Below are 137,772 nucleotides of genomic sequence, written 5' to 3'. Positions count from 1 at the left end.
TATTAATCCACGTTTCTTGTTAAAAATTCAAAATTTTAATTTTCACGAAATATTTTTCTTGAGCATTGAGGACAACTTTATAAGGGAATTAGAAGTGGTTTTACAGTTAATTGAGCAATAAATGTATGTTTAGTACAATATTTAAGCCGAAAACAAAGAATATAACTGAAAGATATATTAATGAGACCAAAACATTGTAAAAATGGGGTTCCACCTTCTAGAAAATCAATAGAAAGTCTAACCTTAATTATTAAAACTTCATGGCAAGGCGAAGGTGCAAAGAAATAGATTGAACGATGATTTATGTACGAATTTGCAAAACCGACTAAAAATCCTGAGTGTTAACCCACGTTTTTTTGTTAAAAATTCAAACTTTTTTATTTTCGCAAAAAAATTTCCTTGAGCTTTAAGGACAACTTTATAAGGTATTTAAAAGCGGTTTTACGGTTTATTAAGTAGCAAATATATGTTTAGTGTAATATTTAAGCTAAAAACTAAGAAAATAAGTGGAAAAATATATTAATGAGATCCAAAACATTGTCAAATAGGATTCTACCTCAAGAATATATACGGAAAGTCTTACCTTAATTTTCAAAACTTCACGATGACGTGAAGTTGAAAAGAAATTGATTGAACAATGATTTATGTACGGATTTGCAAAACTAACTAAATACGTATTAACCCACTTTTTTTGTTAAAAATTCAATTTTTTTATTTATTTTTTTTACGAAATATTTTCCTTAAGCATTAAGTAAAGCTTAATAAGGCATTTATGTTACATCTCACATCGCTCAGGGGAGTGGATCCTGTAAGCCTTATATGTATATTCCCATTTCTACCTAGCACGAGGCTTTTTGGGAGCTCATTGGCTTCGAGTTTCATTGGAACTCCGAAGTTAAGCGAGTTGGGTGTGAGAGCGCACTCCCATGATGGGTGACCCACTGGGAAGTTCTCGTGTGAGTTCTTAGAAACAAAACCGTGAGGGCGTGGTCGGGGCCCAAAGCGGACAATATTATGCTACGGTAGAGTTGAGCCCGGGATGTGGTGGGGGCCCGGGTCGGGATGTGACAATTTGGTATCAGAGCCAATCCCTGGCCGAATGTGTGCCGACGAGGACGTCGGGCCCCTAAGGGGGGTGAATTGTTACATCCCACATCGCCCATGGGAGTGGATCATGTAAGCCTTATATGTATATTCTCATCTTTACCTAACATGAGGTCTTTTGGGAGCTCACTGGCTTCGGGTTCCATTGGAACTCCAAAGTTAAGCGAGTAACGCATGAGAGCAATCCCAGGATGGGTGATCCACTGGGGTTCTCGTGTGAGTTCCTAGAAACAAAATCGTGAGGGCGTGGTCGGAGCCCAAAGCGGACAATATTGTGCTACGGTGGAGTCGAGTCCGGGATGTGGTGGGGGCCCCGGTCGGGATGCGACAATTTAGAAGCAGTTTTACAATTTATTGAGCAATAAATGTATGTTTCATGCAATATTTAAGCCGAAAACAAAGAATATAAGTGAAAGATATAGTAGTGAGACCAAAAAATTGTAAAAATAGGGTTCCACCCTATAGAAAAATCAATGGAAAGTCTAACCTTAATTATTAAAACTTCATGGTGAGGTGAAGGTGAATAAAAATAGATTGAACGATGATTTATGTACGAATTTGTTAAACCGACTAAAAATCATGAGTTTTAACCCATGTTTTTTTTATCAAAAATGCAAATTTTTTACTTTCACAAAATGTTGTTTGTGACTATTAAGTAAAAGTTTTAAAGGCATTTGGAAGTGGATTTTAGATTTATTAAGCAACAAATGCATATTTAATAGAATATTTAAGCCGAAAACTAAAAAAATAAGTGAAAAATATAGTAGTAAGCCCCAAAACATTGTCGTATGGGGATGGGGTTCTACCCTCAAGAATGTCAACGGAAAGTCTTACCTTAGTTTTCAAAACTTCATGGTGAGGCAGAGGTGAAAATAAAGATTGAATGATAATTTATGTACGAATTTGCAAAACCGACTACAGACCATAAGTGTTAACCCACATTTTTTTTGGTTAAAAATTCAAAATTTTTATTTTCATGAATTATGTTCCTTGAGAAATAAGGACAACTTTATAAGGCATTTAGAAGTGGTTTTACGATTTATTGACCAATAAATGTATGTTTAGTATAATATTAAAGTCGAAAACTAAGAAAATAAGTGAAAAAATATAGTATTAAGGCCCAAAACATTGTCATATGAGGTTCTACCGTCAAGTATATCAACGAAAAGTCTTACCTTACTTTTCAAAACTTCACCGTGAGGCAAAGGTGCAAAGAAATAGATGGAACGATGATTTATGTACGGATTTGCAAAACCAACTAAAAACCGTAAGTGTTAACCAATTTCTTTTGTTAAAAATTCAAATTTTTTATTTTCGTGAAATATTTTCCTTGAGCATTAAGGATAACTTTATAAGGCATTTAGAAGCGGTGTTACGGTTTATTGAGAAACAAACGTATGTTTTGTATAATATCTAAACCGAAAACTAAGAAAATAAGTGAAAAAAATATAGTAGAGAGGCCCAAAACATTGTCAAATGAGATTCTACCCTCAAAAATATCAATAGAACATCTTACCTTAATTTTCAAAACTTCACGGTGAGGCGAAGGTAGAAATAAATAGAATAATCGATGATTTATGTATGGATTTGCAAAACCAACTAAAACCATGAATATTAACCCACTTTTTTTTTTTTTGTCAAAAATTCAAAATTTTAATTTTTGCATAATATTCTCCTTGGGCATTAAGGACAACTTTATAAGGCATTTAGAAGCGGTTTTATGGTTTGTTGAGAAATAAATGTATGTTTTGTATAATATCTAAGCCGAAAATAAAGAAAATAAGTGAAAATGTATAGTAGCAAGGCCCAAAATATTGTCAAATGAGATTCTACCCTCAAGAATATCAACAGAAAGTCTTACCTTAATTTTCAAAATTTCACGGTGAGGCAAATGTAGAAATAAATAGATTGATCGATGATTTATGTACGATTTGCAAAATTGAATAAAAACTGTGAGTGTAACCCACGTTTTTTGTTAAAAATTCAAATTTTTTATTTTCGCGAAATATTTTTCTAAAGCATTAAGAAAAACTTTATAAATAGATTGAATGGTGATTTAAAACTTCAAATTGAGGTGAAGTTGAAAATAAATAGATTGAACGGTGATTTATGTACGAATTTGCAAAACCGATTAAAAGTCGTGAGTGTTAACCCACTTTATTTTTGTAAAATATTTTCTGCGGGCATTGAGGAAAACTTTATAAGTTGTTTGGAAGCGGGTTTAAGATATTATTGAGCAACAAATGTATCCTTAGTAGAACATTTAAGACGAAAACTTAAAAAATAAGTGAAAAATACAATAGTGATAACCAAAACATTCTCAAATGGGGTTCCACCCTCAAGAATCTTAACGGAAAATCTTACCTTAATTTTCAAAATTTCACGGCGACGCGAAGGTGAAAACAAACAGACTGACCGATGATTTATTTACGAATTTGTAAAACCGACTAAAAATCATAAGTATACCCACGTTTTTTTGGTCAAAAATGAAATTTTTTATTTTTGCAAAATATTTTCCGCGAGCATTAAGGAAAAATTTATAACGTGTTTGGAAGTGGTTTTAGGATTTATTGAGCAACAAATGTATACTTAGTAGAATATTTAAGCCGAAAACTGAAAAAATAAGTGAAAATACAATAGTGAGGAACATTGTTAAATGGAGTTCCACCCTCAAGAATCTCAACGGAAAGTCTTATCTTAATTTTTAAAATTTCACGGTGAGGCGAATATAAAAACAAATGGATTGAACGATGATTTATGTACAAATTTGTAAAACGATTAAAAATCATGAGTGTTTAACCCACGTTTTTTTTTGTCAAAAATGCAAATTTTTATTTTTGCGAAATATGCATTGAGGAAAACTTTAGAAGGTGTTTGGAAGTGGGTTTAAGATTTATTGAGCAACAAATGTATACTTAGTAGAATATTTAAGACGAAAACTTAAAAAATAAGTGAAAAATACAATAGTGAGGACCAAAACATTGTCAAATGGAGTTCCACCCTCAAGAATCTCAATGGAAAGTCTTACCTTAATTTTCAAAATTTCACGGTGAGACAAAGGTGAAACCAAATGGATTGAACGATGATTTATGTGCGAATTTGTAAAACTGACTAAAAATCGCAAGTGTGTTAACCCACTTTTTTTTTGGTCAAAAATGCAAATATTTATTTTCGTGAAATTTTACGAGCATTAAGGAAAACTTTAGTTTTATGATTTATTGAGCAAAAATGTATACTTAGTAAAATATTTAAGCCGAAAAGTGAAAAAATAAGTGAAAAACACAACGGAAAGTCTTACCTTACTTTTCAAAATTTTTACGAGGAGGCGAAGCTGAAAACAAATAGATTGATCAGTGATTTATGTACGAATTTGCAAAACCGACTAAAAGTCGTGAGTGTTAATCCACGTTTTTCTTGTCAAAAATGAAATTTTTTATTTTTGCCAGATATTTTCCGCGGGCATTGAGGAAAACTTTATAAGGTGTTTGGAAGCGGGTTTATGATTTATTGAGCAACAATGTTTACTTAGTAGAATATTTAAGACCAAAACTTAAAAAGTAAGTGAAAAACACAATAGTGATAACCAAAACATTGTCAAATGGGGTTCCACCCTCAAGAATCTCAACGGAAAGTCTTACCTTAACTTTCAAAATTTTTACAGGGAGGCGAAGGTGAAAACAAACATATTGAATGATGACTTATTTACAAATTTGTAAAAGCGACTAAAAATAGTAAGTGTTAACCCACGGTTTTTTGGTCAAATATGCAAATTTTTATTCTTGCAAAATATTTTCCACGAGCATTAAGGAAAACTTTATAACGTGTTTGGAAGTGGTTTTATGATTTATTGAGCAACAAATGTATACTTAGTAGAATATTTACGCCGAAAACTGAAAAAATAAGTGAAAAATACAATAGTGATGACCAAAACATTGTCAAATGGGGTTCCACCCTCAAGAATCTCAATGGAAAGTCTCACCTTAATTTTCAAAACTTCAAATTGAGGTGAAGCTGAAAATAAATAGATTGAACGGTGATTTATGTACGAATTTGCAAAACTGACTAAAAGTCGTGAGTGTTAACCCACGTTTTTGGTCAAAAATGCAAATTTTTATTTTTGCGAAATATTTCTGCAAGCCTTAAGGAAAACTTTATAACTTGTTTAGAAGCGGTTTTATGATTTATTGTGCAACATTGTATACTTAGTAGAATATTTAAGCCAAAAACTGAAAAAATAAGTGAAAAATACAATAGCTTCACCAAAACACCGTCAAATGGGGTTCCACCCTCAAGAATCTCAAGGGAAAGTCTCACCTTAATTTTCAAAACTCCACATTGAGGTGAAGTAGATTGAACGGTGATTTATGTACGAATTTGCAAAACTGACTAAAAGCAGTGACCCATGTTTTTTTGGTCAAAAATGAAAAATTTTCTTTTTGCAAAATATTTTCTGCAAGCATTATGGGAACCTTTATAAGGTGTTTGGAAGCGGTTTTATGATTTATTGAGCAACTAATGTATACTTAGTAGAATATTTAAGCCGAAAATTGAAAAAATAAGTGAAAAATACAATAGTGAGGACCAAAACATTGTCAAATGGGGCTCCACCCTCAAGAATCTCAACGGAAAGTCTTATCTTAATTTTCAAAATTTCATGATGAGGCGAAGGTGAAAACAAATAGATTGAAGAATGATTTATGTACGAATTTGTAAAACCGACTAAAAATCGGGAGTGTTTGGAAGCGGTTTTATGATTTATTGAGCAACAAATGTATACTTAGTATAATATTGAAGCCGGAAACTGAAAAAATAAGTGAAAAATACAATAGTGAGGACCAAAACGTTGTCAAATGGAGTTCCACCCTCAAGAATCTCAACGGAAAGTCTTACCTTAATTTTCAAAATTTCACGGTGAGGCGAATATGAAAACAAATAGATTGAACGATGATTTATGTACGAATTTGTAAAATGATTAAAAATCGTTAGTGTTAACCCACGTTTTTTTTGTCAAAAATGCAAATTTTTATTTTTGCGAAATATTTTATGTGAGCATTAAGGAAAACTTTATAACTTGTTTAGAAGCAGTTTTATGATTTATTGTGCAACAAATGTAAACTTAATAGAATATTTAAGCCGAAAACTGAAAAAAAACAAGTGAAAAATACAATAGTGAAGACCAAAACATGGTTAAATGGGTTCCACCGTCAGGAATCTCAACAAAAAGTCTTACCTTAATCTTCAAAATTTCATGGTGAGACAAAGGTGAAAACAAATGGATTGAACGATGATTAATGTACGAATTTGTAAAACCAACTATAAATCTCGAGTGTTAACCCACTTTTTTTTTGGTCAAAAATGCAAATTTTTATTTTTGAGAAATATATTTCGCGAGCATTAAGGAAAACTTTATAACATGTTTGGAAGCAGTTTTATGATTTATTGAACAACAAATGTATACAAATATATATTTGGAAACTATACTTACTTTACGGCAATGGGTTAATACATTTTCGAAAAGGTTTTACAAGCTTTATTTTTAGGCCCACTTACCCTTGTTTTTTGCCCATCCAGGTTTTAGTGGCTGAGCTTTCGTGTCGACGAGGATTCTTGACAAGGCTTGGTTTGGCAGTTTACCTTTGATGGTAGAATTCTCATTCTACTTTACTATACTTTACTTATGCTCTGACATCACGTGTGAAATGGGTTCATTCCTGCTCACATGCGCACTCTTGCATTTAGGCACTTTTAGGTTTAAATTTATTTATATTTTCCACATCACAACACTATATGGCTTCGTCACCTTTCTGGTGTCGGCCAACATAGCTCGATTCAAAGTCCAGGTGGACATTCCAGGTTGGGGTGTGTCACCCAAAACATTGTTAAAATTAGGTTCCACCCTCAAGAATATCAATGGAATGTCCTTAATTTTCAAAACTTCACGATGAGGTGAAGGTGAAAATGAATAGATTGGAAAATGCAAATTTTTATTTTTGCGATATATTTTCTACGAGCATTAAGGAAAACTTTATAATTTGTTTTGATGTGGCTTTATGATTTATTGTGCAACAAATGTATACTTAGTAGAATATTTAAGCCGAAAACTGAAAAAATAAGTGAAAAATACAATAGTGAAGAGCAAAACATTGTCAAATGGGTTCCACGTCAAGAATCTCAACGGAAAGTCTTACCTTAATTTTCAAAATTTTATGGTGAGGTGAAGGTGAAAACATATAGATTTACGATGATTTATGTGCGAATTTATAAAACCGACTAAAATCGTGAGTGTTAACCCACGTTTTTTTGGTCAAAAATGCAAATTTTTATTTTTGCGAAATATTTTTCTCAAGAGTTAAGGAAAGCTAAACTTTGTAAGGTGTTTGGAAGCAGTTTGATGATTTATTGAGCAACAAATGTATTCTTAGAAAAATATGTAACCAAAAACTAAAAAAAAATAAGTGAAAAATACAATAGTGAAGACCAAAACATTGTCGAATGGAGTTCCACCATCAGGAATCTCAACGGAAAGTCTTACCTTAATTTTCAAAATTTCACGATGAGGCGAAGGTGAAAGCAAATAGTTTGAACGACGATTTGTGTACAAATCTGTAATACCGACTAAAAACCATGAGTGTTTTACGCACGCTTTTTTTCCGTAAGCTCTAATGAAAACTTTATAAGGCATTTGGAAGCGTTTTTACAACTTTTTGAGCAATAAATGTATATTTAATATAATATTTAACATGAAAACTAAGAAAATAAGTCAAAAAACACAGTTGTGAGGCTCAAAACATTGCTAAAATGGGGTTGCATCCTCCAGAATATCAACAAAAGTCTAACTTTAATTTTCAAAATTTCACGATGAGGTGAAGGTGAAATAATTACATTGAACTATGATTTATGTACAAATTTGCAAAACCAATTAAAAACCGTGAGTGCTAACCCCTTTTTTTGGTGAAAAATGCGAATTTTTTATTTTCACGAAATATTTTCCGTGAGCTTTCAGGAAAGCTTTATAAGACAGTTGGAAGCAGTTTTATAGCTTTTTGAGCAATAAATGTATACTTAGTATAATATTTAAATCGAAAACTAAGAAAATTTGTGAAAAATAGGGACGTAAGTGTTGACCCACATTTTTTTGGTCAAAAATGAAATTTTTTTTTTTTGCGAAATAATTCCGCGAGCATTAAGGAAAACTTTATAAGGTGTTTGGAAGCAGTTTTATGATTTATTGAGCAACAAATGTATACTTAGTAGAATATTTAAGCCGAAAATCGAAAAAATAAGTGAAAAATACAATAGTGAGGACCAAAACATTGTCAAATGGAGTTCCACCCTCAAGAATCTCAACGGAAAGTCTCACCATAATTTTCAAAATTTCACGGTGAGACAAAGGTGAAAACAAATGGATTGAACGATGATTTATGTACGAATTTGTAAAACCAACTAAAAATTCCAAGTGTTAACCCAATTTCTTTTGGTCAAAAATGCAAATTTTTATTTTTGCGAAATATTTTTCGCAAGCATTAAGGAAAACTTTATAACATGTTTGGAAGAAGTTTTATGATTTATTGAGCAACAAATGTATACTTAGTAGAATATTTAAGCCGAAAACTGAAAAAATAAGTGAAAAACACAATAGTGAGCACCAAAACATTGTCAAATCAAGTTCCACCCTCAAGAATCTCAACGGAAAGTCTTACCTTAATTTTCAAAATTTTTAAGAGGAGACGAAGGTGAAAACCAATAGATTGAATGATGACTTATGTATGAATTTGTAAAATCGACTAAAAATCGTGACCCACGTTTTTTGGTCAAAAATGAAAATTTTTATTTTTGAGAAATATTTTTCACGAGCATTAAGGAAAACATTATAAGGTGTTTGGAAGCAGTTTTATGATTTATTGAGCAACAAATGTGTACTTAGTAGAATATTTAAGCCGAAAACTGAAAAAATAAGTGAAAAATACAATAGTGAATACCAAAACATTGTCAAATGGGGTTCCACCTTCAAGAATCACAACGGAAAGTCTTATCTTAATTTTCAAAATTTCACGATGAGGCGAAGGTAAGAACAAATAGTTTGAATGATGATTTATGTACGAATTTGTAAAACTGACTAAAAATCGTGAGTGTTAACCCACGTTTTTTTGGTCAAAAATGAAAACTTTACTTTTGCATAATATTTTTTGCGAGCATTAAGGAAAACTTTATAAGGTGTTTGGAAGCATTTTTATGATTTATTGAGCAACAAATGTATACTTAGTGAGATATTTAAGCCAAAAATTGAAGGAAAAAAAAGAGAAAAATACAATAGTGAGGACCAAAACATTGTCAAATGGGGTTCCACCCTCAAGAATCTCAATGGAAAGTCTCACCTTAATTTTCAAAACTTCACTTTGAGATGAAATTGAAAATAAATAGATTGAACGGTGATTTATGTACGAATTTGCAAAGCTGACTCAAAATCATGAGTGTGTTAACCTACGTTTTTTTGGTCAAAAATGAATTTTTTTATTTTTATGAAATATTGTCCACGAGCTTTAAGGAAAACTTTGTAAGGTGTTTGGAAGTGGTTTTATGATTTATTGGGCAACAAATGTATACTTAGTGGAATATTAAAGCCAAAAACTGGTGTCGGCCAACACAGCTCGAATCAAAATCCAGGTGGACATTCCGGGTTGGGGTGTGTCACCCAAAACATTGTTAAAATTGGGTTCCACCCTCAAGAATATCAATGGAATGTACAACCTTAATTTGAAAAACTTCACGATGAGGCGAAGGTGAAAATGAATAGAATGGACGACGATTTATGTACGAATTTGCAAAACGGACTAAAAACGTGAGTGTGAACCCACGTTTTCTGTCAAAAATGCAAATTTTTTATTTTTGCAAAACATTTTCCATGAGCATAATGGAAAACTTTGTAAGGCATGTGGAAGTGGATTTACAATGTATTGAGCAACAAATGTATATCTAGTAGAATATTTAAGTTGAAAACTAAAAAAATAAGTGAAAAATATAGTAGTGAGACCCAAAAATAGGGTTCTACCCTCAAGAATCTTAACGGAAAGTCTTACCTTAATTTTCAAAACTTCACGATGAGGCAAAGGTGAAAATAAATAGATTGAACGATGATTTAAATACGACTGGGCGAGGATCGGTAGTGTGGTACCGATCTTTCCCAATTCCATTTTTTTTTAATTTATTTTCTGCTTTTTTGTTTATTCCTTTGAGTTTTTTCTTTGTACATTACTTTATCTGAGTAACCACTATTAAATTCAAGTATCTTTGAATTTAGGTTTTAAATTATTGATTACAAGTGTTTAAATATGTACAATAATACATTTACATGAAAAAATATATTTTGAAGAATATGAGTTTGATAGTTTGTTGTTATGGTAAGAGAACTAAAACAAACATAAGCAAAAAACTAAAACTAAAAAAACAAAAAACAAAAAATTGAAAAGAAGGGTTCGGTATGAATCCAGCGATTTATACTTCGAGCTATTGCTAACACGGTATCGACAAATCTTTGGGACAATCGGTAGCAAATTACTGATTGTATCCTTTTCTATTTCGTTTATTTGGAAGCAAGTTTATGATTTATTGAGTAAGAAATGTATATTTAGTAGACTATTTAAGTCGAAAACTAAAAAAATAAGTGAAAAATATAGCAGGGAGGCCCAAAACATTGTTAAAATGGCGTTCCACCCTCAAGAATATAACAAAAAGTATTACTATAATCTTCAAACTTCATGGTGAGGTGAAGGTGAAAAATTAACAATGATTTATATACGAAGTTCTAGAAACTGACTAAAAACCGTTTTTTGTCAAAATTGCAATATTTTTATTTTCACGAAATATTTTCAATGACCATTAAGGAAAATTTTATAAGGCATTTGGAAGCAGATTTACGATTTATTGAGCAACAAATGTGTATTTAGTAGAGTATTTATGTCAAAAACTAAAAAGATATGTGAAAAATATTTAAGCCGAAAACTGAAAGAAAAAATATGTGAAAAATACAATAATGTGAACCAAAACATTGTCAAATGGGGTTCCACCCTCAAGAATCTCAACGGAAAGTCTCACCTTAATTTTCAAAACACCACATTGAGGTGAAGCCAAATATAAATAGATTGAACGGTGATTTATGTACGAATTTGCAAAACTAACTAAAAGTAGTAACACCCATGGATTTTTGGTAAAAAATGAAAATTTTTATTTTTGCAAAATATTTTCTGTGAGCATTATGGAAAACTTTATAAGGTGTTTGGAAGCGGTTTTGTGATTTATTGAGCAACAAATGTATACTTAGTAGAATATTTAAGCCGAAAACTGAAAAAATAAGTGAAATACAATAGTCAGGACCAAAACATTGTCAAATGGGGTTCCACCCTCAAGAATCTCAACGGAAAGTCTTATCTTAATTTTCAAAATTTCACGATGAGGCAAAGGTGAAAACAAATAGATTGACCGATGATTTATGTATGAATTTGTAAAACCGACTAAAAATCGTGAGCGTTAACCCACGTTTATTTGGTCAAAAATGTAAATTTTTATTTTTGGGCAATATTTTCCGCGAGCATTAAGGAAAATTTATAAGGTGTTTGGAAGCGGTTTTATGATTTATTGAGCAATAAATGTATACTTAGTAGAATATTTAAGCCGAAAACTAAAAAAATTAGTGAAAAATAGAAGTGTGACGACCAAAACATTGTCAAACGAGGTTCCACCCTCAAGAATCTCAACGGAAAGTCTTACCTTAATTTTCAAAATTTCACGGTGAGGCGAAGGTGAAAACTAATAGATTGAATGAATGATTTATGTACGAATTTGTAAAACCGACTAAAAATCGTGAGTTAACCCACATTTTTTTGGTCAAAAATGCATATTTTTATTTTTGCAAAATCTTTTTCGCGAGCAATAAGGAAAATATTATAAGGTGTTTGGAAGCGGTTGTATGATTTATTGAGCAACAATTGTACACTTAGTAGAATATTTAAGCCGAAAACTGAAGAAAAAAAATGTGAAAAATACAATAATGTCGACCAAAACATTGTCTAATGGGGTTCCACCCTCAAGAATCTCAATGGAAAGTCTCATCTTAATTTTCAAAACTCCACATTCAGGTGAAGCTAAAAATAAATAGATTGAACGGTGATTTATGTACAAATTTGCAAAACCGACTAAAAGCAGTGAATGTTAACCCATGTTTTTTGGTCAAAAATGAAAAATTATATTTTTGTAAAATATTTTCTGCGAGCATTATGGAAAACTTTATAAGGTGTTTGGAAGCAGTTTTATGATTTATTGAGCAACAAATGTATACTTAGTAGAATATTTAAGCCGAAAACTGAAAAAATAAGTGAAAAATACAATAGTGAGGACCAAAACATTGTCAAATGGGGTTCTACCCTCAAGAATCTCAACGGAAAGTCTTATCTTAATTTTCAAAATTTCACGACGAGGCAAAGGTGAAAACAAATAGATTGATCGATGATTTATGTATGAATTTGTAAACCGACTAAAAATCGTGAGTGTTAACCCATGTTTTTTTGGTAAAAAATGCAAATTTTTATTTTTGCAAAATATTTTCTGCGAACATTATGGAAAACTTTATAAGGTGTTTGGAAGCAGTTTTATGATTTATCGAGCAAGAAATGTATACTTAGTAGAATATTTAAGCCGAAAACTGAAAAAATAAGTGAAAAATACCATGGTGAGGACCAAAACATTGCCAAATGGAGTTCCACCCTCAAGAATCTCAACGGAAAGTCTTACCTTAATTTTCAAAATTTCACGGTGAGGCGAAAATGAAAACAAATAAATTGAACGATGATTTATGTACGAATTTGTAAAACGACTAAAAGTCGTGAGTGTTAACCCGCGTTTTTTTTGTCAAAAGTGCAAATTTTTATTTTTGCTATATATTTTCTACGAGCATTAAGGAAAACTTTATAATTTGTTTAGAAGTGGCTTTATGATTTATTGTGCAAGAAATGTATACTTAGTAGAATATTTAAGCCGAAAACTAAAAAAATAAGTGAAAAATGCAGTAGTGAAGAGCAAAACATTGTCCAATGGGTTCCACCATCAAGAATCTCAACGGAAAGTCTTACCTTAATTTTCAAAATTTCATGGTGAGGTGAAGTTGAAAACATATAGATTTTATGATGATTTATGTGCGAATTTATAAAACCGATTAAATCGTGAGTTAACCCACGTTTTTTTTGGTCAAAAATGCAAATTTTTATTTTTGCGTAATATTTTTCGCAAGCGGTAAGGAAAACTGAACTTTGTAAGGTGTTTGAAAGCGGTTTGATGATTTATTGAGCAACAAATGCATTCTTAGTAAAATATGTAAACCAAAAACTGAAAAAAATAAGTGAAAAATACAATAGTGAAGACCAAAACATTGTCGAATGGAGTTCCACTGTCAAGAATCTCAACGGAAAGTCTTACCTTAATTTTCAAAATTTCACGATGAGGCGAAGGTGAAAGCAAATAATTTGAACGACGATTTGTGTACAAATATGTAAAAACTGACTAAAAATCATGAGTGTTTTACCCACGCTTTTTGGTGAAAAATATAATTTTTTATTTTCACAAAATATTTTCTGTAAGCTCTAAGTAAAACTTTATAAGGCATTTGGAAGTGTTTTTACAGCTTTTTGAGCAATAAATGTATATTTAATATAATATTTAACATGAAAACTAAGAAAATAAGTCAAAAAACACAGTTGTGAGGCTCAAAACATTGCTAAAATGGGGTTGCATCCTCCAGAATATCAACAAAAATCTAACTTTAATTTTCAAAATTTCACGATGAGGCGAAGGTGAAATAATTGCATTGAACTATGATTTATGTACAAATTTGCAAAACCAATTAAAAACCGTGAGTGCTAACCCCTTTTTTTGGTGAAAAATGCGAATTTTTTATTTTCACGAAATATTTTCCGTGAGCTTTCAGGAAAGCTTTATAAGGCATTTGGAAGCAGTTTTACAGCTTTTTGAGCAATAAATGTATACTTAGCAAATATTTAAATCGAAAACTAAGAAAATTTGTGAAAAATAGGGTTGTAAGTGTTAACCCACGTTTTTTTTGGTCAAAAATGAAAATTTTTATTTTTGCGAAATATTTTCCCTGAGCATTAAGGAAAACTTTATAAGGTGTTTGGAAGCGGTTTTATGATTTATTAAGCAACAAATGTATACTTAGTAGAATATTGAAGCCAAAAACTGAAGAAAAAAAATAAGTGAAAAATACAATAGTAAGGACCAAAACATTGTCGAATGGAGTTCCACCCTCAAGAATCTCAATGGAAAGTCTTACCTTAATTTTCAAAATTTCACGGTGAGGTGAAGGTGAAAACAAATAGATTGAACGAATGATTTATGTATGAATTTGTAAAACCAACTAAAAATCGTGAATAACCCACGTTTTTTTTTGTCAGAAATGAAAATTTTTATTTTTGCAAAATATTTTCCGCGAGCATTAAGGAAAACTTTATAAGGTGTTTGGAAGCGGTTGTATGATTTATTGAGCAACAAATGTATACTTAGTACACTATTTAAGCCGAAAACTGGAAAAAAAAAATGTGAAAAATACAATAATGTGGACCAAAACATTGTCAAATGGGGTTCCACCCTCAAGGATCTCAATGGAAAGTCTCACCTTAATTTTCAAAACTCCACATTGAGGTGAAGCTAAAAATAAATAGATTGAACGGTGATTTATGTACGAATTTACAAAACCGACTAAAAGCAGTGAACCTATGTTTTTTTGGTCAAAAATGAAAATTTTTATTTTTCCAAAATATTTTTTGTGAGCATTATGGAAAACTTTATAAGGTGTTTGGAAGCGGTTTTGTGATTTATTGAGCAACAAATGTATACTTAGTAGAATATTTAAGCCAAAAATTGAAAAAATAAGTGAAAAATACAATAGTGAGGACCAAAACATTGTCAAATGGAGTTCTACCCTCAAGAATCTCAACGGAAAGTCTTACCTTAATTTTCAAATTTTCACGGTCAGGCAAATATGAAAACAAATAGATTGAACAATGATTTATGTACGAAGTTGTAAAACGACTAAAAATCGTGAGTGTTAACCCACGTTTTTTTTGTCAAAAATGCAAATTTTTATTTTTGCGAAATATTTTCTTTGAGCATTAGGGAAAACTTTATAACTTGTTTGGAAGTGGTTTTATGATTTATTGTGCAACAAATGTATACTTAGTAGAATCTTTAAGCCAAAAGCTGAAAAAATAAGTGAAAAATACAATAGTGAAGACCAAAACATTGTCAAATGGGTTCCACTGTCAAGAATCTCAATGGAAAGTCTTACCTTAATTTTCAAAATTTCATGGTGAGGCGAAGGTGAAAACATATAGATTTTACGATGATTTAATTGCGAATTTATAAAACCGACTAAAAATCGTGAGTGTAACACCCACGTTTTTTTGGTCAAAAATGCAAATTTTTATTTTTGCGTAATATTTTTTGCAAGCATTAAGGAAAACTTTGTAAGGTGTTTGGAAGCAGTTTGATGATTTATTGAGCAACAAATGGTTACTTAGTAAAATATGTAAACCAAAAACTGAAAAAAAATAACTGAAAAGTATAATAGTGAGGACCAAAACATTGTCAAATGGGGTTCCACCGTCAAGAATCTCAATGGAAAGTCTTACCTTAATTTTCAAAATTTCACGATGATGCGAAGGTGAAAGCAAATAGTTTGAACGATCATTTATGTACGAATTTATTAAACTGATTAAAAATCGTGAGTGTTAACCCAAGCTTTTTGGTGAAAAATATAATTTTTTATTTTTACAAAATAATATCCGTGAGCTCTAAGGAAAACTTTATAAGGCATTTGGAAGGGTTTTTAAAGCTTTTTGAGCAATAAATTTATATTTAATATAATATTTAACATGAAAACTAAGAAAATAAGTAAAAAAAACACAGTTGTGAGGCTCAAAACATTGCTAAAATGGGGTTGCATCCTCCAGAATGTCAACAAAAGTCTAACTTTAATTTTCAAAATTTCACGATGAGGCGAAGGTGAAATAATTACATTGAACTATGATTTATGTACAAATTTGCAAAATAACCCATTTTTTTGGTGAAAAATGCGAATTTTTTATTTTCATGAAATATTTTCCGTGAGCTTTCAAGAAAGCTTTATAAGGCATTTGGAAGCAGTTTTACAGCTTTTTGAGCAATAAATGTATACTTAGTATAATATTTAAATCGAAAACTAAGAAAATTTGTGAAAAATAGTAACCCACGTTTTTTTGGTCAAAAATGAAAAATTTTCTTTTTGTGAAATATTTTCCGCGAGCATTAAGAAAAACTTTATAAGGTGTTTGGAAGCGGTTTTATGATTTATTGAGCAACAAATGTATACTTAGTAGAATATTTAAGCCGAAAACTGAAAAAATAAGTGAAAAATACAATAGTGAGGACCAAAACATTGTTAAATGGAGTTCCACCCTCGAGAATTTCAACGGAAAGTCTTACCTTACTTTTCAAAATTTTTATGGGAGGCGAAACTGAAAACAAATAGATTGAACGGTGATTTATGTACGAATTTGCAAAACCGACTAAAATCGTGAGTACCCACGTTTTTTTTGTCAAAAATGCAAATTTTTATTTTTGCGAAATATTTTCCACGGGCATTGAAGAAACCTTTATAAGGTGTTTTGAAGCGGGTTTATGATTTATTGAGCAACAAATGTATACTTAGTAGAATATTTAAGACGAAAACTTAAAAAATAAGTGAAAAATACAATAATGATAACCAAAACATTGTCAAATGGGGTTCCACCCTGAAGAATCTCAACGGAAAATCTTACCTTAATTTTCAAAATTTCATGGTGAGGCGAAGGTGAAAACAAATAGATTGAACGATGATTTATTTACAAATTTGTAAAACCGACTGAAAATCGTGAGTATTAACCCACGTTTTTTTGGTCAAAAATGAAATTTTTTATTTTTCCGAAATATTTTCCGTGAGCATTAAGGAAAACTTATAAGGTGTTTGGAAGTGGTTTTAGGATTTATTGAGCAACAAATGTATACTTAGTTGAATATTTAAGCCGAAAACTGAAAAAATAAGTGAAAAATACAATAGTGAGGACCAAAACATTGTCAAATGGGGTTCCACCATCAAGAATTTCAATGGAAAGTCATACCTTAATATCCAAAATTTCACGATGAGGCGAAGGTGGGAACAAATAGTATGAACGATGTACGAATTTGTAAAACCGACTAAAATTCGTGAGTGTTAACCCACATTTTTTGGTCAAAAATGAAATTTTTTATTTTTATAAATATTTTCCACGAGCATGAAGGAAAACTTTATAAGGTGCTTGGAAGTAGTTTTATGATTTATTGAGCAACAAATGTATACTTAGTAGAATATTTAGGGCGAAAACTGAAAAAATAAGTGAAAATTACAATAGCAAGGACCAAAACATTGTCACGTGGAGTTCCACCCACAAGAATCTCTACATAAAGTTTCCCCTTAATTTTCAAAGCTCCACATAGAGGCGAAGGTGAAAATAAATAGATGGTGATTTATGTACGAATTTGCAAAACGAACTAAAAACCGTGAGTATTTAAGCCGAAAACTGAAGAAAAAAAAAGTGACAAACATAATAGTGAGCATGAAAATATTGTCAACTGGAGTTCCACCCTTAAGAATCTCAACGGAAAGTCTTACCTTAATTTTCAAAATTTTTACGGGGAGGTGAAGGTGAAAACGAATAGATTGAACGATGACTTATGTATAAATTTGTAAAACCGACTAAAAATCGTGAGTGTTAACCCACATTTTTTGGTCAAAAATGAAAAAAAAAATTTCGAGAAATGTTTTCTGCGAGCATTAAGCAAAACATTATAAGGTGCTTGGAAGCAGTTTTATGATTTATTGAGCAACAAATGTGTATTTAGTAGAATATTTAAGTCAAAAACTGAAAAAATAAGTGAAAAATACAATAGTGAATACCAAAACATTGTCAAATGGGGTTCCACCATCAAGAATCACAACGGAAAGTCTTACCTTAATTTACAAAATTTCACAATGAGGCGAAGGTAAGAAAAAATAGTTTGAATGATGATTTATGTACGAATTTGTAAAACTGACTAAAAATCGTGAGTAACACCCACGTTTTTTTGGTCAAAAATAAAAAATTTTATTTTTGTAAATATTTTCCGCGAGCATTAAGGAGAACATTTTAATGTGTTTGGAAGTGATTTTATGATTTATTGAGCAACAAATGTATACAAATATATATTTGGAAACTATACTTGCTTTACGATAAGGGGTTATTACATTTTCAAAAAGGTTTTACAAGCTTTAGTTTTAGGCCCATTTAGCCTTGTTTTTCACCCCTCCAGGTTTTAGTGGCTGAGCTTTCGTGCCGACGAGGATTCTTGACAAGTCTTGGTTTGGGAGTTTACCTTCGATGGTAGAATTCTCATTCTACTTTACTATACTTTACTTATGCTCTGACATCACGTGTTAAATGGGTTCATTCCCTTTCACATGCGCACTCTTGCATTTATGCACTTTTAGGTTAAAATTTATTTATATTTTCCACATCACAACACTATATGGCTTCATCACCTTCCTGTTGTCGACCAGCACAGCTCGATTCAGAGTCCAGTTGGACATTCCAAGTTGGGGTGTGTCACCCAAAACATTGTTAAAATTGGGTTCCACCCTCAAGAATATCAATGGAATGTCTAACCTTAATTTTCAAAACTTCACAATGAGACAAAGGTGAAAATGAATAGATTGGACGATGATTTATGTACGAATTTGCAAAATGGACTAAAAACGTGAGTGTGAACCCACATTTTCTGTCAAAAATGCAAATTTTTTATTTTCACGAAACATTTTCCATGAGCATAATGGAAAACTTTGTAAGGCATGTGGAAGTGGATTTATGATGTATTGAGCAACAAATGTATATCTAGTAGAATATTTAAGCTGAAAACTAAAAAAAAAATAAGTCAAAAATATAGTAGTGAGACCCAAAAATAGGGTTCTACCCTCAAGAATCTTAACGGAAAGTCTTACCTTAATTTTCAAAACTTCACGGTGAGGCAAATGTGAAAATAAATAGATTGAACGATGATTTAAATATGACTGGGCGAGGATCAGTAGCATGGTACCGATCTTTCCCAATTCCATTTTTCTTATTTATTTTCTGCTTTTTTGTTTATTCCTTTGAGTTTTTTCTTCGTACATTGCTTTATCTGAGTAACCACTATTAAATTCAAATATCTTTAAATTTAAGTTTTAAATCATTGATTACAAGTGTTTAAATATGTACGTAATAGATTTTGCATGAAAAAATATATTTTGAAGAATATGAGTTTTGATAGTTTGTTGTTATGGTAAGGGAACTAAAACAAACATAAGCACCAAACAAAAACTAAAAAACTAAAAAGAAAAAATTGAAAAGATGGGTTCGGTACGAATATAGCGATTCATTCTCACAACTATTGCTAACACGGTAGCGACAGTTATTTTGGACAATCGGTAGGGAAGTACTGATCATATCCTTTTCTATTTCATTTATTTATTTGGAAGCAAGTTTATGATTTATTGAGCAAAAAATGTACATTTAGTAGACTATTTAAGTCGAAAACTAAAAAAATAAGTAAAAAATATAGTAGGGAGGCCTAAAACATTGTTAAAATGGCTTTCCACCCTCAAGAACATAACAAAAAGTATTACTATAATCTTCAAACTTCATGGTGAGGTGAAGGTGAAAAATTAACAACGATTTATGTATGAAGTTGTAGAAACTAACTAAAAACCGTTTTTTGTCAAAATTGTAATATTTTTATTGTGACATCCCACATCGCCCAGGGGAGTGATCCTTATATGTATTTTCCCATCTCTACCTAGCACGAGGCCTTTTGGGAGCTCACTGGCTTCGAATTCCATAGGAACTCTGAAGTTAAGCGAGAAGGGGGCTAGAGCAATCCCATGATGGGTGACCCACTGGGAAGTTGCTCGTGAGTTCCCAAAAACAAAACCGTGAGGGAATGGTAAACTCAAAGCGGACAATATCGTGCTACGGTAGTGGAGCGGGCCCAGGAAGTGATCCACCCCGGGCGGGGATATGACATTTGGTATTAGAGTCTAACCCTGGTCGTGTGTGTGGCGATGAGGATGTTGGGCCCCTAAGGGGGGTGGATTGTGACATCCCACATCGCCCAGGGGAGTGATCCTTATATGTATTTTCCCATCTCTACCTAGCACGAGGCCTTTTGGGAGCTCACTGGCTTCGGGTTCCGTAGGAACTCCGAAGTTAAGCGAGAAGGGGGCTAGAGCAATCCCATGATGGGTGACCCACTGGGAAGTTGCTCATGAGTTCCCAAAAACAAAACTGTAAGGGAATGGTAAGCCCAAAGCGGACAATATTGTGCTACGGTAGTGGAGCGGGCCCGGGAAGTAATCCGCCCCGGACTGGGATGTGACATTTATTTTCGCGAAATATTTTCAATGACCATTAAGGAAAATTTTATAAGGCATTTGGAAGTGAATTTACGATTTATTGAGCAACAAATGTATATTAGTAGAGTATTTATGTCGAAAACTAAAAAAATAAGTGAAAATTATAGTAGTGAGGTCGAAAACATTGTTAAAATACGGTTCCACCCTTAAGAATATTAACGGAAAGTATTAATTTAATTTTCAAAATTCATGGTGAGGTGAAGGTGAAAATAAATAGTTCGAATGACAATTTATATACGAATTTGTAAAAACCGTCAATGTTAACCCACGTTTTTTGTCAAAAATACAAATTTTTTATTTTCGCGAAATATTTTTTGCGAGCATTAAGCAAAATTTATAAGGCATTTCGAAGCAGATATACGATTTATTGAGCAACAAATGTATATTTAGTAGACTATTTAAATCGAAAACAAAAAAAATAAAGGAAATATAGTAGTGAGGCCCAAAACATTGTTAAAATTGCGTTCCACCCACAAGAATATAACGTAAAGTATTACTATAATTTTCAGACTTCACGGTGAGGTGAAGGTAAAAATGAATAGTTTGTACGACGATTTATGTACGAATTTGTTAAAATTGACTAAAACCAATCAATGTTTACCACGTTTTTTGTTAAAAATGAAAATTTTTTATTTTGCGCTAAATATTTTCTGTGAGCATTAAGGAAAATTCTATAAGGCATTTGGAAGCGGATTTACAATTTATTGAGCAACAAATGTATATTTAGTAGAGTATTTAAGTCAAAAACTTAAAAAATAAGTGAAAAATATAGTTGTGAGGCCCAAAACATTGTTAAAATAAGGTTCCACCCTCAAGAATGTTAACAAAAATTATTACTTTAATTTTCAAACTTAACGGTGAGGCGAAGGTGAAAATAAATAGTTTGAACAACGATTTATGTACGAATTTGTAAAAACTGACAAAAAACCGTGAGTTTAACACCCATGTTTTTGGTCAAAAAGGAAAAAATTTTATTTTCGCGAAACATTTTCCATGAGCATTAAGGAAAATTTGTAAGGCACTTGGAAGCAGATTTACGATTTATTGAGCAACAAATGTATATTTAGTAGATTATTTGTGTTGAAAACTAAAAAAATAAGTGAAAAATATAGTTGTGAGGCCCACAACATTGTTAAAATTGGGTTCCACCCTCAAGAATACAACAAAAAGAACTACTATAATTTTTAAACATCATGGTGAGGTGAATGTAAAAATAAATAGTGTAAATGACGATTTATGTACGAATTTGTAAAAACTGACCAAAAACAATCAACGTTAACACACGTTTTTTGTCAAAAATACAAATTTTTTATTTTCTCGAAAAAGTTTCCGGGAGCATTAAGGAAAATTTTATAAGGCATTTGAAAGCATTTACAATTTATTGAGCAACAAATGGATATTTAGTAGACTATTTAAGTCGAAAACTAAAAAAATAAGTGAAAAATATAGTAGCGAGTCATAAAACATTGTTAAAATGGGGTTCCACCCTCAGGAAGTACTACTATAATTTTCAAACTTCACGGTTAGGTGAAGGTGAAAATAAATAGTTTTAACGACGATTTATGTACGAATTTGTAAAAATCGATTAAAAACCGTGAGTCACCCACATTTTTTGTAAAAAGATGCAAACATTTTATTTTTGTGAAATATTTTCCGTGAGCATTAAGGAAAATTTTATAAGGTAGTTGTCAGTGGAATTACGATTTATTGAGCAACAAATGGATATTTAGTAGACTATTTAAGGCGAAAACTAAAAAAATAGGTGAAAAATATAGTAGTGAGGCCTAAAAGATCGTTAAAATTAGGTTCCTCCCTCCATAATATTAACGGAAAGTATTACTTTATTTTTCAAAATTCATAGTGGGGAAAAGGTGAAAATAAATAGTTTGAACAGCGATTTATGTACGAATTTGTAAAAATCGACTAAAAACAATGAGTGTTAACCTACGTTTTTTTGTCAAAAATGCAAATTTTTTATTTTCGCAAAATATTTTCTATGAGCATTAAGCAAATTTTTTTATTTTTGCAAATTTTCAAAATCAAAATCCGTGATGATTATAGTCTTGAAAGGGATAAATTTTTTCATGTACTTAGAATATATGCTGACCTGGAGTTCCACAAAAAAAAAAATTTGACACATGTATATTTTACTCTTTTTAATTAAAAATGCCAATTATTTTAGAAATTCACACTACAATAATCAAAAGCTCATGAGCATCAATCTGAGACGTTGATTAACCATCCAGTGCACCAACCTTCATCACCGGCCAACGATTTAACTAGTGTCATCTATGCCTGCTCTTTGTACTTTCTCTTTCTTTTATTTCGTCTCGTTCTCTCCCACTCTTGCTTCTACTACATGGAACCCAGGGATTGTCGATGAGAATCCAACTCATATCCGCTATCGCCAATCCCGATCTATTAGCTGCTGAGCCGGCACAAGAAAGAGAAGAAATAAAAAGGGGAAAAGAGACAGAAAGAAGTAGAGAGGGAGAGAGGTGAGGCGGAATGGCAGAATCGATGGGGGATGAGGGGATGGGCCATGACAGCGGGGATGGTATTTTACCTTTTTTTTTTTTTTTTTTTTTTTGTTATTTTTATTATTTTCTGAAAATGAATATACAAGGATAAAATAGGTATTTCAATGAAATTCATTAATCACAGTTAACTGAGTGGTAAGACAGGTGTCAAACAGTTATTAGTGCAGAATTCCAGCTCACCATATGTGACCGGTACCTGAAAAATTTTCTTCTCAAGAAGAAATATAAATCGTCCGTCATAATTCCCATGCCTTTTGGGATGGCAACGCAAATACCCCATCTAACATTATTTTTTATTGCCTACTCCTTAACAATCAAATTTCAAATTCATATCTCATCTAACTACAAATACGTCTTTTAAATGAGGATGAGAGCAAAACCATCCCCACAAAACCAGACTAGTCAAATATGGGGAAAAATGGATCTGGTTTCCAAATGTAAAAGAAACAATATTCCCCTTTGAAGCCATTTAAACAACTTCAGCAATCCTAAGCTTATTTCGTATGACAAATTTTCAGTTCCAAAAACATCGAAGTTGATGCAGTTGATCACCCAGCAGTTTACACCTTAGCAAGCTCAGAAGCAGCAGCAACTGGAGGGGGAGCACCACCAGTTGTTGGCCTGAAATATACCAATTTCACAAAAATCACCCAACCATTCATTTAAATGAACTAATAACAAAACAACTAGTAGCATGAAGGATTGACTTACAGCCCGACAAAAACTTTGAATGCATCATAGATACCCCACTGAGCTCCAGTAAGAGTTCCAATCATGACAATACGAAGAGGAAGCCCACGGGTAAAAAGACCAACCACTCCAATCTTCTTCACAGCCTGCACAGCCAGAAATCAAAAGAGTCAAAACAGAGCAAGGATGAAGATGTAGTACAACAAACATTATCCAGAAACCATAGAACTCACATCACCAACTGTTGCTCCCTTGGCATTGTTGAGGAAAGAGACAAGATTGTCAGCAGGATGAGATACAATAGCACAGAATACACCGGCCACGTATCCACCAGCAAAACTCAAACCAAGCTGCAAAGATTTGGAGCACTCGCTCTTAGGTCTAGGGATGGCATATTTATAGATCATCTCCACAATTGTTTCAAATGAGGCAAACTTCATCATGGTGTCTGCAAGAAAGAACAAGTAGATAAGTAATTGCAATTTTGTTCTCAACTTCTCAAGTAAAGCATACCGTAATGAGAAATACCGCTTACAGATCATAACTCCAAGTATATAATTTCAGCACCAAGTTTCAGAAACAGCTTAATGAAAATGCAGCAACAAAAAATTCTTGCTATCTGTCTAAATCTAGAAAAATGCAACAGTAGCATGACCACAATTGCTTATTGTGCAAACAATCCAAGTAACTCATGGAAGCATGGAAGAAGAAGAAGAAGAGATGGAACAACATACAAACTTCAGACTAAACATGACATAGAAGTGGTACTCAAAAGTTCAAAGCTAAAGTTTTCAAGTTTATGGTTATCAATTGCATCTCTGAAACAATCACGTTCATGTTTAAAAGGGGTTCCATGCATGTTGAATCACAGTACAACAGAATATTCCTTTCAAATCATATACAGAAATGTCAAAGCTGCAGTTCACATGAGTATCAAGATAAAAACAGTCATGTATTCAAATCTTTCCGACTTACATGGAATTTGACGTCCCCATAGTGGAACAAGACCCTTGTACAACCTGTAATTGAGACATGGTAATCTTAACGACAGAATTTTATTTGAAACCTAAAGCAAGAAATCATGCATCTATGTGTGATAATACATATACAATGATGATGCAGTACAACTTACCCAAGAGCACCTTCAGATCTGACAAACTTCGGAAGTCCATCTGACAAACCTCTAGCAAATCCAGGCTGAGTTTGCACACGGACCTTGACTGCCTCAAAGGGGCAAAGAGCAACATCGGCAATGACCTCAGCAGATGCAGAACCAGCAAGGTAGATCAAGGTCTTGTACTTGGCAGCAAACTCTGGTCCAGCAAGGTCAGAGTAGTACTTCTTGAAAAACTCATAGAATCCAAACTTGCAGGCACCCTGAGCACTGTAACCAAGGAGGGTAGGCACCCATCCCCTGAAAAAGCCCTTAACTCCCTGCTCCTTGAGCAGAATTCCAAAACCAGATGTGATGCTTTTGTACTTTGCCGGATCAATCTGAAAAATCAATAAATAATAGCCACATCGTCAATCAAATTATCTACCTCCGCCGTTAAATGAAGTAAGAACTATGTGCAAGTCACAAATGTCTCTGATATGAACCAACCAAACAACTTACATTAAAGGCCTTACAAGCAAAATAACTAAATGAACGAATTAATACAAATGTCAGATTGAAAGCAATCAATCGATACAGATCCAGTTTAGATCATGATGCAGTGGAATTAAGAAACAAAATATACAATATTAACAGCCAAATGTGAGCCATGGATAATAAATCGATACCTAAGCAGTCCAAAAACCTGGACAACATTTCTGGATGAACATACACAGGTACATACACAAATGAAATGTTACGAGCAAAATCCAAGGAAAAAATAGCACAGATCCAATCAGATAAAAGAAGCATTGTATGATAAGCATACATAACCGAAATAAAATCAGAGATAAGAGATGGGAGAGGAAAAAGCTCGGGATCTGACCTGCATATTGCACTTGACGAGGTCAAGGGGAGTGACGGCCATGTGAGTGAGACCACAGCTGAGAATTCCTCCAAACGTACAGGCAGCGTAGAAGGAAGGCGAGTACATCTCGATCTTCCCCAAGGGCTCGCTGGGCGACGGAATGACGAGGCCCTTCCTAGCGGAGGCTCCTTCGACGGTGGCATTCGGCGTGAAGCCGCCGTTAGGCCTGGCATAGAGCATCTTCTCCAGCGCGATGGAGGATGAGGAGCTGTAGAGGAAGCTCGGGATCAGAGCCTGACGCGACTGCTTGTCTGAGAGAGCCATGGCAGAGAGAGTGTGATTGATTGCTTTGAGATTTGGGAGATGAAGAAGGAGAGAGAGTGAGGGAAATGGAAGAAGAGAGGTATTCTCTCCCAAACTCTCGCTGCCAGATGCTTTGTTAGAAATGGGGCTCTCCTCTCCTCTCCTCTTGCCCTTATTGATTCCGGTTTTTGCTATGCGCCTCTTGCTCCAAAGTTAGCTCAACCCTCGCGTCATTTCTACGACATAACCCTGTTGATTGCATTTATTTACTATTCTGCCACTTAGCCTGGCTGACCTTTCGCTTGCTCACTCCCAAAAAAAGTGCATTGGGGCCGGCGGCCCATCAAACTAGGTTTTTATTTTCTCTTCCTTCTTATTTGATCAGTGCCAAATTAGGTTCGTTTGGTCAAATATCAAAGGAAGGATTTGAATCGATCCAATTCAATGGAGGACGAGCTGCCCTTATATGATGTTATGAATCGGAAAAGACTGGATCAGTCGACTGGAGCACGAGGGGCGAAATCAACTATTCTGATAATTAATATAATTTCATTTTGTGCGCATTTGATCTTGTAAATCATAATTTATAAACAAAATACTTTTTAATTTTATATATACAAGTAAAAAAAATAAAAACGTTAAAAATCAGAATAAGTGTAACATCGAAATTAAGAAAACATTGTGATGGCTACTAAATTTATTTTGAAGCTGGCATTTGTTCCCTCATAGAAAGGCATGAATGCTACCAACTCAATGGGAGCTGGATTGGCATATTCGTGGGCATATCTCGGGAAAATCAATTGTTATGGTATTTCCAATTTGACAAATTGGCAATTTGCAAACGTTACTTCGGTTGAGCCTACATTAGACTAGTCAAGGGATCGTACCCTTTTGATTTAGGAAAGAAAACCCTTACTTGCTCCCGGTAAATTTCAATACCTTCCATTATTTATAGAAGAATGCATGGTAGACTAACTTTTTAAACCACATTTTATAAATTATATGATGTGTTTTTGATAATTAGATTATAAGTTAAGGCTGATCAGAATCCTTGTCAAGGCTGATCTATAATTTACTCAGTCTTCTGTTAATCAGAAACAATCTTATCAGAAGAGGCATTCAGTTTCACCAAAACTGATTATATGAATGGTAGTCACAACATTCCTGTAGAGCCATTGCGTGCTATACTACACCTTATCAATGAGGCTGTTTATCGAGCCAAATTTGCCTAGCAACCGCCATCGTCTTACAGAGCCATCACCAATAATCTCCACAAGAACACAACCCATTCCTGAAGTGATGAAACCGCTTTGAATCTCTGACTACAATTTCCCGATCAACAACCTTCGTAATCAACTTAATAACAGTATGACAATTGGCACAAACTCGGAGATTCTTGATTATCTGAATCGTCGCACCAGGTACAGAATTCATGATTCCAAAGGCAACGGCCAGCTTCTCACTATGTACTCTTAGGACCATTTCCTTCTCTTCCTCATCAACGTCATGAAGAACTGAACTGATATTGGGTGCATAGCCAACCTCTTGCAGCTTGATTGTCAGTTTTTCCAAGTACTCATAAATCTTCTCATGCTGAGGATGCTCTCTGTCTCCAACTAAAAATAAATGCACAATACCTCTCAGTTCAACCAAACTGAATCCAGGAGGTTTTACCAACCCACGATTCTTCATGAGTACTCTCATCCTCTCAACATCTTCCCATCTCCCAGCATCGGCATATATATTTGAAAGCAAGATGTAGTACCCACAATTATGAGGGTCAAGCTCAAACAGTTTTCTTGCAGAAATCTCTGCAAATCTCACATTTTTGTGTACCCTGCAAGCCCCAAGAAATGAACCCCAGACAACACAATCTGGCATGATCCTCATTCCCTTTATTAAATCATAAGCCTTGTTAAGATCACCAGAACGTCCAAGAAGATCAACCATGCACCCATAGTGCTCAATTCCAGGTTCTACACTGAATTCACGGCTCATGGCATTAAACCAATACCAACCTTGTTCTAATAGACCAGCATGGCTGCAAGCATTTAGAAGTGACACAAATGTTATGTAATTTGGTGTCACACCATCTCTTATCATCTTATAGAAGACCTCCAACGCTTCTTTGGCACGGCCATGCATTCCATAACCTGCAACCATGGCAGTCCATGTCCTGACATTCTTCTCCTTCATGCAATCAAATGCCTTCCTTGCCAAGTCAACTCTCCCACGTTTGCAGTACATGTCGATAATAGAGGTAGACACTATCACATTCTCTTCCAAGCCCTTTTTCAGAACCTATAAATAAAAAGACCAAAGATTGCATTAGTTGAGAGAGCCTGCAGTAATAACCTATTCCACAGGAAGCAAAATTAAGGGCTTGCGAGAAACTTGAATACCTGATCATGTATAGACTTCCCAACTAGCAGAGGCCCAGCATGTGCACAAGCTAATAACAAAGTGGACAACGTCACGGCATTGTAGTGGACGTCACCATCCCTTGCCATTCCGTAGAAGACTTGCCATGCCTCAGAAGATAATCCACTCTGTGCATAAGTTGCAATCATGGAGTTCCAAGAAACCAAATCCTTTTGAGACATTCCATCAAACACCTTTCTAACAAGCTCGAGCTCGCCGCATTTGGCATATGCATCCATCAAAGTATTCCCAACCCATAAATACCCATCAAAGCCTCTCTTCACCACCAACCCATGAACAGTTTGAGCAAGTCCCTTACTTGACACTCGAGAACAAGCCGACAGAACAGAAACCAGAACAACAGGATCTAAAGAAACATCCTCATTGTCAATTTCCTCGATCAACAACTCTTTAAAGAGAGACAAGGCTTGGCAGGCGTCGTCGTTCTGGACGCACCCGGTGATCATTGACGTCCAAGTAACCACGTTCCTGTGAGGAATTGTATCGAACAGTTTCCATGCATCCGTCAATCGACCGCATCTGGAGTACATATCGATAAGGGCAGAGGAGACAAAGAGATCGGACTCAAAGCCGAAGACCAACGCCTGCTGGTGAGCTTGTTTGCCGGAGTGAAGGTCCAGCAAAGCCGAGCAGGATTTGATGGCGCAGGGGAAGGAGGAGCGGTTTGGTCTGAGGGAAAGCTTTCGCATGGACGAAAATGCCCGGAGGGCTTCGAGGGAGTCGCCACTCCGGGCCAAGTCGGCAATGACGGAGTTCCAGGAAGCGACATCGTCTTTGTCGACGTATTTGTTGAACCAGGTTGTGAGGTTGAGGTTGTTAACTGAGACCGAATGTTGGTGTCTGCGGATGAGACAAAAACTCGATTTTGAAATCTTCATTCATTCATCATTCTTTCGTTCCCGGGGGATTTTCGTGGCTTTGGATTCCCGCTGAGCGAACAAACTGGTTGCAAATGTGGGATCTTTTTGGAACTGTCTGCATGAAATAAAGCTTTTCTGCCCGCCCTTGCAAAGTCAAACATTAGTCAAGGAATTTGCAAATGTTGTGAGAATTACAATTATACAAGTCGGCACTACCCCCTGTTGTTGTGAAGAAAATCTGGTATCGTATAACATCGGTTTAATAAAACGTATCAACGTGTTATCCAAAAGAAATATTGATACAACATGAACATTCTCAAGAATACTGAATAAAAATTATGGACTTGCACGTCAGTTCTTCAATGTTTGCCAACAAACTGGCCTGCGCTTGGGACCGGTGTAAATGCATCCGCCGAATTAGGAGTAGATTCATCACCTGGAGAAGGGAAGAAGGATTACATACTGTTATTGGGTGGATTTCCATATGGTAAAACCACCGGAGAAGCTGAAATCGTTAGCACCGCACTAGTTGAGTTGCACAGAGCATGTAAATTAGCAAACAAGATGGCTGTGCATATAATTTACTGATAGACAGAGCCAGTAATTTCCGTAGATGTCTGAGAATCTTAGCTGAACTGGGGATTCAATAATATGTACTATTATATCTGAGAAATTTAGGTCATTGTATTTCTATACCAATCATTGTCTCTAATATGCTATGTCCCTCATTGTATTTATATACCAATCATCGTCTCTAACATGCCAAGTCCCAACTCCTAAGAGCACTTGCTTTCTCGTGGTGTAATGTGAGTTCTCTGCTTGGTAAGAGGATGTCTCATGATTAAGTTATAAACGCGAGAGAGAGATTTGTGATGAGTTCGGCGCCTGGTTCTGATTGTAGCTAGTCTCGTAATAAGAGAGGATGTAGCCACAACATGCTGCATAATTAATTGCCTTATTTTTTTTAGGCCTGAAATTGCAACTATCGGCTGCGGCTGCCAGCCCCATCCATCCATCCCATGCGAGAGTTGTGAGTGTCTGGTGACCGACGCACCGCAACTGTGTGTGTCCTGTCTGATGCGACTTGTTAAAGAAACAGGACAAGTCACTCTAGCAGTCCAAAATAACCACATACCCCTTCTTTTTCTTCCTTTCTCTAACATGGTTTTGCATCAAAAAGGCCAAAAAATATAAATTTAAAAATAAAAAACACAGAAACTTGTATTGAATTGAAATGAAGATTCCAGCCCTGAACTATCCAACCTAGCATTCAACTTCAATCCATTAAGTACCAAAATAAAAACATAAAAAGGAAAAGAGCATTGTGTGGCTTAACCATTCAGTATTACGGTCTGGTGGTATTCCTCTCCACTTGAAAGTGAGAGATCTTCGGTTCGAATCTCGTGGATGGCGAATTCGATACCAAATTAGGTTGTCTATTATGTAGCTTAGCCGAACTCCCTTCCCCTTAGTATCAATTTACTCAAAAAAAAAAAAAAAAAAATGTAAAAGGGCATACCCCTAATAAGTGAGATTGTTCCTACTGAGATCTACATAGCTGATGAACGCATGATCAAAGTTTCTGAATTATGAATTTTCTTTAAAATATACAGGAAATACATGATTCTTCACACCATCTCCTGTAATTGCGACAAATAAAAAGAATCACCCGATACAAGGATCCAACTCCAACAACATTTCATTCTTCTTTTGCGGAGTTGAACAATTCGGAAATAAAATAGCAAATGTTACAACAAATGGCAGGGCATTGCATATTCAAGCAAAACTATCGTGTTTTGTAACCCACTGATCCCGGGAAATGAAACTTCACTTTCGCATTGTCGATATAATGTAACAAGTTATGATACTCCAAGTCTCTAACTACTACATGAGCCTGAGGTGTGCAGTATCATTCAACCTCTTTATCTGCCAACCTGTTCTCCATGAATGCTGCAAAACTGTCACAGAAGAGTCTTCTATGCAAATCTTACACGACATTAATGGGCTGCATCCAAGGATTCCTGTGAGGAGACATTGGATTGGCACTGCATGACTGAATATACCAGTACAAGACGCAGAAGAGGAGCTTCTCCCACTTAAATCATGAGGGGAACTTTGGTGAGTGACATCCCGCGGGGAAATTTCATCCTCAACCTCCTGAACTCCAGTTGTCGTCACAACTTGTAACCTGCTCTTACCTGACTTTTTCCTTAAGAGCCCCTGCCGCTGCCTGTGAAGCAGATCCCAGTTAGGTGGAGGGAGGGAAGGCCCATCTCGGTCATGAACTGAGTTGGTTAATACATGAGAACTATGGTGTGCAAAGCCTTGGCTCTCATTCTGATTGTGTGATGAGAATGAGTAGTATGCTCTCAACTTTTCTGGAAGCCCAAGGACTGTCCCGTTTAAAAAACTAACCATTTGAAATTCCACTTGCCGAAGTGACTCTCCCGATGGTGCTGAGAAATCAGGCTGAACTCTTTCCATGAAGCTCAAAACTTCAGCTGTGTATATTTCGGATCGGGGGCACCCCTCCCAATCCCCCTGACTCATCTCTGCAAGCGCATCTGAAGTTTGTATCTGTCCAACTGGAAAGTTCATTTCCTGCATGATTTTATAATCCGACAAAACTATTTAGATACATGTAGAACATCTTAAATACCAAAATTCTAGGGTAAGCAATATCACATATCAGATACACTATATCTTGCATTATCTCTTTAGCTGCTCATATCAGGAAACAATTACTACAAAGCAGTCTATGTCATATCGTCAGCTAAAGGGGAACCTACCAAATTCCAATATGGTAGCGGTCTATGTCATATCGTCAGCTGAAGGGGAACCTACCAAATTCCAATATGATTCATGCTGAAGAAGAAGAATAGAAGGGCTGGGGTCCGGGGATCTAACATTTAATGAAGGAGGAGGAGGAGTGAAGGAGAAGTTAACCAAATACTAGCAAATCTGACCCAACTTTCAAATCCTGAGAATTCTTTTGGTCAAAACAGTCAAGGATAACATATACTCTGCTAAAAGGATTCAGATTCCAATTATCCACCTACGCCTTCTTGGATATTCATCATTCTGAACACATTACTTGGACTAAGAATCAATGTACCAAGAAGTTATAGAAGCCATGTCTTCAAATCTATGAGCCATAACCGTGACAGCTTCATCACCAATCATGTAACTGAGTCAATGAGGGACCGCAACAGTAGTGACACAAATAGCACTTAAAGCTTTCATTCCATCCTACAAGCCAATTAACTCGACTTGAAGAAGCTTTTCATCCCAAATGTGTGATGTCAGCTATACAAATCCTTGTATGTACCATGAATTATAAATTGCAAAACCTACCAAATTATAGGCTGCCATTTACCCCTGCCAGTTTTTATCCTGCTTGAAATTGTACGTAGGTTTTAAAAGCTTGGTTGCTTGATGATTCCAAGAAAATTCACCTAGGTTTGTTAAATAGCACTAGGCTTAAAACGAAAAAAAAAAAAAAAAAATAGGTTCATGTTCAGCAAGTAGTTAACAAACAAATTCACTTATCCCTCTCTCACTCATAAGTGAATCGTATCGGCATAAGTAGGCAGAATTCGATGCTTAATCACATTCTAAAACTAGTAAGCAAAAGAAAATATACTCAGCATCGCCAGTTGTCCACAATTTCCATAGAACAATCAGAATTCTAAACTCGAATAAGTTCAATTCAAAAATTACCTGACAGACAGAAACCGCCATGGAGCGCGCACGATTCAGCGGGGACGAGTAAACGGCACTGAAGCTAACCCTCTGGGAGTTCAAGAAAACCGCCAGGGCCCTGGCCTGGCGCTTGCCGTTGGGGGTCAGAGCCCCCTGGGGGCACCGCCCGCCCACCAAATCGGGCCTCAAATTCAACTCGCACTCGCCGTGACTAATCAAAAACACCTCCGTGACGAATCGGTCGTCCTCCATGGCATTGGACGAGAAGCTGCGGGAGAATCCGGGAGGCGGGGGCAGAGGCGAAGGCGGGGCGAGGACGTTGTAGGGGTCCCACACCTTGATGGAGGGTCCCAGGCGCGGGGTGCCGAAGGAGGAGAGCTGAGGGGAGAGGGGGGAAGCAGATGCGTGGCAGAGCATCTCGGGCTCTTGTTCTAAAACCTTTTTGATCAAATCCTTGTCCAATTCCAATTCACTTCGAATGTTGGGCTCGCCATTGATGCCATCCTCTTCTTCTCCTTCTCCTTCTTCGTCTTCCTCTTCGCTCTCTTCGGGCTCTTGTACGGACTGAGTGGCACCCATTAATCTACCAGAGGGAATGAGATCTGCGCCCGCGCACTGATTTGTGAAATTAGATCTGTTTCTGCTTCGTTTGACTTGTTGTATATATGAATGTGGGGATGGTTCGATGTCGATTTGGAAATTGGACAGACAAAGCTATTCCCGCACCGCCACCGCCACCTTTTATATCGTAATCAATATATCAATACAACTGCTTCTTTTACATTTGTTCCTTTTCAACTTTTCATAGTTTCAGTTTCCTTCCTTGGCACTAAATCAACACAACACTCAGACGAAACAGAGAAATTACAGTTACGAAGGAGTGACTTTTCATGTTTAAAATGTCCTTAATTAGATCAGGAGTGATTTTACATGCTTAAAATGTTCATAACGTTTAAAGTGAATAATATCAAGAACATTCTATTAACTGAAAACAATTTTATGTCGTTTTCTCTTCTTTCTTTTTTTTCCTCTTCGTATAATCTTCTTCATTTGTTAGTTTGTCTCATTCATCCCACTTCTTCACTTCATCCTTCTTCATTATTCAGTTGTTTCATATACTTTCCCCCCATTTCTAACACAAAATATATATACTATAAACTATAAACGTAATGGTTATTAAAGGGAAGCTGGTTGTTAGCACTAAGATATACTTTTTTGTTAATTTGTAGATGCAAGCATTAATAAACAACATAACTAAACTAGCAGGGAAGTATTATTAGCACTCCAAAAATCTCATTCTACACTCCTCACAAGTGTATTTTTTTTCCTAATATAGAAAGTTTGGAGTATAGAGTGAAATTTTTGGCGTGCTAATAACAATTCCCAACTAGCAAATTTTGACCAAATAACTATTGATCTAGTGATATATATATATATATATATATATATATATAATGTTGAAAGATGTTATAAGTCCGAATTGATAAAAAAAATTTGTTAATAAGATAATGTTTGTGTTCTTCTCTTTCGGAAATGAGTTCATTCCACCACTTTTAAACAACACATCATTTGGTAGAAATTTCATAAAAGAACTGTTCAATGTCTTAATCTTTATAAAAAGATTATTCTTACAAAATAATCATGCAAATCATAGCTTATTTAGTAATTCAAATTTATCATATACATCAACAGTGTATGTACCAAGTAACATATTCATGAAGAACCGCTAATTTATTTGATACATTTAGATGACTAAACAAACTATGATTAATGTATGTTTATAAGAATGATCTTCCAATCAAGTTTATGAAACTGAACAATTTTGGTTATGAAATTTCTATGAAAAGATACGTTATTTAAAGGCGGTGCAATAAGCTCATTCCCCAAGGGGTGGGCATAAAAACCACGAAACCAATGAAACTGAACCGGAAATGACGTAAGCCAAAAAGTACGATTTTAGTTATAATTTTAGATTAAACCGAACTGGACAAAACCAGCAATAATATTCAATTTCTATTTTGGTTTAAGGAGTGAACTGGATTGAACCAGACTGTACTCACGCCTACCCTTAAGGGCATAACGCAATCCTTATCTTTGTTGATATGAATGAAGAAAGTTGAGGTTCCACCATAATACTAATTGACAATTTGTGAAGTAGCTCAACTACTTGTAAGCACATGCAAAGTTCTTCTTCTCATCAGTGTGGGATTCATTCTCAACACGCCCCTCACGTGTGATGAATTTTCAAGCCTAACACGTAGACAGCACAACTGGGTGACGTTGATCACGTGTGACCGTTGGGCTTTTACACGTGAACAACCTGCTTTTATACGGTAAAGAAAGTTGGGGTTCTACTAGAAAACCAATTGGCAATATGAGGAATAGCCCAACCTCTTATAAGCTAATGCAAGATCTCTTATCTCATTAATGTGAAATTCATTCCCAAACAAAAATTTATATACATATCCCTCCCTCGTGTGATCGTCAAGCTGAAGCCATCCAATTCTCATCTTTCGTAATCATTAGCAATACAAAATGGAGTAGGAATGTTTTCCCTCTTTTTTTCCCTCCTCTTCCCACCCCTCCTATTTAAACGGTCATGGTTAAGCCACGTCAATATCTTATATTAATTTTTTATAGCAAGAGAAAGATAAAATAAGAGAATATGAAAGGATGGGATGGAAGGAGGTGGAAAGAAGAGGGGAGATAATTATAATCCATACAAAATTAAGTTTGGTGTTGGTGATTACTACCTATAGGCCTAACTAGCTAGACTAGTCTGCTAGAATAGAGAATGGAGAATATACATATCCGGATTAGCTAGTAACTACTTTAATTAACACCCATTGATCATTACACCCTCCATAATACATATTTATATATAGTATTTATATACGCACACGAAATAGTGAAATACATACAATACAATCACCAAATTAAAGCGTTCATTCACGCATGCATGCATGCATTATACATATGTTGCTCCAGTTGCTAGTATTGAACTACTTTAATTACTCATGATCATGCATAATTGGGGTTTGTTAATGAAAGATTAATTAATTAACATTTCATCAATTATTTGTATGCGTGTACAGATCATGACAAGGCCAGTCAGGCCAAGAAAAAGAACACGAAGGAATAATTTAAGTTTTGTTTAAGAGACAAAAAATATGCAATCCTGCGCTTTGAGATTGTAGCTTCACTCACTTGTCTGTTGTTTGTCTCCACTAACTCAATACAATGACAGTCTGCTTAATTTTATAGCTTAGTTGTTCCTTCAGCATATATTCATACCCAATTATATGTACATCTTTAAACTAATATTAATGACACCATTATTTACGATCATTGCTGTCCCTTTTAATTTCTTTTTCCTTAGAAATCTTAATTTTTTGTTAGCTAGGTTTGGTTTGCTAACGTACACCTCTAGCTACTGCAGTCTGCAGCCTGCTACATCCAAAGCAAGAGAATTCTTCTCCTTTCTAATCTCTTTTTCATTCTCGCTCTTCTTATTTGAACAGTTAGAATTAAGTTACGTTAACATCTTATATTGATTTTTTTTATAAATACAATAAGACAAAAATCGAAGTGTGGACAAAATTTTCATTGTGACGAGAACACAAGTGGCACACCACGTGTTTTTATAGAAGTGGTGAGAATTTTTTTTTTTAAAGTTATTAACTTTTTAGCACACATATCCCACCATTTGTATAATGACACGTGATGTACCATCATATATATTGGTCGCATTGAAAAATATCTCCAAAGTATGGAAGGACGGTAGGCAAAGATATAAGAATAAAAAGAGAGAGAATCCTACTCCCATCCAAAAACCTTCACATTGATTTTTTAGCACTTAGCTTCCTTCGAGGGATGGGCAACGGTTATGGCGGGCGGATAACCATGGTTATTTATCCATAACCGTTTAAGTTCTTATTCGCATAACCGTTTACCCGTTGGGTAATTGCATAAACGGGTGTACACATACCCATAACCGTTTATAAACAGTTAACCATACCCATAATCCCGTACCCGTTTAACCGTAACCGCTTACCCACCCGTTTGCCTATTTACCAGTCTTTAACCCTTTTTTTTACCCATTTACCTTTTTATTTTACCTGTTTATCCTTTTTTCTTAAAAATTGAAAAAGAAATTTGTCATAATTTTTTTTTTTAACAATTCAACACTGTTATTTGTTTTTTTTTGGGCAAACAACATTGTTATAGAAACTTTTAAAATACATTTCGAAATTCCAATTTTTAAATTTTCATACTATTTAAAAATTAAAATAATAATTTACGGACGATATTAAAATCAAACAGTAACCTGAAGTTGTTCCTCTCCTTCATTCGATTTTCGAATTGCGCACACATTCCTAATAAAAAACACAACTGGGCAGCAGGGCTAGTATATCATTTAAACCCGTGCAATGGAAATAGAATGCTATAACTTCAAGGGTAATTCAATGGAAAATTTTGATTAGAAAGAACAAGTTTGTATCAGAATCCTAGTACCAAGAAGATGTTTGTCATAATCCGTGGCTAATACCCATAACCGCCTATTTATATTTAACAGGTAAATGATTATACTCATAACCGTTTATTTGTTTAAAGGGTTACCCATAACCGTAACCGTGAATTTTATATAAACGGATAACCACGATTACCCATACTCATAAGTATTTTGCCCATCCTACTTCCTTCTGTTTTTAGGATCATTAAATACGACAGGTCACTTATTTTGTAAACCATGTTCAACTTCAATATCAAATTTGCGCTCTCTCTCTCTCTCTCTCTCTCTCTCTCTCTCTCTGTGCATGAAAGCGGTAATCTACAACTGCAATTTATAACGTTTTGTTCCTGCTCTCCAATAAATTCCGGTCCTTGTTTCTTTCCAGCTACCTTGAGTTCTGCCACTGATCATCAGCTGTTAGATAATTAAGGTCAAGCATCTCTCTCTCTCTCTCCCTCCTGCATCCTCAGAATTCATCAGATCTTTGCTGCAGATATGCTCAGATCACTAACCAGGTCAGTTCACGCCTTGTTTACCAATAATACCATATATGCTATTTGACATGACCAAAATAATTATATATGCTACCCTAATAGTAGCTATATGGGCTGGAAATTCACGGAAACTGAGGGATAGATGTGGAATATTTGTTTTCTTCTCAGAGAGTTTAAGCTGATCAGCTGCAATGATTTTCTCTGTAAGCGAGCGATGCCCTTTTCAACGTTTGGTGCATCTGGCCATGGAAGGTATGTATATTTTACAGTTTATTATACATGATCTGGTAGCTGCAGATCGATCGATTCCAAAAACATGGTTGATCATATTAATATTTCCCTTCTTTTGTCAATCTTCTCTTCCCTTATTAATGGAAATCTCTTCTAGTTCTACCTCGATCGGTACCTTGTCACCGTGACTATTGTCGCACAGTTTTTGTGGCATTATTATTTTCTGTTTTCTTTTTATCGTTTTTATCAGGTAGTAGTAGTCACCCGGCCCAGCATATTTAATATATTTAAGTCCCAGTAGGAGTACTATATTATTATAAGGTTACTTAAAACTGTTATACATCTTCAAGATACCATTTTATATATAGTGTAATGCAAGGGAAGTCTCATATTCATTGTTGAGGGTTTAAAACTAAAAGAAAAACATAACCATCTTGAGATCATCCATAGCGAAGTTTTAGCAACAAAGAAAGTCTGATTAAAGTATATTTGTGAGAAATTAACATGCTCAATTTTTAAGTAAATTGTACCTAGCTATTCTGACAGCAATTTCTAAGTAAATTATGCATATACCGTGTGATCCCATGATTAAAATTCCATTTTATAGTAATTAATCTCGGCAGTTCCTCTGCCATCTTCAATATGACATAGTTTAGCTTCATAAGGTCAACTTGAGTATTTGATCAATAATTATGTTTGACAGTGATGTTTAAGACACCGTGCAGCACATGCAATGTTTTCAAGCTTAAACTAGCCCTGGTCAGATCAAGATTCAAAAGTAACAACTCATAGCCTATGCCTTCATTTTTATGGAAATATCTTACTTAAAACGAGGATACCGTTATGCAAATTATCCAATTAATCACGCTTTGTCATAACAACATATAATTAATTTAAAATACCGTTAAAATAACATTTTTTTGTATATAAGTTACTTCTAGTTTTACGCTCACTCTAAATTTTAACTTTCATCATTGTCGAGCATCGAATTCAAATGGATGGACTACTACTCTTCAATCAAAGATTTCCGTGCATAAAAAATCCCACTTTATATGAACATGAGTCAAATATTGAATGCGGGCGGTGTTGCTTTTTGGGTGATTTCCGGCGTGGAAAACGATCCACCGCTTCTTGATTGAATGATCAATCTGCCCTATAATCATTTTCTTGATCGAACGTCGTTTCGCTTACGTATATTAGACCTCATTTTCAAACGACATGACTGATCTTGTCTTTTCATTGCATATTCAACACGCGTGTTATTCCTTTCTTTTCTTACCTTTAATTTTCCCCAGTACATTAACATTAAAGTGATAATATTAACATCTGTTTCGATGCATTAAGAATCTAATCATCTATGTGCATACTTTGTTTGATAAAACTAGGCTGGAAGGCAAGGTAGCCATAATAACAGGATCAGCTAGCGGGCTTGGGAAGGCCACGGCCCACGAGTTCATCCGACATGGAGCACACGTCATAATTGCGGACTCAGATTCTGAGCTGGGTCCACAAGTTGTCAAAGAGCTGGGCCCCGCATCCTACTTTGTCCAGTGCGACGTTGCCATTGAGTCTCAGATAGCAGAGGCTGTAGAAACCGCCATGGCCCGTCATGGAAAACTTGACATAATGTACAACAACGCGGGCATAACAGGCCCAGCGTTCCCGCCCAGCATCGCTGACCTGAACCTTGAAGAGTTTGACAGCGTGATCCGGGTCAACTTGCGAGGCGCGGTTGCTGGGATAAAGCATGCGGCCCGAGTTATGATACCTGCGGGCTCAGGCTCCATACTGTGCACGTCCAGCATAGCTGGGCTGTTGGGTGGCCTTGGGCCTCACCCCTACTCGATATCGAAATTTACGATACCTGGCCTGGTGAAATCACTGGCGAGCGAGCTGTGCCGAAACGGGATCCGAGTCAATTGCATATCGCCGGGTCCAATACCGACGCCACTGGCGGTGCGGGAAATAAAGCAGTTTTATCCGGGGACGACGGAGGAGCAAGTTAAAGAGATAGTGAATGGGCTGGGAGAGCTCAAGGGTGCGAAGTGTGAGGAGATAGATGTGGCGCAAGCGGCGGTGTATCTGGCGTCGGATGAAGCAAAGTATGTGACGGGTCATAATCTGGTGGTGGATGGAGGGTTCACCAGCTTCAAAAGTCTTAGCTTCCCTCCTTCTCGGGATCAACCTGTGTAATGTAATCCCTAGTATATGCCTAGAGTCAAGACTCCAATAAGGTTTAGACTTGTTTTCGTTACAAACGTACACAAGTTAATTGGTGTTTGCGTGCGTGCTTATCATGCATATGTCTTTTTTATTTCAAGCAGCTTGATTATATTACATACTATATTTAAATGTTGTTGAATTGGCTGCCCGGGAAGCTATAAAGTGGTGTACGTACGGGAACACCAGAATGATCAAGTATATATTACCGATTAGTAAGTTAATATACTACTGCTCGCTCGATCAGGACCTTCTTTGAGTTAACTCCTAAATTAACGTCATATTTTCAGAGAGGAAGAGGGCGAGGCCATTGACATCACGAGCAAGCTATTATTAGTAATAGTGGTCCCGCAGTTCACACAGCTGAATGAATAATGAATATATACGAATGGTATACAATATGCCTGCATGGTCTCCTGTCTGTAATCTTTTAGCTGTCATGGACCCGCCTGCAGCTTGCTAGTTTCCTTTCCTTTTGTTACTACTGTTTCAAAAATGAACCACCTTGGGCTTTTTTCGTGGTGCGGATGAATGATAGATAATGTGAGATCAGATAAAATTTTCAAAATTTAAGCTTATTTATTGGAGGAAAGTTTGGAGATCGACCACAACCACAACCACATAGTAACCCCAACCGCTTTGGACGGGTCTTCGATCGTTAGTACTCTTTAATCTTCAGACTTCACATGCATGCATTTCGATGTCCGCCAAACAGCCAAGTTAAAACTCGGAAGATTTTTATTTTACTTTTTGTTATTTGTCTACATTCATTGTTAACTTGATTATATTAATTTGTTCGTTAAAAACTATTAAACCCTCAAGATTTGGCATTGGATGGCGGATATATCTCATCTTCCGACTTGTTAATGAGTTGCATGCATGCCACGTGTGTAGCCAAGTTATCCACAGCAGTCCACCCTGGACTAGTTAGTTTGGTCACGTGAAGAGAGAGGAATCTCCTAGTTTTATCGTCCGAGTTTAAATTCTATCCATGGGTTATCAATGATTAGATTATCATTAAAATATTAATGTGTGTTATTTCATAGTGATGATACATCCGTAGTTTGAACTTTGGGTTAAAAAGTTGATCCACCTAGCTAGCTTTACTCTGTTGTTGTTGATGTTGTTTTTGTGATTTAAGACCGTTTTAAACGAAAAGTTGGACTTTAATGAATTTGTCACAATGTGGATCAACGATTCTTTTGGTAACACCTTTAAATGAAGGGTTTTAAGGGATAATAAGGAGAGATTTTTCAGTGTAACTGGAACACGGGATGATACACCACGTGTCACTATACCAATGGTAGAATATGTGCACTAAAAAGTCGATAACTTAAAAAATGCTTGTTATATTAACACCCCATGTATTGTTGAATACACCTCACATTTGCTTTTTTATTTAAAAATTATCTTAATACACCCCACATATTTCTCCATATATAATACTCTCTTACCCCACACTCTTAACATACACTTCCCATTTTCTATAAACATCCCACATTTCCTACATACATTCCATACTCTTTACATGTTATGTGCAAATACATAATATCATCCAAAGCACCTTCGATGTGAAGCTGAAGGCCTGTGGGATACCAGAGTTTTTCTAATTTCTCCCAACCACACGTGAAGGACAACTCCACTTTGAACTCGAGGAGTTTTTGTTCAACAAATCCTAAACGAGGTGTTGTGGGTTACCACCTCAAGAATCTCATTTTCTCATTAGCCTAATTCAACGGAGTGTACAAGGCATAACTCATGCTCTATTACGTGCATGCAGAAGTGACTGGCGTTGCTGATGAAAATCTTGGAGGATTGAGACCCCAAGCTACTCCGTTTCCAGCATTGCTCTTCTACTCTCCTTGATTCTGTCCGTCGACTAATTTTACATTTCGGTCGTGAACAACAATGATCGTTCGATGTCTGTCACATAATCAAAACTTCACATGAACTAGAAATCTTGAAGCTTTCCAAAACATCAATCTTGTGTCCCATTTGTAAAAAATAATTGTTCTCAAAATTAATGTGTTTATAGTTTCATTGCTTAAGGTTTTGTTCTACAATGGAGGGCGATACGGGTTATGAGAGTTGAAGAAAACAAATAATACGTTGAAAGTGATTTGGGGTGTATTTAGAAATTTCTTGTTTTTTTTTTTAATACCTAATAAGGTCGAAATTGTCATTACATAGTAGGGTACATAAGTCATTTAATATTAAATTTTAATGTGAGGTGCTAATAAAAAAAATCCTTAAAAAATACAATTTCTTACAACTTATATAAAAACGCATGATGTACCATCCATGTTCCCGTCACAATGAAAATTTTCCCGATAATAAGGTACAAAAAGCTATGGCAAATTTACCTAAAAAGAAGAAACATAACTCCACATTGAGACAACTTTATGAATTCTGTCGGTCCAAAGATTAGAGACCAATGCAACATTTTTCTAACAAAGTTACCTAAAATGAAAGAACATTACTCCACATTGCGACAATTGGGTGAATCAATAATTACAATTAGTTTAGAGACCAATGTGATAGTTCCCTTCCACAAAACTGTTGAAACTGAACCTTCGAACTTGAAAGAATCCATTTCCATTTCCCAGCTAAAAATTAAAGAAAAAACATCGGGAATCTATGTCTCCGTTTCTTCTCAAAATGATGACCCGACTCTGGGCAAAAAGTTGCTCTCCTTTCCCGCGTTTTCTATCGAACCTCTGTAACCGAACCCCGCCTTTTATTTTGTCTCTTTCAGACAACTTTCCCTAAAGAGTATAATCATATAAAAAAGTCTTGACAAGTGAAGAAAGACAGTCATGCTTCCTATGTCCAGCGGCGCCGCTTGGATGGGCGGAGACGAACACGGCGCAATGTCTTGGACCAGAAACAATAATAACAGTGAGGCAGAACTCAGAAGAAACGATCAAGATTCGAGCTTGGGAGCTTCTTTTTCAAACTTCAAATTAATGCTGGAAGGTGACTGGTACACGAACAACATTCTCAGCAACCCAGCTCAAGACCTCCATGCCTTCTCTTCCACCCAAGCTTCTGAAACTGCACTTGCTCCTCTGCAACCAAACGACTCCTCCGCCTCCTGTTCTCCGTCGCAGGCATTCTCTCTCGACCCTTCACAGCCGCCACAGCAGTTTTTGCCTCCAAAATCCTTCTTCTCCTCTCTCCTCAACGTCGTCTGCTCCAACCCTTTTGATAGCAACTTCGACCTGGGCTGCGACGCTGGGTTTCTGGGCTCCTTTCAGGGAAATCAGCCTTCCAATTCCTCTCTTCTGATGAGTTTCACGGCTCTCAATTCTCACTCTCAGATGGGTACTCCCGAGTTCAGTTCGAGCGCCGAGTTTCCGGCGAGTCGGTTGCTGCCAGTGACCGACAACCCCAATGTACTCGACGGCGACATTGGCTTCGAAGGCTTCGATGGCTCCGCCGGTGCTCAGCTGCTGAACGGGGCTAAGCTCCTGTTCCCTCCCATGGGTGCTCAGCCCACTCTTTTCCAGAAGCGCCGCCAAAACTCTGGCGGTGATGGGGCTGATAAATTGGGGAATTTGGAGATTTCGGCCCCCAGATACGGAGGACTAGTGGAGAATTTGGAGAAGAAGAAGAAGAGGAACGAGGAGGGTGAGGTGGAGGAAGAGAGTCTGGATGTGTCTGGTTTGAATTATGACTCGAACGATTTTAATGAGCACAGTCAAGTGGAGGTGGAGGACAATGCGAAGAATGGTGGAAACAATTCGAATGCCAACTGCACTGTCACCGGAGTAGAGGGAGGTGACCGCAAGGGCAAGAAGAAGGGTTTGCCGGCCAAAAATCTGATGGCGGAGAGGAGGCGGAGGAAGAAGCTCAATGACAGGCTCTACATGCTTAGGTCTGTTGTACCCAAGATAAGCAAGGTAGTCATTTTCTGTACTATCTATACTCGACAGTGGACATAGTTCTCCATTAATTTCTTTCTGCCTTGTTCCTTTGAAGATGTAGTCTTTGTGTGCTTTCCCTATCTTTTTATGTTAGTTTATGTGAGTTTCTTGCTCTACTTTTGTGTTTTTTTTTTTTCATTTTTCATTTTTCATTTTAACTAGTACTATAAGTACGGAATTAGCTGAATGTAACAGCCGGATGTGCGCCTTAGAATTACATAGAATTTAAGCCACTTAAAAGGTAATGTATACATACTATTGTATTGATGTATTAAGAGAAGTACTCACGTTGTTTTACATCAAATTGGTCTTTTTACCCGAAAGAAGTTAATAGTTTGGAAAATCCACGACAGATCCAGTGGCTCTTGATATTGCCTTAAGTTGGGCCATGGTTTGGGGGATTCAGATTCCTGTGTGATTTGTGGCTTCTTGCTTATCAGTCATTATACCTGATGAGTATTCTGTCATGTTGTACGCAGATGGATAGGGCGTCCATACTAGGGGATGCAATTGATTATTGCAAAGAGCTTCTACAAAGGATCAATGACCTCCATAACGAGCTGGATTCAGCTCCACCTAGCTCTTTGCTGCCACCTTCAACAAGCTTTCATCCGTTGACACCCCCTCCATCCACCCTTCCCTGCCGTGTCAAAGAAGAGTTCTGCCCAAGCTCCTTGCCAAGCCCCAAAACTCAACCGAAGGTAACTTTTATTCACCTGGTTGTATAATTTGAAGCATTTAATATGTAAAGTATGATCGAGGAGGTTTCCTTAACTTGTAATTTTCAACTGTATTTTGCAGGTGGAGGTTTGGGTAAGGGAAGGGCGAACTGTTAATATCCACATGTTCTGTGCTCGGAGACCAGGTCTCTTTCTCTCGATCATGAGGGCCTTGGATAACCTTGATTTGGACATCCAGCAGGCTGTGATCAGCTGCTTCAATGGGTTTGCTTTAGATGTGTTCCAAGCTGAGGTATGTTTCTTTTCCGAATAGCGAATTGTTGAGACTGTTTTTACATATGAAGTATAAGGGTGACTTGTATTAACACAAAATAACACACACACACATAAATGACTTTGTGTGTGTATGTATGTATGTATGTTCTTTTTCATTCTTGGTGCTTTACCTTTTGACATCCAAATGTAATATATAGTATTACCCTGATTTTGCGTAAAAATCTTCTATTTTACTTTGGAAGATATGAATGTTGAGTTTTCCATGTTTGCTGCTTCTGAACTTCAATTTTTGAGTCCATTTTGTTCGGAAGATAGACTCAAATAAAGATTAATCCCGAAAAGATTTTTTGTGGTTGGTCACAATTGATTGGCATTAAAACTATTTTGATAGTGTCTGAGGCATTGTTCCGGGAATGCCATGAAACAAAAATATGGTATTCTTACTTTATCTTTCGCACTAGTAAATCTTTTTGGGTTTTGTAGGGACACACAAAACCTAATCCCTTGTATGTTAAACAGCAGTGCAGGGAAAACCAGTTCTTGCCAGAGCAAATAAAAGCAGTACTTTTGGATTCAGCTGGATTTCATAATATTATGATGTAACTGTTACTCAAGCAATACAAATTGGAGCCTTACAATTGGAAGACATGAAGGCAGGCAGGCACTAACTAACTAGTAGTGTGGTTTGTTTGTACTCAACTCAACTAATGTAGTAGCTAGTTTGTAAATGCAGCGGCTTCCTACTCCTCTCTTCGTTCCATCGGTAGAGCCTATAGAGCCCAACTAGAAGCATTTCAGCCAACGATGTCCGTAGGTTTAGTTTTTTATCATCTGTTTTGTTGTAGTGGATTATGTTAAGTTGAATCATCAGGAAAAACTGCTCCATTATCTTCAGTAACTAACTTCAGCCCTTGAAGTTAATTTCTTCGTCTCAACTGTAGTTTACTCGTGCATGCATGAGTGATATGATCAGTAGGCTACAACTTATGTTCGTGAGTTTGTTTTTATTTATAAGCAATGTTACTAGGATTAGCTTGAAACTCGAGATGCAATTTAGTACCCGAGAAAGAATAAACAGCCCACTGCTTCTTTTGCAATCGGTGCCAGAAGGCAAAGAAGATTGCAGTATTAGTGATTTGTTTGAAAGTGTTTTTAAAATGATTGAAAACACTTTTGAAATCAACCTTAATTAAAATACAAGTGAATTCTAAAAACAAACCTTCCCATAAAAAGCATAAGTTACTCAAAAAACACTCTCACTAAAAATGTTTTAGTTATTTTAAAAATAACTTCCAAATAAATTAAGTTCACACAGCAACCGACATCCGTGTCTACACGGACCGCACCATGGGAGGCAGAGGCAAGTATGGTCCACGTTTGATCCAACTTCTTTCAGTTTTTCAATTTCTTTTGGAAAAAAGAAACCTTAAATTTAATTTAATTTGAATTTCTTTTTTTTTGGTCAGAGATTCAACTTTTCTATTTTTAAATCGCCAACCTCACATTTTCTGTCAGCGGCGTCTCGATTCCTCACTCAGTGCGCTCCCCTACGAAATTATTCGAGACATAACCATTTTCCACCGTGAGATCTACCCCCGCCATCCTCATCGAACCGTCAATAACGCTCGTATCATGTGAACCTATAAAGATTGAGTCTCCACCGTCGGTTCCACTTTCCTGATAAAAATATGAAAACACATAAGAGAAGGAATTTATTTAATGAAAAAGAAAGCGATGTCATATCCACACATTATTTTTTACTTCTTATACACTTTTTTAATTTTCAACCGTTGGATCAGATGAATTGAATAAGATTAACGGACATAAATTAATAAATGATCTGTAATAAGTAAAATGAGGTGTATGGATAACAGATCCTAAAAGAAAAAGAAAAAAAATAAGAAACACGTTGGGCATTCCACGATTTCCATTCATTCATTCAACAAACAACGTAACACAACGCGGTTGAAAAGAAGAGGCGCCGCCAGGGTTGGGTTTGGTTTGTTTGTTGTGTGTGTTGTCTTTCCGCTGTTCCTTCCGCATTCCTCGAGTATTGAGAGAGCTTCGCCGCCAGCTCCCCCTCTCAATGCTCTGAATCTACGACGGACCACAGAGCCTCTGCCGCCAACTCTGCCGCCTCCTCTGCCGCCTCTCTCGTTCCCTTGTTGTAGGCCTGGAGGCTCTACGTTTGGTTAGCTCTCATCTCATTGATCTGCCAATCATCTCAAGGTACTTTTCAATCTCTCTAATCCTTGTGTTGTGTGTGTTGTGTTTATATATCAATGCAAATGAGTTAATTGCCCCCTCTGTCTTTTACTTATCTCTGTATGTCCTTTTAGCTGTTTGTTTAGTTCTGAAATTATTCACTCAAGTTATGGAATTTTGCAGATTGAGCTACTGCTAAAAGTTCGAAATTTGATAAACCGCTTGTGTTGGGATCTTGAGTGCGTAGCTCTGTACGCCATAACAATCAACTGATTCAGACACTCCATTCACGTCATTCGTCGAAATAACTTATTTTAGAATGGAAACTGCCTTGCATTTTTCCCGAGTTAAAACTCTGTGCCCTGCATCCCCAGAAAGATCTTTGCGATTCAAGCAACCACTATGGTCGCAACGTCTTCGTTTCGCTACTGGTGTCGCTTCCAGCAATGGATTCTTTGCAGGTGCTAAAAAATTTTCTTGTACAAGCAGGGTTTTGAGAGTCAGTTGCGAGGGAGGAATTGCGGATGTTCTTGAAAAGAAACAGACTGACAATCAAAGCCTTGGTGACAATGAGAAACAATTAACTTGCGTCATGAAGTTTGGTGGCTCCTCGGTGGCCTCTGCAGAGAGAATGAGAGAGGTTGCTCATCTTATACTCAGCTTCCCACAAGAGAGGCCTGTCATTGTTCTTTCTGCCATGGGAAAGACAACTAACAAACTCTTACTGGTACCACATTATATAAATATTACTTAGATCTTGTCATCCAACCTTTTATCCCTTCATTTCTTATGAATAACAACAAATGATGGTCAAATTGGTTGCTCATGAGTAGGCAGGAGAAAAGGCCGTCACTTGCGGTGTCACCAATGTATCTATGATTGATGAGTTGAGCTTCATAAAAGAATTACATCTCAGGTGAGTGCATCGGAATATTTATTTTTCTTGTGCGATTTTTTAGGAAAAATAATCCAATTTTTTATTTCTTCTCACTGTGCACCATCCTATTTTGAATAGGACCGTGGAAGAACTTGGAGTGGACAGCTCTATCATATCATGTGAGTTTCTTTTCTTATCTGCACGTAAAGTCCGTTGTTTTTTTAATGCAAAATATGATCCTTGTTTTGCATATTGGCAAGTCCAAATTTGTCCAAAGTTTTAAGCAGCCTAAAGCCTTGGCTGTTCAGTTAGCATGGCTGTGTATACCATGTTCATTGTAATCCTACTGATTTATATGGCTTTTCCTGTTATCTCTGATTCGCAGCACACCTGGAAGAACTGGAACAACTTCTGAAGGGAATTGCTATGATGAAAGAGTTGACTTTACGAACAAAAGACTATCTGGTTTCATTTGGGGAATGCATGTCCACAAGGCTCTTTGCTGCCTATCTGAATAAGATTGGTGTTAAAGCCCGCCAGGTATGTTCTTTCCCAATTTAATGTAATTGTGGAAGTGGTTGCAAATTTCCAGCTGTAATTTCTGAGGAATTCCTAATTGTTTGTTAGCACCATTCTTGCTGATAGCAAGTTAATATAATTGTGTTTGTTGCTTTGGCAGTATGATGCCTTTGAAATTGGGTTTATAACCACAGATGACTTCACAAATGCGGACATCTTGGAGGTAACTTATCCAGCTGTCGCAAAGAGGGTACAGGGTGATTGGATATGTGATCCTGCTATTCCAATTGTTACTGGTTTCCTTGGAAAGGTGTCTCTTCTGGCTAACTTCAACATATATTCTGTTTTTGAAAAGGTTCAACTATTAACACCATTGACACTGTTTTTCTGGTTGCAGGGATGGAAATCTTGTGCTGTGACTACATTGGGTAGAGGTGGCAGTGATTTGACAGCTACAACCCTTGGTAAAGCATTGGGGTTACGAGAAATTCAGGTATGTTTGAATAAAAAATAATTTTGCTCAAGTTCCTAGTTCTTTTAAAAGTAGCAAAATATGACCTATTTCTCAATGTCTTACAGGTGTGGAAGGATGTTGATGGTGTTTTGACATGTGATCCTAACATATATCCGCGTGCTGAACCTGTACCTTATTTGACATTTGAAGAGGCTGCTGAACTTGCATATTTTGGTGCTCAGGTATCAACAGTGATGCTAAATGTTGATAATATCTGCAATACTTCTCTTATTAACAAGTGCCAATATTAGGTGCAAGGTTCTCCAACTTATTTAATCCGGTTTTTTTCTGACTTTAAATACTTAGTTTTCCCGTTCCAATGATTAGTTGTGCTTTGGAGTAGTCAATAAGCTCTTAAACCACCTGTATTTTAGTTACACTTGTGTTCTTTCAACAAGAAAAAAAACATGATTTAATAATTTTTCTTTCCTTCTTGCAGGTCTTGCATCCACAGTCCATGAGACCAGCCAGAGAGGCTGATATTCCAGTGAGGGTTAAAAATTCATACAACCCCAATGCTCCCGGTACTGTCATTACCCATGCAAGAGATATGAGCAAGGTTCGTGGTAGTCTGCTGGAAAATTGAGCACCACTGTCATAAAATGCTCGATACTTCATTGAATTTTTCTCTGTCTCAATTGCAGGCTGTATTAACAAGCATCGTTTTGAAAAGGAACGTGACTATGTTGGATATTGTTAGCACTCGCATGCTGGGTCAATATGGATTTCTTGCTAAGGTGAAGAAAACAAATTACCTTGTTTCTGTTGGTTGTCCTCTTGATAACTTGGTGGCTTATATTTATAATATTTTCCATGTAGGTATTTACAACTTTCGAAGATTTGGGCATATCAGTTGATGTTGTTGCTACCAGTGAAGTTAGTATTTCCTTGACACTGGATCCCTCAAAGCTTTGGAGCAGAGAGCTTATTCAGCAGGCAAGCGTATGATCTCATCTTCCATTTGCTCTTACTGTTTATGATTTTCTGGAGTTACTTGACACATGCATCTAAGCTTTATTAAATTGTCTGCTTGTGTTTTTTTTTATGATTTTTCATTTTATGTATGTTCCTTCTTGTTGGTGCATGTTGTGGAAAAATTGTAGCCAATCACGTGCACACAACATATTTGAAGTGAAGATGGTTGAGCAGTCAATTTTCGCTTGTAATTGTTACATAAAATCTCATTGAATACTGCATCTTCCTTGCAGGAACTTGACCATGTTGTGGAGGAACTTGAGAAAATTGCTGTTGTCAATCTTCTTCAGCACAGATCAATTATATCTCTCATTGGAAATGTGCAGAGGTCATCACTGATACTAGAGAAGGTGCTGTATCGTGTTTTGCTAAGTAGTTAAAAATGTCCCCTGAATTGCTTTTGTTCTCTGGTCTACTGCAATTGTTCAGTCAACATTAGCAATTGTTCTCTGGTCTACTGCAATTGTTCATGTATGTTTGATTTTGGTATTGTCATTTTTGGTCGTATGTGGCAGGCATTTCAGGTTCTTCGAACCATTGGAGTCAATGTTCAGATGATCTCTCAGGGTGCATCCAAGGTATCTCCTAACAACACTAGTTCTGTCCCTTTTCCTATTAGCAGTAAAACAGAAAGCCAAATTTTGATTTGACTGTTTGTGTCTATCTGTGATTTTTCTCACTCTCCTAAATCCTGGTTAATTTTCCATTGGACGTGATTCATGAATGAATAGTGTGGTTACAGTTGACTTCCTATGAAATGTTTACGCATTTGATCGTTGTGGTAGATGAACTCACCGTTTAGCTATTACCACTGCCCAGGTTAATATCTCTTTGGTTGTAAATGACAATGAAGCGGAGCAGTGCGTTAGGGCTCTCCACCAGGCTTTCTTTGGAAATGATCTCTTTGAAGTAGAACGTGGATCCGAGAATGGTTCTGTCTTAGTGTCAGAGCAACATTGAACGAGATTCAATTCTTCGATTCTTTGAAAATGACCTGTTAGTTTAAACAGCTTATGATTTTCAGCTTTAGTCATTAGTTTTACCATTTATGGGGAAAATCTCTGCCCCTTCGGCTGTCAGCTTAGAATTGAAGACGTGGCATCGCCACCTGTATTGTATCATGCTGGATAATGTAATGCTTGTGTTGCAAGGAGTTAACTAGGAATGAGTTGTATTTTTGGTGAAATAAAGAATGAGCAAGGGTTCTGGTTGTGAAATCCCGCCCAACGATCGGGGTGCAACAATTGTCATTCTTGTGAAAATTGTTTTTGATTAAATGTTTGTTCTGGTACCTAGACGAAAAAACCTACAATCGCAAGAGAGAAACATTTGCCCATCATTTTCTCAAACTTTCAATGTGGCTTAAGGATTATGCCATGGTGTTAATGAAAAGATGCTAGCCCGTCTCTTAAATGATGGAACCTCCTTGAGTCTCTAACTGTTACTTCCCGCCCAACAATCTTCGTGATCACCTTAACTGCGGCATGGCAGTCCTTGCAAGCTCGCAGGTTCTTCATCACCACCATCGGTGATCCTTCTGGTGTGCTGATCAATGCAAAAGCAATTGCTAAGCGTTCGCTGTGATATTTCAGAGACTCCACTTTTATTTTCTCATCCTCGTCGTGCAGGGCACAGCTTGTATCTGGCTCGTATCCTTCCTTTTCCGTCTCCTAGGCCAACACGTCAATCTTGTTCATAATCTTTGCACTCTGCGGGTGGCTCTTGTCATTCGCTGTAAACACATAAGTTTTGTGATTGATTTCAACCCAACTATATGCTGTAGTCTTTCTGATTCCTCTCTCCCTCGTTGCCTTCTTCACCTTGCCAACAGTCTCTCACTGACCTGTTCCTGCATAGATATTTGACATGCTGACATAAGCACCTGCATCCCTAAGCTTTGCCATATTGAAAAGTCGGTCTGCAGCTCTATCTGCCAATTCTTGGTTCTTATGAATTTTGCACGAGCTTAGTACTGATGACCACATAATCCGGCTTAGTTCCCCCACCTATGCATGTCGGCCTTGGAAAGATTGCTGGAGTTGACGTAGCTGGAAATCATCATGTTTGTGGAGATGGTGTTTTGGTGAGGCATTTGGTCGAACAATTGTCTCGATTTAGGAAGTTCTTGACCAGAAAATTGGAGCGGCATGTGTGGGGATCAAAAACCATCTTGACGATACGGGAATCAACGGATTTCTGGGCGTCGAGGTTGGGATTAAGGAACGGTTTTGGGGATTCATACACTCTTGGACTTGGTCTTGGAGTTGGGAGTTTTAAATTTGAGGAGCGCATTTGACGATCTAAATGCTGTCCCATGATTCATATGGAACTTGGAAAACAATGGATGGTTGAGGAAGTGAAGGCGAAGCGCGCAGCTGAATGTTCCTTTTGTAAAAAGACATGATTCATGTCACATGTTCCCTTTGTAAAAAGACATGGATGCTAGAGGTCAGGTATTTAACATAGATTAGAGAGTGGGTCCCATGGTATGTTATGCAGCTGATGTTTTAATCATTAGATGAGACGGGATCACCTTTTCTTTCAAAGTATTAAATGATACTTAGAGTTGAATCTACAATGTATGTCGTACATTGTTGTATGGTTGAAAGATGCGCCTTGCCAATTGTTGTATGGTGATGCTCAAACATAAACGAAACAACCATACAACCCAAAATACAAGCTTAATCGTCTACAAAAAGGACACTGAAATTTCCTCGAATAAAACAAAATGTCACTTAAATCAGTTTAAATTCCTCCGTTGGATAATGAATATCTATGTAGTATACACTGAAAAGAATCTATTACAAACATTAATTAAGCCACCATATATGCGTATTCCAGACATCTTTCCACTTCCAAAAATCTCAACAAATGTAACCTAAAAAATACAAGAATTCGATTTCTGTCGACATCTTTCCCACTGCTTAAGGCAGCTTCAGATTCCTCCCATGTCACGACCATTGATTTAAGTATAACGAGAGAAGTAAGACAAGCCGCGTTCCATAATCCACCAGGATGAAGACCATCTCACTGAAAATTCCACAAGTCAAGGAGAAACCGGGAACACACGGCTGGGTCTGCTCTTAACCATCCAAGTTAAATCCATAAAGACTCAAACACAGGATATTTCTTGGCTAGACATCTGATAAGGAATGCCTCACGCATACTAGGTCATCCAACTTATTGCCATCCATTTTGTAGAGAGAAACACCTTCCATTTGAATATAGTGGTCCTGTGCCTCCTTCCTCAGACTCTTGAAAGGCAAAACTTCCCATTTATTGTAATTTGAAAACTTTCTTTTATCACTCATGTCTGGAGAGCCTGAGACAGGCCCAACTTTGTCAGGGTCCACATTGCTGGACACCTTGCAACTACCAAACTGTCCCAAGTCACCAGCCTCACCCCTCTTTAATCGCAATGCAGCTGCATGAGCTCTGCCTATCATTTCTCGACTTGGAACATCTGACCAATCTTGCTTTCTCTTAGATCTCATGGGAGAATGGATTCTAATAACCTGACATATAAAAAAAAGCTAAAAGTTGAATCATTCGGTGATGAGAATTCAAGCATGCGCCTGCATTTTCGATACATTCTATAAAGACAAAATGTGTATGTTCTTACACCAAGGCACTCTAGGAGCTGGTAGTATGCCCTTCCTTGAAGTGGATTATGCCCTTTCCTAGGTGTAGAGAAGTAGCGTGTCCTACAATAAAGCAGCAAATTGGTAAGCCATAAGAAGACATACAATCAATGTCACACCTGAGTTGATACAAATAATATATAAACTAGAGGGCATCTACTGAACCATAACACTGCGTGATCAGAAATGCAAAAGAAACTTATATTCACATGCAAAGGCATGAATATAAACAGGTTCCTTGCTTGCTATAATAATGCCAGCCAATAAATAACAACAATGTATCAAGTAAAAGCCAAAGGAAACAAACCATTCAGTATAGCCAGGATCAACAGTGAAACCATATATGTCAACAACGTCGCACATAGATAGTGCTAGTTCTATTGATTTCATTCCAGTTCCTTTGGCACCTCGGCGGAGCACAATACCTTGGAAAAGGTAGACTGGATTTGTAATACCCTGCAATATGTTAGGATCCAAAATGTTTGTGAAATCTCAGAAAATGGGGTGTGTTAACTATATTCTAAGAAAGAAAGAAATATATTGGCCTCCTTAGATGTGAACTTCACCTTGATCATTGCATTAAAGTCTTTGTGTGTAACACTTTTGATTATAAGTACCTCATCAGCTGCATAAGAAAGGGGAAGTTGCAAATATGAAAACACACTTGAGTAACTTTTTGTGAAGTGCCATGAAGATTAGGACTTATCTAATACAGCAGGCACAACTTAACTTGACCACACAAAAGTAAGAAATAAAAATTTAAACACACAAAATATTAGAAGCATACCGGACCCATTTAATATGGCAACCATGTTTCGAGCAGCACCCCTTACAACAAGCCGAAAATCTCTCTTCAGACCCACGTACTTGGCATATTTCTACACATATGAAAGACTAAATAAGAATTTTATCAACCAAACTAGTGCCTATTATTCCTTCTATTGCCTATAAAAGGAGTGAACATAACAGAATACCAGTGGTTCCAACTAGAACCCCAGAAGAATCAAGGGCTGTCATGAAAGAATAAATCCATATATTCACCAATGCTAGGAAACAAACATGCTATTTTACCTCATTAACAGGAGCCTCATTATCCCTTATAACAGCATCATGACTATCAATCTCTTCTCCAAACTCCGTCTTCAAAAGATCTCCTGAATTTCCAACAACTGCACATGTGCGAAATTGCCGAGGATGAAAAGGTGGCTTTGCTGGTAGTATCACATTAAGATGTTCCTCACAAAGTGTCTTATTGTAGCATTTCTTAGTTCCCCTACAACCAAAAAACCATAGGTAAGAAAAAAACAGATGGAGTGTAGGTTCGTAGGCATTTGTATGCTATATCTATTGGCAGAAATCAAGCACAGGTTTGGAAGAGATAATGTGTAGACGAACATACAATTGTGCTATCCTTTGTGCTGCATACTCCTCCCAACCTTTAGGCCGAACATCTAGATACTCCCTTGTCAATACAGTCGTCATGTTCCGGTACTGCATCCATCCTTAAATAAGCATCAGTACAAAGAATTGGCGTAAGGGGGTAATTAAACTTAAGACAGATGGTAGGAGAGAGACAAACCTGCTCCCATAAAAGAAGTGCCTCGCAAACATTGTAGTGGTACTCGAGCGCTTCAAAAGTTTTAAACTGCTCATTATACTGCAATTCGAGTCTCAAGTATTTAGCACTCGGAGACCAGACTAGTACAAGAATTCAAGATGAAATTGTGGTGAGAAGGTAAAGGGTAGAATACGGACCCAGGTGCTGTTAGTTCCGTCCGGGAACTTAAGATTCAGATTGCAATGGTCGATAATGTGTGCAGTCAGACCAAGCCCTCTGTTTGCCTACATTTACCTTAACCTTCGTAAGAACTCATATCCAACACAAAAACTCACCAAAATTACAGAAAAATGAAGAAAGGAGAGAAACAAAAGATTTCTTAGATGAGCACAACGCAAAAATATACAAAATTGAAGTCCTAAAACTGAATCAACAGCTTGAATTAGGGATTTGAAGGAAAAGATGGATTGAAAAGGGCAGGGTCAGATCGAGTGAAAATAAAGGAAATTAAGAGAAACTAACCACGCATTGCTTAACAGTAGACTGAAATTCCGATAAAACCCGAACATCATGTTGAGTGTGGAGATGTAACTTGTGATTACCTGGATTGGATACATATAATTAATGCTAAAGATTTGGAATTACGAGTGAAACACAGTGTTTAGTTTTGATTTAAAGGAAAGGATATGAAGGCGAGTGAGGAGGGAGGACCTGCGAATAAAGAGGATTGGATGGCGAAAAGGAAAAGAGAGAAGAAGGCGACGGCGCAAACCAGGTAGAGAATAGTGGGCCGCCGGTTGAGGTGGTTGTTACTCGACGCCGCTTTGTGACTTCTCATTGCTCTACTACTACTCCTCCTCGAACGAACAATAACAGCATCAAGTCTGTTCTCGTAGCTCGAGATTCGAGGCTGAGCTTGTGATTCAGTGAAGGATACAAGCCAGGACAATTTCTCCTACTCCCTTTACCAATTTTCCTCTCCTATCTTCTCCCTCCTTGAATATATGCCACAGCAATTACTACATTTTTTATTTTTAATATAGATTATGCAAGTAAAAAAATAAAAAATAAAAATACTAAAAGAAATTATTAGAGAACGAAAGTGAGCTTTCGAGCATTAGAGATTGTCCTAGAAAGTTGATTAAAAACACTAGCGGATTCCATTTGTATACACTGGCAAAACCTGATTGGTAACATGAAGTTCACAGTTACTATAAAAGACGCAACCGTTAAACTTGGGTAAAGATCTTTTGCATGCGCATTAAGAAAAATGTAAGAAGCCCTTTCAAATAAGTCGTACCATTTATCGAGTCTCGGTATGGATTCCTTAAGATGAAAAACAGCATAGCTAGAAAAAAATACGAAAAGAAACAAACGAAAAGAGGCGGAGGATTTCGGTAATGGTTCTTAATTTTTTACATCTACCCCATCTACATAATGATCACACATTCACAAGCTTTCGTGCCATCAAAGGTTATATGATACAAGACGACACCATTATCGTTCACAAAGTTATCAGTAGCGCCGACCACCAGCTGTTGACAAAAGGACTCGACTCTGTTTCTTTCCCTTCTTTCCCGAATCATTTGTCTTGGGTGGATCCGTATTTTCACCAGGCTTAGCTCTGGAGATTATATTAGCAAATGACGCAACACCCGCATTCTGGGTACCTGCTGCTGAAGAAAAAAAATGAAACAAGGTTGAGCAACCACTACTCTCGAGATACAACAAACTATTATCTTAGTATGACCCTGATCAAATATTCCTCAGATTTGATTGCATGCTCGTTTAATCTCAAGCAGAAAAAAACAACCAGCATAAAAATATTTTCATAAATACCATTTGTCTTGGGAGAGACTCTCCCTGCATCATTGCCGTTTAGAGAATTGGTTCCTTCTAGTTTCAGCGCTGGAGAATCATGCGCAGCAGCAAAACCAAGCCTTGTAACACTCGAGAAGAGCTTCCTTTCCCCAACAACAGGAGGGCTTGATGATGTCACTGTACAACTTCCCAAAGCTGAAAACAGGTAGCATATGCATAAACCATTAAATGATATTTAAAATAAGAGCGCAGTATATACAAATATGCATCGGCAAACTTCAACAAGAAGAAGGGGTAATAATTAATTTAACAGCTTAGAGCACCCATATATAGATATGAATCTGCAAACTTCAACAATAAACGATAACAAAAATTTCAGATGCCTAGTTTTCAAGAAGCACCCCTAAATTAAATTAAAATGTTTGAATGCATTACAGGTTTTAGGACAACAAAATAAAACACTGATCTAGTATGCCAGAAATGCTGAAGGTTTCAGAACTAGGATGCCAAACCATACTTCAAGTTTGTTTTTCCTTATTTGGACAACACATTTATTCCAAAACAACCCGATGTTAGTGCTTGAGCGGAATAAATTTACCTACAAAAGGTCATGCGTCTAAAGATGTACAACATATACAAGGAACATTATATTACCCTCGAAGTCATCCATGGAGAATGTAGGGGATCCATCATGAAAGGACTGCCCATAACCTGCTACTATGGGGATGGGATATGCCATGGTAGATTCAGCCTTCATTTTCTCCTTTTGCTCCTATAAATAGGAATAGCATATAATTTTAAAGCATGAACAAACTAATGTTATTTTTATACGGTATATAATGAAGAAGCAATTAAGAATACCTTCCTAGCAAGTTGCTTCCTCTGCTTTTCACGCTTCTTTATGTCTTCCATAAAGGGAGACAACGCATCAGGAGACAATACCTCACTGAGATCAATCTCAGAAAACTGAAATTTGAGTGTATAGTGATGAGATACTATGCGCAACCTGAAACAATAATGCTCTTATAGTGTGACGTCATTCGGATCATGTATCAAAGGTACCTGGAGTACTGTTGTTAAAGAAAAATGACTCAAGTAGCGATAGCGCCTCCTCATAGCTTCTGTCTGAGTCACAGTCTCCAATTGCAAAATTTTTCCACTTATCCTGCAATAACGAATTTGACCCATTTTCACATTTCAGTTGAAATAAGAAGAAACCATAGTTAATAAAAGGGCACTCCCCACCCCCTCACCTCCCCTCTTTTACTGCTGCACTGATATAGGGGGACTTTATCACAGATTTTGCATATTCTATCCATACAACAGAAACAATCAGTCAACTTTCAACCATACCTGTGTGGTAGCATATCATGGCTCCCATAGTGGTGTAGAAGGCATTTCATGTTCAACGGATGAATAATGATGTGCTGACCATCAGCTGCCTGATATAGAGACATAAAATATAAATAGCTAAACCACTGAAATCTTTCTTCAATCTAAAGGTTCAAAGAGAGAGAAAGGAGCACATGACCGACTAACAAACCAAATACAAACCAGCAGGAATATAAGCGGAAACCAGTTTAAAAAAGTTAAGCAACTGTTGCAAACAAGACAAAGATAGTTGCAATTAATATGTATAGAAATGAGCAGGTTAGTAAAATGTGAGATTACTTTTCTAAAAAACAACCGTAGAAATTAATTGCAAAAGACAAAGGGAAACATGATATCTAATTATCAGTCACCTGGTAGAAATTATACGATTCCTTGTCCTTTACATTTCCAGAGTCATGTGAGTCCCCTCGGGAACTCTTGCTTTCATCATATGAAGAAGACAAAACATTTTCATGGCCTTCCAATGATTCAGCTGCATCCACAGATTGGTCAGAACAAGTCCCATCATCTGACTTCTCCACAGATACACTGTCCGAACACTTAATACCGTCATAGACTTCATTGGACGGATTTGCAAGTCCAAATGTAGATGCTTCATTGTTATCAATTGTAGCATTTTCAGTTGACAAGATAAAACCAGTATTATGATTATTATATTTACAAGATTTATTACTGTTGCTAGCCCTGTGCTCGTTCCAATATTTCTTCCTCTGTTCTAATTGTTCCATTGCAGCACATACATATGGAAGCTTCTCTAGGTCATCAACAAGCCCTGACTCTGCCCTGACCAACCAACCATCTAACTCTGATATTGCTTTTCTGACTGAAAGATCTACATCTGAAGTAAATGTAAACTTTGAAAATGGATCATAGCTTTCATCATCGGAACCTCCAACAGCACCTTTCTCTTGTTTACTTTTATGGGATAAAGTAAATGAATCCTTTTGTCGACTAAGAAGCATAAAGTCTATAGTATCACCAACACAATACTGCTTAACATTCTCCACGAATAGAGTGTATAAATCCTTCGGGGATATCATGACAAAACACAATGGACAACTTTTCCAGCAGTCTCCTTTATGATCCTCCTTCCCCATCAGCAAATATTGCAGAATACATGGGAAACAGAAGATATGTCCACATGACGTTATCTGCGGACAGAGAGGATATTCCAGACAAATGGGACACTGAACCACAGTTGGGGTGGAATATCTCACGCAAATGATGTTCTCCCACTGTAACACCTTATCTGGATCCATCGTTTCAGCTGAGTAGTTTTCTGAATCTAACACTACAAATTTGTAGTTAGCCTGAAGAAATAGATCTTTGTTGTAAGGCTTCCTCTTGTGTTGCCTTCTTGGAGGAGGAGGAGGAGCAGCTCTATGCTGAGGATGAGATATGGGGTCATAATAAAAATTCAACAAGTAGTTGCCATTCATCAGCTGGGTTTTCCTTCCTGTTTGATGAGTGTAGTTTCCATGAGAAGCAACAGACCCGATGCTATGTTGAGTTGAACTAGAACCATCGGTTCCTGACCTTTTCCCTCTAGACCGGGGTGATCCAACCCCTCGTCCACCTCCACCAGAGTGACACTGTAAATGTGTGTGGTGGAGGTTATTAGGTATAGCCTGGTTACCCCCATGCATCCCTAACTCAGTCACCTAGATAAAAGAAACAAACAACGACAAAAGACTGAAAGTCATTACTCAATTGCTCTCTCAGATCATACAAGCGTGGGTACTGCAGAAAAACGAAACATTCAAAACATAAAATCAATATACCTGCTGGGAAGATCCACCAGAATCTTCTGCAGCTGGTGCCGATGGCGACAGGCCTGCAGACGAATAATTTAAACAACATTCTATTTCAAGTACTAAAAATCAAACACCTTCAAGCAGAGCGAAGATCAATAATCGACTCCAAACTGCTGTACTTATCCAAGAAAAGATTGATTCTTTCCAATTTGCCCAAATTCTAGGGTATTTACTTTCTAATAAAGAAGGTAACGGAAAAGAAACAGACTGAAGAAGTTGAAAATCAAACACCTGAAGTAGCGGAGGAGCTAGATTGAGAGTCGGAGATCCGAAGCGATCCAAATTGGAGAATTTGGCGGGAGAGATCCGGCGAAGACAGCGACTGGGATTGGGATTGGGATTGGGATTGAGAAAGGGAGACGTGGTGGTGGCGGTGTCCATGTTGGGAGTTAGGGTTTACAGAGGGAGCTGAAGAGGTAGACGATGATATAGATCCTTGGTCTTGGTTGGGCAAGATGGACATGAAAATTCTTCCAAAAACACTGTTCTTCTCGCTAATCGGCTCACCAGTCGAGCACTTGCCTTTCCCTTTTTATTATTTTCGTGTAATTATTAGACTGCGGCGCTAAAAAGACCCCACCCGCCTATCTATCCTTCAGCATCTTCCCCGAATATCGGTACGGCCACCGCTACAATTACATTTTAACCCCTTGGCTTAGATGGGTTCGACAGAGGAATGGTTTGTTATTACTATGCTTTGAAAAAAAATTGTTTCAGCTGTGCTGTAAGAATAAGCAGTTGTGAAATAAAGTAGTAAAATGTTTGGTAAACTTTTTTGTAAAAGTGCTTTTGGAAGAAAAAAAAAAAAAAAGTAGTATGATGGTGTTTGGCAAACTTTTATGTAAAATAGATGTGACTGTGTAAAATAACCAAAAATGATATAAAATGAGTATAGTGTTAAATGTAAAATAATAAACCAACCCTATCTTTCTTTTATCCATCTTCATTTATTAATAATCCATGTCTTCTATTTATTAATAGTCTCCGTAGAAATCTCCTATCTTTCTGTTATCCTTCTTCATTTGGTAATAATCTATGTAGAAGTCTCCCGACTCTCCCCCACTCCCCAATTTTCTGTCTTTTTTTATTCTCTGCTTCTTCTTCATCTTTTTTGTTTTTCTCCTTCTTCTTCATCTAGCCGACATGGCAACTAACAGCAAGACCGCTTCGCATGGATAACAGAGGCAGCGATTCAAGTCCAGCCTCGCTTCGCTTCTTGCTGTCTCCAGTCCAGCCTCTCTTCCTCTTGCTGTCTCCAAGTTGTAAACTTTGAATATGGATAACGGAGGCAGCAACTCAATCCTCTTTTTCCCACTATCTCCAGTCCAGCCTCTCTTCCTTCCGCAAGCAGCGACTCAAGGTTATCTCTTCCACCTCATCCTCGTTTTCTTTTTTCTGATTTGAAACAAATTCAAAGTTTGAAGAAGGAGAAATTGAATTGTTGTTATTCTTTTTGTCTATAAATTCTTGAAGTAGCAGAGGAAAAATGAGAGCTTTATGCTCTTTTTTTTTTTTTGCGATTATCGGTTTTGGCTGTGGTAGTCTGGTGGGTTTCTGGGTTTTGTGGAGATCGGCAAAGGAGCACCGTTTCTGGTTTGAGGGTGTTATTGGACTTTAGAAAGTTTCATTAAGGGAGCACTGTAGCTCCGCGTGCTTTGAAAAAAAACCAGTTTTCCAAAGCAGCATTTAGCTACTTCAGCTTTTCTGATGATTTCAACTTATTCTCACAGTAGCTTCCAAAATAATCCCTTTTTTTTTAGTTTACCAAACACCTTCAACATAAAAACTTTGAAAATAAGCAGCTTTTTTTTTAAGCACCTCAATGCCAAACCATACCAGACTTTTCCGAAAAATTTCCACATAATTCGGTATATTTCTCCGCAAATTTAAGCTATATTTGGTATGTGTGTGTTTGATGAAACTTTCGGTAGAGTTTTGCCGAAAGTATCACTACACAATTATTATTACAAGTTTTGGTGGTATTTAAGCTTTGTTGTTGGTTTTTTTTTTTGTCAAACAATAAATTTGTTAGATTAGATGTTAGATTATAAAACCGATGGGGTTTGAACCTACGTTGTGGTGTAAGAGCAACACTCCTCCCCACCACTGTGGTAGATGGCCACTTGCATTTAAGCTTTGTTGTTACAAGTTAGTGATCATGTTCCTTTAATTTTGAAGACTTTATAGATATGGGGCACAAGGGTTGTCTCGTGTGTGCCCTACAGCCTCCTCTACTAGAAGGAATAAAAGTCGATGACACATAGTTGAACCAGAGTGGGTTGAGGTACCATTAGAGGCTGTTGACCTCAACCAAAGCATGTGGATAAGATGGGATCATGTGAGGCCGAAGAAGAGCAATCTTGTGAGCTATTTACTAGGGAGGGTACATGATGAGCCTCTTGCTCACCCATTTCTTAAAGGCCATCAAGATCAATCTGGACGCACGAGTTTCAAAAGTCACATGGCAGCTGTCATATAACAAGGTATCCGTGTCGTTTGCAATAGTAGCTTATCTAACTCAATACTTAGTACAACCTCATTTCATAAACCACATCGTTCCATGATTTTTACGCGTTAATCGTTTTTCCTCTGCTTATTTCGTTCAACACTAGAAACATAACTCAAATGTCTATTTACATGACAGAAAAGGTCCAGGACTCCAGAAGCCAAGGGCCTCTCAAGTCTCCACTACATTTTCAGCCTCATTCGGTTAGGCATCAAATGAAAGCTTTGGTTAAACTCAACGAGAAAGGTTCGGATTTCCATTGGTGCAAGTTCCACAACCAGTTTTGCAGGATCAACAGTTCCACCCCTCGCAGCCTTTGCCTCTGATGAAGAGCCTTCTTCCACCTTCCAATTGAGTCTCTTTTTCTCCATTCCTGTCCGTTCTTGATTTGCCGATAAGTTCATCTCTGTAAGTTTACCAATCTGTACCGGAAAAGCACGACATTATAAGAAAAGGATTCAATAGCGAACTCTGGTTAATGTTTGTGGCTCATTCTTTTACCTTCTTCCTGGGGAAGAGCTGCTTCAACTCTACATTTGCCATTACAGAAAGATCCCTGTCCTCTCCAATCTGAGCACAATTTTGAACAAGAAAAAACAATAGTAGTAAATAAAATGCGGAGGATCGGAAGTGAAGATGCTGGCTCTAACAGAGTACATTATAAATAAAATGAATGAGGTACTAGAGCAGAAATAGATAGTTGAAGTAGAACAAGTGAGAGATTAGAACCTCATATAAATGTGCTAATCGAAGGAGAACTTTTCCATCATCAAGCTCCTATGCAAATTAAAGAAACCAGGCTATCACAAGTCTGTATTCTGCTGCTATCGTTGTGGTTTCTATTCAATATTCTAGGAAAGTTGAATTGGACCCCATTCTTAACTAGGTAAAATTAAAATTAAAAAGCTAAAGAGAAATAACATCCGAAATTCTAGATAAGCACCAAGTTACCTGAAGAGTTATAAGAGCAACATTATCAGGTAAACTGTACGATGAACCAACCCCTGAAAAAGTGGTTACATGAGAATTCTTCCAGTTATCTCCATCCTACAGAAAGGGAGTCACCTATTATTGAGCAGCTCACAAGGTTAAAACCAAACTTAAATGTCTTTTCGTTTTTTTGTATTTTATAATTTCACCTGTTCAGAAAAGGCTAGTAAAAGAGGGGAATATATCTCCTGACCAAAAGTACGACGCCACTTGGCACCTTCTCCCAGGGGGTCGATTCTGAAATAAAATTTTCCTTGGATCTGATAAGTTTAACAGAAGCAAGAGGTGGACACCAAAAGTTAGGCAACCTTAAACTCTTAGGATAGTCAAAATAGTTATACCACATCTAGATATGTTCGCAACCAAAACTCCAAGTTGATCTATAACAGCACACAGTAGTCGTTGCAAAGCAGGTAGCATGTACTTACTCTTAGTCCACTGCAAACATTGTCAATACAGACGGTTTCATTTAGAGCCTCTGCCACACCTCTTGAGTCATCAAGTAGTAGTCTCCTGTGTGGTAAGAGAACAAGGAAATCCCAATCATGACTTTAATTTGTATGCTTTATGAAATAGTTACATTCATGAATGTCAATCTTATTTAAGAATAAAAACATGCCTGTGGAGCATCAGCTCTATCTGTCCATCCACCATGCTGGACCCTCCCAAAGATCGATCCACCAAAACTGAAAATTCTGTACTGTTATCTTGCATGTATATCCCAAGATTAATCTGCAAGGACAACATAAAAAAACATGTGAAGCTAATAAACTAGTACAACGCTCACCTATCCAATGACTACCAGATGGCAACGGAGCCAAAATATGTATACAGAAACATATTCATTTGATATAGAAAATCTTGAGATGGAGAAATTATTGTTCTATTTAAAAGGATATAGTGGAAACAGAACTATCATGTCTTAGAATTCATGAAATTCTAGTAATTAAAGAGTGGGACACCGTATTCTTTCAGCCATATGCACAACACCGTGCAAGTGCAAACCAAATTTTGATACAAACTTCAACTCAGTTTGCTAGTAAAACTGAAAGCTAATAAGGGCAACAGAAATAGCCCCCGCAAAGCCACATAAAAAGGAGGTTTACTTTGAGGAAGGAAAAATAAACATACTGGATAATAATTTCCAGCTATAGGTTGGTGCACTTTCAGGTCCCAATCTGTTCTATAGTCGCGAATCTGCAAAAGAGAGGGATCCTTGCATTATTTTATGCCAACAATAACTAGGAATGGGCATCAACTCCTAAGAGGCACTCTGATAGCTTTCTAAAAGTAAAAAACTATAAGTCTACAAGGTAAATAAATTTTGAGCATCAACATGATATCAAAACTACTAGATAATATATTGTAAGAGCAAGTAATTTGTGTACCCTTTCAATAAAATCACGCCCATTAGAATCAGTGTAGAACGTTTTGTTGGTAGCCATGGTAGTGGCTAGTTGAGTTACAACTTCTTTGCCAATTCCGTCATCAGTAGGCAATGGGCCAACCTGAATATGCAAACGTTTTCAATGAACAGGCCTAATAATAATTTTCAGTTTTTATTCGAACTTTCTTATTTCCTTTTTGTCTTTATTTGTAAGCTTACAATAAACTCGACTTCAACATGCTCCTTCTCTTTGTGAATTCTGGTGACCTGCACACACATCCAATGAAACATTACTGAGATTTTATTTTAGAATATAATAATGATGCTCATGTTGCTGCAAGAGAACAAAGAGAAAACATATACAGAGATAGCAAGCACTTGACGAGCAAGGCACCTGATATATCCATGCATTAATATGTTGATGCACTTCATCTATTACTGGTCCACGCACGACAGTCAGAGAAGCCTGAAATTTTAAACAACAGTTGCTAATCAACAATCTCCCAACTTATGCCCGAGTCTAAATATATTTTACAAGGTAAAAGTACACACCTTTTCTCCAGGTTTTATGAGAAACGTGCCATTTGGACGGAAGATATATGCCCCGGCATTCTAGAAAAACAGAAAAAAAGAACAATAAAGCGTTTTATATTGAAACAAGTAGATACCATAGAAAGGGTCACTTAATAATCAGTTTTCATGTCCTTCAAATTGAAAACATAAAAATAGAAAATAAGAAATATTGCAACAGAGCACTAGCTTCTATCAGCATTTATATACCTGACGAATCAGAGGAGCTTTATCATCACTGCCATTATATCCATTATAAAAACTGTAAGACTGTTCAACCAATTCTTCAACCTTCAAAAGGAATGAATAATTGAGTTAGCTACAACAATTTTTGCTTTCTATTCCATTGCCTTTTTTGGCAGTTGGATTAACAGAGCTATCACAACGTCATAAACCTGATACTGAATCGCACCAATGAAAAACAAGTATGTAAAAAGGAAATACAAGTGGAGAACAAAATGCAATCATCAGGTATAGTATCTACGCAACTGTTAGGTGCATACTTACCAAGCTTCTTCTATTGACATAGTTAGTCATTTTGCCTTGATTTGTAGAAAACGTGAGTTTCACATTTCCTTGACCAACTTCAATAGTGGACTCTTCCCTACTTTGAAATGTCTGTACAGATGATTTGGTGGAACCAGCACCTTTACCCAAAAGCGAGATAGTGTATGTGCTGAAACCGAGTGGTGGCACGGACACTGGAAACGCAAGCCAATAATTTGGTGTCTTTGTTGGAGTTTGACCCAAGTATGCCTTAGCATAGTAGTTCCTTAAGCCCACGTGGGCATCATCTAGTGGGAGAAGCTGTGATTCAATTTCTCTTCCCTCAGAATCATGAACAGTGACATCTTCATTGATAATCTACATCATTAACATAAATATTACGAAGGGAGTCATTGATTATCAACTTTGCATTCACATGGGCTTGTTCGCATGATCAATATAAAGCGGCCATTTATAGACGTTTTGTACCCCAAATACGCTAAGACTTCACCCAACCCTGGTTATCATATATATTTGGTCTAAGCACTTGAAAGGATTTTCCTCCTCGTTCTTATATTTATTTATTTCTATAATATATCAACGGAAACACTAACACAGCAGAAAGCATTAAGATAGAACTTGGAAAAGGAAGTACTCACAGGAATTCGAATTACATCATCCCTCTTCCATCCTAGGGAATTGTACACCACGACAGTCTATAGACAAGAAAACACCACCAGAAAATATACTTCACTAGTGGAATTAAAGTAACCCTTAATAGTCGATACACTTAAGAGCATGGCATACTTTATTTTCCTCACCAGTTGTTTTGCTTCAGAAAAATTCACTTCTGATGCAGGGCAATAGCTGATATTCAGAAGTGGGCACTGGAGAATCAATGAAAACAAAGTAAATGAAAAAAGGAAGAAAAGATGATAGATAGATCTGATCAACCGTTCTTCTTAGCTTGAATTTGAAATTTCACTCATTCTACTTCATTGTTTCAGTATCAAAATCCTTCTTACTGGCATAAACGTTTTAAACATACTAATCCTATCCATCTTTGCAACTACCTCATGAGTCATACTCATACTAAAGTTCAATATCCAAATTATCACCATCCATGCAGTTGAAGGTCAAGTACTAGGATATGAAAATAGCATACAAGCTCAAGGGCTCAAATTTAATTACCTGTTGAAACTTCGTAGTTGGATTTACAGATCCAGTGTATGATGCAGACTCAACCAAGTGAGCAAGTGACGTGGCAACTACTTGCTCGGCCTACACGAAGACAATGAACAAGAGAGTGAAATTTGAGTTAAATAGGTGAGGACTGAAAAGAACATGAAAGTTAAGGCTAATTCACACCTCCGTGTAACCTATCGCCAATCTTTTTGCATAATCATTGGCAACATGCTGCTTCTCTGTACCAGCGACTGCATCATGATGTTGAGCAATTGCCAAGGCATCTGCCAATGAGTCTGTGTTGGGCCCTGAATCAGTCCTTCCTTTAAAAAATTCTAGTTGCCTCGCAGCCTTTTTGTCAAGAGAAACATATATGTATGACAATAGAAAAGCTGTCATTTAACTGTAAACAATAATTCATGATACAGAGAAAAGTTACAGGGAGATACCAAATAATAGCCACTCATTGTTCTAACGTAATGTTTCAAGGCTGGTCTACTTGTGAAGTACCCTGTCCAGTAGGCATTTGTACGATCTGCATAACTGGTATGCTGACAAACTTCAGTTTTACTGTAAGGTTGACACATCAAAGGAAAGATTACAAAACAAAATAAACTTAAAACTCACGGAAAGAAATCACCGGTCTTGATTGGCCATGATTCATTTGTAGCATACTTTGCATCCGTATATATGGATGGAGTAGAATACAGAGCATTAACACGTCCATCCTTGGATGTGTCCAAAAAAAGGAAGAACAATAACAGCATAAAATAATCAACAAACCCATACAAGACAACAACGAAATGCATTCCTAATCAGTTAACATCTTTGGACATATTGTATCTTTTGGGAACGCGATAGAAAATGAAGGTAATAGCCAGAAACAACGTATCCAGTTTATCCTTTTACAGTTTTACCTCAGAACAGAGACTACAGAAAGGTTGAATCGACCAATTTGACCTCTCAGGCACAAGCATAAATGTCAAATATCATCAGTACCAATTATGATGATATTTAGAGGCACGAAAGGTGTGAGACTGTAATAATTTCATAAAACCAGCTCAGCATCAATAAAAAGTATTAAGCGGTTATTACCATGTTGACATAGTGAATGAGCTTGTCCATTTGTCGGAACCATGTGTGTGCATACTGATACATGAAATCTGTTCCCATGGTCCACATTATATGATTCGTTCGAGTTATGTTAGCCTGAGAATAAATCATTGCTGTCAGCCACCAAAATATGCCCTGTATGATAGAAAAAAGAAAAGAAAAGAAAAGAAAAGAGAAAAAGTGTTTGATGAAGACAACCAAGTAATTTACCTGTGATACTGCAGTAGCAACAAAGTCATTAACACGATCATGTACATTGTAATCAAACAAAGTGATGTCATCCTTCAACAGAACAGCAATTAAGTTTAATAATTCAAACAAGTAAATATTCAATAACCTAAATGAAATATAAAAACATGTTTGCAAATCATGATGTTACCTGAACAATTGGGGAATCATCATTAACTTCAAAATAGAAACCAGATGGAGGTTCATAAGCCTCAGGGAATGCACCAGAAAAAATCTGGAACAGTTTAGAAGAATAACAAAGTAGTCAGCACATAATATTTCCTCTGCGGCCAATAAAATAAAATTAACACCACTAAATATTACATAATGACTAAAAGGAAGCATATCCATGATGACATGGACAAACCCAGAATCCCAGATGTAAAAATGTTATATAAAACAAAAAGCAATCGTTGTTCATCACCTGAGCAGATGAACCAAGACTCTTTGAACCCTGCCAAATAAATTCAAGGCTCTTGTCATTTTTGCGCTTAGCCCTATCCTGGTAATCTATTCGACCAAAGAAAAGTGAGTCGAATCCCGCCTACAACAACACCAAAATGTTGTTCACAGTGTATGAGTAATACTTTCTGGCAAAAATGCTCCGACCACAATTTCAAAAGGTGTACTCTAGGCATAGAAAAAGGAAATTTTGTGTTCAAAGGTACAGCCAAAGGCATGCTCACTTCTGCTCCCAACAAATAAGCCTGGACTGCCGAATGCCCAAAGGGGTCAATTTGCCAACCAATTCTTGGAGTCACGTCAAATTCCTTTTGAATAAAGCGATGCCCTAGAGTCGTCTGATCTATCATATCGATATAATGCGTTGCAGCCTCATCATGCATACACATTCCCCCATTTCTGAAGCATGGGGAAAAAAACAAAGCATTAGTACCAAAAGAAATGAAAAGAAACCTGCTTTGCTGTTTTTGGCACATGAGATTACATGAATTCTAATTGACCCGAGGTGACTAGCTGCTTGACTATACTCTGGATGGCGTCACTCTGATCTCTCCACCACCGCTGGAAGAATGCCTGCAGTGCAATGCAATTCAATGCATTGATTAAGCAGCAAGAGATACAAGTTATCTATGTTATGTAATCATCTTGCAAGAAGTACCAAGTGCCAGTTTCAACCGTGGATATATAAATTTGGTAAGATTGGAGGTATACAACTTGGAAGCAGAATAGAAAGAAGAAGCAAGTAAAGAAAGAGAAAGAGGGTTGCCTGTTCGACATAAATGAATTTGCGATTCTTGTCAGCCAGCAGAGCAGGAACTAAAGAATCCAACACATTTTGCACGCAAGCCCCCTATTATCCATCCATTGAAATCAAATCATCAGAAGAAACAAACAACCCTCAGAGAAGTCAGAGAGTCAGAATCCAAAATCCAGAAGAAACCTGGATGGAATTGTTGGAGCCAACATAATACTGATCAACGGTCTTTAACCAGCCAACGTCGTCGTGGGTGTGAGGGACCAAATGGACATTGATTTTGCCTGGGACTATGCCTTGGGAAGTGTTGTATGCAATAAACTTGGAGTCGGCGACTAGAAATCCGACGACCAACGTAAGCAAGCACAAGAGGGACCGAGTCGCGGCCATTAGCGGAAGCACGATCAGAGCTCTTCTCCTCCGATGAAGGTCAGCTCTCAGCAGCTGCTGTCAAGAGTAAAAAGAGTGACTAATTTTCCAGAAACGAGCGATTCACGCTTATTAACGTAAGAAAGTAGCGTTAAATTGCATGGACGGGAAGTGCCGCCGCAAACAGCATGACACACACACCGTTGAAGAGAGAAGAGAAAGAAGCGAGAAGCGAGAGAAGAGAGGCGATGAAATGATCACTCGCTGGTCGATCAGCCTGCCATTTATATTTCTAATTCTACTCACTCTGATTTCTCTGTGCGTCTTTCCTCTTGACTTTTTTTTAATAATTTTAGTAGTTTTCTCATTTCAAGTGTACTCTACTCTACTCTTTGGTGGGTCATCTCATGGATGGCTTTGTCTTTTTACTCACCAAACTCACATTTTTACAAAAAATACTACTTTTACCGCATATATATTTGTATTATCATTTGTACCATCTTTTAATAAAATATTAGAGAAAAAACTCACTATATTGGTCAGGTTTAGACCTACCTAAAAAACTCAACAAGGACAGAGTGTCTCGAAGATCACTCAGATGCCCCAAAAACAAAAACGCAATCTGATGCAATTGTAGGAGAGGCGCAAAACCTTGTTTTTCACGAACCATACATACGGAGGTGATCGAAGTCGACAATGAAAGTGCGTATTTTCATTGGGGCAAGTTCCATACTTTCCGCACCAACCTCCTCTTCTCCATCTCGGATCTTTCTTGATTGGCGGACGAACTCATCTCTGTGACTTTGCTGATCTGAAATAGAATACAAGAACCAAGTTAATCATTCACTGATGAAGAAGGAGCATTCCATTTCAGTATTAGGGACCATGTATTTATCCGCTGCTTCTACCTTCTTCGTTGGGAACAACTTCTTTAGTTCACAACACTCATGTTTGGTCAAGGAGAATTCACCCAAAGCTCACCATTTGAGCATTCGGGCACAATGATCAACTTCAAGCGCTTCCTCACCTCTTCTGTGAAGGCCAAAAGAAGCGGAGACATCTCTATCTTGCCCAACTGATGCTTTGTTTTTATTTCTCTTTTAACGAACTGGACAGCTATCATTAGTACATGGGCAAAGCATGGGCCGGACTTGTCATAGGCTTATGTGAGAGAAAAAAATCACCTTAATTGGACTAGGCCCACTCAACTCGGTATACGCCGTATTCTTAGTCGGTGCAATCCAGTGCCGCAGGTTTGCCCTTTTAAAACCCTAATCGAGATTTTCACCTATCGGAATTCGAAATCCCACCCACTATGGAGGACACGTTCAACGTTCGAGTAGGCAAAATCTTCGGCTCTCTCCCCGTTTCCTCGCCATCGCCATCGCCATCGCCGTCGTCATCGAGCGGTCAACAGTCGTGTCTGAGCTCGCTATGGTCCCTAACCGACGAGGAAATCGAGAGGAGGGAATGGAACAGAGACAAGGGCAGCCCCGAACCCGAAGCCGAACCCCTACCCTTCTACTCAAAATCAAATTCAAGGTCGAAGAATGATTTCAGTGACGACCTGGAGAAGGACCTTCTAGACCTTGACGACGACGTCGAAGACGAAGGCGAGGAGGAGCAAGAGGCATCTGGTTCTTCCAGTCAGCCCGCAACTGAGGATAAGCCAGACGGCTACAATGAAGAGGAGTGGGAAATTAAATCCTCAATCGGCAGGGACTGTACTCTCGACTTCGAGGTGTTTCTCTCTCTAACTTTGCTGCTCTTTACAATTTGATTGATTAGGATCTCATGCCATCACTGTTTAGTGTAATTCAAATTTGAAGATGAGCAAATCGGAAATCCATACCCGTGAACACTAACTAGGCAAGATAGAGGTGCAGATGTTTATACTGAATCAAATTATAAGCTTTCGTAGTTATTAATTCTCCGATTTGCTTGAGGGTCGGGAGTTGGGACTGCCTGTTTTAACCTGTATTTGTATTCTGTATCCAGGAAGAGGAAGATGGATATGACAAAGTGGCTGTTGGCAAGGAGACTGCCGGAGATCGCTTGTATATGAGGGATGTCAACGACTATGGGATCGATATTGATACTCAAGAGGAGGTTCCTAGTTCCATTAAGGATTTCACTAGAGACCCGCGTGCTAATCACCTGGCAGCTAAGATTAGGCTCCAACAAGATGCTGAAGCAGCTCAAAAAATTGACTCCCTCAGGGTTTCTAGGAACGGCTCATCGTCTTCTATAGCTGTTGAAAACAGCTCTGAAGATGCTGCCAACCTAAAGTCGATTCTGAAGAGGAAGAATGATAATCAGATAGACTCGTCCAAAACACAAAAACGTGTCCGGTTTGATTCCAACTGCAAAAGTAACGAAGATGAAGAGGAAGCCAAAGATGTTCCTGTAGAAGCTCATTCAAATGAAAATCCTCCAGTTCCGGATTATATACGAAATCCTTCAAGATATACGCATTATACGTTTGATTCATCAGGTGATGTGGACGAGGAGTCTAACAAGCAAGCCTATATGGAATTCCTTAATCTGGTGAGAAAGTCAAATTCTACGGAACCACAGGCAGAGGATGCTTGTGTTGATCTTTCAAAACCTGTCACATTTATACCAAGAAAGAAATCAAGTGATGCTATAATGATAGAAAACGATGGGGAGTCAGAGAGACCAGGAGGTGCTCGAAGGGAAACTGCGGCTTGCAAAGTGATGCCACTTGCCATTGCAGCAGAGGATAATGAAGATGTTTGTGCAATGGAGGAAGATGAACCGGATACAGCAATGGATGGAAGAAGCAGTATACAGAGAACTGGACGCCAATACCGTACAAAAACCAGTTTGGGATTGGATGAGTGAATAATAATTGCTTCTTCACTGATAGACCGACTGCCATTTTTCGTATTATGTATTTGATATATTTCTCTAACAAAGCTGCTTATTGGCAGTCGAGTTTGTAAAACTTATAGCGATTGAATGGTTACTGGCTTGCAATTTTCCTTCTCTTAGTATTCGAGCAAGAATCAACTTTTTTGGAACTGGATGTCAGGGGGGCAGATTTTTTTCATGCCGAAACAAAAAAAAAAAAGGAAATCTGGATCGATGAGGAACCGATCAAGGCAATGATAGTACAAATCGTTGCAAGGTTCCTAGTTTTTGACCGAAATATTGACATTCCAATTTTCTCTCTTGACATGTGAGTGTTACAAATGAGTGTCCGTGGTTTGACATGTGCCTTTTTCTGTGCATTTGAAGCACAATCTCCCAGAGCATGGAGGTTAGATCAGCCGGCGGAATTACAAAGGAATACAACAATAAACCCATAACCTGGAATTGTTGCGAAGTCAGAGTCTAAATATCAGTTTCATCAACTAGAATAAGCGCTTCCTGCAACCTGTGGCACCACAATGGCAGAACATCTTTTTTACTTTCCCATCGGGACCCAAGACACTATCAAGGGCGTAGCCATAGTCGTATGTGAGCTCCTGCCATAAATCCAACAATAATGTCAGCCACTCCAAAATTAAGTTTAACATCCAAGTACTGGAACTCGTAGTTAAAGCCCACATAAAGAAGATTCCATGTGCGTGCAACAGATAACAAATTCCTATCAGGATCCTATAAGTAGCAGCCACTTGATGATGGTTCCATACAGATAATAAACATTCACTTCATCACGACGACTTTAACATTGAATTTAAGGCATCAAGACATTAACCTTGTTGGCTACATAGTTCATAAACACACAACCTATTACTATTTTTGGAATATCACCAGCATTCTTATCTTGGAACATTCTCATTCTCATTTCCAACTTCAATCAAACAAGATTGAATGATGATGAAAACGACAATCAGAGAGAGAGAGAGAGAACAAGAGACACCTGCAGAGGAGGTATGTTGTCCGCAGCAAACAGCATCACCCGAGCTAGTTTTAAGTCATGGTGTGAGCTCAACACCGACTGGACAAACAGATTAGGCTCACAACTGTGATTTATAAATCTGGCTATGTTTCCAGTTGAACCTGCATCAATGCAGAACTCTGGCCCGCTATCAGAGCTCTGATCATCAGGTCTCTCCAGTGAATTAGCTGCTGGTATGGATACAGCTTGTGAACGCCTCTGTCAGAAAGATAAATGAGACAAAATTTCCCTGCTCAGGAAGATCAAAATACATAACTGACAAAGAAATATGTCATATGAAATGGTAAACTGTAATTGACTTCTACCGAAAATATACAAACAACTATTTCCTCATGAAGGTGATGTAGTTAGACAGCCACATACGGGCAGTGTTCATCCAAAAATATTCCCATTTACTAACAGCTACAAAATAGTCATTTGCCTACATTTCATTCTCAAGTTTGTTTCTACATACAAAACCTTATAGTTATATTATTTTATACATTAAAGCCAAATATAAACCATCATCAAACAATCTTTGAAAATATACCAGAACAAGCATTATCTAACCTTCTAATGAGACAATTAATTCATACATGCAGAAACCAAGTAGGAGATCCAGGTTTTAAAAGTTAACAAAACAAAGAAGTGATCTTTTATTGACACAGAGAGACTTCAAACTGGAATTGCCAAGGCATATCATACTGGATAGTTGAATACAGCTAGTGGCAATACCTCTCTTCCTTCAAGCCCCTTCATGGTTTGCAAACAATCCATGTCAAATATGTAGTAGTTCTCTAAGGCACTATCTACATCTTCTGTCCTTCTAATTACTCCTATGTACTCACAGACTGGTGCTCCAGAAGGGATAAAATCCCATGATCTAACAGCCCATCCTCTCATTGGTGTCCTGAAAACCTGCTAATGCCCACTATTTAGAATGTGCCACTTTGACAATAGCCAAGCAGTGATTTGTGTAATCATGTGTGTCTGTGTTTCCAAATAACCAAACAAAGTAGCTACAATAACACCACCTCAAACCGATACTTCAGCCCTCTCTGAGAAGTACGATTGAGGCAAGAAAGTCCACAACCACATTTTGGACCACATTCAAACACTACATCCTTCGCCTCAATTAATCTGAAAGATGCAACATAAGCAAGAATAGCCTCAAATAAGAACATAAAGTAATAAAATCAGCCAAAACTATTAAGCATCTAATATCAAAATTTCATGTAGATATATAGTGGCATGTTTAATGTATTGCTCACCTGCCACCATCACGCCGCACATATGGGAAGTCATCGCCATTAAGCATGGTGCATGCACAAGTCTTAGGGTCCGTGCAAGAACCTTTGCAATTGCATCCAGTGACATCTGTGGGAAGCTTCACATTTTGCGCAACTTGGATAGACTTACAATACGTAAAACCTGAAATTTACGAATTTGACACCAGATTGTTGTACTCACCTTAGTATAGAATATAAATCACTTAAGTGACTTTTTAACAAATTTGAGGAGGCCACATGTCCATGAAAAAGTTCAACCACCACAGCTAGTAATTGGTTACAATCATGCATGTAGTGTGCACAGATTATTAATGAGATGTTAAATCTGTGATTGACAAGTCAATGATGATTAGGAAAAAAAAATTATTTTATTCAGTTATGCATGTGCGACAAAGACAACAATTTGAAAATTTGATAATTCAACTTGCCTGTGGGTGAAACAGGTGGATCATCAACCAAATTGGTAGCCGGAATGGGAACATCCTCTTGGCCCCCACTGATGTCTTCGCACACCAATCTGAGCAATAAAACAAAAGAACGTAATTACAATTTGCAATCAAGTTTAAAAACTTTCAACAGTATAATTGTGTTCCAACAAATACCCGCGTATTTCTGCAACAGACTGTGGTACACGTCGAGTGATGAATTGAACCTGTTGGAGAAGTCGAGTATGTTAAAGAAAATTCTCTCTCGATACGTAGTTGCTCAATGATTCACCGTGCTAGACAAGTCAAAATGAAAATGAGACGTGACATTCTGAATATAAGCAGGAACAACCCACTGACATATATTACGATACCCAGTTATAATAAGGGTTGTGCTATCCACACACCCTTTTTTACTTCTCACACATCCCTTGTTAATCTCTGTCCTTTGATCTTCTTTAATTCAGCCGATCCAAGGGCTGCAAATTAAGAGGGTGTGTATAAACTATAAAGTAAAATGGGGTGTGTAGATAACACACGCCTATAATAATGCTATCTAGTTCAGTTGTGGATCACAAGCACAACAACAAAGCTGAAAAAAAAAAAAATTTGAAACAGAAAAGCGGGCCAAAACATTGGTTCGTCAAAACGGAGGAACTAAAAATAACAGCAGTAGCATAACAAATTACATCATGGACTAAAGCATGCTTGCTAGGAAAGGAACGAGAGAATTTCCAAAATTAAAAGAGAAATGTGACTTCAAATGATGTGACACCAGCACGGACTAAGAAAAAAGTGAACTCTGGTGCACCTTATTATGAATATTTATAGTACCAAATAAGACTTAAGTTAACTCTAAATATCTATTCTGCCTTACAAATTTCAAGATATATATTTCCCGAATAAACACTAATCCTATCTTAACAGATTAATTTCCCGACTAAGTTGCCTCAAATAAGGCTTTTCTTGATCGGTAGTGGAGAAAAAGATAGTACAGCAAAATATATAACCTGGTTAGTGGTCAAAACTGGCTGCCCTTCCATACGCCTAAGACGATACTTAAAAACAGTAAATCCAGAAATACCCTTCTCCGCCCAATACTGAACAACCTGTAAAATGAACGTTAAGTTAGTCAGAAACAAAAAGGTCAATCTACCATTTCTTTACTTGCAAATATAACTAAGTCTTTCATTGTTAACATCAGCAGAAAGTTCAACAAACAAGTAGTTTTTGATATTTAAAGTGATAGATATGGTTTTAGTGAGATATAGAGGAAACAAATAGTAAAAATAATAAACAACAAGCTTCAAAGGATTTTACCTTGTACAAACCATCATAAGTGTAAAGTTTTCCAACATAACTACTTTTACATTCATGGCCACGAACTACTCTAACAGGTACACATTGCTCCACGCAATTCTGCAATTTGTGAGAACATATAAATTCTTAGATAACATGTGAACCCACATGTAGAAACATGTTTGTAATTATCCATAGGGACCTATAGACCAAAGGTTCAGATCATCGAATCATCTCAGGTTTGACAGTTAAAACCGAAGCTTTATTTGTGGTCCTTGTTAGAGAATAACTAATACATTTGAAGTATTGAACAGAGAACTCATACATATGTGGTCCTTGTTAGAGAACTTAATATCAGTTAACATAGAACTTATAATTATCGGTTTATAGATTAAATTCATAAAAATACCAGATACATAGGACTAACTTACTTTGAAACGGTGTCAACTAACAAGAAACCAACAGAAGTAAACGTATCTGATATGGCCAACTCACATTAAAAACACATGGGACGAACAACAAAAAACCGTTGAATGTATAAACAACTACCATTACAAGTGGAAAATGAGGACAAATTTGTAAAACAAAACCGAGAAGACTCTCAATACACACCTTGAGTGCCAAATTACCACGTTCTAGAACTTGATCTCGAATTTGACGCTTATCACCTGACAAATTATGACCACCTTGGCCAGTATACACAACATCCTCTGCGTTATCCAAATCATCCTCATACATGCCAGATATAACAATGGCCACTGCAAGTGGGAATGTATAGTTACTGTACTCCTGCATTATCAACAAGGGGAAAATCTGAAGTTGCTTCTTGGTAACTTAGACTAGAACATCATACGAGCAAAAGTAAAAAGGACCAACATCAACACTTTTGGATGACTTTGTAAATTACATACTAGTCACAGTAAGGACAATCCCCTCCCCACTGGACAAAACCTTAATAATGAAATAAGTATTTAAGTTATAATTAGGCATGCAAGTTGGAATATTGTTTCCGGTTCCGAATGTAAAGCTTCTGAATCCAAATATTTTTCCAAAAAATTGGAATGGAAATTGGAATGCATTTAGAGATTCTAAAAATTCTGAATTTCCGATCCGAATTTTTCTGAAGTGTTCCGAACTTATCCCGATAAAAAACCTTCCAAACTATTCCAATATTTTATAGTTATTTGCTCAAATTATATACTTTGTAATCAAATTTTGTGTGTTAATGTTTGTTTTGAATACATTTTGCATTGGTTTTATATTAAACATACACTTCTATATATTAAAAAGTATAAGCATACTAGTATACCACAAAATTAATTGAATTCATACATCAGCATACACCAAATATTAAGAAAGAACAATAAATTCCACATGTGGAAAGTTTGAGACTATTCAAAAACTTATAAAATATATGAACTTCTGAATTATGTTCCGAAATTTCCAAGATTACTCCGACTTTGAAATTTCCCGATATGACAAAATTTCCAAATTTAAAAATTGTGATCTGATCCACTCTAATTCAAAATTTTGGAATGGGAATTGGAAACATAGTTCCAATCCGATCCTTCAGAAAAACACCCCTAGTTATAATTAAAAAAATGCAGGTTCATTCTCAAGTGTTTATGTCCAAAGAGGAAAAGTATGAATTACCCCTTTGACTTTGCCGTAGTTTTGCCCCATAAAGTCAATGCCGTTCAGCCAGTGGCTGTGAAAACCAACAGCAACCATTTCAGCCCGAGAATAAAACTGATGCCCAACATCAATACCTGCCAGGAAGGGAAACTTTAGCACCCACAAATTAAAATCTTTGGGAAAAAAAAGAAAAAAAAAAAGAGGACATATTTCAAAAGCAACTGTGTTCAATTATCAATCCCATAAAAATATAATCAACCCATAATGTATTCAGTCAACAAACCCTCAAAAGCATATAGCGTAAAGGGAAAATTAACCAGGTGAGAGTCGCAAACCTGGAATGCTTCCGATTCTTTTAGTGGCATTCAAGATTTCTTTTCTCTCCATCATCTGCTAGTCATTATAATTTAAAAGCCAAAGAAAAACAGGGGCAGATTATTTCAGATGTTATAATCATAAATACTGACCATCATATTCCAAACAGGAACATCACTCTTTTAATCATCAACATGAATTCTATTAGAAAAGAAAAGGTACAAGTAGGAAAGACGAACATGATTTCCATCAAAACCAGGATAAGCTATATTACATTCAAATCAAAGATATTCCCCAGTCAATAAGAATAAAACTCAAGGGAATACCTCTAAAATGTTTACACAAATATGTTCAGAGAAAAGCTAAAAACTTAATTTCATCCCTAATTAAATCCACCTCATCCTCCTTTCTCTTGAAAAACCTATTATTACTTCCCACTGCAGGTCCCGAGCAGAAACATCATTGGCTCTTAATACAAAACAAAGTTATCATATGGATAGCAAGTAGGAAACCCATAAAACAAGTCATATGGATAACAAGTAGGAAACCCATAAAACAAGAGATGTCACAACAATTGACACCACCACCAATGTTACAATCACTTTCATGTTACTTCAGAATTCCTAAGTATAGTACACCAGAATCACTTTACAAAACAGAAGTATTTGAACAGCATTTGCTCCTGAGATCGTTTGATTTCAAAATGTCATAAATTATGAAAACACAAAGAATGTGTCTATCGTGAGAAGACAGTGATGAGGCAAGAATCATGTTGACTTGCCTTAGATATTGCCTTCAAATCATGTCGTTTTGACGCCTTTGCCTCTGGCGGGGAAGCCTCTTTCTGCAGAAATTTGTCCATTTTGGAAACATATTAAGTACCAAATTGCTCAGTCTCAAGACCACATGCATATTAAGCAAAGAGTAAGTGAGATAAACTGACCTTAGATTTTTTTGAAGATTTCGAGCCCTTCTTTGCGGATTTGGATGCCTTCTTATCAGCCTCCACTTTTCTGCACCTCATTTCTTCTTCCTATGAATCAAATTTCTAAAAGTTGACCGTACTTCTTACCCAAACATTTTTCAACATTTAAACATGGAAACAGGGTAAAATCTGAGCTCAATCCTCATAAGGACAAACCTGTACGAAATAAAGGTAATGTTTGTTGAACAGCCTCAGGGTCTCCTTGACCTTAGCATGGTCGCTCTTCTCAGCCGAAGAATTAGTGGGTTTGCTGGCTCCGCCTTCTAAACAACCGTTAGAGCCGGCGTCCCCGGCCTCATTTTTAGCATGGGAGCTTTTTCCACCGTCGATATTGGCTCTTTTGCTGAGGCTACCTCCGTCTCCCCCTCCGTCTTGCTCTCGGTCTCCGTCTCTGTGCTCATCAAGTAATGCAACTCTTTTGCGGACCAGGACTTCCTTCTGGGGTTTCTCTTTGACCCGAAGGCGAGAACTAGTTCTCCTTCCCGGCGGCGAAGGAATGTCGTTTTTGGAATGCGGGTCTGCAGCGTCAGCACCTCCTTCAGCATCGGCGGAGCTATGAACCAGCGATTTCACTACCATTTTCCACCCACTCGAAGGTATCTGCAGAAGCGAGAGAGTGATTTTGGAGAAACTTGAGATTCTAGGGTTTATCAGGAGGGTAAGTCACACATGAAAATTGGAGCCCTGGTTTAGGGAGCTGAGAGAGAGTGTGTGTGGGGGTTAATGGGGTGCGTGGGCGCGTATTCGTGGGTTTGCTGACGTCACTGACTGTCGAGTACTAGTTTCGGAAGAGTACGGACAGGCCCTGATCCCCGCCCTCGCCCCTTCATCTCCATTGCTCCTTCTCTCCTTCACTTTAGGCTTGAACGCTCCTCAGATTTGGCCTCTTTCCGAGGAAGGGGGGGCTATTCCTATTCTAGTCGAAGCAATACAGGAGTTTCCATAATTGGATACACTTTCAACTTCTTTTTTTAAGATAGTTGTTGGCGCTCTCAAAATTTCATTTTACAGCTTAAACTTTTATAATTAGAAAAAAAAATGCATTTATGAAGAGTATAGGATAAAATTTTTAAAGTGTTAATAATAGTTTCTTTTTTTTATATTGGTACCTTGTAAATTGTAAAACAGAGATGTCAAAATTCACTTCTAATTCTGCTTCTGTTATGACATAAAATTGAAGTAATTGAGTGATGACAACCGTAGATGAGCTTGGAGCAACCATCCTTTTTAGACATTTATGGATATTTTTTCTTATTTATAAATCCATTTTTGATATTTCTCTAAGATAAATAAATTGTAATATAAAGTTTTGAGTATGTTTATAGATTTTCTTGATTGTGACTATAATACTTTGCGACCGTAAATGCAGCAGGATATTAATAGGTAAGTTATAAAAGATAAAATTTCACTTGTTTATTTTACATTGCATTACGTACAAGTAAAGGAAATGCTAAGTGTAGTCCACTAACTTTTGAAAAGAAAATGGTACGACCATATCTAAAGCATCTCTATAGTATAAGTGAGATTTACTTTATTATATTCTTACCTCCTTAAAAAAAAAGGTTTATAAATTGTCCACAAAATGTAGCATCACTATTTTGAAAGAAACAAAAAAATACAAAAGGGTAAATGTGGAAATAAAAACATTTTTGTCCCTTTGCTTTTTAAGAAAACAAAGTGAGCTTGCCTCATACGTGTAGTGAGATAGTTAGAGCATTTCCAAATAAAATATCAAAACTACCATATAGACATATAATAGTAAAAATGGCATCAAATTCTTTCCAAGCGAGCCTTCAGTTTTTTACGTGGCATTGAGTCATTTGAAGGCAAAACCTTTTGCTGTCAAAATTGTCAAAAGGTGTCAAATCCATTTAATAAATTTTTAATAAATGTTACTGTGTGTCAAGTATTTAATTGGTTATCTCAATAATTAGACCTTGCGAGAGATTAAAAAATTTATAGAGTAATATTGTTACTTGACATATTGGGTGGAGCAAAAAATTGTATAAAATGCCAAATTGCCTCACATACCATCAAATATCATTTTGATGTTTTAAATTTGACATCTCTATTGGAGATGCTCTTATATTAAAAAATATAAATACTAAATTAAAGTCTTCTAAGGTGTGTTTACTTGGGATACCTTCGTTTTCATACCCAAAACTTATGAAACCTATCTACTTTTCATTCATTTAGTTATTAATATTGGTGATATGGTGAATCAAATTTAGACATCCAATGTAAAGGTAAATGCTATTATCGAACTTGAACTACAAGCCCTATACTTAGTTCAAGTGTTTTTTTTTTTTTTATTGCAATTTTTTGGTGTTTGAACATGAGATTTTGCAGACACATCTTGTGACCTAACGTAAACTCTCACTCTTTAGTGTAAATATATCATTATATTAAAAAACATGAAATTTTGCTGCGATGCGTTTCTAATCTTATATGTAGAAGATCAAACTCACCACTATGAAAGGCCTTGTCAAGTTGTATACTAAAACTCCCTAAAACTAATTGGACACAGTAAATTGGTACACTTGTTGGACACACTGATGGGCTTATACTATTATATTATTTGAGGCCACTTGGACTGAAGGGTGTGTTAATTTGTGTGTCCAAAAATAGCGAACACTGCTTGCCTCGCTCTTAGATTTGGGCCATTAACGAGGGAATAGGCCCAAACACCAACACGCCCATTATCCATCTCGTTCGTAGGGAGCCGGCAGTTGGCTTGGCTTGGCTTGGCTCGGCTCGGCTGTCAGTCAGTCTACCACGTTCACATATTTCACTCTGTACTTTAGGGGTTGGACCTCCACGGACAGGAAGAGCCAGGCGTCTCTATGCTAGTAAACAGAAAAACTCAATCCTTATCTCTCTCCATCTGTCTCTCTCTTATTTCTTGAGGGAGAGGGGGCGAGCGAGCAATGGCAGCGAAAGTGCTATCATCCCCTCCGCACCCGCATCCAAATCCTCTCAGTTCTCGTCCTCTGAAAATACTCCACGAAACCCACCACCAGCATAGGCAGCAGCAGCCATGGCGGCTGAGCCAGCGTTCATCAGGAAGTTCAGGAACCAACAAGAAGAGAGAGGTGGTGATGAGCCTCCACCAGTCTCTTGTTAGTACGTCGTCGTCTCTGGTACCTCTCTTACTGGAACCACCGCAGCAACTCAATGCATCCAGCAGCAGCATCGGCAGCTCCCTCATGTTTGTGATTGCAGCTGCAGACGGCGCCGTAGGTTATTCGTTGGCCAGTTACTACACATCCCTGGGTCTCTTCGTCATCTCTGTTCCTGGCCTTTGGTCCCTCATCAAACGTTCTGTTAAATCCAAGGTCTGTAATATTGTAATTATGCCCTCAATTTTCACTTAAACAATATGGGCGTCTGAACTGAGTCTGAACATATGTAAACGCGAGGATATCAGGTCGTGCAGAAGACGTTTGTAGGTGAAGAGAAGAAGGCACCAAGCCAAGTCGCCGGTGAAATCCTCTCTTTTTTCACTCGCAACAATTTTGTGGTCACTGATCGAGGGGAGACCATTACGTAAGGCCCACCTCCACCTTACCTACTTTCAACTTACACAATTTGAAAGTTGACATCCATTTCTTTGTTCAATGTACATTGAATGATGCTGCAATTATATATGGACATGTTATATGTTTCTTTGGGAATTTCCATGTGTTGCATTCTCCATTAACATCATCATACATGCATATATTACTGTGGTTTCTATTGTTTGCTTGGCATTGCCAAATTGCCAAGGAGTTGGGTGTTGTAACAATATCTATACCAAATAGTGAGTGAATAGACATGCTCAAATATTTCCGTCTTGTCTTTGACTGCTACGAAGGTTTGAAGGCATGATGGTTCCAAGTCGAGGCCAAGCGGCATTGCTCACTTTTTGCACCTGCATCAGCCTTGCAAGCGTAGCTCTTGTTCTTACCATAACTGTTCCTGATTTCGGCAATAACTGGTTTTGGGTCACCACCTTAAGTCCGTTGGCGTAAGTAGTGCAAAATGCACCCACACGCTTCAATTCCAATTCACTTATCTGTGTCAAATTGCATACGAGTGCTCCAAAACTTAAAAATGTACTGATATTTTCAAAATGGAACACAGGGGCGCATATTACTGGAAGCGAGCATCACGAAAGGAGCAGATCAAGGTCAAAATGATGGTCATAGACGATGGTGAACAGTCAGAGATCATCGTTCAGGGGGATGACCAGCAAGTAGAGCAAATGAGAAAGGAGCTTCAATTGAGTGAGAAGGGAATGGTGTATGTTAAGGGCATATTCGAGAGATAAAGAAATACCTTTATCTCTGTATTCAATTTCAATGTTTTGCTCAGAGTCAGAGAAGAGATTAGGAAATGAAGCTGTTCTTGTATTAGATCCTTGAAAGATTTTGAGATATGTAGACACAATCAGTCAGTTTGACCTATATATATATATATATATATAGCTATAAACTACTACTAAATAGATTGGTTCAGTTGGCTTCAAAACTCTGCTCCCTTACAGGGTTGTCACAAACTCTTATCATGCATTTGAGAACCGACACCTTCGCGGATTTAGGCTAAACTACTAAATAGATTGGTTCAGTTGGCTTCAAAACTCTGCTCCCTTGCAGGGTTGTCACAAACTCTTATCATGCATTTGAGTATCGACTCCTTCGCGGATTTAGGCTAAATTAGTAAGAAATGTACTACAAGAAAACATTAGATAGAGGGATTGAAAATGCACTATATAATCATTCCAACAAGTCATTTACAAATCCCTTTATCTCATGTTTTTAAAACAATTCATACTACTACCGTAGTACCGTAGTAACCCGTATCCCTTATTAGTTATTATTTTGCAATCCCTCATCCAAACACAGCATCTAATGAACGAGGTAGAGGGCACCATAATGCAATTTGGTAAAAAACAATAATAAGCCTCAATAGATAAAATAAATAAAGTTTTCTTGATTCTCAAATAACAGAATCCTCAGTTCAGCAAAGTTTGGAGCCTTTGGTACAGTTGATGCTCAGCAAAGCTAAGGCAAATTATTGACAATCAATAGCAACACCACCCAGAAAGAGTTGCATAATATGTAAACCCTATTTCTAAACAACCCACAGGGGAAAAGAGAGTAAAAGTAAAAGTGTTTGTAACAAATCTTCGACATTATCTGATTATGAAAAAGAACTCATCCAGAACCGACCGGTCCGCTAGAGAACAAGGCCAAGGTTTTCAGCCAATCAGTAACTTGTTCTCCTCCAAGAATGAATAAGTGGGTACCTCCAGATTGTATGGTGCTGGTCCCTTGCGGATCCTTCCAGAAATATCATAGTGGGAACCATGGCATGGACAAAACCATCCACCAAAATCACCAGCATTAGGCAAGGGAATGCAACCCAGATGCGTGCAAACTCCCACAACAATGAGCCATTCCGGGTTTTTAACCCTCTCAGCATCTTGCTGCGGATCACGGAGAGAATTAACATCTACACTATTTGCCAGCTTGATATCATCGTCAGTGCGGCGTCTGATGAAGACTGGCTTTCCACGCCACTTAACAGTCACAGTTGAACCGGGCTCAATGCTGGAGAGATCAACCTCGAGCGAGGCCATAGCAAGAACATCCTTACTGGCTGACATGCTTAGCACAAACTTGAGGATAAGCAGACGAATCAGAGAAGCATAGACAAACCTCCCGCCTGTGAGGACAAAGTAGGCAAATGCACGCTTGCTGGGGTCACCTGGAGGGTAACGCTCATGGTTGTACTCATCATAAACTATCTTTGAACTAGGATTCTTGACAGCTGCGACAGTTGGAGGAACGTCTGGAACTAGATTGTTGTCCTGGGACGGGGTAACTGAACCAGACACAAAACCTGAAGCAATCGATCGATTAGAACAAAAGCAATATAAAAATAAAAGCCATTGATTGACCCAACGGAGCTACATGCATCATTCTGCATAGACTTGAATAATTACTAAAAGCTGTGAACTTTAGAAAAGTTAGCCTTTAAAGACTTCAACTTGATGCTTCATGACCTTTTTTTCATGGTCTTTTATTTCTTTTATTTTTCAATACGTGATTTAGAACAGAAATTTGTGAAAGGGATGCATAAATAGATTTCTAACACAAATATACAGCATTATTACGGTACCAAAGTTAAATTCACCATCAATGGGAGCTAAATTTAAACTAAACTAAAATATTCATTGATCAGCTCATAAAGATAATACGCGCAAACACAATATCAAGATCAATAATCACCCATTCCCACAAATCAGCGATAAATTCTGATGAAATTCCTGCCGATAATTTTGGGGGAAAAAACCCTAAATAACCAGTAGCCACGAAAGAGGGAGAGAAATGAGGGGAACCCTAACCTCTGGACGGAAGATAGAAGTCAGGGGTGAAATAGGCGGATCTGAGCTCATCGGAGGAGTCATGGCCGTCGATGAGATTTCGAGACAGGATAGAGGAGGAGGCAGTGCCGGTGGCGGCTAGGTTGGACCTCCATGGCGACACGGACACAGAACAGAGCCTCCTCGCCGCAACCCTCAACATATTGTTTTCCTTTTTATTTTTCTTCTTTTTGTAACTATTCTTCTGAGTTTTGAGGTTTACGACTGTTACGCTGCGAAATGGCCTTCGGGTTTCGCTGCTATACAGATGCTGCCCGTAAAGAAAGACGGGGCACAAGAGAGCAGGATAGGGATAAAATGGGCAAACCAGATTTTCCCTTTGTGATGGGAATTTGGAACAATAGGGAAATGACCGTGTTATCGATATATTTATATTTAGCTGGTGGCCGTGATTTTGGCACGTCAGAATCCCATTCATCTTTTTCTTTTGTATGCCAAATTTTAGTTAAAATTTTTTATTAACACTAAAAATTTTTTTTTTTTTTAAAAAACGATATTTTTACCTTTTAAGTGTAAAGTAGATTAAGTTTTATAATATACTAGCAATAATATGGTACAAATTCGCTTTTGACAATAATCAAACTTAAAACCTCTCATTTACAAGTTTTATATATTTAAGTTTAACTTATATACATTCCTGGTTCTTACAATTTAAAGACAATAAAATCATTTAGTCAAATTTTTGTTAATAAAATTAGCGGACAAGAATGCCAAGTGCAAGGGTAAATTAGACATCTAACAAGTCTAAAACACATCGCATTGGCTCAAAGCTTGCTAATTTTGTTAAAAAATTTAACAAATTTAAGTCACTGTTCTTAAATTGTAATAATTAGTGAATTATAGAGTTTAAATTGTGGAAGCTATAACTGCTGAGACCAAAGCGGAACCTCTCCAAAGAGACAAGAGTTAACAATAATTCGGCTTTTTTCGGATTACATAACGTTAGTTAACTCATTTTACCTACCAGACTATGTCTATCCATGTATAAAGCCAACATGGAAAAAAATAACTGCAACTTAAATAAGTGCATTCGTCCCGAATATGTCCCTGTACTAAAATGTGAAAACTTATGATGGACTAAAGACTTGGATTGGGCCAGTCATGGAAATATATGCACTAAGAGTTGGGTTTCAAACATGAGCCTACATCCTAAAAGGTTTGGCCAGGCCAATCCAGTCCAGTCCATTTGCTTTGTCGTCGGCGTCGTCTAAATAGCGTCGATTCCCACACGCACAAAATCTCTCAACACAGAAAGGGGACAACAAAAAGAAACACAGAAGAAAGAGTGAGTGATGGAATTGGAAGGAATCAGTAAGAAAGAGAAAGAAGAAAGCGGCGGCGGCGGAGGAGGAGGGGGTGAGATTGAGAAGGTAAATTTGTCGTCGGCGGCGGCGTCGGAGATAGAGTACGTGAGCTATGGAGGAGAAGAGCACCTGCCTCTAATAATGGGGCTGGTGGACCAAGAACTGAGCGAGCCGTACTCCATCTTCACCTATCGGTACTTCGTGTATCTGTGGCCGCAGCTATGTTTCATGGCGTTCCACGGAGGCAGGTGCGTGGGGACGGTGGTGTGTAAGATGGGGGAGCACCGCAACACCTACAGAGGGTACATCGCCATGCTCGTCGTCATCAAGCCGTACAGAGGCAAAGGCATCGCCACCCAACTAGTCACCAGATCTATTCAAGTCATGAAGGAATCTGGCTGCGAAGAGGTATCTCTCTGTTTTCGTAAAATAAAATCAATCTGTTTTTGGAGCCCTAGCCTGGCCGCCGTTGTCACGAATGAATGACTTGATTGATTGGATTGGATTGGATTCAGGTAACGCTGGAGGCAGAAGTGACAAATAAAGGAGCTCTGGCGCTGTACGGGCGTCTTGGATTTATACGGGCAAAGAGGCTATTCCGGTACTACTTGAACGGGGTGGATGCTTTTCGTCTGAAGCTGCTGTTTCCCCGCCCTCTTTACTCTCTTCCTTCCCAATCCCAGGCTAATAATGACAACATGGCCATGCCATTGCCCATGGAAGATTGACTTTGGCTCGCAGCTTTACCTTTTCACCCGATGAGATTCAAGAGATTCAACAAGCTTTTCTTGTAATGTGTGTGCACTCAAATTCGATTCACTTGTTCTTCCCACCAATTTTCTACTTGATCAAACAATTCAGAGCTTGAGAATTTAGTTGAAAACAGCAAGATAGATTACACTGATCGAACTTGTAATATTCATCCATATAGCTACCTTTACCAGGTTGCGTTTGAGTATGTCTGTAGTCCGGCCTCTCGGCTGCGACTTTCACCCAATCTGCTGCTGTAAAGAATGAGGTAGCCGAGGGTCGGACGGCCGAGTAGAAAACAAACAACTCAGACGATCCACCTGCATTGCATTGGAGAAAATGTTACCTCTGCTTTGCTAAGCCCTTCCCCAAAGAAGTCGCGGCGCCCTCCAGGGATCACTTGTTTCTTTCAAGCCTTTAATGGATTTCAATGGTAAGAGGATAACAGTCCATGCGGATCTCAAACCTTTCCACTGTGTTGTAATGGTAGGGGAAACAATAAGAAAACGACATACCATCTGAACATCAAAGTAGAAAACAGAGATTATGGGGACAAAACTGGGTAGACTACTTCCCTTTAAAAACCATCTGTCTGGAATACGAATCTTGCAATGGTGGTAGCAGTATAGATACCATTAAGAAGGTCCAACTCATAATTAAACGAAAACAACTTAGTGTCAGGCACATTACCATACGATTATATCTTTATCGTTAGGGATATCATAATATTAATCTTCAAATCGTGCCAAGCTCACTACACCTCACAATGTTCACAAAATAGACATTGTTGAGCATATTCAATGTACATGTGGTTTTTCATCCATCATTAAGTCCCAACGACGATCTTTGAAGATAATGTTGAATGTATTGAGGAGACCAAGCAAGAATACATCAACAAAGTCAAGACCAAGCTTATTACCTCTGCATCGCATTAGCAAAAGCATTAGAATAATTGAACTCAAGCTAATCTTATTCCAAAACAACATTGCCGAACTCTTCATGAAGTCATTGCCAAAGTCAACTTTTCATAAGTTTGCCCGAGGCATTAGCAGGCATAACTTTTTTTTTTTTTTTTTTTTGGTAGATTTTTGCTAACCCAACAAGGTTTTGACGAGACACTCACATCAAAATGGTCATACCCTTGTGTGCATTTTCTACCACTTATATCCTCAAGATGTTAAGTATTGACTTGTTACATTAACTCACATTTTCTACTTAGACTATTAGTTTTGTCTCGTTAAGATTTACCATGGTCGGGTTTTGGTGAAACTTAAATTTTATAGGTCCGGTGTAGAGATACTAGGGTTAAAAGAAATTTCCAAATCTGAAATCAGGATAAGGGAGGGATCGACGTCCAAACCCTCATGAATAATGTTTTTTATTTGAGGGAAAAATTAATAAAATTAATAATAATTATTGTAGAAGTGTAAAAAATGTAAAAAAAATATACAATCACTCATAGTGACAATCTTTATAGCTTTCATGAAGGGGTCAACTTCGAAATCCAACACTATAATCCATAAACCTTAAATTTATATTTAATCGTCGATTGTCATTTACGCTTTATTCTTCTTACTGAATTTCATTTTTAAAATTTTCTTTTTTGAAAACATGATCATCTGGCGGATGTAAGAAAATGAACGGTTCATATTTTTGATATCACGTTTCGATATTTATGGTTAACTGAAATATGAGTCGATGTCATATAGTTTGTAGGAACTTTATAAACATCAAACAATAATTTCACTAATCGTAAAACTCTGAATATAATATCAACAATCCAAACTGTTTATCTTCTTGCATCCTTTAATAGATCATGTTTTCAAAAAAGAAAATGTAACATCCCACATCACCTAGGGGAGTGGATTCTTTAAGCCTTATATGTATATTCTCATCTCTACCTAGCACGAGACCTTTTGGGAGGTCACTGGCTTCGGGTTCCATCGAAACTCCGAAGTTAAGCTAGTTCGCGCCAGAGCATTCCCAGGATGGGTGATCCATTGGGAAGTTCTCGTGTGAGTTCTCAGAAACAAAACCGTGAGGGTGTGGTCGGGGCCAAAGCGGACAATATCGTGCTACGGCGGAGGTGAGCCTAGGATGTGATGGGGGCCTGAGCCAGGATGTGACAATTTGGTATCAAAGCCAATCCCTGGCTGGAAGTGTGCCAACGAAGACGTCGGGGCCCTAAGGGATGTGGATTGTAACATCTCACATCGCCCAGGGGAGTGGATCCTTTAAGCCTTATATGTATATTCTCATCTCTACCTAGCACGAGGCATTTTGGGAGCTCACTGGCTTCGGGTTTCATCGGAACTCAGAAGTTAAGCGAGTTCGCGTAAGAGCATTCTTAGGATGGATGACCCACTAGGAAGTTCTCGTGTGAGTTCCCAGAAACAAAACCGTGAGGGTGTGGTCAGGGCCCAAAGCGGACAATATCATGCTATGGCGGAGGCAAGCCCAAGATGTGGTAGGGGCATGGGCTGGGATGTGACCGAAAATCTGAAAAAGCAAAATTTGATGAGAACAATGAAACGTAAATGTAAACAACAATCAACAGTTAAATTTTGATCTATGATTTATATGATTATAGTGGCGAATTTCGAAGTTAAGCTCTTTATGAAAGTTGCAAAACTTGTCATTACGAGCGTTTATATATATTTTTTACACTTCTACTTTAATTAAAAAACTATTAAAGACTTTACTTAAATAATAGCCGTAAGATAAGGGGAGTGGATTCTTTAAGCCTTATATGTATATTCTTATCTCTACCTAGCACGAGGCTTTTTGGGAGGTCACTGGCTTCGGGTTCCATCGAAACTCCGAAGTTAAGCGAGTTCGCGCGAGAGCATTCCCAGAATGGGTGACCCACTGGGAAGTTATCGTGTGAGTTCCCAGAAACAAAACCGTGAGGGTGTGGTCGACGCCAAAGCGGACAATATCGTGCTACGGCAGAGGCGAGCCTAGGATGTGGTGGGGCCCGAGCAAAGATGTGACAATTTGGTATCAGAGCTAATCCCTGGCTGGAAGTGTGCCAACAAGGACATTGGGCCCCTAAGGGAGGTGGATTGTAACATCTCACATCGCCCAGGGAAGTGGATCCTTTAAGCCTTATATGTATATTCCTATCTCTACCTAGTACGAGGCATTTTGAGAGCTCACTGGCTTCGGGTTCCATCGGAACTCAGAAGTTAAGCGAGTTCGCGTGAAAGCATTCCTAGGATAGGTGACCCACTAGGAAGTTCTCGTGTGAGTTCCCAAAAACAAAACCGTAAGGGTGTGGTCGGGGCCCAAAGCGGGCAATATCGTGCTATGGCGGAGGTGAGCCTAGGATGTGGTGGGGGCATGGGCTGGGATGTGACCGAAAATCTGAAAAAGCAAAATTTGATGAGAACAATGAAATGTAAATGTAAACAACAATTAACGGTTAAATTTTGATCTCTGATTTATATGATTATAGTGGCGAATTTCGAAGTTAAGTTCTTTATGAAAGTTGCAAAGCTTGTCATTACGAGCGTTTATATATTTTTTCTATATTTTTTTACACTTCTACATTAATTAAAAAACTATTAAAGACTTTATTTAAATAACAGCCGTAAGATAAATGAGAGTAAATCTGTACCGTTGGATTCTATTTCATTTATATTATTAGAACTTTTTTGGACAAAAAACCCATTCTCTATTCCAATATTTTTCAATTTTACCATTTGATCAATTTAGGTAAGCGAAAATATACTTAAAAGAAAATTGTGTTTTTATGTTTTGGATGTGACAATACGGTATGTATATATTTATTAGTATTATGTTTTTCATTTGATTATTTATTGGTTTAAAATATATTTTCGTTAACGGATAACGAGTCCGGTTATATTACATGTTAATATTATCGGGTCGATTTCGGATTGGGTCATTTTATCCGTTTATTTTAATAGGTGTTACATAACACTACCCGTTAAGATATTGGATATGACACGAAAACGATACAAACATGAAAAACACGACACGAATGCCAGGTCAACGCAGCCTCCGAGCAGGCGTAGAAGCTGAGACTTGAGCCGCGCCGCGCCCGAGCGCGCGAATGAACCATTCAATGTTAAATTAACGGTTCCCCGAAGCCACACACACTCGTCTCATCTCTCTCTTGCTCGCTCTCCCATGCTCTGTAGGTGTCCGTCTCTCTTCCAACTCCTAAACCCCATCCGATAATACGAAACGCTCCTCCTCTCTCCACATTTAATTGGGTTTTCTTAGGGCAAAATTCCCCATTTTTTTGGGTTTCTTACTGCAACGCAAACCTTGGCAACTCTAATTCTTAGCTTTCTGTTCGAGGCCTAATCACCAGATATTTCAGGTATTGTCCTTTTCTTTTCTTTTTCCTGTTAAGTTACGCCTTCCATTGTCTAGGCTTCCGGATTTCAATTTCAACACGAGGCATATGAATGCCGTTTCTTGTATATTTTATCCCTTTTATTCTTTAATTTTTGATATCGAGTTGGTTCTCACTGCCAATTTGATTCCTAAGTGGGTTTCCAATCGTCAGCGAATTTGTATGGGTGTTTGGGGATTGCGACTTTCATTCATAAGTTGCTGTTGTAGCTTTCAATTTTTAATCTTTTTATGGTATTTCAGTTTTCTTTATTTCAAATGCATGCAATTTTTAATCTTTTCAATTTAACTGTTTGTTTTGTTTTAATTTGGTACAATCCGAGGGTGTTTGATTCGCATTTGAGGGATTAAATTGTTCAGGTAAATGCCATTGAATTTTCCATAAATAAATTGAATTTGGATGTTGACTCTATCTTTATAGTGTAGCTTACTCCCTTGAAGTGCCTTACAATTTACCAAACAAAACAAGTACTCAGTTCAAACTGATAGACTCACTCCAGTCCAGTTAGTTGCATTGATTTTGTTCACCATGTGTTTTGGGTTACAGTTTGAGTTGAGTTATGAGGCATTTTGTAGCCATGGATTATAAATGGTTTGTTATTTGATTTTGATCTCAGGTTGCATTAAAAATGACGACATGTGTTACAGGTAATAATGTATGAAGGTATAATGCTTTGACGGAGCTTCGTTTGACATCTTGTGCCAATGGCGGCTGATCAGCGGAGAAAGCGACTAAATGGTGTTATCATTGCCAGTTGCAATTCCAGGGAGCAACACAAAGCAAAAAAGAAAAATATTGAATTGCTTCAGGATGATTCAAACATAAAACCTCATATTTCTCTTGAGTGGGATGGGAATCAGAACATGGTAGTTGCCAAAAGGTATCAAATTGGCATAAGTAGGAGAACTTTGAGGCCGTTTGTTGATTCCACTTTCAATAGCCACAATACTTTGGCAGATGTTTTTGCTGTTCCTGAGGGAATCTATGATTTGGAAAATTTGGAAGATGTGCTTTCATATGAGGTATCTTTTAATTTATGATTAGCCACAATGGCGTATCTACTTTATGTTGTTGGTGCATCTAATATGCTATTTGTTTAAACAATGATGCAGGTTTGGAATACACATCTGTCTGAGATTGAGAAGAATCACCTTATGCAGTTTCTTCCTAGCGGAGCAGAGGCAGAGGAAGTTGTGCAAGCATTGCTTGCTGGGGGTTGCTTTGACTTTGGAAGGCCTTTTCTTAAATGGCACGTATTGTTATGTTATACTTGTATTGATGCAATCCCTTTCCTCCTCTTTTCCATTGATTTTGTTTCTTTTATATTTTTAAGACTAAATAAATGTTGCAGTGCTGAATATTGCTTTTTGTAGACTAATCAAAATTTTCCAACACGCTCATGTTTCTTGTAAGAAAATGGGTTTCGTGTGGTTAAGAAAAGTTTGTTACATCAATTGTACTGTTCTGTCTCTTGAGAATAAAATTTGAAACAAGAAACTTTTCTATTGTTTTCTCTTACTATTTTTTTGCAAACACTGTTTCTGTGCATGTACTAGGTATCACTTTTAGATGATTCTAATTTCTAACATGAAAGAAAAGAAAGAAGTTCTTGTAGCATTGTGAGTTTTCAAAAGTAGCTTCTTTGTCATTATTAATTTAAGTCCATAGTGTACCAATGATTTTAACTGAAATACATGCTTTCAGGGGTGCTTCACTTTGCTCAGGTGATTTCCATCCTGATGCCATACTTCGTAGGGAACAATGTCTAAAGAATGATAAGAAAACATTCTACAATGAGTTGCAGATGTATCATAATGAGTACGTGAAGTTTTTCCACTTTTTTGTATAATACATATAATACTGTTTTTGAAAGGCTCTTTTTCGCTAAAACATACCGTCACAATCTTTTTTATTGTTTTGTGGCAGTATGATTGCATATTTACAGAAGTTGAAGGAGAGATGCGCAAGCTGTAAGGATCCTGAACAGGAAATTGTGCAGAATATGTGGAGGTTGATGCTCACTGTGTTTTTTTTTTTTAATCTCATAATTATGAGCTTAATGAATGGCAAACCTTCCCTTTGATGCTCATCCGAGTACCATTTAATAAGGAGGAGAAATTCTTCTTCAAATTGTGTTTTTCCTTTCATTGAGTCATTTGTTCAGACTGCTTGAAGCCCTTGGGTGATATTCTCATGGGTTATACTTTATGCAGGTTAAGAAATGATGTTGAGAAACAAATTTTTTCACATGCAAATGAATCCAGATCGCATGATCTTGAGGAAAATGCCATAATTACATCTGAATCTTGTTCTTGGGAGAAAGCATGCAGTAGTGATAACCAGATTTCCTCAGTGAACAAAGGAGGAGATTTTCGGAACAGGTAGTTCAGCTTTCCACGTTTAGTCATACCAGAGTGCCTATGTGCTCCAGGTTCATTTTAGTTTTCTTAAATTATAAACATACCTGGCTATGTCTACTTACCGTATGTTTAGTTGACACTTCTATGATGATTTTGTTACATTTATCTATCAATTTACTTTGGATGGCATTAGATCTATACAAGCGCAATATCTACAGTAGGTAGAAATTTACTTTGGACGGCGTGAGATCTATGAGTTTCTATTGTGTCAGGATCCGTGAGAAAGGCTTCCTAAAGGACAAAGGTAGAAATTTATTGGTTACACCAGATGGGGCACATAATGCGGGAGGAAGATCCAAAAAAGGAGACAATCTACACAAGCGCAATAACTACAGTAGCGATGGTGCTAAATACATGTCATATGTTAAGGTTGGTGTTCATTTGGTAATTCTGAAACAAGAAAATTTTGAGATGGATTATGTAAGCCTGGGTAACCTAATCAGTCACCTCTCAGGCTTGGGTTTTAGGATCAGTGTTCTCGTGTTAAACTTCAATGGCCAGAGACACCTTAATGGCTTCTGAGCAGAGACTCAGAATTGTCCTAATTTTCTCATTAAGTAGGACAAATAAGTCAAATCAACTAGAAAAAAGTTCTTTCACAATATTCCGGTGTTAGGATTTGAACACAATTATGTTTGGAAGTCAGTGCCTTTCAGTTGTTTATTTTAATGGGTTTTAATTTTACGTAACTGATGCCAACTAGCAGATATTTACATCCTTAATTTTTTTCTATATTTTTTGAGAAAGCAGATATTTACACCCTTAAACCAACATATAGACGAGACACTCCTCTCTCTATGTCTCTCTCTACACACAGAGCCATCTTTTTGCTGTATACTTGTTCCTTTGGGTCATGATATTGAACATTCTAATTTTAGTGAGGCTCTTGCTGAATGTGCGCTTTAACTATTTCAGATTAGCAAGAAGCAGTACGAAATTGTTAAGAGACTGAAGCAGTCTGGCAAAAGCATTCAGTCCAGGTCTCTCAACCGGATATTAGGTAACCTTGATAGCTTTGATGTACAACCATATGAAGTCTTTTTGGAAGAAGAACAGAAGAAGTTGCATCAGCACTGGTTAGTGTCGTGTGAAATATATATTTTAATTCTTTGGAGAAACATTTCATTGTCTGCCTCCTCAAAATATAGTCTTGTTGATACAGGTTGCAATTGGCTATTAAAGATATCCCGGCAGCTTATGCAAACTGGATCGAAATGCATTTACAGAGACTGCAAATGACAAACTCTTTGGAGAAGGACATGAAAAGGAGGCTAAAGCCCCTGATAGAGGTTTTGATTCTGCCTTTATCTCCCCTCCTTTTTTTTTTTTTCCCTGGTTGAGCCGATGTATTTTTATCAGCCTGGTTGGTAGCCATCCATTTCTTAATGAACCAGAGTCTCTATTGTTGTATGATATTTTATGGCCTTGTTTGTGATGGGATGTTCAGGATGACGAAGGTGATCACAACCTTGAAAGCGTGCTTCAAGATAAGATAGCTATTGAAGCAACAAAGCGTCAATCTCCCATGGAAGATGATGAAAGGTCTGTACCCAGTTTCCCACAGGGTGATGAGTACAACCCCACAGACATGGAAGAAGACAATTCTCGAGAGAAGCTTACTGGCGGTCATGAGTGCAACCCCGCAGATATAGATTCATATGAACATTTCAGTACAGAGTCAGATAATGATTCAGAAAAGCATATCATTATAGAATCGGATCATTCTCCTCCAAATGTACCTGATTACGCAGAGTATCTGAATACTGCAGATACTGCGGTAAGTCAGGGAGCACAATTATGTGCTAGTGGAGATGCCTGGAAGGCAGTTAATGTGCCACATTCTTACTTTGATTCTACCACAAGTCATGCATATTCATCTGCCAGTGAATTATCGCTCGCACATCTACAAGTTAATGAAGTTCAACAGACACACTTAGTTGCTATGGAGTCTGACTTGCCTGTAGGAGACAGTGGGAAAGATTTATTGCACATACAATCGGAGAATGGTTCCTTCAGTTCTTACCAAAACCAAGATCGAAATGAATTGCTTCAATCTCTCTTTAAGGGCCAGAGCATGCTATCTTACAATACTGAGAAGAAACAGACAGGTTTGGATTTCTGGACACCAGCCAATGTGTTTATGGGTCGGTTTCCAGTGCATTTTGAAGAGCAGCAACACCAGTCACTGCCTCTGGAGCAAGGGCAGAAGAGAGAGAGCGAGGTTTACATGCAACCAAGATTATCTGAGAACGTTTACTCTGATGGAGGTGGATATTTAAATTCGAGGCCGGAACATCCGGCTGCAGTCGATGTGCAGGATTGGGCTGTCAATAGTGTTCGCATGCCAAGACCTCTACAGTCTCACTTAAATGGTGGAGAAATGTTGAGTCATAATTGGTTTTCTGGTGAGCATCAAGTGCATGGTGGATGGTCGGTGTCAGGTGGTACTAGTGTCACGAGTCAGACCATTGGGAATGGAACGAATGCAGATCAAAGCTTATTCAGTGTTCTATCCCATTGTAACCAATTGCGATCAAGTAGCCCTTATCAGCACGTGGCCTCCACCGAGCAGTTTTTTTCCTCTAGGAGCTATGGAACTGTGGGTGGGGCCACTCCGAGGATCGGAAATGTTGTACCACAAGCAGGTCATGAACTGGATTACTTGGGTGGGCGGGAAGCGGCCACTCCCATGATGCATGATGATATCCAATGGATGAATTTACCGCGTCAGAACTCTGGTTTACGTGATCCTATGGGGAAACCATTCTTGAGGTCGTGGAACCCGTAAGACAATTTTCTAGCATGGTAACGTAAACGGGAAATGTGAGTTGACAAGTGAGGGTGAGAGTAGATGGAAGTGCAGAGTTGGAAATAGGTTTTTGTACATACCTATACAAGGGCCAACTCAGCATCATGTATATATAATATGTTAGATGGGGCAGAGGCAGATAGCAGCAGGCAGGGGTAGGGGGAGACCTGGGATTATTGGACAGTTCCAGGCATCTCTAATTTGTCTGTTAGATAGTTGGGATTATTTTTTCGTCTTATTCTCTGTTTCTGGAGAAATATCGTTGAATAGTATTTGGAGGGTTTTAAAGTTTTCTGTAGAGGCAAATGCTTTTTAGAATAATCAAGGCTCTCTCTCTCTCTCTCTCTATCTCTCTCTCTCTCTCTCTCTCTCTCTTGAATACTAGCATATCGTGGTTTTGGTTGTTGGCTGGCATTTCCAAACTCTCTTCCTCTCATGAAATGTTGAACGCTTTTACCATTATCGTCTTTCGAGGTTAGTGTTTCAGCGTTTCTGTTTGAGTATGCCCCGTCACCATTATCATCCACTGAGATGATCAAACACGAGTCTCGTAGCCTCGTAGGTAGGTGGTGCTTTCTGGGGTGACGCTGTTTATAACACCAGCAGCAACCTTATTTTACAGAAAGACTACCTTATTTTACAGAAAGACTTGAGGAGGTGTAGACGGGTCCGTATGAATTGAATTAGAGGATTGATTCCCCGCGGACGCCTAATGATTTTATTTGCTAATTTTACTATAACAAAAAACGTCATCATGAATTCCAATTCCAAACAAAAAAAAAAAGGTCTATGTGAATTGAAACATAAACAGACAAAATGAAAGACAATTGTGACGAGAAAGATGGAATTTTTTTTGTTTTTATTGTTTGGAGAGAACACGAAACATGCCGGAAAAAAAAGAGTCAGCATGCATATGTTAGCACAGCACCTAAATCCAGTGACTCCATGCTGAAAATTAACAACCCCCTCCAAACAAACAAAAAAGAGTCGAAAAAATAAACCTGCATTAACCTCAAAATTATGCGTATTTATTTATTTATCTTTGTGGTTTGAAAATTGCAGTTATAAGTTATGATTTTATTAAAAGTGTAGGGCCGCTAGATACAAGAAGAGAAGAGGATAAAGCGGAGGTGGAGCAGAAGAGAGGAGAGATACTAAAAGAACGGGGATCCCCCAGAATCCCAGATCAGACTTGAGACTTTAAAGACACACTATTGTAGGAAGGGAAATGTTTACAGGGTCGTCAGTCGTCAATGAGGAGAAAAATGTGGCGGCTGTTACACTTGGATTTCTAATATCGTCCCTACCTACTCCTTTTCTCTTCCCTTCCCTTCCCTTAAATGCATGCATTGAATTAGTTAGGCTAAGACTTACACGTACAGAGCTACATACAAGACTTCCATTGTTTGCAAATACAACTGAGTTGAATTAATCTCAAAGCCAACGGCCCAACAAGAAGAGGAAATACAAAATCAAAATGGGGAAGAATGAGGTGATTCGGTTAGAGCGTGAATCCGCCATTCAAGTTCTCAAGCCCAAACTCATCATGACCTTGGCTAACCTCATCGGTTTGTACTTTGTACTTGTAATCATCTAATCATGCCATTGCCATTGTCTGTCTTCATAGTTTTGCTAACTGGATCGAACCTGGTTCTCAAATATTCTCTAGAGGAAAGTTCTGATCGTGCTGAGTTTCTCAAGCTCTGCAAGAGAGTCGAGTACACAATTCGGGCTTGGTATCTTCTTCAATTTGAGGATTTGATGGTATGCATATGCGAAAATATGCTATGCTGCGGATCATCTTTTCACCTTTTTCCAGATATTATTTAGGCATTTCAATTATTCATTTATTTCCGATATCTTATTAAGTTTTGTTTGACATAGAATATTTGTCTATTCTATAAACACAGCAACTATACTCCCTGTTTGATCCTGTCCACGGGAGTCAGAAATTGGAGCAGCAGAAGCTTTCTCCTCAAGAAGTTGATGTACTTGAACAGAACTTCCTCAAGTACTTGTTTCAGGTTCTATTCTATGGCTGCTTCCCCTTCTTCTTCTTGTTTTCATTTCTATACACCCGCCGCCCCATACAACTAAAATAAACAAGAGAAAAAGAAACAGGAAATCTTCATTTCTATACTCCTTTTAGTTTTGATATGATACAGGTGATGGAAAAGAGTAATTTCAAGATTGCAACTAACGAAGAAGTTGAGGTTGCACAGTCGGGGCAGTATCTTCTCAATCTTCCCATCGTTGTTGATGAATCTAAGGTTTGTATCGTACTCATCAAAATGTATTCCCTCCGTCACTAGTTTCAGTTCAGTAATATTGCTTCAGTGGAACTTTGGTTTTTATGGGATGCGATCCTCACGTTTGCTTGCTGATCCCAATATGTTATATAGCTTGACAATAAACTTTTGAGGAAATACTTTGACACGCATCCTTGCCCAAACATTCCAGATTTTGCTGATAAGGTATTTTCAAATACTGCAAACAAACTTCTGCAAGTTTCAAATCCCTTCCTAAAATTCGAGTGGGTGTTTATATACATCCTCATTTGATGTTGTCTTGCTTCAGTACGTCATCTTCCGACGCGGCATTGGGCTTGATAAGACGGCAGATTACTTTATCATGGAGAAAGTGGACATTATCATTGCACGTTGCTGGAAATATCTTTTACGACTAACCAAGTAAGTTGCTTGTTTGCTTTAAATTTTGCCTGTTGTCTGTCATTCTTCTAAATTTCTGGATGGAATATTCGTATTTGTAGCTTGGAAACTAGTTATGATTAATAATCTTAATCTAACATACTTGAACAACTTCAAGTCACTTGACCAAGTATAAATTCGAAACGTCATTGTGCAGATAGAATCTTGTTGATTATTTTGTTCTTGCAGGATGGACAAGTTCTTTTCGAAAAAGAAAAAGGCACAGCGCAAGAAGAAGAATATTAACCTCCTTGACGAAGAGGACTTGTTTGTTGAACGAATCCGTCTTGAAAAAATGGAACTGAGGTTGACTTTTATACATGCCTTCTTCCCTTCATTTGGCAAAATACAACAGCAGCTACAATGTTTTTAACAAAAAAAAAAAAAAAATGATTCCATGTGCATTCGACATGGATATACAAATAACTGGAGACGTTTCCTTTGACTTTCCTGCAAGCATGCCTTCGTTTCAATCTGATGTTGATTATCTCCACTTCATGACAAATATATGCTGTGTGTCCTTCAGCATTCAAAATTTGCTGTGCAAGAACACAATCCAAGAGCCAACTTTTGATAGGATTATTGTTGTTTACAGGTACTGCTTTTCTTTTTTATGAACTATCTTCTTTTGCATAAACTTTTTCGAAAGGACCTTGAAAAAGTAATTTATTGACAAGAAGAATTATGACTTTTCAGGCGAGCAAGTACCGAAGATAATGCAGAGCGGGGAATATATGTTAAACATTTCAAAAACATTCCAATGGCTGATATGGAGATTGTTCTTGTGAGTCTCTCTCTCTCTCTCTCTCTCTTCAAAAGATGACCCGAGTATATAAATTGAAACCTTTGGCCTTTTCACAGCCTGAGAAGAAGAACCCGGGATTAACTCCAATGGATTGGCTCACGTTCGTTGGCTCTGCTGTAGTAGGGCTGGTCAGTTTCTTGATAGCAGCAATAAAGTTTGTGTTGGTGCACTGTAATCTTGTCATTTTTTTTAATCTTGTGAAAATACAGCTTAATCCTAATCACCATGTGTTGGTTTACTGCAGGTTGCAGTTGTTACTTCGATCGAAATGCCTAAAATTGATGTTTGGGTCATGTTTGCGATTATTTCCACTGTGATTGGTTACTTTGCTAAGACATACTTCAGGTTAATTCTGTTGTTCTAATATTCATATTTCCTCAAATTGGTTGCTTGGGTTGGCACGTTTTCTTTCAATTCCAATAATATGCATCCGCATGACCATACGTGTAGTTATCAGCAGAACTTGGCTCAGTATCAGAACTTGATAACACAGTCCATGTACGAAAAACAATTGGATAGCGGACGGGGTACTCTCCTTCACTTGTGCGATGATGTGATCCAACAGGAAGTAAGCCGCTACTTTCGGATGAATTTTGGTTGGACATTAATGTTTTTTTTTCATTGGTGCAGTAACAAATTCTTGTTGAATGTATTTGCAGGTGAAGGAGGTGATAATTGCTTTTTACATATTAATGGAACAAGGGAAAGCTACCGCACTAGTATGATATATCTCCTCCTGGATCTCTTCCTATCATAATAATATTGCAACAAATATGTAATATGCAGAAGTAACACTGCTGTAGTAGTAAAGGTGAATTGAAGTCTAATATATATGTATGTGTTGTAGGATCTGGATAAGTGGTGTGAGGAACTGATCAAAGAACAGTTTAACGACGACTGTAATTTTGATGTGGACGATGCAGTTCAGAAGTTGGAGAAATTGGGAATTGTAACTCGGGTAAGGCTTATGATGAAAAATTAGTACTATTACTGACTCGTTCTAATTAATTACGTATGGCTATGAATGAATTAGGATACCCTTGGACGATATAACTGCGTAGGGCTGAAACGTGCGAACGAGATCATTGGCACCACCACAGAGGAGGTTGTTCTTAAGGCAAAACAAGACTTCACGGCCAATGCTTGATATTTTGTGCTGCAGACAACTCAAAACTCATATGTGTTTGTCATTTTTAACTCCATTAAATTTGTTTCCTTGTTTGGAATTCCTAGTCACAGTTTGTTAATAATAAATGGGATACTGTCCTAGATCATCATTTCTTTTCTTTAAAATACTTTTTGGTTCAAGTAAAAACTAAATATAGAAGGCATGTTGAGAGGTGGTGTTAATAATAATATTGCAAATATTCCAAGCAAGCAACCACTTGACAGAACATGACAAGCTTTGATTGTAAGTTGATCTTGAGATTAGAGTGGACTTTACTTTGAGAAAGATCAAGTCATCAATTCACAAATATTAGACAGTCATTTGGTCACAGCCACAACGAAATTCCCAACATCCTATTTGAATTTCAAGCATTTTCCTGGTGAGGTTTCGGGTACAGTAAGCATTCACATCAACCGGATGACTGCATCAAACTTGACGTTTTCTTCCAATAAACGCTGCGGTGGAGGAGCAGCAGGCAGGCTTGGGTGGAGTTCTCGCTCTGGTCAAAGTAGTTGCATGCTAGGCGAGTGAGGGTGCTGGGCTTGGCGAGGCGAAGCGCCCCTTGGACGCACTCTCAGTTGGACTGAAGCACTTGCCCCAACAGAAGCTGCTGCTGCCTCTGACTGGTGGTGGCGCGAATTGTCGTCGTCCTCCTGCAGCTGCAGCTGATCATGGTCATGGAGCTGAACCTTGGACCAAATCTCATTGTAGGATTGGCTTCGGACGGCGCGGGTGTACTCGTGGATGAGAATGGTGGAGGGCGACGCCTCCGAGCTCGTTGCTCCTGAAATTGTCCACCAAATCGAATTCATTTACCAAATTGTTAAAATTGCACTGAGAAAGCGAATGGCAAAGCCGGAGCAGTACCTTGCGATGGGGGAGGTGGATGAGGATGAATACTGCCATTGGGAGGTGCTGTAGGTGATGAGAAGGAGGAGGGCAACTACAACGACGACGACGATTTCGGAGAGACATTTGCATTTGCAGCATCCTCTCCTCTCCTATCCTTTCCACTCTATTACAATAATATTTAGAGAGTACGAAATGAAAGGAATCGCAATTTCTAATTCAGTCACTCATAAGTCTCTCATGACGGTCTTACACATACATGACTACGCTTTTGTCTCTTCCAAAATTAAATGCCAAACCAAAACAACTCCATCGAAATTCCAATTTATATTAACAACACTTCCTTACATTTTTATCAAAACACCCCTTCTTTCTTTATACACTTATCAAACACCACCTGATATATCTCCTCTCCACTTCTCTTCCCTTCTTTTCTCTTCTCTTCTTCTTTCATGTTTCACCAAGTAAAGGAAACCAAAAAAAGTAAAACAATTTCCTTTTTCTTTTCAAAGACGAACAATAAAAAAAAAAAAACTATTTCACAAATATCACACACTGAAAATTTTGGGGTATGCGATGCCGTCTTTTATTTTGTTGCTTTAAATAACTGACTTCCCGGGATCACCGTAGAGGTTCCTTCCCCCATGATTGTTGTCAAGCTCATCTCTTTCTCAACTATCCGGTCCAGCTCCATTACCACATGGCTCATGCCCGGTCGCCTCTCACTTGAAGCTTCCACACATCGCATTATCAACTGTATCAACCCTTCCATAGCTTCTCCTGTGAAGCTATTCCCCAACCTCTCATCGATGATGCACGATACATTGCTGCCCTCTTGAATATTTTGCACCTTTATACAAGACCCAACAACAATAATAGACAACTTTAGTTTAAGATTTTCACACGTTAACAAGAAATTACCAACGCATTCAAGATTCAACAGTGATGTTGGCAAGTTGTAGCAATTAAACTTTTAACTATCATATTATAAACAGTAACATTCACCGCGGCAAGTTTTTACTTTTTAGTGTACCATCCCCGGTCCTTCAAGAATGATCTAGAGAAGAGAAACTAATATAAGCAAACATTTGAATGCACATATAGGATGACATGACTAATGCATTCCAACATTGTACCAACATTTGCAATGAGACAAGCACATACCCATTCAACCATGTTCTGGGTTGAGTCAGAAGATGCAAAATCTCTAGCCTCTCGCCCACTCACTAACTCCAGAAGGAATACACCAAAACTATATACGTCACTTTTTTCTGAAAATCGTCTGAACTCTCTGACCCTGCAAAATCAAACGGAAATTTGACTAAGAATGATAACTATTCTCAGCAGTCACTTGAAGGTTATATGAAACACCGAGAACCAAAAGAGCAATAACCTTCGACACCCCCCTCCCCCAACCTTATCCAACAAAAAGAGAAACAAAAACAAAAACAAAGAGAGAGGGAGAAACTATTACTCTGGAGCAAGGAACATCTCATCAGCAGTCACTTGAGAAGACGAGCCTGCAATATCAACTCTTCCCAGGAAATTGCGAATTCCTGCATCTGCAACCTTAGCTATGAAGTTTTCATCTACGAGAACATTGGCTGTCTTAAAATCCTTGTGCACCAGACGGGGACTCAGAGAGTGAAGATGAGCCAAACCTGCAACCAGAGCAGGTGAATGAGTGCTGACAAATAGGAGAGCGTTGCTTCCAGACTTCTCACAAAAAGAAGCTGGAACTTTGAAACAACTGAAAGTCTTACAGTTGCTGACAAAAGAATTTGAGGGACCAATACTCATATTCGGATATTTTGTCTAAAGAGATGAAAACCTGATACCAGGAAAGCCACAAATGCTCACTGATTTTGCAGATGATCACCTTTAGCGGCCCCTTGAGCTATTGTTAGACGATTCTTGAATTCTAGCTTTTCACGTGAATGCTGACCAGTGCCTGCAAAAAAAAATTGAAAAACTCCGTATGCTCAAATTTAGGCATTATAGATGCAACAATTGCAAAAACAAAAGGGTATAATTTTGACTCAAGAATTAAAAAATGGGGGCTGGATAGAGAGTTACCGTACAAGTGACTGGAAACACTTCCACTATGAATGTACTCGTACACAAGAAACTGTAGATTATTTTCTTGGCAGTAACCCAAAAGAGTAACAATATTCCGATGCTGAATAGCCGAGAGATAGTGTACCTGATATAATATTCAGTCCAGTTAGATCAACCATGATACAATGTTCAATGCAAAAACACAAATAGGAATTCAAAGAGAGAAAAAACTAAAGCATATACCAGTCCATCCAAGTTGGTAAGGAAGAAAAATGAAGCTTCAAAAGAAAAATCTCATTCAAATTTTACGACTTGTACTAGGAGTTTTTTTTTCTTATGTTTTTGTTCAAACAGCATATAGTAGTCACTCTTCAAATATATATATGTAAGTCAATGCAAACCCCTGACACTTTAAAACAAACTCAAAATCATATATAATACTCGAATGCCATTAAAGAAGAAAACCGTAATCCATCAAGAGACCTTGTAAGGTTAGGACAGCGATCATTACCTCATTGATAAATTCCTGACTAGCTGTTCCAGGTCGCTTTTTGATGGCTACGAGCATCCCATCCTGGAGAAATCCCATATACACCTCCCCAAATTTCCCTTGCCCAATCAAATTTTTGTCACTGAAATTTTTGGTGGCCAGAGACAGTTCTTCCATCTGAAAACGCCTTGTTTCTCGCATTGACAACTCAACCCCACCATGTCTTCCCACTGCGAGTTATCAAAACAGATAATCAAAAGGTTGTTCTTTACACTACACTAAGTGTGTTTCCCCTAGGAAGAAAATATATATGACATAAGACTGATGAGAATCACCTTGAACAGAAGGATCAGAAGAACCCGTTTCAGAAGTTCTTGAAACACTCCTATTGCGAAATATACAGAACCATATGAGTAAGATACTTATCCCCACCAAAGCCACGGCTCCTGCAGCACCTCCAAATATTGCTGCAAGAGACGCTGACATTTGGTATGGGAACCACTTCAACTATGCGGGGTAGTATTGTTGTAAAACGAATTATCATACATTGAACCTGGAATACAGAGGATACAAAAAGTAGAAGATGATAATCTACAGAAGGTGTCCATAGAAAGCAAGTGAATTTAAATCCATCAGATCTATCTATTTCTTTTCAATTCCTGTATCCTTATCATTGGTCCACAATTAGATATCTAGAAAACAAGTTGGGCAGCAAGTTGTGAGACCAGGATTGAGAATCAAGGGTGCCAGGCAAAAGCAGTCTTTTGGAAAAAGCAAATCAGACTTGAAAGTTGGAAACTTTAAATCATTAGAAATCAAAGTCAGAGCCTTTAAAATGCCAACTGAGTAGCAGTATATCAATAAGGCCATATAAACAATTTATTTGATTTAAATGCAGATGAACACAAACAGAAATGGTAGTAACAAGATATACCTGTAGTCCCAGTCCCAGAGAAGGAAGGCAGCCGGATGTCTAAAAACTCGAACTTCATTTGCCAATACAACAACAACAACAAAGGCAATTGCCACCCAAATCCAATTGAAATTTCATGGCATAAAAAGTTGCAGGCAGGATGTATAATTACAGTAAGAAAAGAGGCATGTTTGAATGAAGGAATGAATGAATGGAAGAATATGCAGGTGGAAATCAAAATGTAAAGAGAAGAGGAGAAGAGACGGCAAGCGGAGAAGCATCAATTCGGGTTGTAATTTGGATATTAAAGGGAAATGCAATCAAACATTCAAATATCAATATCATCGTTGGATACAGACAATGGCGACAGAAAGTGACCTTGCGCCGACAACACTTGTACTGCTACTTCTCCCTCACTCCCTCTACCAAACCACCCAAATTCAACTTGATCAGTACAAACTCATCGTATACTAACATAACAAACCAAATTAAATACAAATTATATTCTCTCTCTCTCCCTTGAATTTTGATGATGATGGATGTATAATTATAGTTGTAGACTCTAGTTCAATCAATCAAAGAGACCGACAGAAAACCCACCCCACCCCAGGCAATTGCAATCAACCCACCAAACGTTTATTCCCGAGCACCAAAACAATACAATAAAGGCATATGGATCAAGTATGAACCAGAATAAGAGAGAGACAGACAGAGTGCGTGTCAGTCAGTCTCTGTGTATTTATATTCTATCTTTCTTTTTTTTCAAAAAGGAAAAAATAATAATTGAATTTAGTGTTTTTTTCTTTTTTTCTTTTTTGTGTGGGCTGTAAAGCAGAATAAATATAAGTTGTCTGCTAATGCAACTATGCAAGTTGGGAACTCTGAGAGGGAGGGGTCTTGTTTTGTGTCGTGTACAGCAAATACCAATACAGGACATCTTTGGCTGGCTCCAAGTCTAAACACATCTCTTCAAATTACATTACAGTACTTTACACCACTGGTGGGACTAGCGGCACAACAAAAAAACTGTACTCCTGCGTTAAGCTCGCCATTTTATCCAAGTCAATTACACACTACAACGACTTAAAAAAATTAAACACGTAATAATGCACAATTAACCTAAAAACTTGATTGCACAAAAAAATATAGAAAGACGAGAACAATACAAGCCCAGCTTGACAGCAAATTTTAGACACATATACATTAGTGTAATACGTATACTCATATATATCTCTTTTTCTGTTTTTGTGTATAAAAGCATTCAACAAAGAATATAAAAAGAGACGGAGAGAGAGAGAGAGACAGAGAGAGAGAGAGATGGGAGTTGGGCCGCCCAGCTATCAGCTATGTTGACATGGCTCCTACTGAGCAATTAAATAAGACATTAAACTATTGACTAAATGCATATATTATATACAAACCATAATAAGCACAGTGACCTCTACGGCGCTCTCACTCTCTCTCTCCTGCCTTTTTCACCATTGGTTCTTTAAATCCTTTTGCTCATGTCATGTAATAAGCTCGTTGAAAGGATTCTTATTCCTCCTCTTATCATATTATTACCACCACCACGATGATGATTGATGATTGCTAACAAATAATAATAACAACAATATTTAAAAACCAGGCAGAGTTGTTTGCATGAGAAACTAACATGTTTCATTGTTTCTTTTTTCTTGGCTCTTGAACAAACAACCAAAACAAAAAAAATTCGGCGCTTTTGGATTTTATAGTATGAATCTGATGAGTATGATTGGAATGTAACTTGTTTAATAACATCCACGACTGCAAATGTTATGCGACACGAAAGCAAAGCGGGAAGAATGATATTAGATAAATAATGATGATATGTACCAAACAGAAAAAAACCTAACTAGTTATTAATGTAAACGTCTAAAATTATTTGGGTGTTCAATAATTTCCTACTAATTGCAACCATTGAGTTTATTTTATTTTTTTATTTTGGTATTTCTTTCTCGTGTTTCTCATAATTATACTAATATTTGTATATTTAAATTTGACTTCTCTTCTAACGTTATGAAAAGAAATACCACTAAAATTTGATTCAAACATATTTTACTGTGCAGCAGCAGTTTGCGGAGAATTGAACAACATAGATTCAATGATCAATGTTCCACTCCGTTCCACATATGATCGAATTCAACTATGGAGGTTGCAGAGCCATATAAAATTTGGGGAGAAATTTAATGTGAAATGGTAAGCTGTCAACATTGGATATCATACAACAGTCTGACTAGAATAAAGGCAAGTGTCAAGTCTACCTTGTTCTGTTTTCAGCCCTTCCCGAGGTAGACATATGTATATGTTACTAGAGAGTGAGAGTAGGTTAAAAGACTAGACAGCTAGAATAGAAATAAGTTCAATGTTATGTTCATTTTTTTGGTAAAAGGGGAAAACATTTCGCATATCATGTTACTTGAACACGACATAACACGCTGACACAGATTTTTTTTTTATAAATAAGGATACGGACACAGGAAATTAAAATAAGGTGTATTTGTCGATTTTCTCTTTGAATTTTTAAGAAGTTTCTAATTTTTTCTTAAATTTTAATTTTAACTGATTACCTCATAAATTTTTGTAATTAATCAATTTTCCTTCTAAATTTTAATTTTATAATTGGCAACTTTCTAATAATGAAATTTTTGAGATGAGTAATTACCCTTCTGATTTGAATGGGGGCAATTGTCATGTGGTGTATGTGACAAAGATAGATGCAAATTTGAATTAAAAATTCCAAACTCTAACGTTAGGGGAGAAATTGACTAATTTTAAAAAATTAGCAGACAATCGGCTAAAATTAAAGTTCATGGGGAAAAAGCCAATTACAAAAGTTTAGGCAATAATTGGTTAAAATAAATTAGCAACTCTTTACAAATTCGAAGAAAAAAATCGACAAATACTTCTTAAAATATAATAACTTTAAATAGGCTACAAACGTCATATAAAATCAAAACACAAAAGATTGATGTTCATTGTTTAACTATCATCATGAGTTAACACCAAATAAAATAAAATACAAAATAGCATCAAACATATTCAAATAAGATAACACATATTGTAACTTCAAGCAACTTCACTCAACAATGAGAAATTTTTCATTGTGATTGGAATAAGGGTGGTACACCATGTGTTTTTAATTTTTAATTTTTTATAGAAAAAGACTGCATTAAAAAGAAAAGCCCCTAGGGCAATCGGTTTGGGTACAATCAAAGAAGAAGGCCTGACGAGCTTCCAAAGGAAGAGTTCTATCCCAAGCATGAAAATCAGAGACCAAATAACCCACATTAATTATAGCATCTGCCAGAAAAGTGGCTTCCCTAAGGACATGTTTCCAGCAAATATCCTCAAACGACCCCGCAAGCCAACAAATATCCTCCAGGATGGCCTTCAAACTCCAAGGGGGACTATAGGCTCCACTAACAGACTCAATCACCAGCTTTGAATCACCCTCCACCACAATGTGAGCCAAGCCTTTGGCCTTAGCCATCCACAGGCCATCCCTCAACGTCAGGCATTTCGCAACCGAAATAATGTTTTGACCAATAATTCTAGTTTCTAATCACAAACCCAGTAGCCGCACCTTGATTCACCAAAGAGCCATTAAAGTTAAGTTTAACAAAATCAGCATTCGAAGGGGACCACCGGATAGATGGTGGGAAGACCTGCTACCATTGTAAACCACAAGAATTATACCATTGGCATCTATAAACTCCCTTCCTAGATTGAGGGCAGACTTAACGATCCATGTAGGGTTTGGAATTTTATTCTGGAAAACCACCAGATTCTTCTCCTTCCAAATCAACCAGCATACTAGTAAAACTTTACTGAGATCACACAAACCTGCATCATTCTTGACAGTTAATTCATTGAGCCAATCATTAAAAGGAAGAAATTGATTTAATTTATGTTGTTAGAGATAGCTTGAAAATTCAAAACTAGCCTCGCAAAATTACAATTTATAAATAAGTGAGATATGTTCTCATCCTTTCAATTACATGTAAGACAGGTGGACAGGATATTATTGACATATCTTGATAATCTATTTCTTGTATGAAGCCTTCCAATTATGAGAAGCCAACTAAACATTTTAACTTTATGAGGGAGTTTGAGCTTCCACATTCTCTTAAGAAGCTCTCTTACATTCTCATTGTTATTATCACAATTTTTTATCCAAGTTCCCTACTTAACTGAAAACTTACCATTTGCATTAGGCCCCCAGCAACACATATCACAGTGAAGAGTTAAGGGGAGGGGGAATACTACAAATTTTATTCATAATGTCCTTATCAGTTAGTGATCAATGATGATCTCTGTCCCATTGTCCATTATTAATGAATTGTCTCACCTTTACATTCATATCGATATCATTAACATGACTGGGATAAATAAAGTTGGATAGAGGGAAAGGAAAAACCCAATTATGGGTTCGGAAGAAGATGCTCTTTCCATTTCCCACAACCCACCTCAGCCTCATTCTAATATTATCTCTAGCCTTAAGGATACCTTTCCAGGCACATGAGTAGTGTTGTCAGACTTTAGTGTTAAGGAAATCCTTTCTCTTCAAGTATTTATTCTTAACAATCTGTACCCACCACTTTTGGTTATCCATTAGGACTTTCCAACCAAGTTTTGCTAAACAAGCATTATTAAAGTGATCACTTTTCCTAATACCCAATCCCCCATTTTCCTTAGAGCTACAAACTCTATCCCAAGCCACAGGGACAAGTTTGCAATCTTTTCCCCCAAAAAAATTCCTACTTTCTCTGTCTATAGTTTTTGTGATTTTCTCAGGACACTTAAAACAAGACATAGTATGATTTGGGACACCTAGAGGTTAGCCTTAATGAGAGTCTTCCAGCTTTAGAAAGGGTATTTGCCTTCCAACCAGCTAGTTTGTTTTTTTATCTTGATAATTAGTTCTTTTGTGTATGCCTAGATACCTACCAATAGTGAGTTTATGTTGAATAGCAAGAATATTAACAATATCAATTCTGGTATGGTTAGGAGTGTTATTTGAAAAATACAGTGAAGACTTATGATAGTTTGTCTTTTGACTAGAAGCTTAAGCAAAGTTATCTAGCACCTTAGCAATATTCTTGGCTATAGTGCCAGTCGCATTGGCAAAAATCAGACAGTCATTTGCAAACATCATTAGTAATTCTATAACCTATAGGCGCAGTCAATAAACCAACATTACTTCGAGATGATTCTCCCAACTTATCCAAGTGTCTAATAAAGGGTTCAATACAAATGATAAAAATATAAGGAGATAGAGGGTCTTCTTGTCTAATACCTCTAAAAGGACAGAAATAACGATGAGATTTACCATTAATCAAGATAGAAAAGGATGTCGAAGTAATCCACTCCATGATAAGCTTGATCCAGTGATAATTAAAACCAAATTTAACAAGCACACCTTTAATATATTCGCAACTGAGGAAGTCATAAGCCTTTTTAAGGTCAAGCTTAATGGCCATAGCACCCCTTCTACCTTTTTTACTCTTAAAAGAGGCAAAGAGTTCATGCGCAATGAGGTTATCATCCTGAATGGATCTACCAGAGGGTCTCACCATGTGTTTTTATATAAGTGGTAGATTTTTTTTTTTTAAGTGATTAACTTTTAACACACATATTCTACCATTTGTACAAAGGACACGTGGTGTATCACCCCGTGTTCCGATCACACTGAAAAATCTCTCCTCAACAATGATATTCATGTCATCATTGGTGAAAAATATAGCCTCAAAATCTGGTTCATCACAATCTCTAGCATTACCCCTAAAACAATTTTTCATATTTCATTACAATTTCAAAATTATGTACGCTTTAATATGTTTCATCGTCATCAAAACATCATAATCACTTCTTTGGAGAAGATGACATCTTGATCTTGCAGAGAGAACACGAACACGAGGACTAAGGTAGATGCAAGCTTTTGTATGCACTCCTACTCCTTAGTCACAAACTGATGGGCTGTTTCTAGGGTTTATGATTGTGGAGAAATTTTTCATTGTGGCGGGAACCCGAATGGTATACCACGTGTTTTTATGTAAGTGATGGAAAATTTTATTTTTTAAGTTATTAACTTTTTAACACACATATTTCACTATTTATACAGTGACACGTGATGTACTACCCCATATACCGATCACACTGAAAAATCTCTCGTGATTGTGATAGCAATATGTATAAGGATCGCAACCTTATATAGTGCTCAGTGGTTCCCGAATCCCACCCACTACTAGATTCAAGAAATCCTAATCTCCATAACCAGAATACTAAAGTAATACTTCCTTACAAGAATCCCTTATTGCCTTAGTAAATACAACCTGTCATTACTACTACTTGAGGCACAAGGAATGGCTAACAAAATACAACAATAATTCTTATTTATCTCGGATGCAACTATGTAAACCTAGGGTTGGTCTTCGAAGTTTAATTTCAACAAACTACCCTCGACGTGTCCTTTGATTGTGCCTTGAACATGTCCTGCGTACACATGTCTATAAAGAGTCCAAGGTGTGTTCCCCTGTCAAAGTCAATGGCACGCCACATGGAGTGTCTGACACGACACATGTCCAGACGTGTCCGAGGAATGTCGTGTCCGTTTTTGTGTCCGATACATGACACGCTAGTGTATTAAAGTGTCCCTGCAACACTTAAAATTTCAGATCTTACATTAATCAATCAAACAGTAGAGTAGTAATCACAAAATGATTCATTCGTACATGATATGAAATGGGAGAACAGCTATTAGTTGGTGCTCCAGACGACGTACGGCCCGGTGGCTGTGAGTCACCCGCAACCTTCATGTATTCAACCGGAGGCTTCTCGATCGAGTGATTGAAATGGCAGCTGCTTCGAATTGAGAGTACCAGCTAGCAGTCTCATTGTGAGGCGGAGACGTCAAAGCTAAAGACCCGAGTGGCAGAGACATTTAAGGACATGATTGAGTCAGAAGTCAGAAGAAAGGTTGCTGCAGGCAGCAGCGGATCGAGAAAAGTAGAATTGCCCTGCAGCAACGGAACTTTGTCTTGAGAGGGAAGTAACTAAATGCAGCCAAGGCAGCGGCATTTGGATTAGAGGTCATTATTCATCCCCGCGCGATGCATGTTTTTGTTGATTATGCTGCTTACTCTTGGAAATTAATATATATATATATATTATAGAATCATGAACATGATGTAAATGTGCTTTGCTTAATTGTCATTTCTGGTATGTTTCTGCCTGTACGTGCGACTACATTACAAACGCGATGTATTCAATATAAACGCTTGAAAATATCATCGTTTATCACGGCTCATTAAAAAGTAAAAACCTACCGTGCATATTGAGTCAAGTGCGAAATGATTTGGGTTGGGTCCAGACGGTGATGATTTGGGCCGTTGGACGGGCCTCATGTTGAAGATTCGGAGGCTAGAATCCTCCATTTTTAAAGCGGAGTGGGGGCGCAAAACTTACGCTACAGTTGGACGCCAGCTCAATAGGCCCCCTTAAATAATTCTTTTTTTCAGGAAAAACATATAGAAGAAATCCAACATCCTCACGCTGCGTCTGCGTCTGCACTTGCGACTTGCAACCTCTTTTTCTGTTCTTCGTCCGATTGGATTGATTACAATCATATTTTTAAATTTTTTTTTATTGATTATTATTTACTGATATTTTGGATAGTGAAAAAGAAAAGTAGAATTATAGAGTACACAGAACATATCATATATACACAACAAAAAAAAATAAAAAATCAAATCGTAGGATGATATCTGAGGTGTGTGATGGGGATGGGGATTGGCAGCTTCTTCTTCTTGTATCCTGATGATTTCTGACGATCCCCGACGACCATCTCAACTGTGAAGAGGAGGAGGAGGAGCAATGGCCGATTACGCACCTTCGACCTGGCTTTTCATTTGCTGCATTCGAAATTCGACTCCGTCCACTCGGTAATTCTCACTTCTCACTCATCCTTAATCTTCCTCTTGATTGTAATGTAATTTTTTAACTCTTCAATTCCAGAAAATTCGCATTTGGTGCCACTTCTCAGATTTAAGTAAATAGAATGCAATAATTGATTTGAGTAAATACAACAGAATAGAATACTTGTTTTTGTATATCATCAATTCATCATACGATCTCTCTCTCTCTCTCTCTCTCTCTCTCTCTCTCTCTCTCTCCCTCTCTATATATATATATAGATTGATTAAGTTTCCTTTCCATTAGACAGAGTGAGAGAGATTGATTAAGTTATTATGCCAATGGAGGAGGACGCAATGCCAAGCAACAACCAAAAGCCAGGCCGAATAAGAAATGCCTGCAATCCCGTTAAGAAAACCGGGCCTGTGTCCATGGATCACGTGCTTTTGGCCCTGGGAGAGACCAAGGAGCAGAGGGAGCTCAGAATCCGCACTCTCTTTAACTTCTTTGACACCGCAAATGTTGGTTATTTGGACTATGCCCACATTGAAGCCGGCCTCTCTGCCCTCGACATACCCTCCCAGTACAAGTATGCCAATGATTTGTTGAATGTCTGCGATGCGAATCAAGATGGCCGTGTCGACTACCAAGATTTTAAGCGCTACATGGACGATAAAGAGCTTGAGCTCTATCGCATCTTTCAAGCAATAGATGTCGAACATAATGGTTGCATTCTGCCTGAAGAGCTCTGGGATGCACTTGTAAGGGCAGGTATCTCCATATAACCAACTCTACTACTGCTAGCACTGCAACTAATGCTGCTGCTCTTTTTCATTTTTACTATATCTCCCTTCCCTCATACTTTCATGTCTACTCCTTTCGTTCTTTCTCATCTCCTTGTACGATCATTGTGCTTTCATTCTTGAATGTTTCAAAGATGTCAACACAAGCCTGTAAATCGCCTCAATCTTTTTCTTTTTTTGTATAATCATTCTGTAAATGTTTGTTTTCATGTTCGTATCCCATTAACACTTCAAAATATCTCTCTTATCACAAAAATGGCTTTCCTTTACTGGATTGTGTTCCTTCTATAAGCCACATCAGCCCCTCTTTTGCAGGGATTGAAATTGATGACGAGGAACTTGCACTTTTTGTTGAGCGCGTTGATAAGGATAATAATGGTGTTATAACATTTGAAGAATGGAGAGATTTTCTTCTACTTTACCCTCAGGAGGCAACCATTGAGAATATTTATCATTATTTGGAAAGGGTATGCCTTGTTGATATTGGGGAGCAGACTGTTGTCCCAGGGGTCACCGGTAAGCACGTCCATGCTAGTAGATATTTGATTGCTGGAGCTGTAGCAGGGGCAACATCACGTACAGCTACCGCTCCTCTTGATCGTTTAAAGGTTATTTTGCAAGTACAAACAAAACGAGCTCGAATTATGCCAGCAGTAAAGGATATATGGAGAGAAGGGGGCTTATTGGGCTTTTTTCGTGGCAATGGATTAAATGTCTTGAAGGTGGCTCCTGAAAGCGCCATCAGGTTCTACACTTATGAAATGCTGAAAAGATTTATTGTCCATGCTAATGGTGAAGAAGATAAGGCTACTGTCAGCACTGCAACTCGCCTTGTTTCTGGTGGCTTAGCAGGTGCTGTGGCACAAACTGTGGTATATCCCATGGATCTTGTTAAGACACGAATCCAAACTTATACTGGCGAAGGCAGGAGAATTCCAAGTCTTAGAACTCTGTCTAGAGATATATGGGTTCAGGAGGGACCCCGGGCATTTTATAAGGGTGTTGTTCCATCTTTGCTTGGGATTGTCCCTTATGCTGGCATTGATCTTGCTGCTTATGAAACAATGAAAGATATGTCCAAGAAATATATTGTGCATGAAGGGGGTAAGGACTTCGTTTGCAAATTTGTTCACTTGTCCTCATCATTTTTAGGCACTAATTTATTGTGTTTTGCCCCAATTCTGCCACTATATTATATGTTGTAAGTTTTTTTTTTTTTCTTTTTTGTTCTGATTGTTTTTAACAGAACCTGGTGCTCTTGTACAATTGGGATGCGGGACAGTATCAGGAGCTCTTGGTGCAACTTGTGTTTATCCGTTACAGGTTGTCAGGACAAGGTGCATTATGGAAATATCGATATCTTGTTGAAATGATTTTTATGATATTTTGTAACTTTAAAGTCAGTGTCTTTAAACTGACGGTAATTTTTCTACGTGTTTTCAGAATGCAAGCGCACACTGAATATATGGGAATGGGTGATGTATTCAGGAGAACCTTCCAACATGAAGGGTTAAGAGGATTCTACAAAGGAATATTTCCTAATCTTCTTAAAGTAGTTCCATCTGCAAGCATTACTTATATGGTTTATGAGTCCATGAAAAAGAGTTTGGATCTGGGATAAAAGAATTATGCAGCTCCAAACAATGACCACCAAGTAAGTTGCTGATTATAAAGTTGGCAATGATATCATGGTGAATGAATATTTTGAATAAGGTTCCCAACTGAATAGATCAAATCATTTTTTTTAGTCATACACTCGTAGCATAAATAATAGTGCTAGGCATTAGGTTGCGTGAAAGGGCAAAATTGGCTTGCCCGTACAGTTGGGTGTCCCAAAACTTGTATTAAGCCTTTTATGCAATGGGGCAGTGTTGTTTTGTACCACCCCACCCCAAACGCAGTATGTAGTTTGAGCATAACTTTATATCTCTGGTAAAACCATTTTTGGCCATGTTATGTAAAACTTTGGGTCGATTGGATAATTTGAAGACCGGTGCCATGGTAGGTTTAAGAAGCCGTCTGTGCCGTTTCACAGTTTCATTGATCAAATTGGTTGAGGAGCACTAGTTTTGATGGCTCATTGTTTCCTATCAATTTTCGTTATTTCTGCTTGTGTTCTTTCTTCTATCCTCCGAATACGTGTTAGGGGAACGATCTGTTTCTTTATTTTTGTTGGCTTTTAAGTAGGCTCTGTCTGGAGCCTTTCTTCTGTTTAGTTGTGTGTGCTTTGTGTTCTATAGGTAGCAACTGTGACCATTTCATTTATATGTTTATAGATTGATACAATGCAAGATACTGTGCTCGCTCTCTAATGAGTGTCTTGAATTCGAAATGAATATAATCGTCTTATGTTCTTTAGTCTCTGTATTTTGGGAGCTCCTTCGCACTTGCTTCCTTCCAAACCAACGTCTTATCTTAAATATAAGCAAAAGGCTATTTTAATCCACTGTTAATCGGAGAGATTAAGAGAGCCCGAAGGAATTACCTTCATTTGGGCATGGAAACTGAGTGCATTTTTGCTCACCACTTTCAAGTGGAGATAATGCTTGACACCCTATCTTTTACCATTAGATTATCTTAAATTTAGAGATTTATGTCTATCCGTTATACAAATCTCAAAAATTGAACTCATCTAACAGTGATATATAGAGTGGTGAGTATCACCCTCACTTAAATGTGTTGAGCAAAAATATTCTCTCCTAGTTTTATCAACCCACTATGGTCACATTAATTAGATTGAATAACTTAAGGGACATTTGATAACCATTTAGTTTTCAGCTTTTGTTTACCTTTTTTTTAAATAAAAACTGAAATCTTGTTTGATAACTACTTTTAGTTTTTAGTTTTCAGAAAAATGAAAACTAAAAACTATTTTCTTGAGTTTTTACATTTTGGTTTTTGGTTTTCAGTTTTCATTTTATTTTTAACTAAAAGCAATTACCAAACAAATTTATAGTTTAAAAAAAAAAAACTGAAAATGAAATGGTTTTCAAACAGTTACCTTGAGTTTTCAAAATTCGGCTAGACTTCATTTTTATGTTTAAACTGAAAAAAAAATAAAAAAACTAGCTACCAAAAAATAATTCAATTTTCAAGATAATAAAAATTCAAAATAAAAAACTAAAAACTAAAAATGGAATAGTTATCGAAAGATCTCTTACTAAATGTATGATTTATTGATATTTTTTTAAGTTGAAAGTAAAATATGAATTATTATCGCTGATGTCCCACCATTTTGTAGTTTTCCAAATATCATTTTCCTTCTCGAAAGCTACTAGCGAGTATTAGCATTCCCAAAAGTCACATGACAGTCTCTTTTTCTAGTGCTAGGAACTAGCTAGCATTCCTAAGGTGAAAAATAAAACAAAAAGAATGGCATCATGACTTTTTTGTAGGGACCTGGATTGTCTGCCATTCACATCAATTATCTTTCTTATCCCATTTTATATTATGTGGTCACGGTTAAACTATGTTAACATTTTATATTAATTTTTTTTATAGAAATAATAAGACAAAAATCAATGGAAATATAAAATGTTGACGTGGTTTAACTGCGACCACAAAAATAGAAAGGGATGGGAAATGTATAGGATGGGCAGGGCAGGCAATCCAATTCCTTTTCCTAGTGCTGATGAGCATTTCCTTTTCTTTTTATCCTTTTTGTATACGTATAATTTCACTTGATCCCTCTTGTGCATGGAATTTGTCTTTTATTTAATCAAAGCATGTTAGTCGTGACTCACTGATTTCAGCTGTTTTTTAGCAATTAAATTTTGAGTTAGCTTTCGTGTCTGTCATAGTTTTTTCTTTTATTCAAACGACGTGTACATTTCAAACTTTAGTATTTTTGTGTGATGAAAGCGAAAGAAGAATCCCTTAAGATATAGACATCATGGTTTGTATATTTTTGTTCAAAATAATAATTGAAAGTAGTGATAAAATAAGTAACAAAATAGTTGCTTAGAAAGTTTAGAAATAACATTTGCGTCATACTTTGCATATTATTTAGAGATGTAAATTGTTCATTTTTTCTATGTGCGTATGGTGAAAGTTTTTGCAAATTGCTCTTAGAACTTTTTGCCATATAAGGCTATGAAATATTTTCCAACGTACACGAATTCAAAATTATTTTTCACCTTCTATCTTAAGGTACACATCTGCTACACTGCATGACTCACCGAAGTCATGATACTGGTTTATTTATTTACAGAATATTCCCGTCGCCCCCAAAAAAAAAGCTAGCGTGTGATCATTCTTCAACTCTGCAAACAAAACCATATACATTCAGGTTCCACAAAATCTTGGCGTGATTGATGTCCAACTCTTTGCAAAAGAAGTAAAAAATAACCAAATGAATTACGGAACCAAAACAAAAAAAATTAATTCTGTCCCACACCGCACAATTCCACCAATTTTGATTAAAACTACGAGAAAAAAATGATGAAAACATTATGTAATATTGAGAAATCTTTTTTGGACCATTCAAAAGCTAATAGCATAAAAAGGACAATTTATTAAACATCCTTACATCCTAATTTTTGTTTTTAGGTGAATCCATTTAGTCAAATCCCCCATGTGTGGCTTTTATCATAATCCCTTAAAACCCAAACTCTTTTCTCTCAGTTTTATATTTGGTGGGTGGTGTAGACTTCTACTCTTTTGTTGTGCTTCGTTGACAAAGTATTTAGCAAAACGCAAATATGTAAATGAGCAATGGCGACAAAGAGTAAACGAAATGCATATTTTCACGTTCAAATACAAACCTTAGAATGATTACTCCCACCACCACGGTTTTGTTTGTTTGTTTGTTTTTTTTTTTTTTTTTTTTTTTTTAAAGGGAGATAACTGATGGGCAAGCCATGGTTATCCATCCATTTTGAGGCCGAGAAGACTCACAGAGACATTTCAACATTCTCCTTACCACAAGTTTGACTCCCACAGTTTTGTTGGTTTGATATGTGTTTCACTAAGATGAACAGAAAAATCATGAAAAATCAGTCTCAATAAAGAGGTCAAGCAACATTTAACAATGAGGAGAAAAGGCCAAAAAAAAAACATCATGACATAGGACCATTTGAAAACTATGGAAAGAAAGAAGGAGGAATAAAACTCAATTAACCTCACAAAAGAAAATTTATCATCACAGTAGAACACTCAAAACACATAGTGAACCTCACCTTACTGGTTCACAACATATTAAGTAAATATTTTCCTTGAAGTTAAATGCTCTCCAAATGGAGAAGAGCCTGTTCTTGGTCTTTCATCTAGATCAATGAAAGCACCTTCCTCAAAAATACGATTTTCCAAACAATACGCTCCCTAAACAAATAATACTGAAATCTTAAAAATGTCGGGTTGGTACTTTGGCATGCAAGGAGTACGAATTCTAGTCTTACCAATTGAGAGAATAATGTTAATTCTTGAGGACAAATCATAGAGACAAAAGATCGAAATAAATGGCTTACGAATTGAGTTGACTCCCATCTGAAGCAAAGGAAGCATGCCAACATGCAACAGACCTGAAACATCAAACGCTAAATAAGAAGAAATATTGGAGAATATACATAAAATATTCAGGATTTAAAAAACAGAACCAAAAAAGCGAACACCGACGAACTCATATACAATGATTCAAAATAATCTAAGTCATGTGATGTACCTTATCTAAACTACATATTAATATAATTTTCATTGTCAATCAAAATCGTATGAAATTACTATTTTAACCCTCTAATTAAAACTAAACATGGATTAGAAATATGGACAAAAATTAAAGCTCTCTCTCCTCTCTCCCCACTCTCACTCCCACTCCAACTCACGTTCTCTCTCACTCTAATTAAAAAAATAAAAATAAAATTAAGGCTCTCTCTCTTCTCTCCCCATTCTCAAGTTCTCTGTCACTCTCTTCATCTCTTCTTTTATTTAAAATAAAATAAAATTCATACACACTTTGTGTGTGGCCATATGCTAGTCTCTACTAATAGAATGCCAAAAGTCTACTTTAGGGTCTCAAGACTTCACAAAAATAAGTGGTCTAAAAAGTCCCTGAAACAAAGAAAAATTACAATTAACGTGAAATATAGAATTATAATGAGTATGGGTATTTTTGTCAATAAAATTATATGTCTCATTCGCCCTCATCATCTTTCTGCCTACACAATCGCACCCACGTTTTTTTCCAAAGTAAATTGTAGTAATGGTCCTTCGATTTTAATCAAATTGGAGTAATGGTATCTCAACTATAAATCCATTACCATTGGTCCCTCAACTCATCAAACTGTGTAGGTGTGGTCCTTTTCGTCAACTTCATCTGAATTTTGTCAAAATAAATTATGTTGGAAGGACTATTGCCACAAGTGGTGTCCCTCAACTCATCAAAACGTGTAGTTATGATCATTTTCGTCAACTTCGTTAGAATTTTGTCAAGATGAGTTATGTTGGAATGACCATTGGTCCAATTGAATTAAAGTTGAGGGACCATTTCTCCAGTTGGACTAAAGTTGAGGGACCAATAGTAATGAATTTTTAGTTGAAGGACCATAGCTACACGTTTTGATGACTGCATGCAAACCGAAGGGTCCAGAGGGTCGAAAATAGCCTGAAAACTATCTCTAACCAGAGGCTAGGCTAAAGCATTGTGGAATCTGAGAAGGCCCCACGAAATCGGAGAGGGCTAGAGGGCTGGCCAGAAAATAGAGTAATCATGTCGATTATAACCAACATGATTGCTTAAAAAAATTTTTGAATACAACGGCTAGTCAGCTAGCTGTTGTATTCAAAATTTTTTTTTTGGGCCAATTTTTTTTTTCCTGTAAATACCTAAACCATTCATTAAATTTAAGTTCTAATTTTTTGGTTTTTTAGGCCAGTTATCGTTGTAGTTTTTAAATTTAAGTTGTTGGATTTGAATTTAAGTTGTTGTAATTTTTAAATTTAAATAATAAATTATGTTTGGCCCTTGGTTGGAGACGGAGGCAAATATTGTGACATCCCACATCGCCCAGGGGAGCGATCCTTAAATGTATATTCCCATCTCTACCTAGCACGAGGCCTTTTGGGAGCTCACTGGCTTCGGGTTCCGTATGAACTCCGAAGTTAAGCGAGAAAGGGGCTAGAGCAATCCCATGATGGGTGACCCACTGGGAAGTTGTTCGTGAGTTCCCAAAAACAAAACCGTGAGGGAATGGTAAGCCCAAAGCGGACAATATCATGCTACGGTGGTGGAGCTGACCCGGGAAGTGATCGCCCCGGGCCAGGATGTGACAAATTGGTATCAGAGCCAATCCCTGGCCGGAAATGTGCCGACGAGGACGTCGGGCCCCTAAGGGGGGTGGATTGTGACATCCCACATCGCCCAGGGGAGCGATCCTTAAATGTATATTCCCATCTCTACCTAGCACGAGGCCTTTTGGGAGCTCACTGGCTTCGGGTTCCGTATGAACTCCGAAGTTAAGCGAGAAAGGGGCTAGAGCAATCCCATGATGGGTGACCCACTGGGAAGTTGCTCGTGAGTTCCCAAAAACAAAACCGTGAGGGAATGGTAAGCCCAAAGCGGACAATATCGTGCTACGGTGGTGGAGTGGGCCCGGGAAATGATCCGCCCCGGGCCGGGATGTGACAAATATGGCCATATATTGTTCATTAAAATATTAATTTCTTGGAGGGCCAGAGGGCTAAAACGAGCCATCTGGCCAGCCCTCGGTTGGAGATGGCCTGAGGAACTAATAATAATGGATTTTTCATTGAGTGAACATTGCTCCAATTGAATTAAAGTTAAGGGATCATTGCTACAATTTACTATTTTTTTCAACACAACCGCTCCACTTACATCACTTTTCCTCTTTTTTTTTATGTTTTTTATTTATTTAAATCAAGGCAAGCTTCATAAAAACCGGTCCATTTAAATTTCATCATCTCTCTCTATCTCTCTATGCTTTTGGGTTTTGTGGTGTTTGGATTAATGAGTTTGTGTTTGTTCTTGAATTAATGTAGAAGAAGAACAGCGGCTACAACAACAATGGAAGCGACAACGCTGCCACGCCAGCAACGGCGGGATGAGAAGAAGAAGGGAGACGGAGGTGAGATGAAGGAGGAAACCCCCATCACCGTCATCCTCAAGGTTGTCAAATGCGTCAAAGCTTTTGGAGGTACATTAATAAACCCACTCCATGTTTCTCACACTTTCTTCAAAAATTCCAGATTTCCATTTATTTTTAACACAACTTTCCTCCAAATTTTTCACAAAAAATGTTTATTTGGTTAAATAAATTGCCAGGCAATTGGCAATTGGTGTGAAGTAAAACGTAAAGACCCATATGCAAAACGCAATATTGAGCATTGTTTGGTAAAAACCCAGATGCAGAAAGCAGTAGATGAACATTTCTGTGAAAAATTTGGATGAAAGTCGTGTTAAAAATAAATGGAAATCTGATTTTTTTTTTTTTTTAATTTTTTTTTTTAAGGAAATGTGGGAAACAGGGAGTGGGTTTTGAAGGATTTATTGTTGTACCCCCAAAAGCTTTGACGCATTTGGCAACCTTGAAGTGGGCCTTAAACGAGCTTTTGAAGTGTGGTCATAAAATTATTTGATTTCAGATTCTTTGTATATTGATATGTATTAAAAAAAAAATTATTAACTACATAAAAAATTATATTTCTACATGAAATATAATTAAAAATTAATATCAAAAGAAGATAGATATACAAATATTACTTAAATATTATACGTGTCATGTTTTTAGACGCATATGTACTAAATGTTTGCAACCAAGAGTATGTACTATATGTATTAATGATCAAGAGAGTAAATAACACTAAAACTTGATTAACGAGCATAATAAATTCAACAACCCCAATTATTTCTCTTGTGTTTTTTTTTTTCCTAAAATCAACATCACACTAATGAATCGAATATTAAAATAATCCACTGAATAATAAATTATTGAAAAGAAAATTATATATTCAAAATTTTGATTACCTTAAAGTACAATATTCAAGACCATGTAATAGTTGATTTAAACATTTGATAGAATTCGATCGGGAAATTGAAAGAAAAAAAGATTGCAAAGGAACTTGAGTTTTTTAACTTTATATGCATTTGTACAGATGGATTGAGAGTAAATTTGAAAAACAAGAAGAAAAAAACTAGTGACTAAAAAAGTAGCTAAATGTTTCGAACTCAACACCCTAAAAAAAAAAGGAAGCCAAACATTTGCACCACACCCCAACAAATGTTTTATCATATTTCTTGCTTTTTCTGTATTTGCATATTAATTACAGGATATATGAATTTTTTTGAAGCGTCTCTGAAATTGGAACCCTAAGCAGGCGCCTACATGGACTACTCTTAGGCCGGCCCTAATTCATTGATGCCTACTTTTACATATAATATATATAATATAATATAATATAATATATATATATATATGTATGTATGTAATGTATGTATTGTTCTTATTCACGAAAGAAAATACTATCAATATATTTCGACCAAAAAAAAAAACTATCAATATATATGTGTTGTTCTTATTTATCATCGATCTTTTATATATTTCTTCAGTAAGGGTCGATACATATGCCTATATTATATATAATGGAGACGAGATTGATACCATGGAATTAGGTGCCTCACACTCACAACCGCAGGGTCATCGTAACCACCCATACCTGTTAGCTAGCTAGATACTTTTATTTCTAATAATAAAGAAAATGAATCAGAATCGATGCTAAAGCTAGCAACTGCATATATGCATTTCACACCAGGCCGCCGAAAAGAATCGATGCCTTTGATTAATTTGATTGGAAACTATTCTGCACTAGTACTGCAGTTCTTCCAGGAACGTCACTGAAAATTCCAATGCATGATAAGCTACCTAGATACATACTACGCATGATACATACAAATGTAAACTTTATCGGTTCTTAAAACCAAAACCCATAAACTTTACATACTTGGAGAAGACGATATGGTGAATTTCTGGATGATTAAACTCGAGGATGAGATAGCAGTGTGCATAGGGACCTCAAACTTTATAGACATCAAGTGCGTTCCAAAAATCCTACCGAGTAACGGATTCTATAAATCTTAACGAGAGCCTATAACTAGATTTCTAAAGTCCATATAATTATGTTCCACGCAAGAACCCCTTAACCAGGAAGTAATCCGGGTTTCGCTCTTCCTTATGCCACAAGGAATAGCTAACTAATTAAAACTCTAACCCTAAAATAGGTAAGTACATTTTTTTACTTTGTGGTTGACGTGGTCGAATACAGTTTGTCTTTTATTGCATTGGATACAATAAGTGAACCCTGACCTATTCTATATCATACTTCAGCATCTCACTGTCCTTCGGCATTGGAACTAACTCTCATATCAAAGGAGTTTTAATATTACTATGTATAATTATATATAGATTAATATTCCATTGCATGCAATACTTTTAATTAAAATGTTTACATTAGTTTTATTTGATTCCGAACTATATATGTGTATATTGAAGAAATTGGGGTTCCATCATAAAATCAATTGATAATATGAAGAATAGTTCAACCTCTTATAAGCTCATACAAGATCTCTCATCTTATTAATGTGTGATTCATTCTCAACACGCCCCCTCACGTGTGGCAAGCCTAACATGTAGACAACACAAATTGGGTGACCTGGAGCACATGTGGTTGTTGGGCTTCACACGAGGGACAACCTGCTCTGGTACCATGAAGAAATTGGGATTCCATCATAAAACCAATTGACAATGTGGGGAGTAGTCCAACCTCTTATAAGTCCATGCAAGGTCCCTCATCTGATCAATGTGAGATTTATTCTCAACATATATAATATAACTAAGAACAGAAGAGAGAGACGATTCCACGTGACGCGACGTACAAGTTGAATGAATGAATGTTGAAACCCCTTATGCATTTCTATTATTTACCGTTTTGTACTCGTTGTAGAGAGAAATCATTACTCATGCTTTGTTTGTATCAATGACGTTTCTTTTTGTATATTAGTTATTTTTAAGACTCGTTATAAGCTGTTTTATGTTCATCTGAACTTTGTTAAATAAATTACTCTACGTTTGGAAAAAAAAAAAAAAAGGCATTCACATGGGTGGTGGTGCTCTCTAGTCTCTGCATTCGTTGCTAGCTATGGTCAAATTTTGTGTGTTGAATTAAGTACCGAGTATACTATATCGTATCAGTCCAGAATTCCTTTCGCACTCATGATATAGCTACCAATCCATTTTATTATCTTTAAAATAAGAGAAGTGTTATTGGCACTTCAAAAATCTCATTCTACATTCATTACTAGTGTATTTTTCTTTCCTAATATAGAAAGTTTGGAGTGTAGAATGAGATTTTTGGAGTGCTAATAACAATTCCCTAAAATAATTTTAATTATTCTTTAATTTATCGGAAAAATCATTCAGTGTGGCAGTACTGATTCATTTGTGTATGGTCTTTGCTTAAGCTTAGCTGTGATCATATCAGGTAAGTATGCATGTGGGGATAGATATATAAATCGGATCATGTCAGTGTCACATGGATTATGCTTGTGTCGTCTTATGGGAGACTTACTTGTCACTCTACTACCGAATTAAGATTAACAAATTTTTACTTTTTTTACATCATAATCGGAATCATTATTTTTCTTTATTATTATCTAAAGATCTTCTGTCAAAAATCATTCAATTCAGAGATAATTTAGTCATCTACATATGTTAAACCAATCAACAATTTTGGTATTAATTATTATTATTACGATGAACTGTCAATTTATTTTATGCATATATATGCATGGCTAAAAATCTCCAAATTGACTATTTTTTTTTTTTTTTGCAATATGATTTTTAGATAATGATAATGAGAATTAATTGTTTCGTTTATAATGTTTAGACGGTAAAAATTTGTTAATCATAAGTGAGAAGACAAATCTAGAGACACAAGCATTATCCTTGTCACATTGATTGACGAATGGAATGGCCCTAGCTTATTTTATTTTTTGGGTTAATTAGTTTAACATCCACAATGCTTCTCTCATCTCTCTCTCTCTCTCTCTCTCTCTCTCTCTCTCTCTCTTCTTTTTTGTATATAATAAAAAGGCCGTGATGTAATTCCATCAGACTTGATAACTATTAGTGCGTGTCATCTTAATTCTGATAGTGCACTCAGCAACTGCAAGGGAAAACTGAAACTTGAAAAGTGAATTATGATGATCAGGGCTTATAATAATATTAATGTTAAAATTAAAGTTACCTTTTTAGAAGAACCTCGAACGTTTCACCAAGAGGGGCCGAATATAAATTCAGTACAACAACAAACCCCAAAAAAGGAGGGTTTTACATTTGGAGAGATTTTTTTTATGTACTCGGAATACGAACAATATTACATTATATGCTATAGATGAGAATTTTTTTTCAAGTATCTCTTTATTTATATTATGACATATAATGTATTAAATCATGTGTTGAGTATATTAAAAAATTTATCCTGCAATTGTGACACATAAAACCAACAATTCCTCCCGACTCTTCATCGAGCATCAAGACGCGTTCTCTGTTCGTAAAAGTTAAAGTTGTTAACAAGCTAGATAAAGGCTTAAAAGTTATGAAAATAAATGATATACTTTTGACTAGCTCGATCACTATTGCGACATGCATGCAGATTGAAAAAGCTTTGTTTATCGTTTTCTCATGCCATCTCTAACTATTAAAATCTAGCTTTATTTTGTACGAGCACTTTCCCAACACTTGATACCCTAACTGATCATGCATGCATGCGTAGTCTTGTCTCGCATACTTGCGTGCTTGGGTTACTTTGAGTTAATTTGTCCTTAGTTTTCCTTTTTACAAGTCTTTCCACATATATAAAAGGCATGCAAAACAAATTAATTATAAAGAAAAATGCATGCTTTACCGAAGTCATGGTCGCTAAGGAAAATAAGAATGAAATGATCATCATGAATTCAAGTTCCATGCCAGCTTGCCGTAGCAATCAATATATAAAGTAGAAGATTAATTAAGGTGCATTAATAGACATAATTGTTCATGTATATTAATTAATGTTTGGCAGCATATATGTACAATCACAATTCTCCATGCATGTAGTCATATAATTAGAATACAAACATGTAATGATAGAACAACATCAAATTCAAATGATTTAATTAGGCCTAATTTGATGTAATTATTGATTATTTGTCCCTCATACTCACATTAGAAATAAGAAAGAAACTAATCAAGTCCAACACATAGATTCCACCCAACCGTTGGATTGCCACTTTTCTTGGGTGACAATAAGTTTGAACAATTCCAAACCAAGCCTCTTGGATTGGCCAATAGATTGAAGTCTAACCTGATCTATCCAACCGACTCCCACTCCTACTAGCTAGTTGCTAATGAAGTTGGTAAACGGATGGATATATTTACCAAAAACTGAATTTTAATTAATATAAGTTAATATAATCATCAGTTATAACTTATAGCTTAATAAAATTGTATAACAAAAAATAATAAAATAACTTAATGGGAGTTGGGGACGTTATGGAAATGAACTTGGCACGGTTTTGGCCACAGGCCTTCTGTCCCCAAAATATATGTCTCCTGTATGTCTCTTATTTAATATTATGACATATGTCCAACACTTAACAGATAATTACCACTGTTAAATCTTTTATTTTTTGGTTCGGACGTTTCCTCTCTTATGAAGGCACCCACTGGTTCCAGAACCGTTTCGATGGACTCATCCTCCATATCTTCTGGCCGCCTTGTTCTTCATATCATCAACAAAACAGTGTTGTGTTTATATACCTATGTGACCCCACCTACTCCTGACTCCTCCCCACCTCACCGCCGCCAGCGAGAGCCCACAATTCAAAACGACGATTTTGATTCAGATGGCTTGGCCACCAGCTGCGAGCACACACCACCAGGAATGTCCACTCTGCTAATCTCAATGAATTTGTCAAAACAAGTCATTGGATCTTTCAATATTTCAATTTCAAACTCATTTTATCTCTCCATCAATCAATTTTTCGGTTATCGTTAATCTCTCTCAAGCAACACAAATTTTCGCGAATTGGATGGGAATAAAAAAATTTGTTATAAGAATTGACATAAAATTAAGATGCAATAAATCAAGCAACTCAGATTGGGTTGGGTCAACTGGACAGATTGGAAAACATTCTGTTTGAATCCGAAATTGTAGAATTTGAGTTTCCAATATATATCAATTTCTGAAGGAGACGGCAAGAATGAAAACTGAAAAAGTGGTTTTGCTCTAACCCGTCTTTGCAAACGAAGAAATAACAGTGTTAATTCTCTGTTAAGTGTTGGACAGGTGTCGCAAAATTGTCGAAGAGACACCAAGGAGACATTTATTTTGGAGACAGCAGACCCGTGGCCCACGGTTTTATTGGAAAAGGATCTAGAGATCCCATGATCATAACCGTTTATTATACATCATGCAGTCAGAAATCATTTTAAATTTTAAATTTTAAATTAAATATAAATGCTACCTAATAAAAATTGACCGCATAATGTACGATGAACGGTCATGATCACGGGATCTTTGAATCCTCATGATCCGGCAGGATCCTTTTCCGGTTTTATTATAAATGGATACCGTTGCCCTGGTCCCGCGGAAATCTCTGGCCCTCACCTCATTCTCTCTCTCTCTCTCTCTCTCTCTCTCTCTCTCTGTTACGCTCTTTCTTTGAAATTCGCTCGACCTTATTATTCCATCAATACTTCTTCTGTATTGTTCCCTTTCTAATCCTACTCATCTATCTCCTAGAAAAGAAAAGAATGCTGCCAAGTTTTTTCTTTCTTCTATTTGGTTGCTGTGGTAGAATTTAGATTGTTCTCTTGTCTGACAGAATACAAGAAGTCAGTTGGCAACTTGCCCGGCCAGCCGCCTCTTGGTAGAGATCACCTCATCACCAGTGGGAGAAATCAAAAGAGTTAACAGGATTTTAGGACGTCAGTGTTGTGCCAGCTGCATTATTCCAGGCTAGCTAGCCTGTCCTGAATTAAGCTTTCTTCTCAATGCACGCAGCAGCTGGCCTTTTATATATATAATCGATCGAGTTCAAGTGCTCATCAATTAAGAAAGATGTTCTTGATCGATAGAGCGGATCAGTTTAATCAGTTTGTGATTATGTTATGAATCAAAGCTAGTAAAGTTTCTGTTTCCTCAAAATCCATAAAAAAATTGCGCGAGTGCATAATCAATATATTAATTCATCTTCTCCTCCTCTCCTCACTTATGTCTTTCATTGTGATTTTTGCTGCTGCTTTTTTTATTTTTTTTATTTTTTTTTAACCTAATAAGATTCAAATCACCTTATCATTTTTAAGTAATTAATTAATTTTCACTTTCGGTTTGAAGTATTGTTTGTGTAGAAGAATATATGATCATGTCATCTTCTGTACTAACACGAATTGGACGACAGCGACAACGATATGACTAAAGAGTCAAGCAAAATTAGTTAAATGTTTATTATGATTCTTATGTAAATAAATAGATTAGACAAGGATATAATTGTAATTGTAAGAGCAGTGTACTGTCTATATATACACGGCTGCATCATTGTAAGATTATCTGATTAATCAATATATGAGAGATATTTAGAAACTGTGGATCTTGGTTTTCTACATGGTACCATCGCCACACCGCCTCACGGCTTCTTCGATCCTGCCTTCTTCCGCTCTTCTCTGATCGCCTTCTCCGATCGTCTTCTCCGCCATGATTGTTTGAGGTGTTGTTCTCCTCCGATTCAGATTCTTGCTTCCTTTTCTTGAATCTTGATGGCGTCTCCCTCCGATTCTTCTTCTCCAATTGAGTCGGTGCCTCCCTCAAACCCTAATTCCTCTTCCCCAAATCTCAATACCTCTCAGATGTATAATTCTCTCACGATTCAGAACATTGGCAGTATGGTTCCGATCAAGCTCCGGCGATCCAATTATCTGCCGTGGCGAGCTTTGTTTGCTCCGATTCTCCGTCGCTACAAGCTTCTAGGGATTGTTGATGGCACTGAGCCCTGTCCATCTCCCTTTCTTCCAGATCGCTCCATCAATCCAGGTTTTGAGCAATGGTATGAGAAAGATCAGAATTTGCTTATCTGGTTCAATTCGACGCTATCTGAGGAAATTATTCCGTTCACAGTCGGTGTCTCCTCCGCTCGTGATCTCTGGCTCAAGCTTGAGCAGCGTTTTGGTGGTATCTCAGATGTACATATTCATCAATTGCGTTCGAAGCTTCAAAATGTTCAGAAAGGCTCTCAATCCATGGCTGACTATCTTCAACAAATCAAGGAGATCTCCGATTCTCTCACTGCCGCTGGTGCATTTGTTACTGATCGTGATCTCATTGCTGCGACTCTTGCAGGTCTTACTGATGATTTTGAATCTTTCACTGATTCCATTTTACTTCGCCTTTCTTCTACTTCGTTGGATGAATTACATGGCCTGTTGCTCGCTAAGGAGTTGTCCATGGAGCGTCGCAAGAAACTTTCATCTTCTGAGCCCTTTCATGCCTTCTCTGTGCAAAGCCAACCGCCTCTCCTTCCTACACCACCACAAGCTCTTGCTGCTCACAATCCTGGAGCATCACCACTTCAGAATTCTTTTCGGTATAATTCTAACAGAGGCTACAATCGTGGTTCTACCCGAGGCTTTAACCATGGTTCTAATCGCAGCTACAATCGTGGTTCCAATCGTGGGAATTTCAACTCTGGTTTCACTCGAGGATCTTATAATTCTGGATTCAATCGTCATGTTTCCTCTTCAGGACCCAAAACTCCTTGTCAAATTTGTGGCTCTACTAGTCATGAAGCTCTTGATTGCTTTGACAGAATGAATCCCGAAATCTCAGGCAAGTTTCCTCCAGCTAAACTTGCTGCCATGTGTGCTCACTATACTGCAAAGTCCTCCAATCCTTGGCTCATTGATTCGGGTGCTACCTCTCACATTACGAATGATATATCAAATATTCAATCTCCTACTCCCTACCATGGTGAAGACAAGGTGTACATCGGAGATGGTAAAGGTCTGTCTATAGATCATATTGGCACATCTATTTTGCATACTCCTGCTCACTCGTTTAAATTGCAAAATGTTCTTCATGTGCCTCAAATGAAACATAGTCTTCTCTCTGCTTATCAGTTTATTAAAGATAATGATTGTTCATTAACACTTGACATTCATGGATCCTCTGTCAAGGATCGTTTTACGGGGAGGACGCTTTTGCGGGGCCAAGTTAAAGATGGCTTCTTTCCGCTTCATGGTTCATCTGTTCTCTCTCCTGTCACTCATACTCCTACTGCACTTGTAAGTACTTCTGCTAATGTTCGCATATGGCACAGCCGACTTGGTCATCCATCTTCTGCTATTTTTCGCAAAGTCTTGTCTACCAATAAAGTTGTTGTTCAAGGCAACTCTTCTCTGGCCTTCTTCTGCAAAGACTGTGCTTTAGCAAAGAATCACAAGCTTCCTTTTGGTACTCATCAATCTGTATCTACTAAAAGTCTAGATTTGTTGCACTGTGATGTCTGGGGACCATCTCCTGTTGTATCAGTGAATGGCTATAGATATTACTTGCTTATTGTTGATGATCACAGCAAGTATAGTTGGTTTTTTCCCTTAAAGTCCAAGTCTTCTGTATTTTCAACCTTTGTGGAGTACAAGTCCTATGTAGAGAACACTCTTGGTAATAAAATAAAAGTTGTTCGCTCTGATTCAGGGGGTGAGTTTACCAGTCATCAATTTCAGAATTTTCTTAAACTTCATGGCATTTTGCAACAATTTAGCTGTCCTCATACTCCTGAGCAGAATGGATGTGTTGAACGGAAACATCGTCATTTAGTTGAAACTGCTCGTACACTCTTCGTGCAATCTCAAGTGCCTCATATGTTTTGGGTTGAAGCTTTTTCCACTGCTACATATCTAATCAATCGCCTTCCCCTTGGTGGTGTACTGCAGTCTCCTTGGGAACTCCTCCAGATTATTCTCGACTTAGAATTTTTGGTTGCTGTTGTTATCCCTGGCTCAAACCCTATACTACATCTAAGTTGGCCAGCAAGAGTAAATCCTGTGTTTTCCTTGGGCACAGTCTTCAACACAAGGGGTATCGTTGTCTTGATCCAGTTACACAACGAGTATATATCTCTCGGCATGTAATCTTTGACGAGACTACCTTTCCCTTTCAGATTATATCATCTGACTTTCCTGGTGCACCTAATGTTCTTGCTGATACTTCTCCAGTGAATTCGTCTGTCAATCTGCAATTCACAATACCTGCTGCTCACTCTGTACCTCACGTGCATCCTCCAGTATCTGTTAATGTTCCTGTATCTCCAGAGGATCTTCTAGTACCTGTTGATGTTCCAGTACCTCATGAGGATCTTCCAGTACCTGTTGATGTTCCAGTACCTCATGTGACCTCTTCTGAGCACTCTTCAGTGAATCCTTCTTCTGCCCCTTCTTCTGTTCCTAATACTCATCCTATGATCACTAGATCCAAAGCTGGTATCTTTAAACCCAAAGCCTACTCCACCACCAAACACCCTTTACCTGATACGGTTGATATTCTTCCCACAACTTATCTTCAGGCCTCAAAACATGCTCACTGGATGGCTGCTATGCAGGATGAAATAAATGCTCTGCAGTCAACCGGCACTTGGTCTCTCGTTCCTTTTACCTCCCAACAAAATATTGTTGGATGTAAGTGGGTGTTTCGCGTTAAGAAACATCCAAATGGTACTATAGACCGTTACAAAGCTCGGCTTGTGGCCAAAGGATTTCATCAGCAAGCTGGTTTGGATTACAAGGAAACATTTAGTCCTGTTGCAAAACCTGTCACCATTCGGATTCTTCTATCTCTTGCAGTTCAATATGACTGGTTTCTCAATCAATTGGATATCAGTAATGCTTTTCTGCACGGTGACCTTCAAGAAGATGTCTACATGCAGCAACCTCCTGGTTTCAGTGATCCAAATTATCCGACTCATGTCTGCAAGCTTCGTAAATCCTTGTATGGATTGAAACAAGCCCCTCGGGCCTGGTTTGACAAATTATTTGCAGTACTTAAGTCCTTGGGTTTTCATCAATCTCAATCTGATGCTTCTTTATTTGTGCTCCAAGAATCTGTTCCTGTTTTTGTCTTGGTGTATGTCGATGACATACTTGTCACAGGTCCAAATCCTGCTGCTTGTCAACGTTTCATTCAGACACTAAGTACTGTTTTTCCCGTGAAGGATTTAGGCCCTTTGCACTATTTTTTGGGTCTTGAGGTTCAGAGATCTGCTGGTGGTCTTTTCTTACATCAAAGCAAGTATATTTTTGACTTACTTCACAAGACCCGCATGGATGGTGCTAAACCATGCCTCACTCCTCTTAGATCTATCAAACTCGATCACACTGGTCCCTTGTTACATGATCCAGCAGAATACCGATCTATTGTGGGTGCTTTGCAATACTTAACTTGGACTCGACCTGATTTATCCTTTGCTGTCAATCAAGTCTGTCAGTTTATGCATGCTCCCCGCGAACCACATCTTCAAGCAGCCAAACGTATTCTCAGATTCCTCAAAGCCACAGTCAGTCATGGTTTGTGGTTCACGAAAGGTAATGTTCATCTTACTGCCTATTCTGATGCTGATTGGGCTGGCTGTCCATTCGATCGTCGATCTACTAGTGGCTATTGCATATTCCTGGGATCCAATCTTATTAGCTGGAGTGCTAAGAAGCAACCCACGGTTGCTCGTTCCTCAACTGAAGCAGAATACAGATCATTAGCGCACACAGCCGCTGAAATCACCTGGATTTGCAAAGTGTTCAAAGATCTTGGTCTCCAGCTTCCTCAAGTCCCTTCTCTCTGGTGTGATAATCTGTCTGCCATATCCCTTGCATCCAATCCAGTCTTTCATGCTCGCACCAAGCATATTGAACTTGATTACCATTATATTCGAGAGTTGGTCCTTGCTAATCTACTCAAAGTCCAGTATGTGTGTTCTCAAGATCAGTTAGCTGATATTCATACCAAATCTCTGTCTAAATCTAGGTTTCTGTATCTGCAATCCAAGCTTGCACTTGGACCTTTCGATGCCTCCAAGTTCAGCTTGAGGGGGTGTAAAGAGTCAAGCAAAATTAGTTAAATGTTTGTTATGATTCTTATGTAAATAAATAGATTAGACAAGGATATAATTGTAATTGTAAGAGCAGTGTACTGTCTATATATACACTGCTGCATCATTGTAAGATTATCTGATTAATCAATATATGAGAGATATTTAGAAACTGTGGATCTTGGTTTTCTACAATGACAACAATTTCGCGTCATATATATTTGGCTTATTCTTTAATTTTTACTGTTATCTTGCCTTTCGTTGCTTGTTTTAATCAGTCATGTTTTCCATTTAATTAAATTGTCTTTTATCTCGATCGGTTGCCTTCAAATTGAAAAACCTTTGGTAGGAATAAGCTCTTGTTTCGTAATGAAGTAAAAATAATTTGATTACTGAGAAATAATAATATAATTATATAGTAAAGCACCAAAAGAAAATACAAACAAAAGTATCCTTTTCTCATGTCCCGACCACCGGCAATAGCATGCATATATAAAGGTATCTTTTTCCCATGTCCCGATCGACCACCGGCAATAGCATGCGTATACCTTGATAATTGACTTTCTAGTTATTTAATTAAGCTTGAGCTTGGCCAATGTTCGTGTGATAATCACCAACAATATGTCGTTTGTTTGTTTAATTATTTGTTCTCTCTATCAGGAAACTCCGCTGGGAGTATGGGAGTTCAGAAGCAAAAGTCGAGAGGAGATGTGCAACCTCAGCCTGGAAGGTGGATGCAGAGGATATATGTTTGCATTAGAGGTCACCCAAGAGCTTGATACCTGGCCAGAGCACCAAAACCGTGACAGGAAATGGGTAATTAATTAGTACTAATCAAAGTAGATATTAATTAAAGGGTATTTCTTCTAAGCTAGTACTCATGAACTATTGGGAGTGGGAGAGATTAATTAGCTAATTAATTAATTAATGAGTATGGATACAGCTAAGCATAAAGGAGGCATTTAGGGTGTGCCGGTATGAATGGATGCGCAAAGCGTTGGAGCAGTTTCTGAGAGTCATGGGAGGAGGACTAGTACTTTCAGTTTGTGATGATAATGATAATATTGATGATGAGGATGGAAAAGTGAAAGTTGTGGAGATGATGATGGGATCAGAAGATGAGATGAAAT

At 37.3% G+C, this 137,772-nt stretch overlaps 18 protein-coding genes across 38 annotated transcripts; 9 read left to right on the top strand and 9 right to left on the bottom strand.

Moving 5' to 3' along the window:
* Positions 1-23,491: 23,491 nt before the first annotated feature.
* Positions 23,492-26,409, bottom strand: LOC137707480 (mitochondrial phosphate carrier protein 3, mitochondrial). Its single transcript, XM_068446357.2, has 6 exons — positions 25,854-26,409; positions 25,007-25,368; positions 24,850-24,893; positions 24,108-24,322; positions 23,896-24,020; positions 23,492-23,805 (listed from the first exon to the last, which is right to left on the bottom strand). The coding sequence occupies exons 1-6, from the start codon at positions 26,157-26,159 to the stop codon at positions 23,745-23,747; spliced, it is 1,113 nt and encodes a 370-aa protein (XP_068302458.2). The 5' UTR covers positions 26,160-26,409; the 3' UTR covers positions 23,492-23,744.
* Positions 26,410-27,163: 754 nt separating this feature from the next.
* Positions 27,164-30,150, bottom strand: LOC137709456 (pentatricopeptide repeat-containing protein At3g26782, mitochondrial-like). Its single transcript, XM_068448544.2, has 2 exons — positions 28,541-30,150; positions 27,164-28,439 (listed from the first exon to the last, which is right to left on the bottom strand). The coding sequence occupies exons 1-2, from the start codon at positions 29,456-29,458 to the stop codon at positions 27,396-27,398; spliced, it is 1,962 nt and encodes a 653-aa protein (XP_068304645.1). The 5' UTR covers positions 29,459-30,150; the 3' UTR covers positions 27,164-27,395.
* Positions 30,151-31,010: 860 nt separating this feature from the next.
* On the bottom strand, positions 31,011-34,038 carry LOC137709356 (uncharacterized). Its single transcript, XM_068448445.2, has 2 exons — positions 33,161-34,038; positions 31,011-32,041 (listed from the first exon to the last, which is right to left on the bottom strand). Exons 1-2 carry the CDS (start codon positions 33,719-33,721, stop codon positions 31,325-31,327), a joined length of 1,278 nt encoding a protein of 425 aa, XP_068304546.2. The 5' UTR covers positions 33,722-34,038; the 3' UTR covers positions 31,011-31,324.
* Positions 34,039-37,912: 3,874 nt separating this feature from the next.
* Positions 37,913-40,742, top strand: LOC137749468 (secoisolariciresinol dehydrogenase). Of its 3 annotated transcripts, none has more exons than XM_068489563.2 (3): positions 37,913-38,170; positions 38,318-38,401; positions 39,766-40,742. In XM_068489563.2, exons 1-3 carry the CDS (start codon positions 38,151-38,153, stop codon positions 40,571-40,573), a joined length of 912 nt encoding a protein of 303 aa, XP_068345664.1. In that variant the 5' UTR covers positions 37,913-38,150; the 3' UTR covers positions 40,574-40,742. The 3 variants fall into 3 exon arrangements, with proteins under 3 accessions (XP_068345664.1, XP_088544928.1, XP_088544927.1); XM_088688802.1 differs by having other exon boundaries at positions 37,919-38,170; positions 38,255-38,401; XM_088688801.1 differs by having other exon boundaries at positions 37,919-38,170; positions 38,252-38,401.
* A 2,555-nt stretch (positions 40,743-43,297) lies between these two features.
* On the top strand, positions 43,298-46,403 carry LOC137709567 (transcription factor ICE1-like). Of its 2 annotated transcripts, none has more exons than XM_088688678.1 (4): positions 43,298-44,502; positions 45,006-45,227; positions 45,328-45,498; positions 46,005-46,403. In XM_088688678.1, the coding sequence occupies exons 1-4, from the start codon at positions 43,417-43,419 to the stop codon at positions 46,083-46,085; spliced, it is 1,560 nt and encodes a 519-aa protein (XP_088544804.1). In that variant the 5' UTR covers positions 43,298-43,416; the 3' UTR covers positions 46,086-46,403. The 2 variants fall into 2 exon arrangements, with proteins under 2 accessions (XP_088544804.1, XP_068304747.2); XM_068448646.2 differs by having other exon boundaries at positions 46,002-46,403.
* A 985-nt stretch (positions 46,404-47,388) lies between these two features.
* On the top strand, positions 47,389-51,834 carry LOC137707952 (aspartokinase 2, chloroplastic). Of its 2 annotated transcripts, none has more exons than XM_068446903.2 (14): positions 47,389-47,711; positions 47,871-48,414; positions 48,521-48,603; positions 48,703-48,743; positions 48,950-49,104; positions 49,244-49,393; positions 49,481-49,576; positions 49,663-49,779; positions 50,037-50,156; positions 50,242-50,334; positions 50,417-50,533; positions 50,806-50,922; positions 51,088-51,150; positions 51,392-51,834. In XM_068446903.2, exons 2-14 carry the CDS (start codon positions 48,007-48,009, stop codon positions 51,530-51,532), a joined length of 1,701 nt encoding a protein of 566 aa, XP_068303004.2. In that variant the 5' UTR covers positions 47,389-47,711; positions 47,871-48,006; the 3' UTR covers positions 51,533-51,834. The 2 variants fall into 2 exon arrangements, with proteins under 2 accessions (XP_068303004.2, XP_068303003.2); XM_068446902.2 differs by having other exon boundaries at positions 47,394-47,711; positions 50,417-50,539.
* A 1,447-nt stretch (positions 51,835-53,281) lies between these two features.
* On the bottom strand, positions 53,282-56,887 carry LOC137749470 (sialyltransferase-like protein 1). The gene is made up of 11 exons (XM_068489566.2): positions 56,483-56,887; positions 56,294-56,373; positions 55,969-56,055; positions 55,793-55,870; positions 55,613-55,704; positions 55,285-55,486; positions 55,001-55,091; positions 54,780-54,838; positions 54,521-54,669; positions 54,195-54,276; positions 53,282-54,087 (listed from the first exon to the last, which is right to left on the bottom strand). The coding sequence occupies exons 1-11, from the start codon at positions 56,607-56,609 to the stop codon at positions 53,707-53,709; spliced, it is 1,428 nt and encodes a 475-aa protein (XP_068345667.2). The 5' UTR covers positions 56,610-56,887; the 3' UTR covers positions 53,282-53,706.
* Positions 56,888-57,054: 167 nt separating this feature from the next.
* LOC137749469 (uncharacterized) lies at positions 57,055-61,379 on the bottom strand. 2 transcript variants are annotated; one of them, XM_068489564.2, is made up of 9 exons: positions 61,030-61,379; positions 60,766-60,818; positions 59,335-60,645; positions 58,946-59,034; positions 58,655-58,757; positions 58,454-58,558; positions 58,247-58,364; positions 57,611-57,787; positions 57,055-57,447 (listed from the first exon to the last, which is right to left on the bottom strand). In XM_068489564.2, the coding sequence occupies exons 1-9, from the start codon at positions 61,259-61,261 to the stop codon at positions 57,287-57,289; spliced, it is 2,349 nt and encodes a 782-aa protein (XP_068345665.2). In that variant the 5' UTR covers positions 61,262-61,379; the 3' UTR covers positions 57,055-57,286. The 2 variants fall into 2 exon arrangements, with proteins under 2 accessions (XP_068345665.2, XP_068345666.2); XM_068489565.2 differs by having other exon boundaries at positions 57,055-57,444; positions 61,030-61,363.
* A 1,867-nt stretch (positions 61,380-63,246) lies between these two features.
* Positions 63,247-71,921, bottom strand: LOC137709466 (putative alpha-mannosidase At5g13980). 7 transcript variants are annotated; one of them, XM_088688674.1, is made up of 30 exons: positions 71,757-71,921; positions 71,404-71,659; positions 70,666-70,923; positions 70,492-70,575; positions 70,210-70,298; positions 69,950-70,124; positions 69,688-69,807; positions 69,415-69,498; positions 69,246-69,317; positions 69,018-69,131; positions 68,550-68,650; positions 68,372-68,465; positions 68,106-68,273; positions 67,929-68,018; positions 67,559-67,624; positions 67,397-67,453; positions 66,759-67,115; positions 66,462-66,542; positions 66,234-66,293; positions 66,076-66,147; positions 65,901-65,948; positions 65,683-65,802; positions 65,426-65,491; positions 64,914-65,026; positions 64,723-64,807; positions 64,444-64,554; positions 64,256-64,351; positions 64,034-64,081; positions 63,806-63,874; positions 63,247-63,726 (listed from the first exon to the last, which is right to left on the bottom strand). In XM_088688674.1, exons 3-30 carry the CDS (start codon positions 70,867-70,869, stop codon positions 63,487-63,489), a joined length of 3,084 nt encoding a protein of 1,027 aa, XP_088544800.1. In that variant the 5' UTR covers positions 70,870-70,923; positions 71,404-71,659; positions 71,757-71,921; the 3' UTR covers positions 63,247-63,486. The 7 variants fall into 7 exon arrangements, with proteins under 7 accessions (XP_088544800.1, XP_068304657.1, XP_068304656.1 ...); XM_068448556.2 differs by having other exon boundaries at positions 70,666-70,926; positions 71,500-71,659; positions 71,757-71,912; XM_068448555.2 differs by having other exon boundaries at positions 71,500-71,659; positions 71,757-71,906.
* Positions 71,922-71,932: 11 nt separating this feature from the next.
* LOC137709468 (uncharacterized) lies at positions 71,933-73,862 on the top strand. The gene is made up of 2 exons (XM_068448560.2): positions 71,933-72,589; positions 72,847-73,862. Exons 1-2 carry the CDS (start codon positions 72,164-72,166, stop codon positions 73,711-73,713), a joined length of 1,293 nt encoding a protein of 430 aa, XP_068304661.2. The 5' UTR covers positions 71,933-72,163; the 3' UTR covers positions 73,714-73,862.
* Positions 73,863-74,007: 145 nt separating this feature from the next.
* LOC137709467 (histone-lysine N-methyltransferase, H3 lysine-9 specific SUVH4) lies at positions 74,008-81,857 on the bottom strand. Of its 2 annotated transcripts, none has more exons than XR_011064865.2 (15): positions 80,860-81,695; positions 80,662-80,751; positions 80,500-80,562; positions 79,739-79,793; positions 79,422-79,537; positions 78,381-78,557; positions 77,790-77,888; positions 77,480-77,578; positions 76,647-76,696; positions 76,473-76,561; positions 76,027-76,186; positions 75,790-75,895; positions 75,491-75,673; positions 74,738-75,005; positions 74,008-74,339 (listed from the first exon to the last, which is right to left on the bottom strand). XR_011064865.2 is itself a non-coding variant. In XM_068448559.2 (15 exons), exons 1-15 carry the CDS (start codon positions 81,280-81,282, stop codon positions 74,226-74,228), a joined length of 2,061 nt encoding a protein of 686 aa, XP_068304660.2. In that variant the 5' UTR covers positions 81,283-81,857; the 3' UTR covers positions 74,008-74,225. The 2 variants fall into 2 exon arrangements, 1 of the variants encoding a protein (XP_068304660.2); XM_068448559.2 differs by having other exon boundaries at positions 74,738-74,974; positions 80,860-81,857.
* A 1,666-nt stretch (positions 81,858-83,523) lies between these two features.
* LOC137708154 (protein COFACTOR ASSEMBLY OF COMPLEX C SUBUNIT B CCB1, chloroplastic) lies at positions 83,524-85,212 on the top strand. 2 transcript variants are annotated; one of them, XM_068447162.2, is made up of 4 exons: positions 83,524-84,038; positions 84,131-84,249; positions 84,557-84,709; positions 84,826-85,212. In XM_068447162.2, exons 1-4 carry the CDS (start codon positions 83,631-83,633, stop codon positions 85,010-85,012), a joined length of 867 nt encoding a protein of 288 aa, XP_068303263.2. In that variant the 5' UTR covers positions 83,524-83,630; the 3' UTR covers positions 85,013-85,212. The 2 variants fall into 2 exon arrangements, with proteins under 2 accessions (XP_068303263.2, XP_068303264.2); XM_068447163.2 differs by lacking the exon at positions 84,557-84,709.
* Positions 85,213-85,654: 442 nt separating this feature from the next.
* LOC137707570 (cytochrome b-c1 complex subunit Rieske-4, mitochondrial) lies at positions 85,655-87,466 on the bottom strand. The gene is made up of 2 exons (XM_068446467.2): positions 87,092-87,466; positions 85,655-86,586 (listed from the first exon to the last, which is right to left on the bottom strand). The coding sequence occupies exons 1-2, from the start codon at positions 87,270-87,272 to the stop codon at positions 85,943-85,945; spliced, it is 825 nt and encodes a 274-aa protein (XP_068302568.1). The 5' UTR covers positions 87,273-87,466; the 3' UTR covers positions 85,655-85,942.
* Positions 87,467-88,362: 896 nt separating this feature from the next.
* On the top strand, positions 88,363-89,338 carry LOC137708787 (N-alpha-acetyltransferase MAK3). Its single transcript, XM_068447938.2, has 2 exons — positions 88,363-88,842; positions 88,950-89,338. Exons 1-2 carry the CDS (start codon positions 88,423-88,425, stop codon positions 89,160-89,162), a joined length of 633 nt encoding a protein of 210 aa, XP_068304039.1. The 5' UTR covers positions 88,363-88,422; the 3' UTR covers positions 89,163-89,338.
* Positions 89,339-93,292: 3,954 nt separating this feature from the next.
* On the top strand, positions 93,293-99,141 carry LOC137707689 (nuclear factor kappa-B-binding protein). 5 transcript variants are annotated; one of them, XM_068446592.2, is made up of 10 exons: positions 93,293-93,532; positions 94,185-94,590; positions 94,681-94,817; positions 95,273-95,386; positions 95,495-95,578; positions 95,782-95,949; positions 96,201-96,357; positions 96,904-97,064; positions 97,151-97,277; positions 97,436-99,141. In XM_068446592.2, exons 2-10 carry the CDS (start codon positions 94,273-94,275, stop codon positions 98,774-98,776), a joined length of 2,607 nt encoding a protein of 868 aa, XP_068302693.2. In that variant the 5' UTR covers positions 93,293-93,532; positions 94,185-94,272; the 3' UTR covers positions 98,777-99,141. The 5 variants fall into 5 exon arrangements, with proteins under 5 accessions (XP_068302693.2, XP_068302695.2, XP_088544946.1 ...); XM_068446594.2 differs by having other exon boundaries at positions 93,299-93,532; positions 94,216-94,590; XM_088688820.1 differs by having other exon boundaries at positions 93,497-93,927.
* Positions 99,142-100,135: 994 nt separating this feature from the next.
* LOC137709313 (uncharacterized) lies at positions 100,136-103,587 on the top strand. The gene is made up of 15 exons (XM_068448398.2): positions 100,136-100,365; positions 100,467-100,561; positions 100,708-100,821; positions 100,963-101,067; positions 101,200-101,271; positions 101,375-101,487; positions 101,695-101,811; positions 102,032-102,100; positions 102,202-102,289; positions 102,367-102,438; positions 102,555-102,655; positions 102,761-102,878; positions 102,970-103,029; positions 103,158-103,268; positions 103,344-103,587. Exons 1-15 carry the CDS (start codon positions 100,275-100,277, stop codon positions 103,455-103,457), a joined length of 1,440 nt encoding a protein of 479 aa, XP_068304499.1. The 5' UTR covers positions 100,136-100,274; the 3' UTR covers positions 103,458-103,587.
* A 1,048-nt stretch (positions 103,588-104,635) lies between these two features.
* On the bottom strand, positions 104,636-108,552 carry LOC137707690 (nodulation receptor kinase). Its single transcript, XM_068446595.2, has 8 exons — positions 107,810-108,552; positions 107,211-107,428; positions 106,897-107,105; positions 106,404-106,530; positions 106,207-106,278; positions 105,802-105,988; positions 105,492-105,624; positions 104,636-105,177 (listed from the first exon to the last, which is right to left on the bottom strand). The coding sequence occupies exons 2-8, from the start codon at positions 107,359-107,361 to the stop codon at positions 104,914-104,916; spliced, it is 1,143 nt and encodes a 380-aa protein (XP_068302696.1). The 5' UTR covers positions 107,362-107,428; positions 107,810-108,552; the 3' UTR covers positions 104,636-104,913.
* Positions 108,553-115,276: 6,724 nt separating this feature from the next.
* Positions 115,277-118,557, top strand: LOC137707966 (calcium-dependent mitochondrial ATP-magnesium/phosphate carrier protein 2). Of its 4 annotated transcripts, none has more exons than XM_068446919.2 (5): positions 115,277-115,749; positions 116,031-116,491; positions 116,839-117,627; positions 117,770-117,860; positions 117,967-118,557. In XM_068446919.2, the coding sequence occupies exons 2-5, from the start codon at positions 116,056-116,058 to the stop codon at positions 118,142-118,144; spliced, it is 1,494 nt and encodes a 497-aa protein (XP_068303020.1). In that variant the 5' UTR covers positions 115,277-115,749; positions 116,031-116,055; the 3' UTR covers positions 118,145-118,557. The 4 variants fall into 4 exon arrangements, with proteins under 4 accessions (XP_068303020.1, XP_068303021.1, XP_068303022.1 ...); XM_068446920.2 differs by having other exon boundaries at positions 116,027-116,491; XM_068446921.2 differs by having other exon boundaries at positions 115,334-115,749; positions 117,770-117,846.
* The last annotated feature ends 19,215 nt before the right edge of the window (positions 118,558-137,772 follow it).

Source organism: Pyrus communis, chromosome 17 (assembly GCF_041283825.1).
Source record: "Pyrus communis isolate YQ-2024b chromosome 17, ASM4128382v1, whole genome shotgun sequence".
Taxonomy (NCBI): Eukaryota; Viridiplantae; Streptophyta; class Magnoliopsida; order Rosales; family Rosaceae; genus Pyrus; species Pyrus communis.
Note: the sequence above shows the minus strand (reverse complement) of the source record. Positions and strands in the feature narration are given on the sequence as shown.

Bases quoted from the DNA above. Each gene is read 5' to 3' on its own strand.
- LOC137707480 (XM_068446357.2), bottom strand. From the start codon at position 26,159: ATGGCTCTCTCAGACAAGCAGTCGCGTCAGGCTCTGATCCCGAGCTTC. The intron at 24,894-25,006 runs GTAAGTTGTACT...TCTCAATTACAG, and splicing joins AGATCTGAAGGTGCTCTTGG to GTTGTACAAGGGTCTTGTTC. The intron at 24,021-24,107 runs GTGAGTTCTATG...CTGGCTGTGCAG, and splicing joins AGGGAGCAACAGTTGGTGAT to GCTGTGAAGAAGATTGGAGT.
- LOC137709456 (XM_068448544.2), bottom strand. From the start codon at position 29,458: ATGAAGATTTCAAAATCGAGTTTTTGTCTCATCCGCAGACACCAACAT. The intron at 28,440-28,540 runs GTATTCAAGTTT...TTTTATTTATAG, and splicing joins GGAAGTCTATACATGATCAG to GTTCTGAAAAAGGGCTTGGA.
- LOC137709356 (XM_068448445.2), bottom strand. From the start codon at position 33,721: ATGGGTGCCACTCAGTCCGTACAAGAGCCCGAAGAGAGCGAAGAGGAA. The intron at 32,042-33,160 runs GTAATTTTTGAA...AAAATCATGCAG, and splicing joins TGGCGGTTTCTGTCTGTCAG to GAAATGAACTTTCCAGTTGG.
- LOC137749468 (XM_088688802.1), top strand. From the start codon at position 38,292: ATGTGGAATATTTGTTTTCTTCTCAGAGAGTTTAAGCTGATCAGCTGC. The intron at 38,402-39,765 runs GTATGTATATTT...TGATAAAACTAG, and splicing joins GGTGCATCTGGCCATGGAAG to GCTGGAAGGCAAGGTAGCCA.
- LOC137709567 (XM_068448646.2), top strand. From the start codon at position 43,417: ATGCTTCCTATGTCCAGCGGCGCCGCTTGGATGGGCGGAGACGAACAC. The intron at 44,503-45,005 runs GTAGTCATTTTC...TGTTGTACGCAG, and splicing joins TTGTACCCAAGATAAGCAAG to ATGGATAGGGCGTCCATACT. The intron at 45,228-45,327 runs GTAACTTTTATT...TGTATTTTGCAG, and splicing joins GCCCCAAAACTCAACCGAAG to GTGGAGGTTTGGGTAAGGGA.
- LOC137707952 (XM_068446902.2), top strand. From the start codon at position 48,007: ATGGAAACTGCCTTGCATTTTTCCCGAGTTAAAACTCTGTGCCCTGCA. The intron at 49,105-49,243 runs GTATGTTCTTTC...TTGCTTTGGCAG, and splicing joins TTGGTGTTAAAGCCCGCCAG to TATGATGCCTTTGAAATTGG. The intron at 51,151-51,391 runs GTATCTCCTAAC...ACCACTGCCCAG, and splicing joins TCTCTCAGGGTGCATCCAAG to GTTAATATCTCTTTGGTTGT.
- LOC137749470 (XM_068489566.2), bottom strand. From the start codon at position 56,609: ATGAGAAGTCACAAAGCGGCGTCGAGTAACAACCACCTCAACCGGCGG. The intron at 55,705-55,792 runs GTTTGTCTCTCT...GGATGGATGCAG, and splicing joins CACTTCTTTTATGGGAGCAG to TACCGGAACATGACGACTGT. The intron at 55,487-55,612 runs GTATGTTCGTCT...TTTTGGTTGTAG, and splicing joins GCACAAAGGATAGCACAATT to GGGAACTAAGAAATGCTACA.
- LOC137749469 (XM_068489564.2), bottom strand. From the start codon at position 61,261: ATGTCCATCTTGCCCAACCAAGACCAAGGATCTATATCATCGTCTACC. The intron at 58,758-58,945 runs GTATGGTTGAAA...TCGTTATTGCAG, and splicing joins CATGATATGCTACCACACAG to GATAAGTGGAAAAATTTTGC. The intron at 57,448-57,610 runs GTATTTATGAAA...TTTTTTCTTCAG, and splicing joins AGTCTCTCCCAAGACAAATG to CAGCAGGTACCCAGAATGCG.
- LOC137709466 (XM_068448554.2), bottom strand. The intron at 67,625-67,928 runs GTAATTAAATTT...TTGATTCTCCAG, and splicing joins CAACTACGAAGTTTCAACAG to TGCCCACTTCTGAATATCAG. The intron at 65,949-66,075 runs GTGCCTTGCTCG...ATGTGTGTGCAG, and splicing joins TTAATGCATGGATATATCAG to GTCACCAGAATTCACAAAGA.
- LOC137709468 (XM_068448560.2), top strand. From the start codon at position 72,164: ATGGAGGACACGTTCAACGTTCGAGTAGGCAAAATCTTCGGCTCTCTC. The intron at 72,590-72,846 runs GTGTTTCTCTCT...TTCTGTATCCAG, and splicing joins ACTGTACTCTCGACTTCGAG to GAAGAGGAAGATGGATATGA.
- LOC137709467 (XM_068448559.2), bottom strand. From the start codon at position 81,282: ATGGTAGTGAAATCGCTGGTTCATAGCTCCGCCGATGCTGAAGGAGGT. The intron at 75,896-76,026 runs GTGAGCAATACA...TGCATCTTTCAG, and splicing joins GTGCGGCGTGATGGTGGCAG to ATTAATTGAGGCGAAGGATG. The intron at 75,674-75,789 runs GTGGTGTTATTG...GGGCATTAGCAG, and splicing joins GGCTGAAGTATCGGTTTGAG to GTTTTCAGGACACCAATGAG.
- LOC137708154 (XM_068447162.2), top strand. From the start codon at position 83,631: ATGGCAGCGAAAGTGCTATCATCCCCTCCGCACCCGCATCCAAATCCT. The intron at 84,039-84,130 runs GTCTGTAATATT...CGAGGATATCAG, and splicing joins AACGTTCTGTTAAATCCAAG to GTCGTGCAGAAGACGTTTGT. The intron at 84,710-84,825 runs GTAAGTAGTGCA...AATGGAACACAG, and splicing joins ACCACCTTAAGTCCGTTGGC to GGGCGCATATTACTGGAAGC.
- LOC137707570 (XM_068446467.2), bottom strand. From the start codon at position 87,272: ATGTTGAGGGTTGCGGCGAGGAGGCTCTGTTCTGTGTCCGTGTCGCCA. The intron at 86,587-87,091 runs GTTAGGGTTCCC...CGATTGCTTCAG, and splicing joins CTTCTATCTTCCGTCCAGAG to GTTTTGTGTCTGGTTCAGTT.
- LOC137708787 (XM_068447938.2), top strand. From the start codon at position 88,423: ATGGAATTGGAAGGAATCAGTAAGAAAGAGAAAGAAGAAAGCGGCGGC. The intron at 88,843-88,949 runs GTATCTCTCTGT...GATTGGATTCAG, and splicing joins AGGAATCTGGCTGCGAAGAG to GTAACGCTGGAGGCAGAAGT.
- LOC137707689 (XM_068446592.2), top strand. From the start codon at position 94,273: ATGGCGGCTGATCAGCGGAGAAAGCGACTAAATGGTGTTATCATTGCC. The intron at 95,387-95,494 runs GTACGTGAAGTT...GTTTTGTGGCAG, and splicing joins TTGCAGATGTATCATAATGA to TATGATTGCATATTTACAGA. The intron at 96,358-96,903 runs GTTGGTGTTCAT...TAACTATTTCAG, and splicing joins AATACATGTCATATGTTAAG to ATTAGCAAGAAGCAGTACGA.
- LOC137709313 (XM_068448398.2), top strand. From the start codon at position 100,275: ATGGGGAAGAATGAGGTGATTCGGTTAGAGCGTGAATCCGCCATTCAA. The intron at 100,562-100,707 runs GTATGCATATGC...CTATAAACACAG, and splicing joins TTCAATTTGAGGATTTGATG to CAACTATACTCCCTGTTTGA. The intron at 101,068-101,199 runs GTTTGTATCGTA...TATGTTATATAG, and splicing joins TCGTTGTTGATGAATCTAAG to CTTGACAATAAACTTTTGAG.
- LOC137707690 (XM_068446595.2), bottom strand. From the start codon at position 107,361: ATGTCAGCGTCTCTTGCAGCAATATTTGGAGGTGCTGCAGGAGCCGTG. The intron at 107,106-107,210 runs GTGATTCTCATC...GATAACTCGCAG, and splicing joins TTCTGATCCTTCTGTTCAAG to TGGGAAGACATGGTGGGGTT. The intron at 106,279-106,403 runs GTAACTCTCTAT...TTTTTTTTGCAG, and splicing joins TGTTTCCAGTCACTTGTACG to GCACTGGTCAGCATTCACGT.
- LOC137707966 (XM_068446919.2), top strand. From the start codon at position 116,056: ATGCCAATGGAGGAGGACGCAATGCCAAGCAACAACCAAAAGCCAGGC. The intron at 116,492-116,838 runs GTATCTCCATAT...CCTCTTTTGCAG, and splicing joins GGATGCACTTGTAAGGGCAG to GGATTGAAATTGATGACGAG. The intron at 117,861-117,966 runs GTGCATTATGGA...ACGTGTTTTCAG, and splicing joins TTACAGGTTGTCAGGACAAG to AATGCAAGCGCACACTGAAT.